Source organism: Esox lucius, chromosome 15 (genome assembly GCF_011004845.1).
Source record: "Esox lucius isolate fEsoLuc1 chromosome 15, fEsoLuc1.pri, whole genome shotgun sequence".
Classification (NCBI taxonomy): domain Eukaryota; kingdom Metazoa; phylum Chordata; class Actinopteri; order Esociformes; family Esocidae; genus Esox; species Esox lucius.
Genome location: NC_047583.1, coordinates 2204111 through 2346550, shown reverse-complemented (window position 1 = coordinate 2346550; position 142440 = coordinate 2204111). Strand labels below are relative to the sequence as shown.

The 142440-nt window shown below is 42.6% G+C and overlaps 9 protein-coding genes, 1 long non-coding RNA gene and 3 other non-coding genes across 19 annotated transcripts; 3 read left to right on the top strand and 10 right to left on the bottom strand.

Annotated features, from left to right (window-relative positions):
- Positions 1–32199: 32199 nt before the first annotated feature.
- LOC109616669 lies at positions 32200–49330 on the bottom strand. Its single transcript, XR_002197907.2, has 3 exons — positions 48976–49330; positions 34179–34269; positions 32200–34067 (listed from the first exon to the last, which is right to left on the bottom strand). It is a non-coding gene; the product is annotated as an uncharacterized LOC109616669 (long non-coding RNA).
- Positions 49331–55755: 6425 nt separating this feature from the next.
- LOC105016061 (heterogeneous nuclear ribonucleoprotein R) lies at positions 55756–69131 on the bottom strand. Of its 3 annotated transcripts, XM_013137658.4 has the most exons (13): positions 68967–69131; positions 67860–68017; positions 67562–67680; positions 66934–67041; positions 66709–66822; positions 65417–65596; positions 65091–65226; positions 64024–64229; positions 63731–63880; positions 63510–63631; positions 62841–63385; positions 61433–61509; positions 55756–59011 (listed from the first exon to the last, which is right to left on the bottom strand). In XM_013137658.4, the coding sequence occupies exons 2-12, from the start codon at positions 68011–68013 to the stop codon at positions 61478–61480; spliced, it is 1866 nt and encodes a 621-aa protein (XP_012993112.2). In that variant the 5' UTR covers positions 68014–68017; positions 68967–69131; the 3' UTR covers positions 55756–59011; positions 61433–61477. The 3 variants fall into 3 exon arrangements, with proteins under 3 accessions (XP_012993112.2, XP_028981317.1, XP_012993111.2); XM_029125484.2 differs by having other exon boundaries at positions 55756–61509; XM_013137657.4 differs by lacking the exons at positions 55756–59011; positions 61433–61509 and having other exon boundaries at positions 61934–63385.
- A 285-nt stretch (positions 69132–69416) lies between these two features.
- Positions 69417–73020, bottom strand: rpl13a (ribosomal protein L13a). Its single transcript, XM_010879622.5, has 8 exons — positions 72943–73020; positions 72410–72502; positions 71662–71734; positions 71349–71414; positions 70977–71078; positions 70237–70322; positions 69998–70057; positions 69417–69673 (listed from the first exon to the last, which is right to left on the bottom strand). The coding sequence occupies exons 1-8, from the start codon at positions 73018–73020 to the stop codon at positions 69464–69466; spliced, it is 768 nt and encodes a 255-aa protein (XP_010877924.2). The 3' UTR covers positions 69417–69463.
- LOC114840995 lies at positions 70649–70718 on the bottom strand. Its single transcript, XR_003782984.1, has one exon. It is a non-coding gene; the product is annotated as a small nucleolar RNA SNORD50 (small nucleolar RNA).
- Positions 71173–71254, bottom strand: LOC114840993. The gene has a single exon (XR_003782982.1). It is a non-coding gene; the product is annotated as a small nucleolar RNA Z195/SNORD33/SNORD32 family (small nucleolar RNA).
- LOC114840994 lies at positions 71481–71556 on the bottom strand. The gene has a single exon (XR_003782983.1). It is a non-coding gene; the product is annotated as a small nucleolar RNA SNORD34 (small nucleolar RNA).
- Positions 73021–75011: 1991 nt separating the features above from the next.
- On the bottom strand, positions 75012–76441 carry atp5if1b (ATP synthase inhibitory factor subunit 1b). The gene is given in 3 exon segments (NM_001304236.1): positions 75012–75300; positions 75498–75610; positions 76348–76441. Coding segments are annotated over 3 exon segments (324 nt in total). The 5' UTR covers positions 76417–76441; the 3' UTR covers positions 75012–75158.
- Positions 76442–79168: 2727 nt separating this feature from the next.
- Positions 79169–84630, bottom strand: zmpste24 (zinc metallopeptidase, STE24 homolog). Its single transcript, XM_010879620.4, has 10 exons — positions 84244–84630; positions 83378–83524; positions 83173–83259; positions 82964–83080; positions 82682–82834; positions 82450–82591; positions 82159–82334; positions 81809–81913; positions 81314–81457; positions 79169–80808 (listed from the first exon to the last, which is right to left on the bottom strand). Exons 1-10 carry the CDS (start codon positions 84346–84348, stop codon positions 80584–80586), a joined length of 1401 nt encoding a protein of 466 aa, XP_010877922.1. The 5' UTR covers positions 84349–84630; the 3' UTR covers positions 79169–80583.
- Positions 84631–87358: 2728 nt separating this feature from the next.
- rlf (RLF zinc finger) lies at positions 87359–100936 on the bottom strand. 2 transcript variants are annotated; one of them, XM_010879618.3, is made up of 8 exons: positions 100327–100936; positions 96602–96756; positions 96110–96191; positions 94885–95029; positions 94564–94766; positions 94200–94336; positions 93897–94038; positions 87359–92955 (listed from the first exon to the last, which is right to left on the bottom strand). In XM_010879618.3, exons 1-8 carry the CDS (start codon positions 100504–100506, stop codon positions 87838–87840), a joined length of 6162 nt encoding a protein of 2053 aa, XP_010877920.2. In that variant the 5' UTR covers positions 100507–100936; the 3' UTR covers positions 87359–87837. The 2 variants fall into 2 exon arrangements, with proteins under 2 accessions (XP_010877920.2, XP_010877921.2); XM_010879619.3 differs by having other exon boundaries at positions 94885–95020.
- Positions 100937–102851: 1915 nt separating this feature from the next.
- Positions 102852–104211, top strand: znf593 (zinc finger protein 593). Its single transcript, XM_010879617.5, has 4 exons — positions 102852–102982; positions 103243–103458; positions 103549–103611; positions 103882–104211. The coding sequence occupies exons 2-4, from the start codon at positions 103259–103261 to the stop codon at positions 104006–104008; spliced, it is 390 nt and encodes a 129-aa protein (XP_010877919.1). The 5' UTR covers positions 102852–102982; positions 103243–103258; the 3' UTR covers positions 104009–104211.
- Positions 104212–105632: 1421 nt separating this feature from the next.
- On the top strand, positions 105633–112711 carry selenon (selenoprotein N). Its single transcript, XM_010879616.5, has 12 exons — positions 105633–106064; positions 106745–106862; positions 106979–107109; positions 107342–107554; positions 107718–107842; positions 108302–108439; positions 108558–108639; positions 108770–108958; positions 109137–109242; positions 109463–109575; positions 110956–111057; positions 111275–112711. Exons 1-12 carry the CDS (start codon positions 105843–105845, stop codon positions 111440–111442), a joined length of 1707 nt encoding a protein of 568 aa, XP_010877918.3. The 5' UTR covers positions 105633–105842; the 3' UTR covers positions 111443–112711.
- si:ch211-15d5.11 (nuclear receptor coactivator 7) lies at positions 111838–126763 on the bottom strand. 3 transcript variants are annotated; one of them, XM_010879615.5, is made up of 16 exons: positions 126238–126761; positions 125377–125586; positions 124494–124678; positions 122985–123064; positions 121381–121488; positions 120147–120326; positions 118950–119081; positions 118426–118610; positions 117745–118139; positions 117265–117427; positions 116432–116612; positions 115396–115512; positions 114822–114974; positions 114390–114485; positions 113970–114043; positions 111838–113607 (listed from the first exon to the last, which is right to left on the bottom strand). In XM_010879615.5, the coding sequence occupies exons 2-16, from the start codon at positions 125439–125441 to the stop codon at positions 113472–113474; spliced, it is 2250 nt and encodes a 749-aa protein (XP_010877917.2). In that variant the 5' UTR covers positions 125442–125586; positions 126238–126761; the 3' UTR covers positions 111838–113471. The 3 variants fall into 3 exon arrangements, 2 of the variants coding, with proteins under 2 accessions (XP_010877917.2, XP_019909770.2); XR_002197919.3 differs by lacking the exons at positions 111838–113607; positions 113970–114043 and having other exon boundaries at positions 114396–114485; positions 114566–114974; positions 126238–126763; XM_020054211.3 differs by lacking the exons at positions 122985–123064; positions 124494–124678; positions 125377–125586; positions 126238–126761 and adding an exon at positions 122455–122926.
- A 151-nt stretch (positions 126764–126914) lies between these two features.
- On the top strand, positions 126915–133673 carry mtfr1l (mitochondrial fission regulator 1-like). 2 transcript variants are annotated; one of them, XM_010879614.4, is made up of 8 exons: positions 126915–127029; positions 127781–127929; positions 128789–128896; positions 129005–129117; positions 129424–129635; positions 131285–131672; positions 132371–132531; positions 132756–133673. In XM_010879614.4, exons 2-7 carry the CDS (start codon positions 127915–127917, stop codon positions 132492–132494), a joined length of 960 nt encoding a protein of 319 aa, XP_010877916.2. In that variant the 5' UTR covers positions 126915–127029; positions 127781–127914; the 3' UTR covers positions 132495–132531; positions 132756–133673. The 2 variants fall into 2 exon arrangements, with proteins under 2 accessions (XP_010877916.2, XP_019909372.2); XM_020053813.2 differs by having other exon boundaries at positions 132371–132535.
- The last annotated feature ends 8767 nt before the right edge of the window (positions 133674–142440 follow it).

Genomic DNA, 142440 nt, shown 5'->3' with positions numbered 1-142440 from the left:
GTCTTTGTGTGGTATGTTTGCTATTCATCGTAAATCTTCACCTGCTTTAGTCAAGTGGGTGTTTCTAAAAACTTTAAATGGATGGGGGTTTAGGATGGGCATTACCAAGTATGATTTTTCAGTTTGTTGTTGTTGTTTACAAACTTGTTTTTGCCGTGATTATATTTATTTTCCTGATTGATTACATCAGTGTGCAATGCATGCTGGTAGCAGATAGCCACACTGGAAGATTTGCTTTGTCATTCAGATGAGGATGCTGAGTGTTTGTTGTTGCTTACAGAATTATTGACGGTAGATTTTTGTATACCCAAAAGCAGCAATTCATATTTGATGAAAGAAAGTTCATCCAATTTCATCACTGATATATTCCTCGGAATGAGACTGAGCCAAATTGAACACTTGCCATCTAAATCACTGTTGTGTTTTCCTCAAGCAAAAAGCTGGCAGCCACACTGATGACAGTGTGAGAGACAAAGGTAAATTATAAATACATGGCCCTGGGTATAACAAATCTGTGGGGAATAATGTCAGTTTTTAAGACCTTTATGTTTTTTAAATGATTTCTTTCAGTATTTCCGGGAAAATAGGATGAATAAATTAAGATTTAGAGATAGTCGGAGAGAATGACTGTTGTTGGTCATATTACTTAAGATACTCTGCACCTTGTTTGGATCGTAAATGATTATGTTTTTATAACACATTTCAACTTATTTTTACCCATCGCTGGCAAGGTTTAATCGCAACTATCGGACACTCATTTCATTGTGTGAAAGAACAGAGAGAAGATTGTTGCTCATCCACAGACACACTGAGCCCTAACTTCAGGCACATGGAACCAGCCACCAGGAAATTGCTTTCAAGACCACCATCTGGAATCCCCCAAGGCCCCAGCAAAGCACACCGCTCAATACAACCCTACAGTGAATATAAGGTTACACAATACAACCCTACAGTGAATATAGGGACACACAATACAACCCTACAGTGAATATAAGGACACACAATACAACCCTACAGTGAATATAAGGACACACAATACAACCCTACAGTGAATATAAGGACACACAATACAACCCTACAGTGAATATAAGGTTACACAATACAACCCTACAGTGAATATAAGGTTACACAATACAACCCTACAGTGAATATAAGGACACACAATACAATACTACAGTGAATATAGGGACACACAATACAACCCTACAGTGAATATAAGGTTACACAATACAACCCTACAGTGAATATAGGGACACACAATACAACCCTACAGTGAATATAGGGACACACAATACAACCCTACAGTGAATATAGGGACACACAATACAATACTACATAGAATATAAGGACACACAATACAATACTACATAGAATATAGGGACACACAATACAATACTACATAGAATATAGGGACACACAATACAATACTACATAGAATATAAGGACACACAATACAATACTACAGTGAATATAAGGACACACAATACAACCCTACAGTGAATATAAGGTTACACAATACAACCCTACAGTGAATATAGGGACACACAATACAACCCTACAGTGAATATAAGGTTACACAATACAACCCTACAGTGAATATAAGGACACACAATACAATACTACAGTGAATATAGGGACACACAATACAACCCTACAGTGAATATAAGGTTACACAATACAACCCTACAGTGAATATAGGGACACACAATACAACCCTACAGTGAATATAGGGACACACAATACAACCCTACAGTGAATATAGGGACACACAATACAATACTACATAGAATATAAGGACACACAATACAATACTACATAGAATATAGGGACACACAATACAATACTACATAGAATATAGGGACACACAATACAATACTACATAGAATATAAGGACACACAATACAATACTACAGTGAATATAAGGACACACAATACAACCCTACAGTGAATATAAGGTTACACAATACAACCCTACAGTGAATATAAGGTTACACAATACAACCCTACAGTGAATATAAGGTTACACAATACAACCCTACAGTGAATATAAGGTTACACAATACAACCCTACAGTGAATATAGGGACACACAATACAATACTACAGTGAATATAGGGACACACAATACAATACTACATAGAATATAGGGACACACAATACAATACTACATAGAATATAGGGACACACAATACAATACTACATAGAATATAGGGACACACAATACAATACTACATAGAATATAAGGACACACAATACAATACTACATAGAATGTAGGGACACACAATACAATACTACATAGAATATAAGGACACACAATACAATACTACATAGAATATAGGGACACACAATACAATACTACATAGAATATAAGGACACACAATACAATACTACATAGAATATAAGGACACACAATACAATACTACATAGAATATAAGGACACACAATACAATACTACATAGAATATAGGGACACACAATACAACCCTACAGTGAATATAAGGTTACACAATACAACCCTACAGTGAATATAAGGACACACAATACAATACTACAGTGAATATAGGGACACACAATACAACCCTACAGTGAATATAAGGTTACACAATACAACCCTACAGTGAATATAGGGACACACAATACAACCCTACAGTGAATATAGGGACACACAATACAACCCTACAGTGAATATAGGGACACACAATACAATACTACATAGAATATAAGGACACACAATACAATACTACATAGAATATAGGGACACACAATACAATACTACATAGAATATAGGGACACACAATACAATACTACATAGAATATAAGGACACACAATACAATACTACAGTGAATATAAGGACACACAATACAACCCTACAGTGAATATAAGGTTACACAATACAACCCTACAGTGAATATAAGGTTACACAATACAACCCTACAGTGAATATAAGGTTACACAATACAACCCTACAGTGAATATAAGGTTACACAATACAACCCTACAGTGAATATAGGGACACACAATACAATACTACAGTGAATATAGGGACACACAATACAATACTACATAGAATATAGGGACACACAATACAATACTACATAGAATATAGGGACACACAATACAATACTACATAGAATATAGGGACACACAATACAATACTACATAGAATATAAGGACACACAATACAATACTACATAGAATATAGGGACACACAATACAATACTACATAGAATATAAGGACACACAATACAATACTACATAGAATATAGGGACACACAATACAATACTACATAGAATATAAGGACACACAATACAATACTACATAGAATATAAGGACACACAATACAATACTACATAGAATATAAGGACACACAATACAATACTACATAGAATATAAGGACACACAATACAATACTACATAGAATATAAGGACACACAATACAATACTACATAGAATATAAGGACACACAATACAATACTACATAGAATATAAGGACACACAATACAATACTACATAGAATATAGGGACACACAATACAATACTACATAGAATATAAGGACACACAATACAATACTACAGAGAATAAAGTGATTCCACCATGAGGAATAACCTAAGTCCCACTACAGTACACAGGTGACCCCTTTGCAGTTGTGAACCCACATGAACAGTAGAGAGTGTTATGTAGCACAATGGCCAATGTAAATACTGTTCATTGATGCAGCTTCTTCCAGGAGTTACTGAGCTGCGGTCATGAGATGTGCCTCCCACACACAGTCTTTGCCAGCTACATTTCATAGAATATTTTTGTTTTCATGCTTAAAGTTTTACTCTGTCGTTGCTTGCTCTTTGGGGTTTCAGGCAGGATGCTGGAAAAGCACAGTTTGGCAACTGCTGATGTGAAACTGGCTTCATAAAATATGTTTGATTGATTGATTTAATTCTTCCTCTGTGTTCCATTGACCATGGACATGAAATCCTGAGATTTTTTTGAGATTAGCAGTAAGTGTGTATGTCTCATTCTTACAGTGCAATGTTTTAAGATCTTTCTTACTGAGTCAACTGTTTCGATGAGATGTTTGGGACACAAACAACGACAACTTGTTCCACTTGGATGGAGTTGTTGAGACAGTTTTGAAGAATAAAGATCCACTGGAGCCTTGTCATTATGACTGAAATGTAATTCATCACAGCTTAATGTGCTGGCGAGATTGGTGCTGTCATGTGAAGATTTGAAGATTCACACTTTAAGACTATTTTCGCTCTGAATTCACAAAGAAATATCAAGCAGATTAACAAGTGAGGAATGTAGGTTTCACTAATTTGGGTCTTAAAGTGCCCTGTCTGATTGCTTTGTGGATGCAGAATGGGTTGAGACCCCATTATGTTTAAAGGATGAGCCTATTCATGCACAAAGCCTTGTAATCCTCTTTACTTTCTATTGTTTGACATGAAATACACAGTTTTACCTCTTACATCTGTATATAATTATGTACATTTGAATGTAGGTTTGGTCTTGAGACCTGTTTCTGTGCCACGGCCCATTTGATGATGTGATGATGCATCTCCATGTGATGAGGTATCTCCATGTGATGAGGTATGTCCACGTGATGAGGTATGTCCATGTGATGAGGTATGTCCACGTGATGAGGTATCTCCATGTGATGAGGTATCTCCATGTGATGAGGTATGTCCACGTGATGAGGTATGTCCATGTGATGAGGTATGTCCATGTGATGAGGTATCTCCACGTGATGAGGTATGGCCATGTGATAAAGTATCTCCATGTGATGAGGTATGTCCATGTGATGAGGTATGTCCATGTGATGAGGTATGTCCACAGGTTGAGGTATCTCCATGTGATGAGGTATGTCCATGTGATGAGATATGTCCATGTGATGAACTGTGTTGACTGCATGTACTGTGTGTGAGTGAGGTAGATGATGGTGGTTCCCATGAAACATTGCACCAGTCTGGTACACTCATGCATTGATTTTGTGTAGAATGTTCTTGTTGATTGCCAGTGACAGCGTTGCATGTGAATGAAATATGGGAAATGGCAGGCTATAAACAAATTCACTTTCACGTCGATTCACATCAACTATGCTGTACTTCACTGGAAATAAACATCCATATCCTCCTCCCAATGGGAGGCAGAGGATACAAAAATGTCTACATATCATCTACTACTGCTTAGCATCCTACAACTGCCTAGCAGACAACTGGGACTGCTGGGAGGTTTGGAAAGGGCCAGTAATTAATGGTGGACATGATAAACCCAGGAAAGCCTGGCGACCTCAGTGCAGACAGGGGGGTTATGGATCTGTGTTGAAGAATGAAGAACACCCTCCAGAAGGCTCTTTTGCTCAATTCCAATGTGTCTGTGGAAACCGTGAAACGTTCCGTCAAACCATGGCCTGGTTATGATCTGTTCGTACTGTCGAGAGATGGACAAATGTGTGGAAAGAGCGTCTGCATTCCGTCTCTCCCTTTCCTTTGGTTTGAAATGCTGCGTGGGAGGCTAAACGCGTCCCCGTGCGCTGATCAGGAGCAGATCACTCCGCCAGCTGACTCCTGAAGACCTCATTACTGCGAGGCGTCGATGCCGGACTCAGATAACGGGCCTGTCACACACTCTGAACTACTCTGCAACAGCAACTCTGGAGAGCGTTTCGCAGATCCCTCGTCAATGGAGCTCCATCCGCACGGACAACTGGCGGTTTCCCAGTCGTTGAAGCACACCTGTGGAGGGTCACAAACAGATGAACTGTCGGTCAATGGAGGCTCGACCTGTTAATTACACCCAACGTGGCTGCTGTCTTTTTGCCTGATCAACAGCACAGTATATTTTGTTGTTATTGGGTTTTTCTGCAGTGCTTTTGTTTTGTTTCTTTTCTTTTACATTTTCTTGGATTCTGACTGGAATCCATTCCCACCCCTGTTAGGATAATTTTGACTGAAGCCCAAATTCATTTCAGAGAGAAAACACCATGTAATTTGTTTTGGTGCTTTCTGTTGGAGATGATGAGATGTGAATAGATCAGGTTTTGGCTCTAGGTTCTGCCCTTTCAGGTTTGCTCATGCCAAAGGATATATCCTGAGATAACTAATCCAGACACTAGGCACTGAAATCTTTATCAATACCACAAACCAGATGTAAGCCGTTTAAACTTCATTCTATTATTACATGATTAATACAATGTGTAGAATGATGAGGAATCAAAGATACGGCAGTTAACAATGTTGAGAAGAATCTTCCCAGATTAATTTATGTGCCGACTCAAAATGTTCCAAGAAGCCCTCTTCGGTTAGGTCATTGTAAGCATAACAATAAAAGTAATGAGCAGTCTTTCCCATATAAAGACAGCATCTGATAGTGAGGTCATTCTAATTTATTCCAATAACTCTATGGTTAGAGTGAAGCACATGCACTGTTTGAACTCATAGACCTCACTGAGGCTAAATTTGACTAGATTTAGTTGGTGTGTGGCAATTACATACAGTATCAAACATGGCACCGTGCATTGTTGACTGTTTTATTTTCCTTTATTTGGACTTTCAAATAGTTAGGAACATATTTTCAATGATGGTCTGTACACAACAGACACGATCAACCAATGAAAGCAGCGTTCTAATTCCCTTCTATGATCTGAGGGCATGAAGCATTCTATTCTGAGATCATTTTGCAGATTAGTCCACCTCTCCAGGGCAAGAAAAGAGAATGCTTTTTTTTTTTTTTACCATTAACCATTCCTGTTTTCTTGTGATGTAATTAATTATTTTAACATAGATAAGTAAACTGTGTTATGCCGGAGGTTTCAGAAAGAGCACTTTTGTATTAATACTCATAACGAAAGTGTCTAAATAAAGAATCCAAAGCACTTGAGAATGCTATGGGATTTATTTTAAACTTATCTAACTGTTTCACAATAACCTGATATCTTCAGCCCAAGAGAGCTGAAGCAGTTAGTGCCCCTTCTGTCAGCCTTCTTCCAAAATGGTCCCTAGGAATTTGAATGGCAGAGAGGGAGGCCTCTTCTGAAGTCAATTAAAAACTCCACGGTATTGAATATTGATTAGTAAAATGGTTAGAAATGTGAGTGAATGATTCATACTATATGTTTAACATAAATTTGTTCAAAATCATGTTCTTTTGGATCCAATAAATATAGTTTCACCATATTCAACATTTGTACATTTCCCAGTTAATGGAGTTAATAAACTTTGTGTAAAACATGGACTGCAGGACATAAATGATTTATATATGTCTAGAATGACTAGCTAGACTGTGTGAATGGGGACAAGATAAGCCTTAAGGCCATTGGGAAACTGAATTTGAATAAGCATTTGTGGAATAGTTGAGGATAGAATTGAATTGGGAATTTATTCCTGGACGTTAACTTAAAATAACCTAAAACCTGGAGGTGAGATTAATTTAAGTATTTTAAGCCCTGAATTAAAATGATAGAACTGGAAATAAATTAAAGGAAAAAAGGAATTAGTGAAAATAATTCCAATCTTGGTTGAAAGAAGTTACAACAAATTCATAGAATCTATTTTAAAATGCACCATTAAATTGAGCCCAAGAGGGCTTAATAAATTGGATAAGGTTGTTCTTTTACAGTGTAGGGTAACTACAACATATATTAACCAATAATGACAAATTGTAAGTTCACCAAAGATTTATTGACACACTTGAATGTTCCTTGTGTTATGGGCATTTTAACATTGTGCCACTACTCTTGGTGGACTTTTATAAGCGAAACACAAAATTTAAGGCTGTAGGCTCTGTACAGGGGTTATGTAACTGCTGGGTACCCAGAATGCATCACTACACATAGAGACAGGCCTGATTGAAACTTTTACAGGCACAAAATTAGATTTGGTTGTAGGGTTTGCACCTCAAGCCCCAAAAACGTGTCGTTCACTCCTAATAATGGAGAGGAAAATGTAAGCTTTATAGTTCATAGCTATTTCACACATTTAGCAGCTATACCCATTTTGGAAATGTTGCAGTTTTAAAGCAAGTTACTTGCATTTCAACACATTTGCCATGTGGCAGAGAGAACACTGAGCAGATCTTTATCAAATGTCCCCTGGATCTCTGCGAGAGAACAACTGGCAACATCAATGCACCCATCCAGATGTATTCTATTATTCATATCGTCAACAGTAAGTTGAGACCCTGACTGAGGTAAGAAAGAGTACAAAGCAACCTGTTATGTCCTTTATGCCTGGAGCCGGCCCTGAAGTCAATGCAGCCAGTAGATATGGAGCATGGCAAACCGTTCATTTCCATTGTAAATCTAATCCCTTCTCAGAGATTTGTTATGTGAAATATACCAAGAAAGACAGCAAACACAGAGGCATCCAGTATCCGCTCTCACTTACTTCCTGCTTCACACCATCAATCAATCAAATTAATTTATAAAGCCCTTTTTACATCAGCAGTTGTCACAAAGTGCTTTTACAAAACACCCAGCCTTAAACCCAATGGAGAAAGCAACAACAGTGTTGAAGCACAGTAGCTAGGAAAAACTCCCTAAAAGGGTCCGAAACCTAGGAAGAAACCTAGAGAGGAACCAGGCTTGGAGGGGTAACAACAGGGCCCAACAGGCAGGAAGTCAATCCACCCACATTGCCAAGCATCAACCAATGGGTTACCAAACAATCGCAACCACCCCGAAAGAGGGCAGAGTATCGCCCACAGAGTTCAATCCCATTGCTCGAGGGCCGCAACGGAGAAACAACAGTAAGTCAGTGACTCCGCCCCTGAATGGCATTGGAGAGAGGACATCCCAGTGGAGATAAGAGCCTGTCTGGCAAGCCAGCAAAGGCGGACAGTAGCAAGCCTTTCTGGTCACCTTCACACCCCTCTGGGCCAGGCTACACTTAATCATAGACCATGCTGAAGAGATGAGTCTTGAGTAGACAAGGTTTGCACTGAGTCTGCATCTCTAACCTTAATAGGCAGATCATTCCACAGTAGTTGAGCTCTATGAGAGATGACCCTGCCTTCGGCTGTTTGTTCAGAAATTCTAGGTACAATTAGAAGGCCTGCATCTTGCAATTTTAGTTTATCTGTATGACTGGACCAATTCAACGAGGTAAGTAGGAGCAAGTCCATTTTGCTTTATAGCATAACAATAAAACCTTAGAATCAGCCCTCGCCTTAAAGGGCAGCCAGTGTAGAGAAGCTAGTACTGGAGTAATTGTCCAAATTGTTTCATTCTAGTTAGGATTCTAGCAGCTGTGTTCAGCACTAATTTATCAGGGTAACCGGCAAGAAGAGCATTCCAGTAATCTATTCATGAAGTAACAAAAGCATGGATTCCTTTTTCTGAGTCAGTTTTTGATAAAAGGTTTCTGATTTTTGCAATGCTCTGAAGATGGAAAAATGCAGATCTTGAGGTATATTTTATATGTTTATGCAAACCGTCTGTAAGGTTCCGTTTTTGGTTTGGTTTGTTGTGGGTTTTGTTTTTCCATTCTAGAATGTTATATTTCTATGCTTAGTTTGATTTTCATAAGCCTTGATGGTTTTCACCTGTTCGCCCTTTAGCACTCTCTATATAGTTTAGTTCAGTTTGTGGTTTCCTTTGTGAGGTATCGTTTTCGCTACATTTCTAAGCCTTTCGAGTTTGACATATTATTCCTAGTGTTAGCGCGTGCACTGACCTGTTTAGCCTTTACCTTTGAGTTCAACTATAGCCTAACTGCCTTTGTACTGTAGCTTGGATTCTGTTATTGGACTACTGCCTGTTTTGTGGATTCCCCTTCTGCCTGACACATTTGAACTACCGCCAGTGTACAATTAGCATTTCTGTGCTTGGACTTTCTGGTTTTGGAATTTGTGTGCCTACCTCCCTGCTCCATAAAGTCGCTAAATAAAATACAGTCGCGCTTTACGCATGAAACCAGTATTCTGCTCTCCTTGTATTCCTTAAACCGTAGAGGTTTATTGTGAGATCTGCCAACAAAACTTTGTTCCATGGGTCCTAAAACAAGCATTTTTTTTTTCTGAGTTTAAGAGCTTTATCCGTCAACCATTTCCTAATATCTGAAATACAGGCTTCCATAGTGACTCAAATAAAGTCCTCATATGCATCAATGCAATGCAGTAGAACTTTAAAAGCTGCACAATGAAACACCCCCAGAGGGAGAAAACTGATGTGGAAAGATATAATTACAAAGCTGTTCCTCTACTCGTGTTTGACTGTCAGTCGCAGCCCGAATAGCCAGACAGGAGTCTGGATACAGTCGAATACGAATCCTCCGGTCCCATCAGCCTGAATACAATTATAATTAATTTAGTGTGGAAGGCAGCAGGTGAATTATCTGCCAATGCCTTGTTATTGTGGCCATCATGGACTCAATGTGTGACAGAGTGGCCAAACGCTTATGTAGCTACTGGGTGAAAGGACCATGTCCCTCCATCTCCCGACTGAGTAAACGGAGACAAACTGGCGTACAATGTAATCAGTATCATTCCAGTGGTCGTGACCAGATACCTGCGCTCGCCACGACACTGGCATCAGCTCAAATTACAGTGCATTTTCGGGGCAGTTTCAGGGGCAGTTGTGCCAGTTCGCTCTAGAAAAAGGATATGCGAGATGGTTTGTTCATCTTTCTTGGATGACTTTTGACATTAAATTTTTTCTGTGATTTTATTCAATATGTCTCAGTGGACTTCGTTATTAGCTCGGCTCTCTAATGAGTGGCAAAATTGCCAGGGATTTGACAGTTAATCTTTAAATCTCTATTTCTTCTCTTTCACCCTGGAGCTGCAGTACATCAAGGAAGACAATGTGAAAAGTTTCTGAATGAATGCCTTGATAGAATAGAAACTGAATAGAAATGCACATTCAAGAATCGATTGATAGAGCAGCAGAGCTCTCAATAAGGTAGAAGGAAAGAAGGAATAGAAAGGCTTTCAGAAACAAAACCAGACTTGAACTAATGGAAAATTAGTAAGTTAACAAATCCCCATCTGAAGACAGAAATTCTCCCTCTGTCTGCCAAGTCGAAACCCCTTCAGGAAAAGGTGATGGAAGTATCGCTGTGACAGATGGGTCATATTTGGAAGATGTTTCTTTCAGGTTTTGGTAGGGAAAAGGCATCTCTCAGCATGTGGCCAGCATCCCCTGAATAATACATGGCCATAAAACCTATACCGATTATACCCAAGCTGGTAGGGTTAGAGGCGTTCATTTACAACCATCTTAACAGAAGCTGTGGTAGAGTAAGCATGTTGGTCCGTGTTGGTTCAATTCTTCACATTTCCTTTCAGTGTTGGCGCTGGCACCACAGTAGCAACCAGCATCCCTGTCACGTCTCCTCGTCAGCACCGTGACACACCATTGGGTAGACCAGACTCCTGACACTGAAACGACACTCCCTGATTGGATGTGTTTCAGTCAGAATTCGGTCTGATTTCAAGATGCCGTTCATCAAGTGGATCGGTGGAGCCTCAATGATAAATTAACAGAAAATGTAAGCTGAGGAAAACCGTTTCGATTTGTTTTGCCATTCTCATAGTTGTTAGTTTATGATCAGTCAGGTGGGTGACATGATATTTTAATGGTCCAAATCTCAGGTTTCCTGACAGGATTGTTTCAATAATGTTATTTTTCTATCTTTTCTGAAATTCACTAGCTGAATTCTGATAACCTTATTCAAGGCATTTGAGTACAAGGCCTCTAAAACAGTAAAATTGACGTTGGCAAACATCAGATTTTTTATAACATGAATGAATGTGCTTCTGAAAACAACCTGTCAGAAAACATAGAAGCTGTTTCATCAACAGTGCACCACTGACAAGGGAAGAGAAGACGTATTTCAAGTAGACCAGGGTCACAGGGTCATAATGACCAAGGGACCATGTTAGCACCAGCCTGACGCCTGGAATAGAAGTTACACTTGACAAGCACTCCAAACAAAAGGCAAGGTGCAAGATGGAGGGGAGGACGATTTCTCTAGATCCCACATGCTGTTGCACATTGGAAACAAGCAAACAAGCAAGTTCATTTATACAGCACAATTCCTACTTTGAAGCAATTCAATGTGCTTTAGAAAGGAATAGAAAAAAATAGAAAAATACAATAACATAAAAACAAATACTCAAATGAAAACATCAAAACAACATCATCATATAAAAAAAAATAGAATAAGAAAATATAAAAAGAATAAAAATGGGATAAAAACATAGGAAGCTATAAGGCTCAACAATGTCGTTAAGTTTAAGTGCTCAGTCATATGCACGTGAAAAAAGGGGTTTTAACCTGGATTTAAAAATGTATACGTTTGGGGCACGTCTAATATCTTCTGGTAGTTTATTCCAGTTGTGTACAGCATAAGTGCTAAATGCAGCTTCTCCATGTTTAGTTTGGACTCAGGGCTCTACTAGCTGACCTGTGTTCATGGATCTAAGAGCTTTGCTCGGTTTATATTCTGCAAACATATCAGAAATGTATTCGGGTCCTAAACCATTCTGTGATTTAAAAACTTAAAGCACCACTTTAAAATCTATTCTGTATCTGACTGGAAGCCAAAGCAAAGATTTAAGAACCGGAGTGATGTGCTCTGTTCTCTTGGTCCTGGTTAACATTCTAGCAGCAGCATTCTGAAAGAGCGGCAGCTGTTTTAAAACAAGCTAGTCTTCTTCTCTCACGCTGGCCTTCAACATTGCTTCTGTCCTTTTGAATCCTGACCTGAGCTCCCTGATGTTGTCAGAGTTTCAGTCTTCTTATTTTTCATAAAGGCATCATTCCATGAAGATAAATCCCTGACTTGAGATAGCTTGTAGTGGTCAACGTCGTTTGCAAGTGTGTATCTAATGAGTTGGGAACATGAAGTAACTACCTGAAATTTTAAAGACATTGTCAAATGTCTAAGTGATGAGATGTGAACATGACACTGAGACTAGTACAACACAAAGCTCCTGTGGTTCTGCTTGAAGCTTACAAGAGACAGGCTTCCCCTGTGGGTGAGTGGAACACACCTTAACCCAAACAGCCTGAGTCAAATCCCTCTCTAGTCATATCAGTCTTCTCCCACACATGGTGTAATGACATGGAGGGACCCTAAATGATTATGGAACTGGCAACACGAGGGTTTGATTCCCTTGGGTGACTGAAAGTTCCATACATGCAAAGAGGACGGAGGGCCCGTGTGGGTCCTGCTGAATCTATACATGCAAAGAGGACGGAGGGCCCGTGTGGGTCCTGCTGAATCTATACATGCAAAGAGGACGGAGGGCCCGTGTGGGTCCTGCTGAATCTATACATGCAAAAAACTTGATTGGTTTTATTAGTGGCAAGTCGTCATTAGTTTCCAATTACCCTTTCAAAAAAATTATGTTATTCAGAATCATTTTCACCATGTGGTGTGCCTTAAGAGCATTACTTTTCTTTTGACTTCATACTCCTAAAACTGACTATGTGTGTGGGTGCTTGGGGAAAAACTAAAACGTGCACCGCTTTGGGTCCCCAGGACCAGGATTAAGAAACACTGGTTTAGAGCCTTAGCTTTTACTTTAGGGTCATTTTAATGTATTTCTTCTCTCTGTTTTCATTATATCTCATTTGTAAAGGCTCTGCCTCATCACAGCAACTCCCAGTGTACTCCCAGTGTACTCCCAGTGTACTCCCAGTGTACTCTCAGTGTACTCCCAGTGTACTCTCAGTGTACTCTCAGTGTACTCCCAGTGTACTCTCAGTGTACTCCCAGTGTACTCCCAGTGTACTCTCAGTGTACTCTCAGTGTACTCTGAACAATTGATGTTGAGATACGTGTCCTCCTCGGTGCCTTGTCTGGTGCATGATGAAGAGCGTTGCAAGATAGGGGATAGGAGGCTTTTTTTTGCAGCAGACAAGATGTTTCTGTCACTTCAGAATGTATTCTGCTGCTGCCTTGACATCTGTCCCATTTGCTCCTCATCACCTCCCTATTTAGCTTCCCCAGTTCCCAGTACCTTGGTCAGTCATGGTTCTGTCTTGTATCTGTTGTGCCTTGTAGTAAGTACCGCAGGTTTGTGAATTAAATACATGTCTATTGATGTACCTCTGTGCCTGCGTCCTACTCAACCTCCTGAGATGTGACACCTCCACACTTTTCTCCTGACGTCACTCTGGCACATGTTAATATTTGTGTCATCTGTCCATGATATCTTATTCCAGAACTCTGCAGGTTGTTATAGGTCATTTTTTCCCCATCCAGTGCTTTTGCACACTGCTCGAGATTTGCCTTCCAGTTCTGCCGGTAAACATTTCTGCAGACCGTGCCAGCTGACACCTCCACGCCCACCTCCTGCAGAGTGTTCCATCGTGGAGGTCTCCCCAGGTCTACCGGGCCTTGTGGGATTGCCGGGTTCCAGTGCATTCTTTCTTTTTAATGATGTTCCAAACCGTTTATGGTAAGCCTCAGGTTTTGGCTGGGTTTCAGATTTTTTTAGCATCATAATGGCTTCCTTCTGACTGCTGAGCACCTGGCAACCTACAAAGACTGCATGAATGGATACAAATGTCGCCCATGCACTGAACCACCAAAACGTGAACAATCACAGTGTAAATCATGTATGTAATAATACCGGTTGACAATATTCATGTATGTAATAATACTGGTTGACAATATTCATGTATGTAATAATACCGGTTGACAATATTCATGTATGTAATAATACTGGTTGACAATATTCATGTATGTAATAATACCGGTTGACAATATTCATGTATGTAATAATACCGGTTGACAATAACATGTCTGCTTTTGGTGCTGTATTCCTCTTATCATTGGTGCTATTTTTATTTTATTATCAATCTAGCATTGTCAAGAAGGAACTTGCTAGTTAAGAGTGTGTACTCTTTGCACTGACTAATAAAACTTGAAACTTGACTTCCCATGACAAAAACTTTGAAGCCTAGTACCAAGACTAAATGTTAATTGCACTGTTACCACCTCATAAAAGGAGTGATGGAACCCAACCAACCAGAAACACGGGTCAAGCCAATTGTCACAATACTTTTCAGGTCCTACAATAGCTTGATGTCGCATAAAGTTTTACCACTTCTAATGTGCAGCTACACTGTCTCTTCATCTTCACAGTAACAGTTGGATTTCAAATCCCAAAGTGTGGAATATGGAGCCAAAAGAGAAGGAGATGGTCACGGTCACAACTAGCTTCACCCTTACTTCTTGATGGTAGGAAAAAAAAGTTCACTTTCAACTCTGTCTTTGATTATGGAGGTATAATCTAAATACAAGCAGCAGCTACTACACTAAAACCATTAGATGCTGTCTCTTAATGTGACTTTTGATTTCACTGGGGACAATTCTGGGATGCTTTTTTGATCAAATTGCAAGATTGGCCTTTCTGAAAGACAGGGAAACACACATCTCACATCACCTGTTAGTTAAGATAATTGTAGCATAAGAACATGTGATTGGTTAGTGCTTGAAACGCCAAGGGTTTATAAACTAGTTGAAACTGCCTTCACCTTACTTGCTGTTGATTAAACTGTACTGTTCAATGACAATGAAGTGAATGCATCTAATCTAACTCATGTGAGGGACAGACTCAGTCTCAACATTGAGGTCTTCATTGAGGATTTATCTCTTCAGAAAGGCCTTGATTGATTGAGTGTCTGGCCCAGGGACAGGAAGGTGAATATCAAGGCACGAACCACTTCTTTTCACTCCCTGGTGGGCTCCTGTATACCCACTGGGACATCCTCTCTCTGAAGCTATTTTAGGGGCAAAGTTACTTTCTCCCCTGGGTCCCAGTGTGTTATCACTAAGCAGGTGCCTGTCAGGCCGTTCCCTGTACTCAACGAAAGTGGATTGAGTCACTAGCAAGAGTTTGTGCCCTCTAGGTCTTTTGCAATGGGAGATGAATCTGCCTTGTCTCAGGGTGGTTGGTTGTCATTTGCTGTCCTGTTGGTGGTCATGGGCTCTGGGGTCCCTGTATAGTGTCAGTCAGTATCCTGTCTTATCTGTTGGATCCCCAGACAGCCAGGCAGGGAATTGCCCCACCCACTTTGCCAATCAAGACCCAAAAGCACCAACCAGCCTGAGATAAGACTGAGTACAGCCACAAAGGACAAGTTCACATCCTGTCTGAAAGATGATGCCCTACACACGGTAGTGTCCCCGTCGCTGCCCCAGGGCGTTGGGATGTCATCATGCTATGCTTCAGAGGCAAGCCAGCAGTGTGGTGTGATGTAGCGACACAGCCTCCCAGGGGTGGCATGGGAGCTAGCCAGCAACTCAGCCTCCGTAACACGGTCGGATTATCCCAGTGGAGAGAGGGGAGCCCGACAGGCAAGACACATCAAGGCTCGTTCATCTGTGCTGCACCTTGTCAGTCATGTTCACGCATGAGTCTTCAGCCAAAGAAAATCACGTTAGAGACCGAATCTGAGTCGCTCACCTCCCTCAGCTGATCATTACCCAGAAATGTTGATCTTTTACTTGTTTATTGAATTTTTCATTCAGGAGAATCCCTAGCTCTATAAGAGAAAGCCCTACCTACAGCTTTTCTTTAGAAACTCTAGGAAATATAAGGCAGGTGTCTTGTCACTAGGGTGTGAATCAGAGATGAGTACTGAAACTGTGTACATTAGTAAAAGCAAAAGGTCTTGAATTAGAATTTACTGCCTGATGACTATCGGCCACATCCTCACAGATTTTATTCATAGTGTTTAAATCGCTTTTTAAAAGGTGCCAGACTCCAGAAAGCTTTTCAAAGAAAAAAACACATAAGAGAATTATAAGTCCTTATAGTTAATCTTCTGTCCATTTCTAATCAGACCTGTAATGTTAAAAATGACATTTTAATCAGCTGCAGTACACTACTCAACATATTAATTACAGATTTGAGTTACTGCAATTAAAATAATTTCCCCAATGTACTCTTCTATTAAATTACATTTTGTTCTGCCACTTCAAAGTAAGGAAATATTATTCATAACTTATTCATAATAGTTCATAATAGTCTACCACTGTCAGAAGAGTAGTGCAGTATAATAGCATGTATTCCCAACAACACCACATTAGGTACAGGAGAGTAGAAGACTGATACATGCTCACATACACATCTTGCCAAGCCTTCTTATCACACAGGACTTTTTGGTGTATTCCCAGGCCAGCAAAGTAATCACTAGTAGAGTGGGTTCCCTGGCCAGCAAAGTAATCATTAGTAGAGTGGGTTCCCTGGCCAGCAAAGTAATCACTAATAGAGTGGGTTCCCTGGCCAGTAAACAAATCACTAGTAGAGTGGGTTCCCAGGCCAGCAAAGTAATCACTAGTAGAGTGGGTTCCCTGGCCAGCAAAGTAATCACTAGTAGAGTGGGTTCCCTGGCCAGCAAAGTAATCACTAGTAGAGTGGGTTCCCTGGCCAGCAAAGTAATCACTAGTAGAGTGGGTTCCCTGGCCAGCAAAGTAATCACTAGTAGAGTGGGTTCCCTGGCCAGCAAAGTAATCACTAGTAGAGTGGGTTCCCTGGCCAGCAAAGTAATCACTAGTAGAGTGGGTTCCCTGGCCAGCAAAGTAATCACTAGTAGAGTGGGTTCCCTGGCCAGCAAAGTAATCACTAGTAGAGTGGGTTCCCTGGCCAGCAAAGTAATCACTAGTAGAGTGGGTTCCCTGGCCAGCAAAGTAATCACTAGTAGAGTGGGTTCCCTGGCCAGCAAAGTAATCACTAATAGAGTGGGTTCCCTGGCCAGCAAAGTAATCACTAGTAGAGTGGGTTCCCTGGCCAGCAAAGTAATCACTAGTAGAGTGGGTTCCCTGGCCAGCAAACACAATCAAGATGGCAGGCGTCCAACTTACCACAGGGATTCACCAGAAAGCCATGAAACAAGTCAGTCCTGTCTGACCAGCAAGTAACTGTCCATCCTGGCACAGAGAATCTGCTGGACTTCTGCATGTCAGTATCTCATGACCAGAATCAGGTAGCCTGGTGTTGAACGTTCTCATGGAGAACTAAGTGGAGCAAGACCCAAGCTTACATACAGGCCATCAAGCATCTGTATACATACTTGTTTCAGGCATATATATTCAGTACCACTGCTATTCTCCTCACTCCTGACAAAATAAAATTTGACAGTTTGTTTTCTGCATCTACTAGGCTTTCATTGGAATTAATGTCTTCAGATTTGAAGATGGTTTGATCTATTTACAAAAAAAACTGTTTTTCAATAACTGCATCAATTATATCCTGCTGTCTCGGGATAATCACCTGAAAATTGGAATTCATTATAGTCGATCATGAACATTGTGACTGACTCCACCATCACTTACGTGCGTCAATGACTACCGAAGATGAATTATCTAATCTCTGCAATGATGAGTGACTAAATCAGGACTGTATGATGACATGGTAATTGCATTTAAATTAAAAACCTGTCTCCCCTTCACTTTGGTATTTCTGTAGGGAGGAAAGTACTGAAAAAAGCTGTTGATGTATCCTAGAGAACATGCAAGAGAGCCCGTCTCTCACACCTGTCGCAAGGTCAAATGTGTGGGGCAAAACATGGCAAAACATCCAAACTCCGACGCACAATTGTTCCCCGACCACCTGGATATCTGTTTGGTATTCCGTAGAATGGGAATCACGTTGCAGCCCAGTTTGGTAATTCTTCTTTTTCCTTCTAGTCACAGCAGTACCTAACGTCTAGTGTTGAGTTTTCTAGATTTGCATGGCTGTGGAAACAAATCATCTTTCAAGTAATTTCCTCATCCATTCTACTGCACAAAATGTTTCTTTAAAGGCTTTTCTTAACCATCAAAGGAGGAGAGTTTCTGTTTTCTGTGCAAAGTTTTAAATGTTGTATTCTGAGGATTTAACCAAAATGCCTAGGGTGTCTGACCTTTTGTTTCCGGCATAAATAGGAACATTTTACCTGTTTGTTATCCCCATTCCCTTCTCTGGGGAATGTCACTGTTTCAGTTCACCTTTTTTTCCAAACAAGATATAAAAACAAAAGAGACCAAGACACAAACTATTCTGCAGCATTGTCTATTTTTCATCCGCCTCTACCGTTGTATTGATTTGTTTCTCCATACTTTCACAGTGTTCATCAGCAGTTATACAAATCTGATACAAAACACAGGAAAGACTGTAATAAGACTGTCACCTTTACATTCACCTCACCAGAATAGCGTGAATCCTGAAACCCCGCTCAGCCCCGACCGTGTTCGGCGTGAGCCAAACTGCCAGCGGGGACAGCAATATCAAGTCGAGACCATGCCTAAAACAACATAACCCCTGACCAATTCTTGGCCGATTTCCTGGGCTGCATTTCAGCTGTTGACCTAAAGCGAATATTGGCAAAATATTTGAATAACACATGATGTGTGATGGTGCGTCAAACCAATATTGCATTCAATTTAGATTCAGCCAATCACAGCCATCGAAAAAGTTTATCCCTGGGTATTGTAGTTTAATGGTGAGGTATGATACAGATTACACATTGTGAGCTTTCAGAATGGGTAAGGTAAGTTCCACAGAAACATGTTGTGTCACACTGGACTTGGCAGGGATTATTAAAATCATCAGCCATCCTTAATATTAACTGTAACACAAAAAAAAGTAAAAGGATGCAGGGGTAGTGTACAAGCAGTGGCCTTTATCCACAATCATGTTCTGTTCACCTGTAGAATATGAACCTTGAACAACAGAGGCTATCGGTAGAATGTTGTAACTTACAAGCAACCTTTCTCTCCACAGATTCAGCCTGGCCCAGGGGCTCCAGATTCAGCCCGGCCCAGGGGCTCCAGATTCAGCCCGGCCCAGGGGCTCCAGATTCAGCCCGGCCCAGGGGCTCCAGATTCAGCCCGGCCCAGGGCCTCCAGATTCAGCCCTGCCCAGGGGCTCCAGATTCAGCCCGGCCCAGGGGCTCCAGATTCAGCCCGGCCCAGGGGCTCCAGATTCAGCCCGGCCCAGGGCCTCCAGATTCAGCCCGGCCCAGGGGCTCCAGATTCAGCCCGGCCCAGGGCCTCCAAATTCAGCCCGGCCCAGGGCCTCCAGATTCAGCCCGGCCCAGGGGCTCCAGATTCAGCCCGGCCCAGGGCCTCCAGAATCAGCCCGGCCCAGGGCCTCCAGATTCAGCCCGGCCCAGGGCCTCCAGATTCAGCCCGGCCCAGGGGCCTCCAGATTCAGCCCGGCCCAGGGGCTCCAGATTCAGCCCGGCCCAGGGCCTCCAGAATCAGCCCGGCCCAGGGGCTCCAGATTCAGCTCGGCCCAGGGGCTCCAGATTCAGCCCGGCCCAGGGGCTCCAGATTCAGCCCGGCCCAGGGCCTCCAGATTCAGGGGCTCCTGTGTGTAGTATCTCTGGAAATCATCTCATGGAGAAGACTGTCAGCGTGGGCCCAGTTTACATTCCACAGACCAGGAAATGACACACCTGCTGATCACTGGAAGTCTGGAGGAATGTTTACTGTGTCAGGGGACATAGTGGGTTTATTTTGTGTGTTGCCATATGATAATGATTGGAGATAAGGTGTCGGATATAAAATAAAGTATGGAATGCTTTCTGATGGGGTGATGTCCCTAAAAACAAGATTAAAAAGGTCTGCATGGGACCATGACACAATACCATTGGATGTTCAAAAGATCAACTGAAACCCCTTAAACACGCCTAAACCCCTAAAAACTATTTTTCTGCATTTTATCACTGTAAGTCAGTCTGGATAAGAATGTCTGGTAAATTACAAAAATGGCTAATATCTTTGTGTGTCTGATCTGAATCTCGAAGCACGTATTGGGTTCATTAGGGGTACATTTTAGGTACACCTGGGGTTAGGTTTGGGGTTAGTTATTAAAGTGTTTGGGTTAGGTTTATGATCAGGCAGAGGCGTCGCTAGGATCACAATACATTCGGGACTCAGCCCACCCCCCCCCCCCCCGGGACAGACAGCACAGGGTTTTGAATGTACACGCAGAACATGTCGATGTGCACGCTAGCGGACTACATGTCTACATTGTCATAATGCACGTTCGGAATTATAGATGAATAGATCAGGGGCTATTTCTTTATTGTAATTTCTTTTGGTCAATTTGAGATCCGGGGCAATACATAAAAGATCCGGTGCTACAGCCCCGGACGCCCAGGCCTAACAACGCCACTGGGATCAGGGTTTGGTTTGTGAGTTTAAGGTATACAAAATATGTGTATTTATGTATGTGAGTGGGGGCATGATCCATTTAAAGGACTTTTACTGAAACTCCACAGAAGGAAAGAAAAACGTGAAAAATGGACAACTGGATTTTCCACCTTAAATTTAGGGGGACACTTCTAATTTGTAGGCATTAGGAAAGTTTAGACATAATGGCTTAGGTTTAGAATCAGGGTTAAACATTAGGGCGAGATTTAGTTTAGGTATAAATGTTAGCTTATTGTGATTAAGGTGTGATGGTAATTCCATCGATAGGAACTTTTAAAGGAGGAAGTACAGAGGCAAAATTCTCTTGGCATAATTAGCAGTTTATTTGCAAATAGAGAGACGTGTGTCAAAAGCTTAAAGAATAATCCCCTGAGGAATCTCTGAGGTAAATACATGAACAGTCAGTATTTATTACAGTTAAAAGGGGTGTGGTAAGATGGTGCCCAGCTGTCTTATGTCACACATGTTTTACCCAAAGGGCGGGCTGTCCCCCACCTTATCCTTCCTGCCCTAGATTTTTACCCAAGTAGAAGCAAGGGGAACATTGTAAAAGACAGTCGGCCACATTCCTGAAGAACAAAGGTTGGTTTAAACAGGTTAACAAATGGTCAGAGTAACTAATGATGCGCTGATATTATGTAGACGTGTGTCACAAACAAAGACCAGAGCTACATACCAGGCAATAGGAAAGCAGACATTTCTCAAATGTATATTAGTTTATTTCTATAACAAAGGTTATGGTTAGTGATAAGGTTAGGGTTAGTGATTAGTGTTAGTGATAAGGTTAGGGTTAGTGATTAGTGTTAGGGGTTAGGGTCAAGGTTAGGGTTTTCAGGTCAGGGAATTTGATTTTCATTTTGCGTCCCCACATGATTAGTAATACTGGATTGTGTGTGTGTGGGGGGGGAGGTTGTCAAACCCATTAGTTAGTGAATTGCAATGAGGTGTTTCCATCGTTTAAATACATTTACTATGTCTATTTGCTGCATTGGAAATGTCTGTGCCTCAAAGCATATGACTGTCTCTGTATTCCTGATGCACACTGAGACTGTAGCTCCCTCCAGTTAACAGACAGGGACACAAGGCGTTCTCGTTTACGGGCATTTATTGGTCGAATCATGTCATCCTCGATGCCATCAAACATGGCGTGAGAACTCATTGGCCGCGTTAACTCCAGGGGAGTGAAACAGGTAAACAAAGGCAACGACTCTTTGTGTGTCTCTCGGTGCACTTACAAATGTAATGACATTACCAAAACCCTTAACGAGCTGCAGTTAGCTTGGCATGCGCTACATGCTTCGATGCTGGTGTAATATCAAATAAAACGTCTGAACCAACCGAACCTCAGAACAATAGTTCCGCTACATAAGCCTACATGAACAAGTCAGCTTGTACACAAATTTCAAAGTAAATTGCAGATAAATATAAATATATAATAATATATTTAAATGTGGTTTCTTATCAAATTAAAACTATTCTTTTACGGAACTTAAATTATGCAACTGTCTCTGCTGGCAGCTACAGAGACTGAACAGATGCTATTAAAAATAAGGCAGTGTCTCTCATGCAGAAGAGATCTGCTGGTCCAGGCTTGATTCACTGCAGCAGTCAATATGAGTGAGAATACCACAGGCTCATTCAGGTAAAACCGCTCACTCATGAAATGTTACGCAGAGTTTACCTTAAGCTAAACAACAATTAAATTAAAGAGATTTTAACGTTTAATCGTTCAATGTGACAGCTTAAAAAAAACACAAAAAAAGAAATAGAAATCCATAGATCAATAGCTCCAAACATAACTGCCCGACACACAATAAAAATATAAGATTGGGATTTAAAGCTGTCCTTGGAAAACACTGCTAAGTCCTCCATTGAAAACAATGGTTTTCCTCTGCACTATGCCATCCTTGCACTTTTATTAGCATTCTAGCCGGTAGTACATTAGAGTGGCCAATTGAAGATTTTAAAAGAGAATGTCCAAGCTCTGAAATATTCTTAGGGGACAAGCAGGACCCCAAACTCAGTGACTGGTAGGATTGATTTAATAATTGCCAGGTGTTTCAAATGATTGTCAGTCTGATAGGAGTAAAACCGCGATCCCAGAGAATCCAAGTAAGTTGGTTGATGAGAATCTTAGGATTTACTAGTTTATGGACAACGTGGCAGTTCTGAAGAAAGCAAAGAGACTAAGAGGAACCTTCATTGTCCTTAATGTGGACTATACTGTACAGGAACTGTGAAAAAGTGTCTCTGTGGTCTGCAAATGATCACCTGGAGGCAGCTCTTGGAAGACAATGGTTGAAGGTTGTTTGTCTGGCTGATCTGAGGATCCACTGAATATATGTTCTTGGAGAGCATCTTGTTCCCGCATTTTCCACCACTGTTTTTATAGTGGGGCTGTCGAGCCAAAACAGGTCCCTGAAAAACTTTGTACAATCTCATCAAAACCACCCTCTTTAAAACTTGTAATTTCATAGATAACTGATCTTTGACAGTGATTCTGCTCATAGATTATGAACACGAAGAACATATTACACATCTAGACCAAAATGGGACTTAAAAAAGTTAGTTAACTGCAAACCTCCCGGAATGCATCTTTAAGTTTATCGGTAGTGGAAGTATTTTGGTTTTGGGGAAGGCAGGGTTGTACGCCGGGCTGGTGGACTGTGCGATAGACAGGTTAGGTGACGAGTCCTGATTCAACTCTTGGCTGGATCCTAGAGTTGGTGAGACTCTGGTAGATCATGGGGATGATTGGATCCGATGTCTGTGTTCCTATATCGCCTGCTGCGGGCAGACTTGGCTAACACTGACTGGGGTGAACAGCAACTCTCTCAGTCTAACACTGACTGGGGTGAACAGCAACTCTCTCAGTCTAACACTGACTGGGGTGAACAGCAACTCTCTCAGTCTAACACTGACTGGGGTGAACAGCTCCTCTCTCAGTCTAACACTGACTGGGGTGAACTGGGCATTGGAAAAGACTGGGGCAGTTCTCACACCAATCCAAGAATGCACACGTCCATTCTATGAGCAGCAGCACTTGAGAAGAGCCATCTCCTTCAATAACACATTTTGTTGAGTCATCTCAACATATGTGAATGTTTTAGTTATTACATCGCTGTGTTTTGTACATCTACAGGAATCGGGAGATACTTCTCCTTTGTGGAAACAGTTTAATTTGGAGAGATTGAGAGATTGATGAACTTGGTACTGGCAAAGCTTATCAACTGAATTAACTGAATTGTCAGGCTAGACAAAGCAAGAATAGGATAAAGGACTATAGAGCTTAACAAGGACAACAAAAGGACTGAAGACAAGAAAATTGTAGAGGGGTTTCTGGAGGATTGACAGATTAGGCCAAGACTAACGCCAGTCTCTTTAGCTTACATTCCACTCCTTGCATCCCCATGTCATGGGTCAAATGGTCCGGCCATTCTTCAGTCTTTAAATATGAATATTATAGAGAAAAAGATGATTTGATCCTGATTGGATAACCCTTACATCCATTCTCCAATCACATTGATTATGCAAATATATACTATATACTTTTTTCTCCCCTCCACAGAAGTTGGTATGTAGTTGCTTAGCAACACTTTTTTCCCTGACAAAGGCATTCTGTCAAAAGTTGCTAGCTAAAACATGCCGGCCTGCTGCATTTCTAACCACAACATGTCTTTGCTCACATTTCAAGTCGAAAATACAACAATGTTAGACAATGCCACAATAAAATGCAGAAGGATTTTGTTTTTGAGTTTGTAAAATATTCTAATTCTATTTTCACTGTGTCATAGAAAATGTTAATGTATTTTCCAAACAACCATTGACTGAGTGTGATATACCACTGGCTGAATACTGAACATTGAGACGAATAGGCAGTTTGCCATAGAGACTGGTAGTTCAGATTAACTCAGGCCTTGAGTTAAAGAAACAAACATTAAAAAAGAAATAAACAAAGAGAATCACTTAAAAGGGAACTAGAAACATTCTGGACATTCAGAGTGTGGGCACTGCATTGGATAGGCTATTTCTTTATTTTATAATATAAAAGTCAGAGAGAGGAGCTGTTCACCCCAGTTACTGTCAGACTGAGAGAGGAGCTATTCACCCCAGTCACTGTTAGACTGAGAGAGGAGCTGTTCACTCCAATCAGTGTTAGACTGAGAGAGGAGCTGTTCACCCCAGTCAGTGTTAGACTGAGAGAGGAGCTATTCACCCCAGTCAGTGTTAGACTGAGAGAGAAGCAATTCACCCCAGTCAGTGTTAGACTGAGAGAGGAGCAATTCACCCCAGTCAGTGTTAGACTGAGAGAGGAGCTGTTCACCCCAGTCAGTGTTAGACTGAGAGAGGAGCTATTCACCCCAGTCAGTGTTAGACTGAGAGAGGAGCTGTTCACCCCAGTCAGTGTTAGACTGAGAGAGGAGCTGTTCACCCCAGTTAGTGTTAGACTGAGAGAGGGGCTATTCACCCCAGTCAGTGTTAGACTGAGAGAGGAGCTATTCACCCCAGTCAGTGTTAGACTGAGAGAGGAGCTATTCACCCCAGTCAGTGTTAGACTGAGAGAGGAGCTGTTCACCTCAGTCAGTGTTAGACTAAGAGAGGAGTTGTTCACCCCAGGCAGTGTTAGACTGAGAGAGGAGTTGGTCACCCCAGTCAGTGTTAGACTGAGAGAGGAGTTGGTCACCCCAGTCATTTCACCCACCCTAGTCTTTTCCACCACCCAGTCTTTTCAACCTGCACTGTGGTGATTGGGTAAGCAGTTATCACCCAGTCATAATGTTGTTGATTTTGCGGCAGTCATTTTTGGAGATGGTGATAAGTGATGAGTTTTCAAAGGAACAACAGAATCGAGTAGTGAACTGATTTCAAGAAAAAGCATCATCACTTGTGTTTTTCCCTTTTTTCCCATGGATTTAACGTTACCATTCACCGTCACAGTGCAAAACCTATGTCTGCCAAGAACCTGGGTAATTGAATAATACGGAATACCTACAATGTGACTTGGTGTAATTGTGCGGCTAATTTCAGACAACATATGGGAACAGAATGCACAATACCTCCACACAAGGCTTGGTGTGCGTTTCTATACAATACTAACTGAGAAGAAAGACAGTTAGTTAGTTCTCAGTGCCAGCAAGCTGCATGGCTTCCTTTGCGAAATAATCACAACACTTGAAAAACTTTGAGGTAGAAGCAGAATCTTTTTATTCAGAGCCACATCTTGTTGAGTCTGAATATAGTAAGTAATTCTCCACACATTTGAGAATAGCTGGCTAGTACTTACTCTCTGACATGCAGCTACTGCACGGTACTGATATGCTACACCTCAACTTTCTTCAAAAAGCATGAATGGGCATAAAAATGACATCCATCAAATGAAATGTCCATTCTGACACATTATTTTTTCCCAAGGCAACTCTACTTTTCAATACTGGGACTTTTTGTACCAAGCATTTCCTTAATGTTTGCAGAATTGCTCAATAAAAATAAGGGTTTTTAGTGACCTGCTAGAATCAAATAACTCCAATATTGTCCACCACAGTCATTGATCTGGCCCTGTAACACATACATATCATGATTTATATCTACATAGGGACACACACACACACACACACACAAATACAGTGTAATGAATAAAGAAAACAGTGAATAGAGAAGAAAATTAACAGAATTAAATATTATTGAGGAGGATCACTACTCAGGCCTGTAACGGCTGTGGGAACCAAGGTACGGGTATATTTATGAAGACTTATGTTCCTCCTTGAGTCTGGCATGCCAGCGATTCACAGCCTCATATATGTTCCCTGGGTTGTGGGTCTCAGTCCCTACTGCGGATTACAGTGCTGTGTGGTCAATGTGGTCCATGGAAGTTTTCGGTTGGATTTTGTGTGTGTGTGTGTGTGTGTCTGTGTGAGCTGGGTTTGTGTGTGTGTGTCTGTGTGAGCTGGGTTTGTGTGTGTGTGCCTGTGTGAGGTGGGTTTGTGTTTGGGGGTGGGGGTATGCATGCATAAAAAAAGCTGAGTTTAAATTATGTTAATATAGATGGTTTACAGATAGATAATGCCTGCTAATATTGATGGTTTACAGACAGATAATGTCTGCTATTTTAGATGGTTTACAGATAGATATTGCCTGCTAATATCGATGGTTTACAGATAGATAATGTCTGCTCACTCATGGCTGAGCTACTCCTCCACAAAAAAAATGTAACATGAGGGTTTTCACATTACTGTTGCTATGGATTTTTATCTCTGAATGCATCCTCTTCTCACAACTGACAAAGAGGCAGGAGATCCCATTATGGAGGATTTAGCTGAAAGGACAAAAACTAAGGTTTTGGGAAAATGTTTGAGTGTTGTAAGAGAATGTAGATGTACCTGTGCACTAAACATGAATCAATACTCTTTTTAAAGCTGAACAAACCATGGATGTGTTTTTTTAAGGTGAGCATCTAGCAGTTCTGATTGAGCGTTATTGACTCTAATATGGGCTCATCATGACTTTTAGACTGATAGCTGTGACACACAGAAAAAACATGAAGGGGAAGAGTGATTACCTGAATATTTTGTCATTGCCATGTTTGCTTATGCATAAGGCTACAGTAATCCTATTCATCAGTCTCCTCTACTGTGTGCAATGATTAAAATCTTTCCTTGAGTCCTTTGCCCTGCTGCTGCAAAGTGCCTACTCCGCAGTTCAATCTCAGAGGTACTGTGCTTTTACTTCCTATGTTTGGTATATTCCACCTCAGCAATTGATGTCTCAAGGGCCTTTTGTCACCAAACAGAGTGAGAAAAAGAGAGAACATCAAAAGTTTCTGAGGATTAAGGAAGCTCTCTCATTCCAATTCTGAGGATATGGCATATGAAATACAAAATGTCTTTGTTCTCCAAATGTAGTGCTCCTATTGATGCGGTAACACAATGCACTCTGGGGCAATTCTTTGGGTGGGAAAGAGATGTTTATGTTTATTTATGACGTCATAATTTCTCATTTCTGAAATGGTGAATCAACTGACCTTTCACTCCTTCGTCTCTATCTTCCCTTTCTCTCTATCTGCTGCTAAAGTCACTTTTTATCACTCTAAATGTTAAGCATTTTCCTCTAGCCCAGGAAACTCTTTTTCACCTTCTCACTTTTCAGACCTCCACCTCCATCTTCCCTCCTTGCGTGTTACTGACCACATGCCCCTTGACCCCATCCCTTCCTCCCTTCTCCAGACCATCTCTGGAGATCTCCTCCAATCTTGTTACTTCAACTAATCCGTGACACTTCAAGATGACTAGAGTTGTTCCCCTCCTCAAGAAACCCAAAATTACAAAACACTTGAGCATGCTGTCTCTGACCAACTCTCCTCTTAATCTTTCACAGAACAATCCCCTCGACTCCAACCAGTCAGGCTTCAAAATGGCTTGCTAACCCGAGACCGCTCACCTTTGTGTCATTGAGGCTCTTTACACTTCCCCAGCTGACTTTTTTTATCCTCTGTTCTCATCCTCCTAGATCTGCTACCTTCTGAACCATCAGAACCTGCACCTCGTCTTCTGGGGGCGGGGCGTCTCTTGGATCATATTCTACTGTGCAGGCCGCTCTTACCATTGTGACATGGAGAGTATGTACCGTGGTCTCTTACTCCTGGTGTTCCCCAGGGCTTGGTTCAAGGCCCTCTAGTCTTCTCTCTGTAGAACAAGTCACTTGGCTCTGCAATATCCATGTGTATGACACTCAACTTTTTTACTCCTTCCCCCCACTGGCACCCAGGTGATTGGATGTCAGCCCACCACCTCAAACTTGACAAAAGAGTGCAGCTGTTCCACCACAGTGTACCTCTCCCAGAGTGCAGAGAACTTTAGTATCCAATCTTCACATCCATCAGGGTGGTGACTCAGCCCTGCAGGGTTATGCTCTATAACATTTGGTACAAGTCCTCCTGGTTGTGTTGCAGATCAAGACGATACCTGAAGATTTCAGCTGCCACTGTGCTGAAACCTCCCCCCTCCCCCATGTTGTCCCTGTTGTTGTCCTTCCACCAACCTGGACTAGGCTTAAATAGACTCTGGACTCAGCCCAAATGCATTAATTAATTATTACAACTTGTACTCTTAATATGTTCACCCGGTACAGTCAGAAGAGGACTGGTCACCCCTCTGAGCCTGGTTCCTCTCTAGGATTCTTCCTATGTTGGGGAGTTTTTCCTAGCCACTGAAATTCAACACTATTGTTGTTTGCTCTTTGGGGTTTAAGGCTGGGTGTTTTCTTCTCCAGAATTCTGCGGCCCAAACTGGTGTTAAAGCTTTCTAGTCGAAGCTTGCATCCACTACAAGGTCATGATGCTTCCCTACGGAGCAGAAAGGATAGCTCCTCGCCCTACTTAAAGCAATGCCAAACCCTAAATCCCAACCCCACATCTTTGTTTGGCCACCTCTGAGTTCATACACCCCAATTGTGGAACCAGCCATATATTAAAAAAACAAACAACTTTAAAGTGTACTCAAAATAACTCCAAAGTCCCCCCTCCCTCCCCCCGTTGCTTTTGTGAACAAATGCTTATAATGGGTACAATTTTTTTCCTTCTGACTTTGCTGATAGCTACTTGTATTTACCACTAATGATGTGTGGGTGTGTTCCACCTAGCTGTCTAAAAATGTATGCACTGGGAGTCGCTCTGGATGAGACCGTCTGCTAAATTATTAAAATGTCCATGTAAAATCTAGATAAGTGCACCCTAACACAATGCCCTTCTTTCAAAGAGCGTCCCTTTGCACTGGCAAATGACTTTAACAGGCATACTGTCCCCGGTTTAACATATTCACTTCTGTGGATCCAAATGCCCCGGAATCTTATTAGCGGTGTTGAGTATTCACCTCTACAACCGTGAGAATACTGAGAATTCACAGAAACATTCGAAAGGCTGTTATTATTTTCCATTAACTTTCTGATTCTGTTTGGTTGGCCAGCAGTTTGCGACCGAGGTGGAACGAGTACAGAACACAGACATTTTATGTAAATTCCAAGACGTTGCCACAGTACATTGCAGTTATGCAACCATATAGAACATTCAGTTGCCAGGTTTAGGCATCGCCCACTTCTTTGAGCTCTTTCAATTTTTCATCCCTGAAAATTTATACAAAAAAACTATGCCCAAGTTTCAGCACCAGTGCTGATATATATAATTCAGTAATCTGTTGCCTCATGGGTGGTACCACAGCTAGTCTTTAAAAGGCTGCGCCATCCCGACTTTTCCTTTGTTTCTGACCCCAGGCTTACTGGGCCCACAGGGAGCTCTGCACCACCACACGGTAGCTTTTAGCAGCCTCTTTAATTGTCCTCAGTGGAGAGATGGTGGGGATTCCCTGGAGGGCCATCAGAAACAGGTAAGGCAGGAGAAACAAAGTCATGTGAGATCATTCATATAATATAAATTAGGATGCAGGAAGGCTCGTTGGTTTATTAAGTTCTACTCAACGCTGGTATTTAGCTGACTGTTGGTACAGTTGTTTGCACCAAACGGCTAAAACCACCTGTCACTGTGACATAAGTGGGAGGAAAGAGATAGGAATTCAGTGTCCCTATCCGAGTTTGTTGGGTTTGCGTCTGTTTGTTTTGTTCAGTCTCTTGGTTCTGCTCGGCTTCCTCTCTCCCGGGGTCCGTCTTTGAGTCACCCCACTCTTCCAGATGCTCCCTCCAGACTGAAGCTGCATTTAAGCTCAGGATAAATAGGATAAATGAACTGGCTGCCGGTCTGCAGCAGTGTGTCAGCCAACGGCTCCGCGTCTGGGGAGAACTCTTGTCGCCACCGGACAGTCATTCGATCAACTCATCCACACCTCATTTCAACCTCTTCCACCTCTCCCAAAACACGTCCAGGCAGTGGGATCGACACACACAAATCGATTCCCTCCCGAGTCGCATAGTTATGCGTCCAAACACGTCTGAATCATGAATCCGATTACCAATTACCTCTTCTGAGAACTCCTGAACATAGCCGGGCCAAATAGGCACGGCTTGGTCACACTTGGATGCTGTTTCACTGAGAGTCAAAGTGATACTTTCTAGGGACTAAAAACAGTCCGAGCCTGTTCCACTAATTGGTTCCTCGTGCCGTCACAGACATCCAAAATGTGAGCGGTGGGGTGTGATAATGTTGGGTTACCCATGTTGATGGGTTTAAAGTGGTCCCTCCAGGTCCATGTTCCCAGACTCCCACACTACCTTGGAGTCCTAACAATTCCCTAATGGAAATACTTATCACCATACTGAAAGAATTGAATCGGACCGCCAAGTCATTCACAGGCGTGGCAGTGACAAACTACCTGGAGAGATGTTGTTGTGCAAATGCGCTCTACTCTGATCTCCGCTAATTAGTTTGTTAATGGACTTCACTGAAAGCGCCATCAAAGGAGTGAGGGGTCTGGAATAAAGTGTCTTTCTCGGGTCAAGGATTCATGAACACAATTCTGAGCAAAGAACACAGTTACGTGGTTCCGTGAGCACTTCAGCGTGAATTATCGCTTTTCAGGGTTTATGGTGTTTCGCAATTAACCACTCAAACTAAACCATATGGATGTCTTACAATGATCTGATTGTCTACTCCCCCTGTATCCAGTTCGACAGCATCTTTCACCTCTGCAAATTAGAGGGGCTGCGCAAAAGTCTAAAGAAAACATCCCTTTATGTGCAGACACGCCCGTCAGAGCTGCTAGCCAATCTGGTGCCAGAGAAGGGTCCTCGTTAAATGCTAGACGGGTGTGTCCCCAGTGTTCTGCACAGTGGGTGAAATACAACCTTAATATTAATGCTTTATAAGTTGGCTACGGGCTAAAAGTTGACCTTGTCTGTCGAGAAAGAGCTTTCCCAATATTGATTGCCACAATGAAAAGCCAAAACATTAATCTTCCCAGTTCGAATAATCTCACTCCAGAATAACTGTTTGAGTTATCATTTTAATCTTAAAGAAAGTATGTCTTAATATATTTTTTAATATTTTTTGCCGGTTCATTGCAATGTTGGACAATACAGATTTGATGACATCCCTGCTCAACCATAACAATCTCATTTATTGGACAGAACAACATTTTAAAAAAATCTGACATTTGCAATGGACTGACAGAATCATAAATGTCAAATACATTCACATTTCTAATACATTTATTTGCTTTCCCAGTAAATATTTCGACTATATTATATATTTTTCTTCTTAAACTCTTGTTATCTACCAAATAGAGGAAGATAGCCAGTTAACTGGAACCAGAACATTATAAATGTGTTAAGGGTTTTTGTAGCAGCTCAACACTTTTCAGAGACTTACATGAAACCCTTCAGCTCCATGGTCCTCATTATGAGCCAGAAAAAGACAGCTCTCAGCATTGAGCCCCTCTCAGGATGAGCCTGGACGGATCCAGGTTCAAGGATACTCCTCTGTGAAAGTGTATAATACAAAGTCTGGTCTGATGGGGTGCTAGAAGAAATATTCTGCTTCCTGTGAACCGTAGAGTTGCCTCAGGTGCAAGAAGGGACAACAGAGAAAAACAAAACAAGTGAACTATGGGAAAAGTTTGCTGAGGCACGATTCACTTGTTTTGGTACATGCAGCTGGGTTATTGTCCAGGAGTCCTGTAAGAACAGATTAACCTTTATTAGGCGTGCCCACTGTTCTGCCTCCCCTGTCATGAGTAATAATGGGAGGTAGTAAAATAAAATCATTGTTTGTTTGGAGTCAGACTGGTATTGGCTCTAACTAGAACAAAGAGAGGTAATTGGATATTGTTGACATCTGAACTGAACTAAACTCACGCTGCTCATTCTCGGGAGTCTGGCAGCATCAGATGTGTGACTAAGCATCCAGTTCATTGGGTTTTTCAAGTCTTGCATTTATCGGAGCTGCATGGAAATTATAGAGAAACTCACTTGAGTGCTTACTAAACACAGTACTTCTCAGGAACAGGTCATTGCTGGAATAAATACTTGACTGAATAAACTATATATAGTGTTTTAAACTGAAATGAAAGCAGGCCACACTAAACAGTTATGGAATGCACATTCATGAATCCTAGCCTCTTCCTTCCTACTGAACAATGTTGATTCTTGGTAGACCAGATGGATAAATTATATTTGAGCAGAAATTACATCTTAGCGGTTAGAATTTCTGACCAGTAACCAAAAGGTCACCAGATCAAATCCCCAAGCCAATAAAGTGAAACATCTGTAGTTTTGTCCTTGAGCAAGAATGGTAACGTCTAAAAGTTGCTCCAACAGAGACCATGATGTAGGTCGACTCCAACAGAGGCCATGATGTAGGTCGACTCCAACAGAGGCCATGATGTAGGTCTATTCCAAACAGAGGCCAAGATGTAGGTCTACTCCAACAGAGGCCAAGATGTAGGTCTACTCCAACAGACACCATGATGTAGGTCGACTCCAACAGACACCATGATGTAGGTTGACTCCAACAGAGGCCAAGATGTAGGTCTACTCCAACAGACACCATGATGTAGGTCGACTCCAACAGACACCATGATGTAGGTTGACTCCAACAGAGGCCATGATGTTGGTCGACTCCAACAGAGGCCATGATGTAGGTCGACTCCAAAGGGTAATGAGGTTATGCCAGAGCACATCTTGTATTTCAATGCTCCCTACGCAGACGTTTCTTGCTACAGCCAAAATAACCCGTCTTCCTGTTCCGGGGGGCAGTCCTGGCACTGAGGAGGACCATGGTGGCAACAGGGGTGGCCTGGCACCACCTTCAGTTGACGGTGACGGAGATGCCAGAGCTGGACACCCTGAGCTTTAACGTCACACAGATTTCACTGGTTCAAGGCTAGTACTCTCCCAACAGTCCTGAGACACCATGAATCCAATCCAGGGGAGAGAGAGAGGAGAGGGCAAATGCTGATCCACCCAATTATACCTAAGAACTCAAAGAAACATTATTAGCTCACTATGTTTTCCAGTCCTCAAATAATGAACGGCTGCTACACACTTCAACGAAACTGTGGGAATGCTGCAACATTCTACATACTTTTGTGTGGCTCATATTTTGGAACAGACCATTTACAATGTTCCATTGCCCCCTTCAATACTCCGTCAACCCTCCGTTTTGGGTCATTGGCCTATTGAAAAACAAATGAGGGCAAACCTGATTAGATGTGCTGTGGTAGCCATGCTGGTAAGGTATGCCTTGAATTCTAAATAAATCACTGACGGTGTCTCCAGCAAGGCACCCCACACCCTCACACCTCCTGAGGGTTAACCCAGAGTCAACCCTCATTCAGTCCTCATTCCATCCTCAGTCAAACCTCAGAACATTTGCTACCAACTACATCTCCTGTGTGGCCTTGATTTTGTTAATGATGATTGGCCCTGAAGGATGATTGGGCCTGACATGGTGCCAAATGCCAATTTCTGGTCGTTTTAGAAACTTCAAAATGGCTACCCTGCAGTTTTATCCATAGCTATGATTAACTCTGCCACTTTGTGCTCAGCGAGCAGGGCTTGCCTCTGCTTGGTAGGAGAGTCTCATTAGTTCACCCTGTGGTAAAACCCTGCAGAAGGCCCCTCTCCACCACCCTTTTAACTAAGATAAAAACAAAAACTGAGAGCTTAAATATTTTGTCCCTCTTCAAAATGCTGTTTTAATTAGACCAGCTCTACCTTAGCCACTTAAAATCTAAAAGGAAAACATTGATAGTATAGTTTAACAAAATTTATGCTAAATTAATTCATTGGTGTAGCAACTATTTTCACCATTAAAATGTGTATTCAAATGTGTTAAAATATTATGTTACCACTCCACTCCAATTTACAATTTACATTTTTTGTCCTCTTTGGGTCTCAGCTGTGTATCAGCAATTATCCTAATTACACTCTGCATCTGTAAACAGTTAGCTGTTGCTAATCGATAATTCACAATGAAGCCAAGTACCAAAACCAAAACACGTGCAAGGACTTTTTAAAGACACGGCCTAAATGTGATTGATTTCACCCTTCACACATCCTACTTCCAAAATAGAGCTGGGAATTGCAAGACATCTCGCTGCACTGTGTTATCACAACACTTGTGTGAAGATAAGACGTGTTTCGCGATTCTCATGATTCCAGGTATTGTGGATTCAGCCACACTGTTCACCACTGTGTCTGATGCCGATTTAATGGAGACCTAAGAATAAATGTCCTAAAAACATGATGGCTCCTCCCTCATCAGCACATCTATACAACCACAGCACATTATGACGTAATAAACAGGCATGCTTCCATTGGAAACATTGTATGGACAAAGAAAGCCAGTGGATTCGACCGTGATTTCAGATGCGTGCAAACATGGGTAACCCTTGAGGTTGGAACAGACTGTGTGAACCTGAGAAGTTCATCATCCTGCATAGTCAGTTGGTCACACCTTGTGAATTCAGAGGTGTGTGTACAGTATCTCACATAAGTGAGTACACCCCTCACAGTTGTGTAACTATTTGAGTATATCTTTTCATGTGACCATACTGAAGATATGACACTTTGCTATAATGTAAAGTAGTGAGAGTACAGCTTGTATAACAGTGTAAATTTGCTGTCCCCTCAAAATAACACAACACACAGCCAATAATGTCTAAAGCGCTGGCATGAAAAGTGAGTACACACCTTAGTGAAAATGTCCAAATTGGGCCCAATTAGCCATTTTCCCTCCCTGGTGTCATGTGACTCTTTAGTGTTACAAGGTCTCAGGTGTGAATGGGGAGCAGGTGTGTTAAATTTGGTGTTATTGCTCTAACACTCCCTCATACTGGTCACTGGAACTTCAACATGGCACCTCATGGCAAAGAACTCTCTGAGAACCTGAAAAAAAAGACTTGTTGCTCTACATAAATATGGCCTAGGCTAAAAGAAGATTGCCAAGACCCTGAAACTGAGCTGCAGCACGGTGGCCAAAACCATACAGCGCTTTAACAGGACAGGTTCCACTCAGAACAGGCCTCGCCATGGTCGACCAAAGAAGTTGAGTGCACATGCTCAGCGTCATATCCAGAGGTTGTCTTTGGGAAATAGACGTATGAGTGCTGCCAGCATTGCTGCAGAGGTTGAATGGGTGGGGGGTGAGCCTGTCAGTGCTCAGACCATACGCTGCATACTTCATCAAATTGGTCGGCATGGCTGTCATGTCCCCCCCCCCTCCATGAACTGCCACCTTAACGTGGTGGAGGGGTTTGAGTACCCGGGTGACCCTAGGAGCTATGTTGTCTGGGGCTATATGCCCCTGGTAGGGTCTCCCAAGGCAAACAGGTCCTGGGCGACGGGTCAGACTAAGAGCTGTTCAAACACCCTTTATGATGGAAAACATTTTGAGGACCGTGACGTCGCCCGGTATGGCGCAGCCGGGGCCCCACCCTGGAGCCAGGCCCGGCATTGGGGCTCGTATGCGAGCGCCTGGTGGCCGGGCCTTTCCCCACGGGGTCTGGCCGGGCTCAGCCCGAAGGAGCGACGTGGGGCCGCATTCCCGTGGGCTCACAACCTGCAGGAGGGACCATAAGGGGTCGGTGGGTAGAGGATCGGGCGGCAGTCGAAGGCATAAGGGTGTCCATCAGTGCACGTGGCACCAGGACACCCATTTGTTGTCGTTTCATCTGACCTGCGGCCGTATGTCTTGGACACTCGGGTAAAGAGAGGGGCGAGCTGTCAACTGATCACCACCTGGTGGTGAGTTGGATCCGATGGCGGGGGAGGAAGCTGGACAGATTGCGTACACCTGGATTTTAAAGGTACGCACAGCTTCATAAATCAGGCGGTGACCATACACCAACATATACGCCCGTTTCTACGCAAGAATGATAAATGAGGGCCATTGAGTCCGAGTGGACCATGTTCTCCACATCCATTGTCGAAGTGGCCACTCGGAGCTGTGGCCGTAAGGTCTCCGGTGCCTGTCAAGGCGGCAATCCCCGAACCCGGTGGTGGACACCGGAAGTAAGGGATGCCATCAAGCTGAAGAAGGAGTCCTATCAGGCCTGGTTGGCTTGTGGGACTCCTGAGGCAGCTGACGGGTACCGGCAGGCCAAGCGGACTGCAGCACGGGTGGTTGTGGAGGCAAAAACTCGGGCCTGGGAGGAGTTTGGTGAGGCCATGGAGAAGGACTATCGGCTGGCCTCGAAGAGATCCTGGCAAACCGTCCGGCGCCTCAGGAGTGGGAAACAGTGCCCTACCAACGCTGTTTACAGTGGAGGTGGGCAGCTGTTGACCTCAACTGGGGATGTCGTCGGGCGGTGGAAGGAGTATTTCAAGGATGTCCTCAATCCCGCCGTCAAGTCTTCCATTGAGGAAGCAGAGGCTGAGGGCTCAGAGGTGGACTCGTCCATCACCCAGGATGAAGTCACTGAGGTAGTCAAGAAACTCCTCTGTGGCAAGGCACCGGGGGTGGATGAGATCCGCCCTGAGTACCTCAAGTCTCTGGATGTTGTGGGGCTGTCTTGGTTGACACGCCTCTGCAGCATCGCGTGGTGGTCGGGGACAGTGCCTCTGGGATGGCAGACCGGGGTGGTGGTCCCTCTTTTTAAGAAGAGGGACCAGAGGGTGTGTTCCAACTACAGGGGGATCACACTTCTCAGCCTCCCCGGGAAAGTCTATGCCAGGGTACTGGAGAGGAGAATACGGCCGATAGTAGAACCTCGGATTCAGGAGGAACAGTGTGGTTTTCGTCCGGGCCGTGGAACACTGGACCAGCTCTATACCCTCTACAGGGTGATGGAGGGTTCATGGGAGTTTGCCCAACCAATCCACATGTGTTTTGTGGATTTGGAGAAGGCATTCGACTGTGTCCCTTGCGGCATCCTGTGGAGGGTGCTTCAGGAGTATGGGGTCCTGGGTCCTTTGCTAAGGGCTGTCAGGTCCCTGTACGACCGAAGCAGGAGCTTGGTTCGCATTGCCGGCAGTAAGTCAGACTTGTTCCCGGTGCATGTTGGACTTCGGCATGGCTGCCCTTTGTCACCGGTTCTGTTTGTAATTTTTATGGACAGAATTTCTAGGCGCAGCCAGGGGCCGGAGGGTGTCAGGTTTGGGGACCACACGATTCCGTCTCTGCTCTTTGCGGATGATGTTGTCGTGTTGGCCCCTTCAAACCAGGACCTTCAGCATGCACTGGGACGGTTTGCAGCCGAGTGTGCGCGGTTGGGATGAAAATCAGTACCTCCAAATCCGAGGCCATGGTCCTCAGTCGGAAAAGGGTGGCTTGCCCACTTCAGGTTGGTGGAGAGTTCTTGCCTCAAGTGTAGGAGTTTAAGTATCTAGGGGTGTTGTTCACGAGTGAGGGAAGGATGGAACGGGAGATTAACAGACGGATCGGTGCAGCTTCTGCAGTAATGCGGTCGATGTATCGGTCTGTCGTGGTGAAGAAAGAGCTGAGCCGCAAGGCGAAGCTTGCGATTTACCGGTCAATTTATGTTCCTACTCTCACCTATGGTCATGAGCTTTGGGTCATGGCCGAAAGGACAAGATCCCGGATACAGGCGGGAGAACTAGGACATGCTGGAGGGACTATGTCTCCCGGCTGGCCTGGGAACGCCTCTGTGTCCCCCCAGAAGAGCTGGAGGAAGTGTCTAGGGAGAGGGAAGTCTTAGACTGCTGCCCCCGTGACCCGGCCCCGGATAAGCGGAAGAAGATGGATGGATGGGCTGTCATCCCAGAAGGAAGCCTCTTCTAAAGATGATGCACAAGTAAGCCTGCAAACAGTTTGCTGAAGACAAGCAGACTAAGGACATTGATTACTGGAACCATGTCATGTGGTCTGATGAGACCAAGATAAACTTATTTGGTTCAGATGGTGACAAGCGTGTGTGGCGGCAACCAGGTGAGGAACCAAGTGTGTCTTGCCTACAGTCAAGCATGGTGGTGGGAGTGTCATGGTCTGGGGCTGCATGAGTGCTGCCAGCACTGGGGAGCTACAGTCCATTCAGGGAACCATGAATGCCAACATGTACTGTGACATACTGAAGCAGAGCACGATCCCCTCCCTTTGGAGACTGGGCCACAGGGCAGTATTCCAACATGATAACGACCACAAACACACCTCCAAGATGACCACTGCCTTGCTAAAGAAGCTGAGGGTAAAGGTGATGGACTGGCCAAGCATGTCTCCAGACCTAAACCCTGTTGAGCATCTGTGGGGCATCTTCAAACGGAAGGTGGAGGAGCACAAGGTCTCTAACATCCACCAGCTCCGTGATGTCGTCATGGAGTGGAAGAGGCCTCCAATGTTAACTGGTGAAGCTCTGGTGAACTCCATGCCCAAGAGGGTTAAGGCAGTGCTGGAAAAGTATGGTAGCCACAGAAAATATTGACACTTTGGGCCCAATTTGGACATTTTCACTTAGGGGTGTACTCACTTTTGTGAGATACTATATGTTTATGACGGAGCAGCAATACTGTCCCAAACTCCTTCTATTAGATCTGCTCAACCAAACATGCAAGGGACTCTTTGGGTTTCAGGTAACAATTTATTTCATCCACCACGTGTGTGTCTGTTAATCTCTGGCCTTCTTAGATCCAAGCAGAATCTCCATTATTGTGAAGTTAATTCGTCCATATGATTCCTGGAGAAGCGTAAGGCTTCTTTTTGTATTTACTTTGTCACAATCTTCACAGATTCTAATTCCTAAATTCAGTCACAATGTTTTTTTTTGTTTTTGTTCACAAGGTAATGAAGCATATTTTTTTTTACATGAATCCCTGTATGCCTTGTCGAATCCTACTCTTCCTGTGGTTCAACACTCAACAAAAAAATACATTAAAGACAAACAAATTTCCCAATTTACATACATTAAAGGAAAACACCATGTAGAGATTACAGATATGTTGTCACACACCAGCTTGTAAGAAAAATTATGCGGAAAGAAGCATTTTGTAAGTATAAGTCATTTTGAGAGTGAATATCTATGTTTATACTTACACATTTCTATATTATTGGAAAATCGAATAACATTCCATTATGGACAATTCCTTGAAACCCAGTGTTAGAAGACTCCATTAATCACGTATCCCTGAGATCACAGCTTTAAAAAAGGCTCCGTGTTAGAAGGCTCCATTAAGGATGGGACTTGTCACGTCTCCCTGAGATCACAGCTTTAGAAGGCTCACAGTGTTAGAAGACTCCATTAAGGGTGGGACTTGTTACATCTCCATGAGATCACAGCTTTTATCATTAGGCAAGAAGAAGCCTGTGGAGCAATGCGTTTTATGATCACACTAAATTCACTTTCTTTGTTGAACTTCTTATTGTTATATAAAAAGTTCAAACGGCTAAGCTTTGAATGTTTCCATTTGTGTCAGACCCACTACTTAACAGTCGACTGTGGCTGAGAAGACTGAGTCAGCATATTCAACCGCATCTGAGGTGCCAGAAGTCGATGATGAAGGCTTCGCTGCCAGAAACTTTAAATAGATAATTTGCGTTGAACCCAAGTGTGTGGATACCTCTTTTCATTTAGACATAGAGGTGTGTTTCAATTCAAGTCCCTGCTTTGCCCTTTGCCATTGTTTAATGTGCTTAGTACTCAGCATCTGTTTTCTGAGTGAGGATAGTGGAATGAGAGCTCTGCTGGCATTTCTTCTAAATATCGGTGTTTGAAAATTTTTGGTCTTTCTTCCCAATTTCATAATTTTACGTCAAAACAACTCCACAGCAGATGAGATTCGAAGATCACGGGCGTGACGAGGCAAACCTGTCCAAGGCAGTAAGTCAGACCACTGAGTCACGCAGGAAACCTTGTTTACACCATTTACTTAAAACCTGTGGCCCCCTGAAGAGTCAATGGTCATCAACTGGTGTCTATTAATTCTACAGAAATAAGAGAAAGCTGAGGCACCACAGATGTGTAAGACTAGGTAGTAAAGAAAGGCATATTTCTCGGTGGAAATATTTTTTTTTAATTCCAATCAGGTGCAGGATTGCATTCATCTGGAGCCTTGAACAATCCCATATGTTAATTTTCTTTCTAGCATCTAAAGTTAGCATCATCAGTTTAATCAAAAATATGTTAAGTCTAGGTCAGTCTTTAAGACCTACTTTTATTCATGTTAATTGGAATGGAGTAAAGGATTGAGACCCTTACCCTAATTGTCTCTCTGTCTGTCACTGTCTTGTCTGAGTGGATTTGTTAGTCTGTCTGTCTGTCTGTCTTTCTATGTGTCTGTCTGTCCTCACTGAACCTCACAAACGTTCTTGCCTTGAATGCAATGTACTGACTTATGCATCAATGCCCTTAATGGGTATCTATGAAATCAAATACTTCCTGTGGAGAAGGATAGAGGGTAGATGGATGAAGAGAGAGGAGGGGCAGGAGAGATTAAATGAGAGGGAGTAAACAGGAGAAGGGAGAGAGAAGTGCCAAACAGGGTGATGGAAGAGACAGGGTGATAGAAAGAGAGATAATGAATACTACATAGAGGTAGGATGAAGAGAGATAATGTATACTATACAGAGGAAGGAGGAAGAGAGATAATGTATACTATATAGAGGAATGAGGAAGAGAGATAATGTATAATATATAGAGGAAGGATGGAGAGAGATAATGTATACTATATAAAGGAAGAGAGAGATAATGTGTACTATATAGAGGAAGGAGGAAGAGAGATAATGTATACTACATAGAGGAAGGAAGAAGAGAGGTACTGTATATTATAAAGAGGAGAAAGATAAGAAGTGGAGGGGAAACCCAACAGTGTGTCAAGAATCAATCTGTGATGTTGAGAGACAGGAGGGAAAGAAGGGAGAGGACGAGAGGACTGGGAGAGAGGAGGACGGTGAAGGAGGGAAAATGTGAAAATCAATCATGAGGAGAAAGAGAGATAGAGGAGCAGGGAGGGGCACGAAGGAAAGAGGGAGAGAAGGAGGGAGTCTTGGAGAGAATTTCACTTTAATTTTTCCAGGGAAGCCATATATAATAGGGACACACACAAAGAGGTTGCATAAATAAATTACACCAAGTGTAACTCAAAGAGAGATAATAAAAAGAGAATGTGCAGTGATAGCACATTGACCAGAGTGTAAAGACCCAGCCGACGAGTGCTGGCAACACACAGAGGAGGTAATGAGAGGTGCTTATGACCAAGAACACGTTCTCCTTCACTATAACCCCGGGGGCAATTAGGGTCAGCCGCATCGCTCAGGGCCTTTGCCGGTTCTGGGGTTCCAAGTAGCGAACAATAACTTGCAGTTGTCTGCGATACGCTGCAGCTGCTGGGCGTTCTTGGCGCCTTAAGCTCAGGCTGCCGTCTGGCATCATATTGGTGGTCTATGCCTGTGTCTGTCATTATTGATTCCAGTGGTTTTCCCACATTAGCTGAAATTGAAGATGTCAGTTCTTCTCTTTAATTATTGGATGTTTCATACGAAAATAAGATGTTTCAATTGTATCAATGCACTTCTTGGTTGTTCCATTTTACTGTCCAATGGAAGTAGCCATTATAATAATTGGCAAGAGCAAATCATTTTTTGCAAAACTGAGTTGTCTGAGGTGACCTTTTAACTTCACTAAAGAATTGAGATGAATTGGGTTTTCTGTCCAAAATACAACAGAAGATATTCCAAAGCATTATTCCATTTTGTTTGATGTCATTTATCTTGGTAATGTATTCTTTTAAGTTTAGACAGAGAATTTATCAATCAATCTTATTATTTTATACCGTTTTGCACAATTTCTTTGAACCAGATTTTTTTATTTTTTTTATAATTAACCCAGGAGGCTCAAAAACTTCTCACAGTTTCATTTGTCAACAGCTGACATGAATAATTTAATAGAATGCAAATTAATTATAAAAAATCCTACAATGTTATTTTCTGGATTTTTGTTTTAGATTCCGTCTCTCACAGTTGAAGTGTACCTATGATAAAAATTACAGACTTCTACATGCTTTGTAAGTAGGAAAACCTGCAAAATCGGCAGTGTATCAAATACTTGTTCTCCCCACTGTATGTCAAAACAGTTTGATCTTACAGTAAACCAGACCTTCTCTTGAAAGTTCTGGTTGCTCGGGTCTTAATGTGGATCTGGTCGCATACAATGGTAACAGAAATAAAAAATGTCCAGTTTATAGTTGGTTGTAAACTAGTCTGTAAACCAATACAAATACAGAATTATTGGCCCCAATATAACAAAACAGGCTGCTATTCAACTCAGTTTGGGCAGCATTTTGGAATGACAGTAAAATTAACCAATCACAATTTGACTTGCAATGGCTGGGACTATTTTAATAACATGTTATGATTTATACAAGTCCCAGAAACAAGTCAGTATCTGAGAGCAAATAGCTAATATTTGCCTTGTTGGCGCACGTTTTTTGAGTTGACTGACCTTCGAAGCTACTTGAGCAGGTATTTTGCAGAACAAAACCTACTCACCACTATAAACTACCATGGTGGATCTGTGATGTTGCGGGGTAGTTTTACTTCCAATGGCCATGGGAACCTTGTTAGGACACATGACAACATGGACTCCATCAGGTACCAGGAGACATTAGTAGCTTTTAGTGTTCAGTGGGATTTTAAACCAAAACCTTGATCCCATTGAACACCTGTTGTTTAGAGCTGAGGACCAAGGACTGGAGAGATGATGCATGGAGGAATGCCCCGAGGTCCCTTCCTGTGTGATCAAATGCTACAGGAGGCAGCTCAGACCTGTTATCTAGTTTTTACCTGTTTTCACCAGAAAATGTTATCCAACATTTCCGAAATTACATCAAGATATTTCACATTAGCACTAAGAGACCTGTAACAGTATCACATCTTCCCTAAAGGGGCTTTTTTCTCTTCTTAAATTAATGATGTTGTTTTGCTAGAATATGACCGCACAAAAAAATGCAACTTCACCAGCATGTCTAACTCAATTTTAAATGATATTAATGTATCAAATTTAGATTCTCAAATGTGAGTCCAAAGAGCTGCTGATATTGCTAATGCTGTTTTGCACAAGACAGCATATTTCATTAATCTAATTCCAAAAACTGCATATATTAAAATTAGCAATCAACAGACCTTTCTTTGACACTGATTCAGTATTTAAATGGTGAAGCATGACTGAAAAATTTGTCCAGTGGGTGTGTGTGTTTGTGTGTGCGCGCGTTCCTTTTTTGGTTAGTCTGGACCAGCTTAGGGGTTAGGTTTAGGGTAATCATTTCAATTAAGGTTAGGGTTAGTGTTACGAGTGTGGGTTAAATAATTTCTATCTTCTAGACCTGCTTCATCCAAGGGTTTGAACCCAGGTGTGGATCTTCTCTCCGGGGGGACTTGTCAGAGTGGAAGCCTCGCCCCTTGGATCTCAGAGAAGTTCAGGAGGCCCAACGTAGATCCAGTCATATCTCAAGAAAACAAGTTGTGTCAACAAGAGTTGACTATCTTGCCCCAAGTGTTCACCATCTCTGGCTCCTTACCCATGATTGTCAGGACAAGAGATATTTTTAACTTGAAGAAAACTTTTCAGGCTTTCAATACAGTTTCAGTAGCTGGCATGCCTGCTGGCTAAGTGGGTAGACATTTGAAACTCAGGCAATTTCCAGAACTTAGATGATGTGATTAATACTAAATTGTTTCACTATTTTACTCAGATTTCTCCATGCGGAGAGAAGCAACACGATTCAAAAGGTTACAGTCAGCTCTAAGGGGAATGTATGCAGTGTGGTTAGATACGCAGAAAATTAAAGTTTCAAACCAATTCACTGACATCATAAGGTACCATCAGGTGCGTCTTCATCAGAACGAAAGCCAGTGTAGAATTATACCGAAACAATATAGATTTTCTTCCTGTATTTATTCAATATGTATCATAATGAAAACCTCACATATCCATCATTATGAAGTTCTGTGTATTGAAGATCAGGTGATTTAAATGAGGTGCTTAGAAAACAGATTTTACATTCATTCTGTCATTAAACGTGGCATTTGCACTGCTCTCACTCTAAACGAGTCCTAAAATAGAAATAGTAAAATGACTTGTTGGGCCGAGTCGGTCTAACTTTGCATTCTTTGTTTGGCGTAACGTTTTATGGTGAACATCAGAGTCTCTGCATCATTCTGTCATCCAGTGGAATTGGGCTGACAGGGCGATAGCATGGTTTGGACTGGAACAATAAGCCCTAAGCATTTTCTGCAGACAACACCTTTATTTGTCAAGGATGACGGAACACAGACACACACACTCCTAGGATTAAAGTTCCCTGGTGAACTTGGTGAGATACTTCAGAAGGAGACCGAGAAGGTTAAGATCACAGGATCAAACTGCTACGAGGCTTTGGTGTAGGAAAACAAAAAAAGGATCAACTCTTCCGGCGTAAAACCATGCATGGCAAACCGTGTCAAGGCCTGTAACTGTCGTTTCCCCCTGGTTCTGACCTAATTATCCCCACACCACAGATGGGCATCCCGCTACTCTTATCCCTGGTGTATATGGTGTCTTGACCAGAGCATGGGAGAAAAACACCAGGCTAATCACAAGTGTAATCTGTTGAAAAAACTTATTATATTCACATAGAAACTGGTGAGGTTTCTTATTGATCATGATCACTGATAATCCTTTCGCCTCTCCTGACCATGTGTACATCTGAGTTGAATAATCAATCAAGTTGGAAGTGAAAACAAAACAAAGTGGATACGGCATTATAAGTCTGGGCCATTATAAACCGGCTCTGTTTCGTTCTCACTGCAGCCCCATTTTTCTCATTAGAATTTTGCGAGACACCCGATAAGACGAGTAGAAAACCAATTATAAAGGCTGTGTGTGTTTTTCAGTCAAAGACACCAGTCTCCACTTCTTGACCCACATAACCAGCTTTCAGCTTCATTATTCCCAGACAAGCATTTAATTCGAATCCACTCCAGTTTCATTCATAAACACCAGATTGACTAGTCAGACCTGAAACCCCTCTGAGCAGCGCTGGTTCTGTCCGGATGCAGGGTAGTGCTCGTGGCTGGGTCACCTGTGTTGGGCTGCATGTACACCGGCAGCCCAATACATATGTAGTTTGTTTTTTCTACTAATTGGTATTTGGACCAATCACATCAAATCGTTTCAGTTTAGACTCTTTCTAAAAGGTGGCTGCTGCATGAAGGGAGAGCAAAGTACATGGTCCAGCTGAGAAAATGTATTCACTGTTCACAAACTGTTCAGCCATATGAGCAGCCAAACACTCCACTCACTGGGAGGAATGAGTGCCTAATGAACCCAATTAAATGCAACTTAAATGCCCTGGCATTATGTTCACAAATATAATGGTCAGGTTGAGGAAAACAGGGAAAATAATAAATAACTGAATTGCCTTTGAATACTACCAGGCAGATACACTGTGTGTAATATGGGGAAATAACGCACAGTATATAAACCAATCAGAAACAAATATTCAAAAATACCATGGTATAATGACATTTGTCATGAAGATCTTGTTATGTGAAAAAGCTGTCATCCAATCGGAAACAAGTTTGGTAAACAAGTAAGCCTCCCAGGTGGCGCAGTAGTGTGAGGCGCCTTTTCGTAGCACTAAGGTCACCACCACAGTCACTGGCGGCTGGGAACCCCCCCGCATCCACTGCAAGGCGAGGGGCCACCACACCCCAAGGGCCCCGCCCCGCATAGCAAAAAATAAGCTAGGCCTGTATAAAAAATGTAAAAGCAAAAAAAGCTTTGAGGACGAGAAAACTCTGCCCATTGAGAGCCCTTAAATTTAGACTGCCAGGTAAAGGAAGCCCGTGAAGTAGAAAACATAACAGATCTTCCTCCCCTTTCCGGTTGTAAAAAAATAGGGCAAAATAGTCTCAAAATCCCAGAATCTGGCAACAATGGCATCATTGGCCTCACATCTGAAAGCGTATCATCCTAATATATAAGCACAGGCAAAGATTGTGGTGTGGTGCCTGGAGACGTGGGTATACCCTAATTTGTTAACTATCAAACCGTTTTAAATTCTGTTCTCCTCTCGTTCTTACATCTAAAACTGATATTTCCATCGATGTCAATTAAACTGCTCGAACAATAACGGGTGTGTAATATGCATTTTCCCCGGGCTAATTAGGGGGGGGGGGGCACCGTCAGCAGGGATGTCCCAGTCGCGTTGCACTTTAACGACAACGCAAGGCGGGTAGGGTGCCTGCAAAACTAACTGAGGTAAGGTGAGTTAGCTTGTCCTCACACATGCTAACACATATTACTTCTGGGCTGGAGGAGCAGTGTAGAAAAGCAGAATGGCTTTTAAGGGAAGAAGAAAAAAGATGTGTATGGGGATGGGAAAAAACATTTGCCCTCGTGGTCACAAGACTGTATAAGCCCACTGACAGAGATAATGCATAGCCCAAGGCATTTGCTCAGAGAGCTTACACAACTCTTCATGTTTCTGGCAGGGTTAAAGGTTACACATCCTTATTTTTGGTTGCTTTGAATGAGTGTGCCAAAACGCCTTACCCACTGGAATGTTAAGTTTATTTCTTAAATCTTAAACACCTCTCTAAAATACCACATGCGTCTCCACATGCTTGTTCATTACAAAAGCATCCCCTGACAGAATGAACGTCTGCCATCTATTGAAATCATCCATATTGATTTCTCTAGACCAGTAAAGGGTGCACAGACGATAAGGATCAATCCCCCAGGCCTAGCATAGTGGTTTCAGAGACCACCAAATCACTATGAATCAATCTTGAGGACCTCCATTTGTGGAGCCAATTTTATTTTTAACAGTGAAAGAATCTTGGCAGTTAAACTTCAGCAATCAAAAACATTATTATCCTAATAAATTATTGTCACTGGAATGTAGAAAATGTACGTATATATTATATTAAGCAAATGTGCAGGCCCCCTGCAGGTCCTTCCACGGTTACATGTATTCATAGGCGCCGATTTATGTTTTCCTCCGTGGGTGCTCATAGGCGCACGCCATATATATATATACATACACACACACCTATATACCTATATATACACACATATATATATACCTATATATACACCTATATATACATATATAAACACACTACGCACACCTATTCATTTACTTATTAATAAAGCCGTAAAGTAGATCTTTCAAAATGTACCACTTATCACAAATACAGGATTGGAGATGAAAAGTTTAACTGACACGTAGGCCTAACCGCGATCAGTTCTTGGGAAATTCATGTTTTGCGCTATTATCTAAATATCGATTAAAAAAAACTGCACATATAGTTTCTGGGACTTTCTCCCTAATTTCTGCTACGAGTTTTTGATCTGAGAAACGCTGTGATTGGTGGATAGGGAGCACCCGGAGCAGGCGACTGGTTATGTCGCTGTCACTAACATCGACATAACCAATCACAGTGTGACAGACGCTTCACATATCACCAACGGCAAGTTTAATTTTAAATGAATGTAGCCTACTGGCGGACTGGCGGTCTGGCACACGTGGGTGCTCGTGCTCGGTATTTTCGTGGGTGCTCGCTATTTTCCGTGGGTGCTCGAGCCCACGGTATCGGCGCCTATGCATGTATTTAGCATTTGATCGATAGCAGTAAACACTAGGTTGTAATGCCCAATACCTCTGTTTAGCACTCTTACAGGAGCTAAGAGCATCTGCCATGGGACCAAAAAATATTGTTTTAGACTACGAGTTACAACCCTGCACAATTTCACCAAAACACACGATGTGAAAACATCAGCTCGCGCTGCGCTTGTTTCTTAACACTGTTCCAGCTGTGCTTATGTTGTCTCGCAAAATAGCCACATAATTGTATCTTTTTTCTAAATTGGACCCAGGGCAATTCAAAAAGCTGCTGCTATACAACTGTGACTCGTGATGGAAGCAAATTGGTAGCATGAATATCTTACCGCTAAACGTGCCGATCAGAATCAGTCAGAAGGGCTGAGGTTACACCCATCCCGCAGATATAATAGTTAGAGCATCTGACCAGTAACCAAAATCTTGTTGGATGGAATCTGTTTTTCTTTCCCGGAGCAGTGCAGTTAGGCTTAATTTGCTCCCAGATTGTTGCTGTAGCGACTGTATTGTCAGTGATCTTACATGATAAAACTCTGCATGTACCTTCGAAACTGTCTGATTACATTTCTGTCACACCTGAGAAAAAGTTGGAAACTATCTCCGAAACAACTGTCATTACCATAGTACCATAGCAATTACCATAGTAATACAATACATTAGAGGTTACTATGGGAACACCTCTTAGCTTCTACATACAAAATTCAAGCTCTGTTGTCAAAAAGGTGATTCAAATCAGAACAGCTCGACATATTGGCAAGAACGTATCAGATCACGGGGCGGGACCTTGACTTGGTTTGGATTAATACTAAAACAAATTTCATGTTGGTGATTTTTTAACGGCATTGTTCATTGCATGGCATTCCTTCTGTAATGAAGGGGAATAGTTGTCATTAAGCGTCTGTGTTGCCAGGAGTTAAATTAGAACTTGGTTCTATTTTAGAAGCGTGAGACCTTGCAAGTCCCACCTGCCACATGTCCCGTTCTACCTTTACGCCACGTGGTCAGGTTTCTTTAAAATGCTAGAACTTTGCCCTGCTATTTAAGCTAAATGATATGGATTCAAAGACATGATAATATAAATCTTTAACACATGGCTTTGGAAGACAACTGAAATATGTAAGGAATGCTGGTACTGCTTTTACATAACTGACACTTGTAATGAGTGATACGTTTATTGGAGTGGAGGTAGATTTTATATCAATCCCGCGCAGTAGAATTTTATCAACCCTGAAGTATAATCCCAGATGAGGGTTAATTTGAAGATTATCTACAATTTTTATACTTGAGTATTAACTCAACAAGAATGGCTTTAAATCTCAAAAATGATACACAGATTTGCTTCTTATATTTGATTTCTCTGAAGTTGTGATTGTGTATTATTCGGCAGTACAAACATTTCTGACCGTTTTGCTTTGACTAACCCATGCAGGGCTCAAACCAGCAAACCTCTGAGCACAACTCACACCCACAAAGCATTGTTACCATCGTCTCACCAAAGCCACAGCCCTGGCTATGCAAGGGAAACAATTATTTCAAGGTCTCAGAGTGTGAAGTAACCAACTGAAATGCTTTGTGCGCCAAACACGATGCTAACAAATTAGCCATTTCATATCCGCTACACTGGTCACACTTTGACGTTCTCTGCAACCCCAACAGTTAGGAAGAACCCAAAAGTGGAAAATGGATCACAGCACCGTTTTGCTCCGACCACCTAAAGAGAGGCTCAAACCAGTGAACCTCAGAACACAATGACAACTTAAACTACAAACTGTTGTTTCCAATGTCCAATAAAAGCCTCAGTTCTTGCTGTGTGAGAGAAAGAACTACTTCAGGGTCTAAGAGCGAGTGATGCATATGATGAAATGCTATTTGTGCCGAACGTAGCCCTAAATGACTAGCAATTTCACACCCGTTACATACTCAAACATTGTTAATTTTCTGTGCCGTCCACAAAGTCTGAGATCTAGCAGGAATAGTAAAGCAGCAAGAAGTGAAATGTTTTTATGTTACTCACTTTTACAGAATCCCTCCAGCATTGTTATGTGGGATGTACTGACCCAACTCTAACTCCAGGAGGAGGAAGGCTGTTATTTTGTAGACAATAATAATTTATTCTAGAGAATCTCATGCACTCCATATTTTTTATATTTTTAAAGTAGGACCCTTTGGTTAGATAGAGTGCTCTACAAAAGACACATCTAAAAACAAATCTTGATTAGTGCAATTTCCAAATCTGTTTTCTCATTGACACGGTTCCCTCTTGAGGCAGATTTCATCTGCTGAGATTTGTCAATTTCTCTCTGCTTTGAATGCTGAGGCACACGCTATCCTAGACAGGCTTTAATTATAAAGATAAGTGGGCAGATTAAATTCTCCCTTACTATGTTACTGAACCCCGATATAGTAACAGTCATACCTGACCTGGTCAATTCTTTGGTACCTTCTCTGGAAATAGATCATTTTGAACATGAAGGTGCTAATGCTGATATGGATGCAAAACCCCTGTTGGTCAGAACATCGCCCATTTAAGACAAATTTGCTGTGGATTGAAGTTTCAAAACAATATGATCTTCCCACCTCCTGATATCCCCACTGGGAAGAGTTAATATCATTACAAACATGACATTTTGGAGACCCCTCCTGATATCCCCACTGGGAAGAGTTAATATCAGTACAAACATGACATTTTGAAAACACCTCCTGATATCCCCACTGGGAAGAGTTAATATCATTACAAACATGACATTTTGGAGACCCCTCCTGATATCCCCACTGGGAAGAGTTAATATCATTACAAACATGACATTTTGGAGACCCCTCCTGATATCCCCACTGGGAAGAGTTAATATCATTACAAACATGACATTTTGGAGACCCCTCCTGATATCCACACTGGGAAGAGTTAATATCAGTACAAACATGACATTTTGGAGACCCCTCCTGATATCCCCACTGGGAAGAGTTAATATCATTACAAACATGACATTTTGGAGACCCCTCCTGATATTCCCACTGGGAAGAGTTAATATCATTACAAAGGCTTTCTTCCCGCAATTGCTTTACTTTTTGTACCCGAATATCCCTACATTCATACATAAATATGAATGATGCAGTTTTAATCTGACAAACAACCCTCAACAGATAACTAAAAGCACTGATATTTCTAGCAGATTGCAGTGATAACTTGGGATACATTTATATCTGTAATCAATGCGGATGGTCTTTCAGTGACGTTTTTATATGTAAAAAATTGGTGGGGCTCAAAGCATTTAAAAATATAGGATATATACCAGTAAAGCTACAAAACTCCTTCTTGCTACTGAGACATGTTGCTCACACACATGTAAAATTACCACTGTCACATTTACAAACCTAAATTAGGAATGCAACCAAGCTCAGAACCAATGTGCCTACAGGGCCATACGCGAACAGCAATGAGCTCAACACCCCTGAAGGCCACAACGAAGCAGAAAGACAACTTTTTAGGGATACAGATCCATTATATGACAACAACCTTAATAGATAATCATGGACACACTGACACTCGTCACCATCTATATCAATCGATCCAGCACAAAAATATGAAATTATATCTGAATATATGTTTGAAACATGCTGTCATCTCTAAAAGGTTTATCTGACGTGGATGGAAATACTCTGTCACAATCTGTTTCGCCTGTTTGTGTTTTCAGTAACTGAAAAAGGAAATCGGCTTGAGAAATCGGCTTGAGCTTCAATTAAAATATTTGAAAACAGGAATTCATAATTCAGTTGGAGCAACTTGAAATTAAAACAGCGCTGACACAATCCTGTCCATAATCAGATTAACACTTTTATGCTATGTTCCTCTTTAATTCACTAAAGCAGTGACTCAGATCCTCCTGTGATTTCTGTTAGTGTGAAGACCTCTCGGCTCTTGTCAATGTCACAGATCTAACACAAGTTAGGTGGTTACATTTTAACTGGTTCTTTGTGCAAAATATTTTATGTTCAAATGAGATTTGGAAAAATTACACATTGGAAGTTAATTCTGATTTTCGACATATACTTGGCCAACTCCAATTTAACAATCAAGTCGTCACTCCAACTGTGTTTAGGTGTAGAGCAAAGGGATAATGCTGTAGAAATATTCCCAGATTAATTGTGAGAGCTATGGATAAAAAGACAGATTGATCATCCATACCAGTGGTAGATACAAGGCATCATTGATTAGATTCAACTTTATTGTCATTGAATAGTACAGTACAAATACAGTACCACTAAATGCAGTTAGCATCTAACCAGAAGCTTAAATAGAAGAGGGCAGAAAATTTACAAGTATTTTAAAGTAATGAGTATATGTATATTACAAGTGGGATGTATCGATGTGCAATGAAGGCAAATGCAGTACAAATGGCAACACTAAATGTGCAATAAAGGCAAACAGAGGAGGGCAGAAGGTGTTTAGGGGCCAGGAGAAGTCACCCAGGACACACGCTCCACCTCAGTACCATCGATGAGGACTGGGGCATGACTGTAGCATTTAGACTTCTTGTAATCCACAATGAGCTCCTTGGCTTTCTTTGCGTTGAGGGCCAAGACTGACAGACTGGGTTGGTTAGGAAGTCCAAAGTCCAGGTGCAGAGAGAGGGGCTGATCCACACGTCATGGAGTTTGTTGACCAGCCTAGAGGGGATGACCGTGTTGAATGCTGAGCTGAAGTCTAGTAAAAGAATAGCATCCTCACATGTGTGTTGGTTTTGTCCAGATGGGTCAGGGCAGAGTGTAAATCTGTGGAGATGGCATCCTCTGTAGACCTGTTCGACCGGTACTCAAACTGCTAGGGATCCAGTGTTGGGGGGAGACAGGACTTAAGGTGGGCCAGAACTAATCTTTCGAAGCACTTCATGATTGTGGGGGTGAGTGTGACAGGCTGGAAGTCATTCAGGCTAGATGCAGTCGACTGCTTCGGCACTGGCACAAAGGTTGTGGTCTGGAAGAACGTGGGAACCACCGCCTGGGCCAGGGACAGGCTGAAAATGTCAGCAAAGACCTCGGCCAGCTGCCCAGCACATGTTCTGAGCACACGCCCGGTCCATCTGGACCAGCAGCCTTGCGCGCATTCACCCTGCCCAGTGTAGACCACACTTCTACGGTGGATAGTCTGGGGGGGGGGCATCTGGGGGGAGTTCAGCCTTAATGCCTGGCTCTTTGTGGTCCCTGTTGAAGCGGACATAGAACCTGTGTAACTCGTCGGTGAAGGAGACGTCGCTCGCTGTGGGGGCGGGGTTCTTCGGCCGGGTGTCTGTGATGGCTTGGATGCTCTGCCCCACGCGTCGTGGTTCGAAGTCGTTGCTGAAGTGCTCCTCCATCAACATATCAGGCCACATTCAAACCGTCAAACCTAACAGCTGCTCTGTTTTGCACCAAAACCTCTGCTCATCTCCTTAAACCTTATACTGAGACTGAAAATCTGTACATCCGCAGTAAATTAATGTGAAGGATGTACTCACCGCTGATATCCCATTATCTGATCCAGTGTGTACACCACCCACCCACTGCATGTAGATTTAGTCTGTGCTGTTCCTCAGGGATGTCTGCCTCTAACAGCATCATTACAATAAGTACAAATCTGGGTATTTGTAAATGTTGTTGGGGGGGGGTTCTGGTCAGGTATATCTACATGATTGTCTTTATCCATTAAATAACCCCATCATTCATTTGAAGGTAAAAAAAAAAAAATCTAATGTGTCATCACAAGAAATTCAGAAGAAAATGTCACCCATGTCTCAGTCATTTCGGTGTACTTGCCCATAGATATGCATACTGTACCATGTCAGGTGGAGAGGTAACGGACTACGGAGCACAGGTGAGTCAGACAGATTCTCTTCATTCTCATATTGATGTGGGTCGTGGAGTAGAAGGCAGTGGTGTTTTTCACAAGGCCAGCGAGGAGCTTGGGGGCGGGGCAGACGGGCACAAGATGGAGTGACAGATTATGGTCTCATTATTATCGTTGCTGGAAAAGGGAGTGGTTCTGCGCATAGCGCGGTGGCTAAGCACGGAGACTGTGTTAACAAGTTCATTACTAGTGCGCTGAGATGGTAACAAAAATTATTAATATCCTCATAAAACAAAGCATTTGGCAGAGAGTTTAATGCTTACTCTTACAAAGAAACCACTTGAGAGAGTAATAAAATGGCCCACTCATCCTGGCTCTACATCTCCCTTTCTACAGGGAGCCACTCCTACATTTAAGAAGCGTTTGTTTTTCTAAACAGCGGTATTTCTTCCTAACTGTGAGGTATGTCAATCCTATAAAATTGTTTAGAAGGAAGAAATGCTTGACTCTCCGTCTCTAGAGCTCCTCTGCCCTCAAGTGGTAGTAAATAGAAACGTATTCAGATTTAGAAAAAAATTCAGCTTCAGACAGTAACATTTAGCAAAATTAGGCAACTTGATTGTGACATGATTCAACTTTGATATTTTTAGTTTTCAAAAGGTGTCAACTCAAGCGACTGGGTTTTAAAACTCTAGTCTAGCAGTTTTCTATGAACGGTTGGAAGCCTCAAATCGTTCTCGTGGTTTAGACCACGACTGCTACCAGTTTGGCCAGCATCGTCCGGGTTGGGTGGGGTACATCAAATCCAATGACCTTGCCGTTACCTTGCCTCGCCGTTTTAGCGATTCATTGTGGCGGCTTGGCCAAATCCGAGCTTAATCAAGGTAAAGTGCCTTTATTCTGTTCATTACCATTCCGGTCTAGACTGGGGAACCTCGCTTCTAGCAGCGCAATAAGAACCAGAACGGTATGGCCTTTCTTCGCTAAAGTCCCAAAATGATCACCATATCAGTATTATTATTATCTTGTGTAGATAGTATAACAATATAAAGCACAAAATGTGTATGTTAACTGAACTGCTTCTTTAATAGGCTTTACATTACATGCAGATATTTGGCAAAATTTACTCACATTATAATTTGAAATTGTCATTGTAAGAGCCCCAAATACCAGGACATTGTAAAACAATCGCAAACAATTTAAACTCTAAAACAGTGGGAGTCCAGCTAGTATGAAATCCCCATGAGATACACAAAACAAGAACAGACCAAAATTACACACTCCAGAATAAAATCAAATAATTTTTATTTGTAAAATGACTTACACTGCTAAAACAGTACTCTCAAATGGTACTTTCAACATATTTCTCAAAGGATTCAAATTTGGCAAGTATCAGGGGAAGAAAGTTGAACAGTCTTTGTGTAGTTCAATCTGGTTTGCGGAATAAAAAACTGTGCACCTCTGACAAAGAATATGTGATGAAGTAAAATGTTGCATGGGGAAAAGGAACATAATGAAGTAGCGATTCATTAAACATAGCATTATACAGGAAACAATGTGAACCAGTCTCTGTGGTGTTAGGCTTCTGTTCCGACACTGTTTTGGATCTGCTTCAAGCAGGGCTTACTTCCTAATCCATGTCAACAAACATTTTATGAATGCAACTCGATTCGAGCAAACCATGCAAGTATAAACTGAAGTAATTTGTAAAACTGATCACTGTGGCACCAACCAAAGGTGGCTTGTGATTGCCTGAATTCATAGACACAAAAGCCTTGATATAACGGCTGTCATCTTGTCATCTGTTATAAGATACAGAATACCGAAAGATACAGAAGGAACCAACGTAAAGTGTCACAGTAAGGTGTTGGGCCACGAACCGCCAGAACAGCTTCAATGCGCCTTGGCATAAATTCTATTTGTCTCGGGAACTCTGCTAGAGGGATGAAAAAAAATATAATCTTATTGAACAAAATGTTATTGATGTAAATTCCAATGAATATTTTACTTTTTAAAGTTTGTATGAGTCTTTGGGAACTCTGAAGTGGTCATCCACAACGTTTGTTTCACTACATCAACATGTGAAAGGCCAGAGAACATACAATGAAATGACACAAAAGGTTGTTGACATTCACAAATCAGGCTATAAAAACATAGCTACATGCCTGAAAATGCCCCTCTCCAGTAAAAGGTAAACAGTAAAAACAACTGTAAAACAACTGTAGTTGAGATGATCCGGCCTGGACCAGGATGGATGTGTAATCGCCCCCCACACACAGTGAGAGTGGTCTAGTGACCCAACATATACGTTTGCACCTTTATAATAAGAAGTTATTTGGAAGAGTTGCCAGAAGAAAGCCTCTGCTGTCACCAAACCACAAACGTAAGTGTCTGGATGGTAAATGTCACCGGTACTTTGAAACCAGATTATACGGTCTGCTGGGACCAACATTCAGCTTTTTGGCATCAAACACCAATCCTTACTGTGAAGTATGGTAGTGGATCTTTGAAAGCACAGGGCTGTTTTGCTTCCAAAGGACTTGGGAACCTTGTTTGGACACATGGCAACATGGACTTTGATCTTCCAAAAGGACCACAAATTGAAAGCACAGAGCAAAGGATGAAGCAGTGGCCATCAGTCCCCTGATTTAAATCCCATGGAAAACCTGTTGGCTGAGCTCAAGTTGAGTCTACAGTGTCCATGAGGGATCTGGATTTTCTGTATGATGGAATGGTCTCAAATCCATTCCCACCTCAGAAAACATTATAGGACACATCTTGGATCTGTTATGTTGGCAAATTACAGATCGCAGGCACATATATTTTTGAATAAAATAATTATTTATTTATGATAATTTTTTCACTCAATTATAGGATTCATGCATTTTTGTTGTGTTCAAGATCAAGCTGATAAAAATAATTACAATATCTCACAGCCTTTTCTGTTCATTATTACCTAAGGGGTCAATAATTCCAGGGGGCGCTGTACATATTGTAAAATAAATCAAATTTTAGTCATTCCCTCAGAGTGTTGACTGTATTATTCATACTGTATGGGCATGCTCCAAACAATCGATCCACGAGGCTGGGAGAGAACGTAGACCTATGCCAAGGGCCTCTGTATATATTAGTAATGAATAGGCTGATATTATTTCAGGGTGCAGAATGTCTAATCGCCATACGTTCTTCTATTCCTCTTTTATTGCTTTTTCTGCGTTGGGCAGAGAGAGGGGATGTTAGTGAAATATCTATTGGGAAACAAGTTGCTGATCTTCCAAAATAAGTTTTGTTTGGTTTTGGATGTCGTGGTTGGTGTCCAGTCTTAACAGGGTGCTGGGCAGCTTGGAGGAGCTGGCACATGCAGAGCTTAAACAAATGAAGGCCGGTTGCACAGTGAACCAGGTGGCTTGCGAGTGAAATGTCTCTTATAAGTTAAAACGTTTTTAAATGGCATCCTGGGCGAAAGCCGTTTGGATGACTGCAGCTGGTATAGACCTATTTGTCAAGCGCTAACACTTAGTGATGGACATGAATGGAAAAGCACCCACAGGAAAGCACAGCCTGGCTATTCAAGCTCATATGAATGATATTTATTTTCCCCCTGGCCCTGCCAATGGGTGAGAATAATAGAACTTGATGAGAGAACAGCAAACAAGAACAAAGCACATGCCTTTAATTAGAGGGCTGCATAATCCAAACTATATATAGATTTTTTTTACGATGTTGAAATTTGTCTTACAGCGAACGTTCACTAAAATCTAATATTCAGGCGCACAGGTCCCGTTTTCCACGAACACGTCTCATTATGGCTTAACACAGAATAACAGCTCTGCGGGCAAACGCCCATTTTCAGTTCTTGCGAAATACATTAATCTTAATATCTTATTTCATGAGACTTGCCTAAAATAAATATTCATTTTAGGCAGGATTTAATAGACTAAATAAAATATTGATGTTCTAAATGTGCAGATTTTTGGCTTGTACGTGTGGAAGTCTGGATATGCCAAATGTGTTTCTGTTAATTAATGGTAAGTCACTGTGTGACCGGTAGTCCCAATTACCACCAGGCAAAGTCGGAGGACCAGCAAAGTCCTAGACAGGTTATTTTCACTTCTAACGAACTGGTTCCCTAAAGAGCAGCATTTGAGCTGATCTTTACAACACACTGCTTGTGCAAAAGGCAGAACATTTTCTGTGTATTTTCTGTATTTAATGTCAACAACGAACATAACATAATTAGCCATTTTTCCACTCTGGATCTTATTTTTTCTCCAAACTTATCTTTTACTGTGTAGAAGGAACGCAGCACTTTTCTCTTACCTTAACTCACCCGGAAACAAGAGGTTCGCTTTCGGCACCCAAATCCCAATAGGGATTAGCTAGAACCTAAAGCAGGACAAGAGAAAGACAGTGAAAAAGAACAATGGTTTGGGAAGGAAACGTCCTAAACTTACCCTTAGTCCTCACGCAGCCTCAGAATGCAAAGCCCCACCTAGCAAGTCCACATCGTAACAAGACTGGGTCAGAGCCGCCTCGAACAGACCCTGATAGATAAGCCAGGTGACAAAAGCAAGGAGTTAAAATACAATAAGAGAGTACTTACATTACTCCTCCTGGAAGTCATCTGATATTCCTTGATTCCTTCTTTGTTTTTTAAATCACAGGGAACAGGCAAAACGATTTCGGGTACCAAATTTCGTAAATTTGGGCGTAGTGCTTCAACATAGTTTGGTGGTTGAGCTGTTTGTAGCCTGGAAATTATATATTTTTATTTGGCTTCTGGTCCGCTGATCATTTGGTTCAAATTCCAAAATGCTAATTCAATTTAAATACATGTTCTGTATGTGATGTTACCCAGTGTTTTCTATTTTCAAGCACAATAGCGACATTGTCATTCAAAGACCAGGGTTATTTTTTGAGTCAAACTATGATGGATTTCCAAGGGCCTTCACCTTCATAGTCACATCTCACATCATCAACAAGACAACATGACGATTGTAACATCACATTTGCACGGCATTTGAAGTGTTTGTAACATGTAGATCGATACACATTTAAATTGGACATAAAGACGCCTGGGAAAATGTGTGCAGGGGCCATTACTTGGGTCATAAAATGTGTTACAGAGATACGCATGGGGGCAAAGGGAAAACAAAACCATATGGAAGGAAGGAGGCGCTCATGACCAGGATTACATGAATTACAGAATTACAATTCAGAGCTCCTTCCGAGATGTGACTCAGGAACTACAAGCAGATGCCATAAATAAATCGACATTCAATTTACTGTCTCACACTGGAAACATACAGCTACACAAACGAGATTTATTTCAGGGTATTTTGGGTGAGATACTGAGCTAATTTACATGAGTATTCATTATGAATAAACATGACTGTTACAACAGCCACCAAGAGGTGGTCAGTTGCCAGGGGGACTTCAATCTAGACTGGGTAATAAGTGATTGTGTGTAATACATTTTCTTTTTGTATATTCAAGGCTAAATTATTAATGTACAACAGTTATTTTGCCATTTTTGTCTTTGATAAAAGTCAAACATCGACTGTAGAAACTCATTGTATCAAAAATACCAACACGTAAAATATTGTTTTTTACTAAACTTCCCCTTAAAAAAAAAACTATAAAACACTAGACACCAGTCCAGTTCTAAATAATATATATTTTGCCTATAACACAAGAGTATCAAACTAGACTTTATTCTGTCCATATAGATTAGCATGAGACTCTAAGCCTAATCATCTAACATAGGGAAAACGGGATATTGGTCAGCTTGCACACATGGTCCAGAAGACAACATCTAATGAAGAAAGCAACATGTCTGAAGACTGACGAGGTTGTGGGGTCAACTCCAAACAGACACCTGTTCCCTTTAAACAGAACAGACTTGGCAAAGGGATCCTAGATAGGACACCAGAATACAGGCAATGATTGGTGATCATGAACTCCTTCTGCACTTCCAAAGAACCTTTTAATGGGGCAACCGCATCCCGTCAGCCTGTACAAACAGATTAGCCAACCACGTGGTCCTTCCGCAATGTTCGGCAGACGTAAGATTCCAATTGCATTACTCTTCAATATTCGCAGTGGTGAGCAGAAAAACACTCATCACTGTCTTCAAAGCCCCATTGGTTTCCAAATTTAGACATGAGCGTTTTGGACACAACACATCCCCTGAGTGCATGTCGCAGTTAAACGTTTGTCTTTGATTCACTGCTTCCAGGTTGATTCAAACAGGCTGAAGCAGCCATTACATCTGCCCTCTTTAATGTCTCTTACTCAGGATGGCGGTAAACTTCAACTTTCAACAACAGTTGAAACCTAATCTGCATGAACGGTACTGTCAGTTATGTTCTGGTCTGTGGGAACACAGTGCTAGTTCAGGGAAGCTTTCAGAATGTCCTCAGACAAGGAGAGCTTTTCTCCCGTGTTTTGCTCAGAAAACACTGTTGCATTATCCGCGTTCACGCGTTCTCCTCTAAGTATCATGCAGACGTTCTTATTTAGGGGCGCCATCATTTAACAGAGAACAAATATAGAAACTTTTAACACAAGTTCCCATCAGATTGGCGATGTCATTGAACTAATGCATAGTTTTACTGAGCAAAACAACTGAATTGGTCTGGGGCCCCTCAGCAGAGGAGAGCAGCGCCAGTTTAAAACAACTGAATTGGTCTGGGGCCCCTCAGCAGAGGAGAGCAGCGCCAGTTTAAAACAACTGAAGTGGTCTGGGGCCCCTCAGCAGAGGAGAGCAGCGCCAGTTTAAAACAACTGAAGTGGTTTGGGGCCCCTCAGCAGAGGAGAGCAGTGCCAGTTTAAAACAACTGAAGTGGTCTGGGGCCCCTCAGCAGAGGAGAGCAGCACCAGTTTAAAACAACTGAATTGGTCTGGGGCCCCTCAGCAGAGGAAAGCAGCACCAGTTTAGCGGTGAAGAGGTAAACCAGGCTCACCCTTCTTTGGGGAAGAACACAGCAGAGAACAGATGTGTTCCTCACTCACTCAACTGCAGCGGTTCTCGCGTCTTCACCTGGGGTAGTTCGGAATAAAAGGAGAAACTTAAACAAACAAAACACTAAATAAAACTGACAGGTTTCAGGTAAACGGGAGAATAACTACGTGAGAAATCAAAATGAATACATTTTTAAAAGAAATTATAAAAAGAAAATGCTGTGAAAAATTTGTATTGCTGGGTAATGAAAGGAGGGGCACGGAAGGACTGGATTTGCGTGAACTGCCAGGTGTTTGGTGTAAATGCTTTGATGCCACTCAACTTACGCTGCTTGGTGTAAAGATGCCTGAAACTATAGCAAAACATCAGTGAAAGAACTACTTGATCTCAGTAGTTGGTTTGTGTCTTTCATTTCGTTAGTTTTTTGATTGGTAACTCACATTCAAGGCCAAACATGGAGGTCAAAATTGGTCTGATCAAAATATGCCATGACACAACTGAATTTGAAATTGTTGAGAATTGAATGAAGTATGGTTGAGTTTTATTGAAATGTAACAATAACATTTTATAGATACAAACACATCAAAGAACAAATTGTCTTGGCTTTTAAGATTTTGCCAGACTCATTATCTAAAAGGGTAAATTTGAGAAGAGTTTTGAATTTGTAGTAATACGTTTAGAAAAACACAGTTTGTCTACTTCTACAAATGCTAAACATACAACTTTAACTTAACTGTTACGATACATAAAAATTTTAACTATCCTCTATGCCCCCCCCCACATCTACAACAAAACTGAAAATAAAGCTCTCACTTTAAAGCCTTTATGTACAAGCAGTAAGAATCTACCAGAACTCTGCAAGGGGAAAAGTCCAAAGAGTAGAAGGGCCAAGGGACTGGTGGCCAGTTACTGAATGGTTCTCATGATTGCAAATGCTTTATCAATTCATTTTTCTTTTGTTTTTAATGACCATCCACTTTTCCTGTAAATGCCAGCTTTAAAAACACAAACCCCGGGCCAAAATATAGAAATTAAACTTTTAAAAAGAATGAAATAATTGTCTTGCTTTTCAAGCCAAAACTGTCCCAAAGTAGCCACAAGCAAAGCAACAAAAAAAAAAAAAAAAAAAAAAGATTTATAACAAATTATTTTGCTTATATGTACACTCATCTTTCACTCCGTATTGGTACTGTAGTGTAACAAATATGGGGGGAAAAGGGTAATGTGAAGCCAATTTATGCACGTTTTGCTTTTTCCTTTAACGGTATCTTTTAGGTGAAAGGTGACATGCCGTACACACAGCCAATCAGAGGTTGATGTCAGAGCCCAATCGCATTGTGCCTACTTCCACTGTTGCCCATAAGAATCTTGGTAAAACTCCTGGTTGTCATTATTGTAACCATAGTTACCAGAGTAGTCGCCGCCCTGCTGCAGCGGTTGCTGGGCGATGGGTTGGGAGCCCCAGTTCTGGCTGTTGGTCTGCCGGCGCTTGGAGTCCGGCTGGTTGTAACCGTCCGCCTTCCTCTTCCCGCCCATGTTCCCCCCGCGGTTCCCCCGTTGCCCCCTGACCCCTCGGCCTCTCTGCTGCTGAGGGGGGCCCCCCCGGCCCCCGCGGCCCCCCCTTGGCACGCCCATGGGGGCCCCCCGCTGGACGTAGCCGCCTCTGCCGCGGGGGGGCGGCGCTCCTCGCCCTCTGGGAGGGGGCGGGGCCCCGCGACCCGCCCTGCCCGCCCGTCCTCGCGGGGCGTAGGGGTCGTCGTAGCCACTGTAGTAGGGGTCATCGTAGCCCCCTCGGTAGTCGTGGTAGTCGTAGCCGCCGCTGTAGTAGTCGTCGTAGTAGTCCTCGTAGCCGCAGTAGTCCGCCGGGTAGGAGTAGCCCCCTCTGCCGCCACGGCCGCGCCCGCGCATGGGTGGCGGCATCCGTGGGGCGGGATAGTAGTAGTAATCGTCGTATCTGTGGCAACGGCAAACCGAGAGCAAGCGACATGTTTTCAGGGCAAAGACGGACCACAGGACGGAGATGAACGGCAGGTTGAACGGGTGAACAGTCCGTAAGACCAGCCATTCGCTCTACTCACCCAGCCGGCCGGCTTGGCTGCCTCTGGGCTTGCCGCTCTTTCCTCTTCTTGTCCGGAGGCTTCGCCAGGACAATCTCTATCTCCTCGCCTTCCAGCTCTTTGCCGTTCATTTCTTGCATTGCCTAAACGGTGGTGGGTTTCCCCGAGTGAATTTCCCAGAGACGCTCTATAAGGTAAACAGACTCAGGACATGGACATCCACTGGAGGCGGCCGAACTCACCTTCACGGCAGCGTCTCTCTCCTCAAAATGCACAAAGGCGTAGTCTTTCAGCTTCTTGACCCGCTCCAACTTGCCAAACTGGGAGAAGGTTTTCTCCAGGAGTTCCTCCGTGACAGGTGTGGCCAGGTTCCTCACAAACAGCACCTTCACCTGGTGGAAGACAAACAAAGAACGGTCGGAAGCGGTTCCCCTGGACAACCTGGCTCAGGTTAAATATTTCTACATTAAGGAAAATGTTCTGTGATTTGACGTCCTTTTTTCTGTGGTCACGTTCAGACACCTCAGGGTCTCACCTTTGCCATAATCTCTGGGTCCGGTTCATCCACTGGGTCAGCCCACTCCACAGTTACAGGGTTCCCCCACACCTTGACCTTGCCACTCATCAGCCGGCGGCGGGCCTGGGCCGCGGTTTTGTGGTCTTCGTACTCCAAGAAGCAGAATCCGCGGTTCTTCTTCTTGTCATCCGGCTGATGATAAAGTATAACCTCCATGAGGCCCTCTGGTGGATAGAAACAAAAGGGCACGTTAAAAATAATCCACAGAAAAGCCTTCACTGCACTGATTACATAAAATGAGTACAATAAAATTGACTTGGATACATCACCAAATGGTTGTAAATTTTGTTTCCAGTAGAAAATTTAAATTAATTTGGGAAAACGGGACACAGACAGACAGCTAGACAGACAGACAGCTAGACAGACAGACAGATGGCTAGACAGACAGACAGACAGCTAGACAGACAGACAGCTAGACAGACAGACAGCTAGACACAGACAGACAGCTAGGCACAGACCAGCGGCTAGACACAGACAGACAGCTAGACACAGGCAGACAGACAGGCGGCTAGAAACAGACAGGCGGCTAGACAGACAGAGAGACAGATGACTTGACACAGACAGACAGACGACTTGACACAGACAGACAGACGACTTGACACAGACAGACATCTAGGCTCAGACCAGCAGCTAGACACTGACAGACGGCTAGACACAGGCAGACAGACAGGCGGCTAGAAACAGACAGGCGGCTAGACAGACAGAGAGACAGATGACTTGACACAGACAGACAGCTAGGTACAGACAGATAGGCGGCTAGACACAGACAGGCAGCTAGGCACAGACAGGCATCTAGACAGACAGTTAGCTAGACAGACAGGTGTGGTCCCCATGTATTTGGGAATGTATGTAGGAACAAACGAATCAGTTTCTCAGCTTAATAGCTGGTTGAAATGCTCAATCTAGCATCAATATGCAAGTACATCCAATTATATTTGACTTGTCAGACAATGTTGGAAACATAAAACTTTACTGAAGTATTGAGGGCATAAAAGTATTCAAAAGTATTCTGAGCTTCATCTAACCTGTGACTTTGCTGAAATCTTCCAATATGCTTTCTCTTGTCTTGTTCTTTGGAATTGACCCAACAAACAGACGATTGTTGGCCACAGAGATGCAGACACCAAGGTATTTACCCGACCGGATTTCATAATTATCACACTAGAAAAAAAGACAAACAAAACGGCTCTGAAAACAGGAGGCCCAGACTGGGAAGTCACACATAGATAAACCTTCAAACAACTCTGAGATGATGGGACAGCGACCAAACTGTGTTAAAGTTTCAGTGTTTTCAAGGCAAACACTGTTATTGGCCAGGTCACGCCTGTGGCGGTTGAAAGGTGAATCTTACAAGCTTGACAGCCTCCAGGGCAGCCTCTTTATTGCAGAAGGTGATGAAAGCGTATCCTCTGTTCTGACCCGAGAGGAGGGGGTCCATCATCAGGCGCAGATCCCAAATAGGCCCGGCTTTCTCAAAGAGAGGGACAAGCTCGTCCTCATATAGGTCTCTGGGGATCTTGCCAACAAATACCTGCATAAGATAGATAAGAAGATAAATGAATCACACATTATTTTACCAGGTAGGTCAAATTAAAACACAGGTTGTGTTCGATGCATTTTGAACATCTGGCAGGAGAGTGTCACTGCTCTCCCAGTTAAGGTAAGACCGTGAACTCTCAACTCAGATGTATTACTTAAAAGGGATACACCATAAATCTCAAATCTTAAAAAGTTTAGTTTGTATTTTCACTGCGACAGAATATTTCTTAACTCCCTTATGAAACGCCTATCTTTGTGTTAGGTTTTAACCCTGCCCACTTGCTCACAGCTGACAGAACTGAAGTAATCCTCATGTGGCCCGCTTGTAATGCCAACGATATATGTGGCTTGACTTTGGACATCCCAATGGGTCTGGTTTGGGACGATCCATAAATTACCCAATGTAACATCAAATGTTATTGGCTATTCCCGAAAACATTTGAGGAGAGAGTAGTTAATGGTGCAACATTAACATTTTTCCATTGACACTCACCGCCCACTTTATTAGATACACAGAGCGTCAGGGAAGGACCCCTTTGCCTCCAGCCATTTATCGCACCATTCTCTGTAAAGTCTAGACACTATATTGCAGTGTCTAAACTGTACAGAGGAGGTCAGAAGGAGGTCAGCAGGGGGTTAGCTGTTTCTGAGGTGTTGGAACAACCACTCCACAGTCAGTGTATTCCCCTTCTAACGTTAAGTCAAACAACAACTAAACCGCATGCTTTGTATTTTCTGTTTGTGATACAGGAAGGGGTGCCTAATAAAGTGGCCACTGAGTGTAAACTGGGTAATTTAAGGATGGTTCAGGCTAAAGACTATCCAAAAAGTCAGACCAACTTTGCAGAGATCAGAGTTCAGCCTGCGCAAGCTAACTGCCCCGAAACCAAGTTTAATTTTTATACGGTCACGGGCAACATTTCCCGGTGATTAGCCAAACCTACAACTTCCCAAAACCAAAGTTCAGCCACCATATAAACAGTTTCACAACAGCTGCCATTCAATCACACATTTCCATTAGATTGCAGGAGGGTGGCTCCTTGAAAAGCAGCATGAAATGGCAGTGTCTTTCACAGCCAATATAAAAGAGATTGTGCTTCTTGCCTCTGTTCCGATGCCGGGCTGGGCCCCTGAGAAGACATGCTCAGGTGGGGGTCCCCCATACTTTCTCTGTCCTGTGGTGACATCCAAAGTGTAACCTGTTCTTTCCAGGAGAGCCTAGAAAGAATAAACGACATTCTTAAATGAATTCAGAGACCTGCACACCATATGGCCAACAGTGTTAAAGCGTATGGGGAAATGATCTGTTCACCATGTCTTCAGTCTCACCTTTATCTTAGTTTCATCAGGACCCTTTGTGGACTCTTGAACTTTACTTCCTTGCTTCTCTCGCTGTCTGTAGGTCTTCATCACTCCACAGAGAAATGCACTTTTATTCTGAAAGACAGAAGACAGATAGTTTTGTTTTAACCACTATTATCATTTTTTTTTAATCCTGCACCACTCGAGCGACAATCTGGATGGGACCAGTGGTGTTTAAATCACGTAATATTTTCTTAATCTGGGTTTGTACCTTTTGAATATTATATACTATCATATATACTATTTTTCAATTAAAAAAAACCCATTGCAAATACATTAACTTTGCTTTTAATAGTCAAAAAGAAAGTTAAGCATAAACATTTTAAATAACCCCTCCTAACCAGTAAAATGGCATTAAAGTACTATATATTTATATGTTATATATTTTCTTGAGTTAGGAGTCAATGAAAGCCCAGGGATGAAATCAAAGTCAGGGAACAGGTCACAGTTCAACTCTACAGCGGCTTTGTCATTCAATCTCTTTCACTGTATTTTTAGTGGTGATTACACTACATGCGTTTAGAAATGATCTGATTAGATATTATAAACTCCCTCGTTCTCTGGAAGCCCTTTACCCATGGACAGGACCACTCACCTGTACATGTGACAAGTCGCTCTCCTTGAACTGCAGTAAGACTGACAGGGCGCCCTCCTCATTGAACTCCCGCAGAGCGTCGATCGCCCTCTCGTCCAGGTCAGCATAGGCCACTAGTCCTGGAATTGATTGAGGGGTTATTTTATTTACAGGACACATCTGATAAGTCCTTCATTCCTCATGAGATTCAAGGTCAGATTTTTTTTGTGGTGGTGGTGGGGTGTGGGGGTTCTGACACAATCTCACAGATGAGTCCTTCAGATAAAGCTGCCTTACATGAAATGACCTAACGACATACCAGTCTGAAATATATTATCCAGGTTCTCTGCCACTTTTTGTGGAAGGCCTGCATCTATGAGTGTCTGGTAGTTCTCGGTGTGTGTAACAGTTATGTCCATGGGCTCTTCTTCCTCCTTAGTCAGAGCTGAACTGCCATTCACCTCAGCTGCCATTCTCCTGAGGGCCAAATGATGGAAGTCAAGAAATATCAGTGCATCGCGGATAGAACTAGAAACCGCATGGCGAAAGCCCATTTATGTCACAAAATAATCTTACACTATTACCTCTACAATCAGTCAAATACTATTCGCTGCCCAGTTATGTAAACGTATTAACCGATATCAAGTAGGCCTAAAACTGTTATACCACCTGACGTAGGTATAATATCATCGCACAAAAGTCAATAAAACAGCGGCAGGGAAATAATGAGTTGAGCTTGGTTCATTTTGAAATAGTTCCAAATGAGCTTGGCCAATTTGCTAAAGTTAATGAAAGGCGGCTACCGCTAACCGCAAGTATTATAGACAAAGCCAACGAAACTGGAGTAAAGCTGGAGACACGGTCGACGTGAAATCCACCTGGATACCATTTCGCGCGCAATATTACAGCTATGAAGTAACTAAATACATAATTCACGTCATACTTGTTAGCAGTACACGAGTATTTGCGTCTAATCGTGCATGGGCAATAAATACAACGGCTAAAAAGACCGACGTTACCGACAACCGAAAAATGGGACAAGAAGCTATATGGGCATAGCTAGCCGTGAATTGTTTAATGTGACATCTGGCTAGCAACGGTATGGTGCAGTAGCTTGAATAGCATGATAAATATAGAGCAACATCTACGTTATGGTACGTTGGATCGTCTGTATACAAAAGACAGGCCGACCCGCCCCCTCGACCTAATTCACAATTCGATAAAAAAAAATACCGGTTTACACGCATTTAAGAGAATACAACCTCAATTAAAAAGGCTGAACTTAATTTCTATGCCATTTTGATTGTCCCCGTTACCAGGTCCAAAATCAGGGCCTATTGCTCCGAGTCCTACGAGGCTTCAGTAACGTTATCGCAATGCCCAACAGTGCTTTCGTAGATAATCCTTCCCGACAGAAAACACTTACCGCTCCACAAAGCCCAGTATTTGGAAACTTTAAAATTGTCACAATGTGCCAAATGTGAACTAACGTGTTCGGAAATAGGGTTCTCTTGTTTATTTGGGTTTGCACAGCGGAGAATGACAGCTCGGGTGCTCGTTCACGCCCCTTCCTCAGTCAACTCGACTCCGCCAGGCAGGCGCATGTATTTGCACGGGGTTTCCGACAGCATTTTACAAGGCCGTCGTGTCGAACAGGAGTGACGCTACTGGAATTGCCATGAAAATCTTACACTCGCGTGTCCGTTTAAAAATGCTTCCACTGTTCTTACATCGATGCAGCATTTCGCAATTCATATGCAACTGAACGCATTGTGTTTAAACAATACGGTTTACCTCTAGCTGCTTATCAAGAAACAATTCCTTACATTCATGCCATTTGAGCATACCAACAAAAATACATGAGAAACACAACCCAAACCTTCTATAAACATTTATTCACTTTATTGGCCACAGAAAACCAGCTCAGACAAGTACACCGTATTGTTTCAGGACAGCAGTGTACTTTGAGATCTTGCTCTCCACGTTCTTCTCTGCCAGTTTAGACAGCTTGATCTCCGTCTTTTGCTTGCCATACCGGATGTTAGCCTTCCCTTTCCTCTTCTCCTCTAAAGTGGCTGTGATAGCCTGGTACTTCCAGCCAACCTCATGGGCAAGCCGTCCAAGAAGGGCAAACTGGGGAGAGCAGGTTCAGACAGCACAAAGAGGGGTAAATGAAACAACTGTCGTAAATGGACAACGCCACCAGTCAATAACAGGTCATAAGATAATTTGAACCCCAATTATAGTGGCAAAGTATCTCAGATGTAAGAACATGTAGTTCTCATGGTCATTGAATGCTACTGCTTACATTGGAGAACATGCTGACAACACCAAGTCTCTAGCAAAACCCATTTAAACTAATATCCAGCTAGAAATAATGGCAGAGCTACAGCAAAGACTGAAACAGCCAGACTGGAGTTGATAAACTCAGTAGTTTCACGCAGATTTGGGGTTTACCTTGCGAGTGGGCTTCAGGCGCACAATCTTCAGGGCAGCAGGTACAACCATGCGCTTCCTCTGTGAAACAAAGACACATTAGTCCCTTAAGCCACTGTCAGTACATTAGAATGGGAAGGCACTTGCATCTCAGATTCATTGGTATTCTCAAAGTAATCACTCAAACAATGTAGGTATGAAAAAGAAGCATCATCGACAGCACATTGCCATAGTAAGCGCTGGATGATTGGAAAACTCACCTTGTCATAAGGAGGGGGGATCCCATCGAACACCTTCAGTCTTTCCAGTGCAGCCTGGCCTCTCTTGGTTTTGTGAGGGAGCATACCTGTTGAATTCCATGAGAACAGACAAGTTATCTTAGGATATCCCTAGGCAAGTCAATCACCATGTATGGGACAGGCCCATGGTCTCCTAAACCTGGTCCAGGTGCAACCAAGTGGAAACCATTTGTTTTTGTCACAGTACTACAACTGATTTAAAACCTAAGAGCTGATTATGGATCATTTAGTTTAGGCACAAGACTGAGTTCAGGAGATCCTGGAATATAAAATACTAAAATTCAATGCCAATCTTAGATTTCTGATCAAGGAATTGGCATGAAGCCGTAACTTCCAAAACCTATACCAAGGACCAGTAATGTGGCCGCGACTCAACTCAGGAATCAGATCCGTTAGTGTCTCATCAAAATGATCAGCTTCAGGATAAGTTCTCATCATAGTCAAGTTGGAACCATGTTGCACAATTTAGACTTCAGAAAGTTTAAAATAATTAAACATGGAACATTGAACAGCAAACTAAGCTTAGCACCAAGCCCCAGACCAGTAAGATAGGGAACACATCCACCAACACTAATTACAGTTAGTGATTTGATTTTAGAATGATTTTTAATATTTAGAATGTTGGGTGGCCATATTGGCTTGGCAAGTAGGTGCAGGGAGTTAGTCTTTGGCAGTTGGTGTGTTTAAGTGAGACTTCTTACCCCTTACAGTCCTCCAGAAAATTCTGCTGGGAGCCCTGAAGTGGTATGGTCCACGAGAGGGGTTGGTGTTCATCCTCTTACGAAGGAAAGCAAGGTACTTCACTGTTGACAGTAAGAACAGAGGTGAAACAAAGGCATAGTTTGGCAATGTCCACACAGTCACACAATTCACAACTAGTGACATAGTATATTTTGCTTAGTCTCAGATGGTAGTGCATGTAAAATATTCTCATAGTCGTAAAACTCAAATATTTACTGTGTTAAACATCACCGACAAGCTAAGTGAGAATTACCAAATTAAAAAAAGATCAGACAAGTTCAAAATAGCAACACAGAAGATTAACCCAAGAATATATAGAGGAAATAACTTACATTTGTTACGGTAGAAGTTTCCAGAGATGTTAATACCCTCACATCTCACGACAACCACCTTGTGACCTGAAAAGAGGACAGTTCATGACGTACAGTGACAAATGAAGTACACCAGCCAGCTGTATAATATCCACTGTCTCAGATTAATGTTGAGTTATCATAGTAGTTACTCAAGCAATGTAGGTAAAAAAAAAGCATCATTGACAGTTGCAGTAAGTGGGACATACCTATGCCCAAATGTCATTAAATAGTGGTATTGATTAGTCATACCATGAGTTTTAAATCCATCAACATTCATGACCCAAAGACTCACCTAGCAGAACTTGCTTTGCCACAATGGCAGCAAGACGACCAAGCAGATGTCCTCTGCCATCAAGCAGCAGAACCTAAGAAGAAAACAAGTCATAAGGGAAGAGTGGCCAACACATGAGGTTCAATGGAGTTGCTTTTTAATCACGTCTCAGGTGGTAGCGCGTGTACGGCTCTCTCATGGTCATTACACTCGAATACGTAACTGTGGAAAACATCACGGACTAGTAACGAGACCATTCTCACGCATTTACCTAGAGTTTAGAGCCACATGGGCCACGTCTCGATTGCAGGAACGTTCAAAGCCTTATCTGTGGCTAAAAAAGTATGTACGTTGTTTCGCGAAAATGCGGCCTTAAATTAACCTTAGCAATGTAGTTAACTCACTTACGAGTGGACACTAAGCCAGTTAGGGTGATTGAGAAAATCAACATGACAACCACAGGCATTTTTCTTCGAAACTGCCTAAGAATTTGTGATACATTTTGAAGAAGTTGTTGAAACTACGTGTATAGGACGGCTAGCTTAACTGGTACTAACTCAGCTCGAGTAAAGCAAGGAAAGCATGACTAGCTTAGCAACAGCAGCCAACACAGTACTGTCAAATAATGCGACAAATACATAGAATGATCTAGCCATGTCTCCATTTCAAACACGATAACACTTAACTCCAGTTAAGATTTTTTTTTTTTTATATATAAATAGATATATGAATCAAATCTAGTGATGTTGGTTATTGAGCCGCTACACACCTTATTGAACCGGTCCGCCATGATGTGCGAAAAGAAAGACAGACGGGGTGGCCCGCTGTAAAAGACAGGGGTTTCAAGGCGGAGCTTCACGATTTAAGGAAATGACGAGTGCTTTCCTTCTTCGTGGGATTGATGCAGCGTTTCATACACCGCGTGTAAAACTCGCCACACTTAGGCACCGTGAGGATTACAGACACTGTAAAGTGTCCCTTTACAGCAGATGCTGAGGAGTACAGAAATCGTAAAAATTGGTTCTCAATAAATGTACAAAGTGTGTGCACTCCTACTATGCAGTTTTCCAACATTGTTCCACAGTTTGACTCAGGGATTTGTATGCTCAGTTTGAAGGGGGACAACATAAGGGAGTTATACTTGGTGACAGTGGCTATGCACAGACCAACTTCTTGTTCACCACCTACCTTCATGCAATCCAAGCTGAGCAGCGGTACAACCAGTGTCTCAGAAACACATTGCGCTTTAAACCAAGAAGATGCTGTGTTGTCATAATTGCAACAGCAGTGCTTCACAATTACCTCAAACCGCATGGCTGCCCAGATCCTCAAAGGGAAGATGAGGATGACCCAGATCTTCCCATTGTTGAGGTAGACCATCACAGATATGGACTAGCCTGCAGAGCTGCATTTGCTTTGCAGCACTTCTCGTAACAAAGATACCTCAAATGATTGAGGACAACAATTGCCATTGATTGATAACAACATTTTTTTTTTTCCTTTTCAGAAATTGAGATATCGGAACTGGTGCTGGTTTCAGTAAAACATTGGTACTGCTGCTGCTTCATGTTTCTCTCCTCCTTCATAGCTAACTTAACATGAAGTATTTTTATCTTCATTTCATGTTCCTCATCCTTTAATTTGTGCTCATGAAATTCCATGGCCAGTTTCTCATGCATGGTCAGACTCTTTTTCCTTGTACTCTGGCCCAGATTAGTGACACCATCTTCCCTCCTGGCTGCTGCAGATGTAGTGGGATGACCTTCATCATGTCTCAGGTCCTCCAAGCTCTGGTGATCATCTGAAATATTGTATTGCTGCATTAGAGCACAGTATTTCAAGAGTTGAGTTCATTACATTTTTGACTATGGGAGTGCAAGAGTTGGCGGCCAACATTACATATTCCCTGTAGTCTGAGGATGGCACAAATGTCCTACCAAATGAGGATTGGAACGGGGCCCCATCAGAACTGTCCAAATGATCATCATCAGGGATCCCTTTCCCGAGGGTTTCTGACTATCAATGATCGCAGTCAACAAGTTTCCCAGGTCATCGGTCTCTGGTCTTTCTGGGGGTTATAATATATTTAAAGTATAGAATGGCCTAGTCAATAGCCAGACAAAAACAATTAGTATGTTGAGGCAGAACCTGTAATGAAAAGTTGATTCACAGAAACCTACACATTCTGCAGTTGAAGGGGTCCTTGATTCTTTTCTAGGGCTGCATCAACTATCTGTAGAGGTCTAATGCATATTTTAAACATTCATTTAGGGGGTTATCCCTAAAGTTTGGAAAACTGCCCCTGCTCCCACTGCAAAATGGTCAGGGCTCTAGTGTCTTTGACACTGTCATTCATCACGTATCTCTAAATTGTCATCCCTTGCAAAAATCCTGGTGGCATCGCTAAATAAACAGTTATGGTCATTTTTATTAGAAAATTCCATTTTGAACAGAATTCACAGTTGCTGTTGTCCTGGGATCTGTACAGTTACAGCACCTATACTGGTTGTAAATAATATTAAAGCCTTTGAGAAATTGAGCTGTGTTGCTTTTTGTTGTCAAATCTGTTATATACAGCAGATCACACTAATTTAATAAAGATGTCTTCATTAGGCCTGGCCAAGAATATTTGAATCTGGTGACAAAATGACCTTTGCAACAGAATCAAGGCGATTATAACTTGGAATTAAATCAACATTTCTTGGAGTCCCCAAAGTTCCACAGGGTCAACGTTGGGTCCTATATTGTTCAATCTGAAACTCTAAGAAATTGTAAATTTAGTTTTTATGCTCATGACAGAACTATACGCTCCAGCTCCCCATCTTGAGTAAGCTGTTTCCAACAGTTACAAAACTCACTAACAGATCTTAGGTTGGTACAAAATGCAAATAAAAGTGTGAGATTTTCTAGGTCACAGAACCATTTCTGATGACTCAAATGACTGTAAATGGTTGTCTTATAGAATGTGTTGCTTCTTAGAAATAGCTTGGAATGTGGTTAGATGAAAATCTGTATTTAAAACACTTCAGTGAGTTTGTAAATAGGCTAAATAATTAAAATTAGCTTCTTTCATATGAACCAATCATGTCTGTCATGTACGCTATTGTTCAAGCAACTTCTATGGCCCTGTTGATTATGGTGATGTACTATATATGCATGCTTCAGTTCTGTACCAAGATCTCAAAGCGGTGTACCATTCAGCTGTGCGTTTTGTAATGACGTTCAATTACGTTCCCTTTTTTCAATATTAGTTTTTGGTGAAATTAAGAAACAGGAAATATTCAAGTGACTCTCCAATACTCCTTTAAGCATCCCACATCTCAAACCATAATTGCTAACATGAACTGGATTCAATAATCACAACAGATTAACCATTTTATATATTCTTTTTTAATAACCTCAAGCATATACAGACCAATAAATCACATCTACAGATCTCCCCAGAGAGAAAGTGCAGGTTACCACTACGGCTTGGCGATAAAAAAAGAAAACCAAGCTTTATTTGAATAGAGAAAACATCAGTCATCATGCTTAAGCTTCCTAATTTTTCCCTTGTGGCGGTCAATCTCACTCTGCAGCCTCGAAATCTCCTTCTTGTGGTGGTCAATCTCCTCTTCATGGTGCTGCTTCAGCGCAGCCAACTGTTCCTGCTCTTTACGTCTGTGGACAGAGATGGTATGAAGTATGAGGTTCCATGAAGACACTCGAATATGAAAACAGGCCTGACACACATCCACAAACCCTCTATATATAAAAGTATTGTCCACATACCACACCAGCTCGTGCCTTATTGGTTAAACATGCCATAGTTGGCAACCAAATAGGTCTACCACCTATGCAGTTCCTTCCCAACTCACCTGAAGTACATTTCCTCCTCGGCAGCCTGTTTTTTTCCGAGGGCTCCTCCTGCTTCTCTGATCGTGCCTCCTCCACCGCCTCCTTTCCCGGCACCTTTACCCAACTCGCCCAGCTGGGGGAAATAACATGGTGAGGACAGTAAGTTCCGAATGAGGAACATATATGAGATCGGTATGTTGTTGTGTAGCGCCTAACTTTCAGATGTATGACTTCCACAACACGCAGTACAAAATCCCGTTAAATTGTTTGTCAAAAAAGTTTGACACGTGACAGCACAGATTGAAGTTTCACACGTTCTGGACATATAACAAACACAGATCTATTATATCGCGATTAATTGACGACAGGTTTCAAATCGGTCACACACGCTATAATTTCCCAAATTAAAACGGCCCGACTTTTCATGTGGACTGAACAGGCCCGCAGAATTGACCAGAGAACGGTAACAAAGCATTTAAACACAAAGAAAAACAACTGTTTGCAACAATCGACAGCATCAGATACTACAAAGTCGACTGATAACGGGACATTTTCCAGTCAATTAAATGCAACAATTAAACTAAGGTATTTATCTTCACTTTGAATAAACTGGACTTCTCTTCAAAAAAACAATATAGATCCATATAATTAAGTGTTGATACATGCATCTGAACCTAGATGCACATTAAAAATACAGGTGAAAAAAATCGCAACTTATTTATAACAATTACTTAATGGATAACAAAAACATCATTTGAATTAGTATCATTCAAAGGCCACAGTGACATCACCAGACCATCAAATAACACACACAACCTCAGCCAGTATTAGCAACAGACCGCGAAAAGTAGCATAATATTACATTTTTACCTGGTCTGATGCCATCCTCATCGGCGTGGTGAAGATACTCCTGACGCCAGGTCTTAAAAATCCAGCCATGTTGTCCCAAAATCCAAAATTCACTGGACGATTTGCCCTTGTCAACCAAAATAAACCAAACCTGGACCTAACCATTATCTACAATGGGAGGGGTATTTAACAAATTAGTTTCGGCAGACCGAGTAGTTGGTCTATTTATTAAGGACGATTTGCATACAGGTAAATATATAAACATTTGGGAAATCACACGCTAGCTTCAACAGTTATGCTGTTTTAATAAACGATCGACCGAAAATGTGGCCACCCCTATTCGTTATGGTTAAGTCAGATAGTTGACGACGTGATGCACGCTGCTTCAAGTGTACGCCATTCGCTCAACGTAGTCGCGTTGTCCTCTACAGTCATCCTGACTGTAGAGTCATTCTGATTGATACACCTAATGTGTAAATAGTGGCAGTAAAGTCATATATATATATATTTTTCATTCTCTTTCTCTCTCTCTCTCTTTAATTTTGCAGCCCCCCTCCCAACATTCACACACAGGTCCCAGTACTCTGTCTAAAATAGCAGGATGAAATGAAAAGTGACAGTTTTTATTTAAACTGCACATTTACTATGTTGAAACTCCCTAGAAAATTCTGCAAACTTAATGTAGCAATTTTCAAAACACAGTTACAAAGTGCTTTACAGAACCCAGAGGGAAAGAGATCAGGGTTAAGACAATCACAAACACATAATGTAAAGATACATTTCACTATATTCAACCTCACAAACACAGTGTAAGGCAAAGGAGACCAAAATGTGGATTCCTGGAGACACACCATGAGGCTAGAGTTTATGAAACACAAACAAACAGAGGTATTTACAGACCCACCAACACTTACAGCAGTATTCACATATAATGTGACAGACCACTGTTTTCAGGCAGTTTTAAGCCATTGCTTTCAGTTTCAGTGTTAATCTTGTCAGAATGATGACAGATATGACATAAAGATACTGTGTGATGAGTAAGGTTAAAGTACAGATATAAAGCTTAGAATTAGTTTTGGGATGCCGGAATTTGGGATTAAAGTCTTGAATTGTCATGGAACCACACACACACACGCTCTAAAACCCCTGAAAGAGGACAGTTTTGCAGAGCTTCTTCCTCGTGCTCCCTTTCTGCAGTTCAAGAGAGGTGAGTTTGGCAATGTGGTGCGGGACTTATTTTGAGAAACACAGACACAACCAATGACAACAAGTCAGACTGATGGTTGTCGATGCCAAACTGTCTCCTCAATGTGTTCCCCAAGCAAAAAACATCCTCCGTTCCAATCTCCTCCCGGACGATGTGTGTGACTGTCGACACCTCAGGAGCTTGCCTTGGTGAATCACCCTCTCTGCAGCTCTCAGCACCTTATTAAAATAATAATAATAAAAAAATACATTATATTTATATAGCGCTTTACACAGTGCTCAAAGACACTTTACAAAACAGAGAAAATAAGAACAAAGCAACCTTAATATACAAAGATTAAAAGAAAATCCATGTTTTTAGGAATGGGTTCAGTTTCTTGTTTAACTTATACAGTATACTTGTACACAAAGGAACATTAACTTGGAACAATGTAATTGCAGAACTGGGATAACTTGAAGACAACACATGCAATACCTACCATTTTGACACCTACATGTACTTGATGTTGTGTAATACATACCATTTAGAAACATCTAGGACCTGAAAAACACACTGAATACAAGATAATGCCAAACGAAACAAAACTGCATATTGAAAAACATTTAAACAAGATAACATCATATCAACATACATACCAATCTTTCTGACACCTGCATAAAGTTGATGTTGTGTAATACATACCATTTAGAAGAATCTAGGACCTGAAAAACACATTGAATACAAAACAATTCAGACAAACAAAACTGAAGCAGTTAGGAGCATCTTAGGAACACAATGCACAACAAAAACACAGCAGTAGGCTAGTTCACTACATAGGAAGCTACTTTAAGTTGTGCTAATTTCACATGACAAGAAAAGTGTAGCTTGTGTGGCCAAGCTACTTTGTAAATAAAGGAGTTACTACTACTGAAAAGTTAATTGACTCTAAATAAAGAAGCTACCACCAAAATACTAAGTTACTAGGTAAGCTAGTATTGCCCAACACTGATGATACTGTCTTTTATTTATATATACGACTACATATGATACAGTCTGTGCCACTAAAATTAGCTGGCCAATGTTATACCAGTAATATTTGTTTTATTTCTACAATAGCATTCTTGTGTCAGTTGTAATCTAAGCCAGTGTTATGGAATATGACTAATCAAGTCTCAGTTCATAGCTGGGTGAACACCGGCTGGTGTAGAACAGTAATATCAAAGATCCTTGCTCCTTCTCAACTCTCTGGTTATATTCTAGTCACAAAATACAACCAATAGTACGGTAATGTTAAATCTTACTTGTGAAAAGTAATCCACCGAGCCCTGCTTTTGATGGTCCGCTGATTTGAGCAGGAATATGCTGCACAGTGCTCTGGCATCGTTGCTTCTGCTGCTACGCAACTTTGAGTACGACCGGTCCAAGATGGCTGTGGGATTTCTCTCGCCCAGCAGCCAATGCGGGGTCTACTCTTTATTATGTCTATGGTCCTGACTGCAAGGGCTGCTGCTTAATCATGGCTTTCATTACAATATATGCATGTGGTCAAATTATAGTATGTGGCTATTATACAACTATTTGAATAAAATTGTACTTTTAAAAGCTGACTACAGCCCAACTTTGCTACCGTGGGAAATAAATTGGAAAGTAGACAGGTGCTGTGTGCGACTTTATTCACAATTCCTGCAAGAAAAAGGAAGTCCTCCAATATCAAACCAAACACTTGAGTTACGTGATGAGCCTTGTACCCCCACCCAGCGCCCCCAGGCTTTGTCAACTGGCTTTACCGTCACACCTCTCACACATAGGCACAAAAAGAGAAGAAACATTTACAGAACATTCCAAACAAAAAATATGGAAAAATGAATTTCTTTTTTTCTATTTCTAAATTATTTACAAGTACATTAATGGTCAGGATCTTGTTTACAAACAAGTGCATTAAGAAAACAGAAATGTTATAAAAATGTGATGAAATCTAACCTGAAAATCTTCTCATCATTACTTAAAAAAATTACAGTTTCACCACAATTCGCAAATCCCGGGGAAGTCAGACAATCTAACCACGATACAACTTCAGACATGATCCATCTCAAATAAAGCTCAACAGAAAATCTGAAAAGGTGGGAACTGTTTGGATTACTAGGCTTCAAATGCACATCCCCATAAAACAGCTGCAGAATGAGTCAGTTGACCAGCCTTAGTCAACCGTAATGGAAAATTTTTGTTACATTTTTGCAAATGTAATACTGGGAAAATGGACCAGTAAGGGACATTGAGGAATGAGAAAACACTTGGAATGAAACAATTCTCAGGGGAGTAACAATTCAAATAAGACAAGTAAACAAACTATGTGGCTAAATAAAAGCAATCTTTGACAAATTGTACCTAGCAACAAGTGTATGCTGTTAGCAGGTTCTCATCTATCAGTGACAATGTTGACATTCACAATTTCAATTTCTGAGACTATAGGAAGGTTTGTATAAGTGGGAAAATATTACAATTGACACGAAAATATTGCTAAACAAATGCTCAAAGCTCAGACCAAAGCATGGATTGCTGTCAAAGCTTATGTACAGACGGTTTACCAGGTAAGGAAATGAATGTCCGGGGTGAAACCTCCTTTTAAGGGGATGACTTCATACTGTCATGCTTTTGCAAGTACTGTTTCCAATGGATCTAGATCACGCAGAAGCTCAAAAATAGGATCACTGACTTGCTAGCACATCCGACTGCCCTCCTTTACAACATACCAAACTCTTGAGCTCTCAAAAAAAAAAATCAAATTCACAACATAACTGTAGCTTTGGTGTAAGCTTATGGTGTGTTTTTGACTCCATTACACCTACACTAACTAGCAGACCTCTTGTCACACACTAGATTTGTGAAACCAAGAAGTTAGGGTACTTTTTAAAAACTGAAACCAAATGTATCAAATAAAAGGAAGCTAATGGTGAGGATACGATAAAACACAGTTAGGAAAACAGAGAACGACAGGGCCGAGCCGACATCAGCGGGCCAATAATAGGCCCCTTCGGAAAAGAAAGGAGGCGTGGCTTTCCATTCAGCACCCATCAGTCCTGTTTGGTCCCTCCCAGGGCCCGTAGACGCTCCAGCAGGGGAGGGTGAGAGTAGTGCCACATGGAGAAGAGCCAATCAGCCACCGGGAAGCCCAGGTTGTCCTTGTTGAGCTTGATGAGCGCGGAGTAGAGCTCGGAGGCCCGACCCATGCCCCGCGCAAAGGCGTCCGCCTGGAACTCAAACCTGCGGCTCAGGACAGTCAAGCAGAAGGACAGGACCTGGAGGTAAGAAGAGAAGAGCATTTTGGGTTTCCTCTGGGAAATGTAGCAGCTGCATTTCTACATCTATACATAAAATAAAACAACATTATAAACCTTTTACTGAGGAGAGGATTCCTTCCAGACACTATCATAAAGGCATGATTGATGGAGGGCTGCAGAAAACTCCAAAGCCCTAGTACTGGTCATGCGGTTCTTGTTCACTGCATTCACCAAATTCTTGCCTGGTTGCTTAGTTTGACCAGACAGACAGCTGGGAGTCTTCCCCAGATCTATGCCTTATACAGCATCCCCAAATCTATCCTTTACACAAACAAACCTCAACGTCAGATGTTTTAGGAAGACAATGAAACAATGAGAGTTTTCCTCACCATTCTATGTGTTCTTGAGTATCCAATTCTCAAATGTAATAATTTAGTTGCAATCATTCCATCTCGCCTTACCCTCTTGCGCTCTTGCTGCTGACAACCTCACTTTGGCAACCACTGGTTGATGAGACACTCACCTCATTGTATGGCGAGAAGATGAACTGGAATATGATCATCAACCCAATCAACGTAGGCTGGCTTTCGTAGAAACCAAATGCCATGAACAATTCCTTCTGTCCAATCAGCACCGCAAAGAGGAAGAAGCACAGGAAAGAATTCATCTGCAAGAAAAAAGGAGGAGGAGAATTTTAATCTAAAACATTCATAGGATCTACAGTGACGTGACCTGTTGGTGAAATGATTACGTAATTTTAGCTAATTGCACACAAGATACAACTGACCTCCAGTCACCTGCAGAAAGATTGGCAGCTTTTTAATTTTGTAAATAAAGATTGTCCCAATGATTGAAATAAAATCAGTGAAATAATATAAAAACAATGAAATAAAATAAATAGACTGAGGTGATTGTAAGTTCTCTGTTTAACCCAACTCCTCCCAGCAGATGATGTGGGTTGGGCAGTCACATTGGCACTGTGATGTTCTGATGCATATTAAGGCTGTTCCTGACAAACCTGACTGATGACAATGTTCTTGACAGTGTGGCCCAACTTCCAGTGGCCCAGTTCATGGCCTAACACCGCCAAAACCTCGGAGTTGTTGCAGCCTTGCTTCTTGTTCTGGGGAGAGAGGTATGACGCCACATTCCTTTAGATTTCCTTTTCAAGAATGACGGATACAAGTTCGATTACAGATTCTACTACACCATCTTAGAAACTAAAGCCAAACAATTACATTTGTTCTATGGTTGCAAGACAATATTTATCACTAACGGCTGCTTAGTCAATATGATGTTTGCCATCAAGCTGTTGTCGGAAGTTTACTTCAATATTTGAACACGCCTGTATAAAGTAGCATGTCCAACCTTGGGCTTAGCTTTGGTCTCAGCTGAGGCGTCGGTCTCCTGTGACGGCACAGTCTCCGGCTGTCCTTCCTGGTTGAGGGGAGAGTAGTCTTCCAGCAGGGTGTCGAACAACACTATACGCTTGTTCTTGAAGAACCCGTAGAAATAAGCATTACTGTGGGAGGAGCGTTTAGAACCTGGAATGGTAGGTCAAAAGTCACCATTACGATACAAATCAGCGAGGCAACTTCACAGTCCCTGTGTGGTACAGCTAAGAACTAGGGTGATGGAGGCTGACGTGTTGTGCCTTACCTTCTACCACGTAAACCTTAGTCAGGGGGAAACTGATAGACTTCGACATGCTTTCTATCTCGTCCTTCAGCTCACCATCTGGCAACGGGGTGAACTTGTCAAATAGGGGAGCAATGTAGTCCGCATAGATGGTCACCAGTACCTAAGAAAAAGTATGAATATTTTATTTTTTTTATCCTGTGAGCCTAAGAAACTGTTGCTTTATTTCCATTAATGCAGTGCAGTGACTGACCAGGGAGACCACCAGTGTAAAGAGCCAGGCATAGATGAAAAAGTAGTCTCCACCAATCTTGATGATGTAGAGGAGCAGTGAGGTCACAGGCAACAAGATACACTGAGTCACAATAAACTTCTTCACAGCATCCTTCAGGAAGAACCCCAGTGTCTGAAAGGGGGACCATTGAATAGAACAAAAAACATAAATAATGTGAGTGTTTAAAACAATGCCAGTGAAAAAGGGGTTTTGGTTCAAACTCTCTCTATACTAAGGATGTCCATAGAACTCACAGCTTACCTGCTGATTGAAGCCGTGCTTCTCCTCAATTACAAAGGTGTTGTAGATACTCCATGGAAGGCCAGTAAAGGCACTGAACAGGGTCGCAAGCATCAGAAACGAAAGAGACTGGGAGATCTAAAAGAAATAAGAAAGACAACGACAATACATTTTTGAAGAAAACCTTTGAAATCCGGGTCTGACTATTTTAACATGTAGAATAAACGCACCTCATACTCTGAACCTAATCCAAATCGAGCAGTCACCGTCCCAGCCACTCGCCAGAGGAAAGGGATACCACCAAGAAGCAAGATCAGCTAAAGAATAACACAGCAGTGTCCAACGTTTTGTGAGGATAAGAGTGAAGAACTTAGATGTAATAGTAAACAAAAGTAGCCTAGGTCCTAAAAAAACAGATCTTTCAATTGTACCTACCGTTCCCTCGGTTTCCGAATACAGTCCAGACCAGAAACTGAAGTTGCTCTTGTCCAGATTATAAAGGCGTGACTTCTCAAATGTTTCTGTGTCCATGATCTTCCCCAACTCTTGTGGTACGTGCATGGTTGACCTGTATGTCCTCCGCTGCAGGGTTGAAGAGACACCAGTCAAAACTACACACACAGCCAGCTAATGTAACAGGCCATTACCATGTGACAGTGCATGGCGAGGTCCTGAAGATGGGTCACTTTAACAAAGAAAGCTCTCCGCTGTATCACAGAAGCTATTTCCACTGCCCAAGCTGACTCTCTCCTCTGCTCTCATCCTACTAAATCTATCTGCTGCCTTCAACACAGAACCACCAGATCCTCCTCTCCACTCTGGGTGGGACCTTAGGCTCTGTACATTCTTGGGTCACCAACTGCCTGACTGACCTCTCCAACCAAGTGGTGTGCAGAGAACTGATGTCTGCTCAACAGGCTCTCACTACAGGTGGGACTAACCCAGGCTCATCTCACTCTTCAACCCACTTTTGGTGTGGCTCTCTGCTGGTGCCACCAAACATCTGCAACGTCTTCTCCCATGCCAAACGTCGGGGTGTGTTCAACAAAAAAAACGTGAAGGGATCTAATTGAATCTGTCCACTATAAGAACAGTTTAACAAAACGTTCCTCAACAAAACAAATTGTGTCTGGCTGAATGAATATACCCCTGAAAAGCATTGTCACATTAAACTATATAACTTTAACAATATAACTGAAGTATGTCACTGGCAGCTGCATGCAGCCAGCTAGGTGTGAAATACAATACCAAACAAACCGAAGTGTTAAGGATGTTGCGAAAAAGCAAACGATTAACATTACCTGTCTGTAAGCAAGGTAGGCCTCCCATAGATACACCGTCCACGAGAATACCAGAACAGCATAAAATATCTTAGTTTCGACTGGTAGGTCAAGTATTGTTTCCATGTTTATTTCGGCCTTGATTTCTATGAGGTTAGCAACCGTAGCTGGCTAGCTAGCATGTGTTACTTGTTGGATTGACGCCCGTTTTTAACACGACTGCAATTCTTTATTCAGAAGATAAGATTAATAACTTGAAGATTTCAATAACCCAGCAATAGTAATATGCACTGTTTAACTTGACATAACTATGATCATTGAACCCCTCAAAATGATAGCTAACTCATTCTCATTTGCTTAGTTTCCATTCATGCAATGTAGAGCAGCAGTGAAAATGTTTCCCCGCAAACAAATGGTCGCAAAATGTAGTTCCATGTCTCAAATAAATGAACACATTCTCAAAGGCACGATCACTTATTTAGTGCGATTCAAAAAATAAACCACGAGTTATATATTGATTCGTGATATACAATTCGTAAAGTCATAGGATTAAGGTAGTACTTTACAAAGCCAACAAAATGAATCTATTTAGGATTAAACACAGTATAAAAATCTGAAATATTCTGGTGGAGGGGAAGGCGTTAAAAATATAATATTTATCAGATGTATGTACAGTTAAAGGATGTATAACTGTTTGCTCAATCGTTTAAATGCTTACAATTATTTGGCCATGAAAAAAATGTAAAACAAACACGAGAGCTATTCTTGAAAGGAAACTTTTTTCATGCCAATTGAATTCTATATCAATGCATAGCCTATAAAGTATACATTCTATATAGGTTGCCTGCAGTCTTAACAGCAAGGTGAATTAATTCATCTTTTAAATGTATTTGGAATGCAGTCCATTTCAACTTTGGCCTATGCAAATCACCCATTCTGAACTGCTGCTGTGCGCTTTCCTCTTCCAGCCCCTTGATTGTGATAAGCCAAGTGCTCTGCGGTCTTTCATTGCACTTTTGGCGGTCCAACTTCCCCAATTTCTTCGCTTAACAGGCCATATGGTTCACAAACTCCAGAGAGCCTTAATTAATAATTTTAGAATGGTAATACTGTAACATATACCATTATTTAAACACGTAACAAGAATAATGGTCAAAACAACGACACGAAATGTATGTCTGGCCTTATTGTGGCAATAGCTAAACCATATATTAAAGTATGTAGAGCTGCCACTCTAATAGTGGAAATAGTTATGGTGATTAAAACATACCTGTGAAGCAATCTCTACACTGTCCACTTAGGTGAAACACATGTAGAGAGCTGCCACTATTATCTCTGTAAAACAGTTCCACCCTCAAATGGTGGAAAGTTGCATGTCTGACACCGTTCCTGCCAATAAAGCCTGTCATTAATTCCCAGAGAGCAGCACGCTGGGTTTCAGCTTCTGGAATCCAGTACATTTCAATGTTTCCACATTTGAAATTAGTGTAGTAAATTCACTGTTCTGCGCAACAGTATATTCTAATCCTTTATCAAATAACTTCACAGGCGCTGAAGCTGATCTAAACATTTAACATGTTAAAAAGTTCCCCTTTTCAGAGTAAGGTATATTGCATTAGCGATGTAATCGAACAGATCCAGAGGCCGTAACTTGCAAAACGAAGATCGAATGATTTGCTAGCACGTCTTTAGTATTCACCTAAAACTTTAGCCGACACCTGCATTACGGACGACATTCAAGTTTCTGATGAGGTGAATGAAATAACGCTACAATCACAATTTGTTACCTTTTCAGACCGCAATAGTTATCGAAGTCACTACAATCGTAAAAGACGTAAGCACTAAGACAATTTGTGATAATATACTGAGCATAAATATGAATGCAACAATTTCACTTAAGTGAAATCAAGATGAGTCAATTCATCAGACCCAAATCTATGGATTTGTCAAAACATTTCTGAGGTATTTTAAGCTCATGAATCATTGGCCAACTCTTTATATGCGTTACAATTATATTTTTGTTCATTGTATCATAACCCGCACTTTTCTCAACAGAAAGTTGAGCAATTTAGCCACTTTGGTCAACTATGTACAGTGGAAACATCAATTGGAAGCAGTGCTTATAAACAAAGTCGAACCAATCAATGGACATCCATTGTGTTGGAAACAAGTCTGAAGCAACTGACCAAACTTGGAAAAGCGTTTAAATGCGTTAAGTTAGGATACCACTATTACTGCGTTCAATACATTGGACAGTCACGGCAACAACAGGACTGAACAAAATCCAGTGTTTACACACCATCACACGGAGCTCATCATTAGTGATGTGTATCATACCGCCGAAAAATGGAGCACAGTTTTTGCGAATAGTGTCGACAGTGATATCGGCAAATGGCTTTTAAAATCTATTTTCAAAGGTAATAGAATGTGGGATATTTTACTACCAGTCTTTTCTCTGCCAGGAAGCTGTAACATGAAATTGGAGAACAGCAGCATGTACTGCCTGGACAGGGTCTTTGGGCTTGCCATCTGACTGGACCCCCCCCACCCCCAAGTCAGACATTTTCACCCAATCCCAAACAGACTCGATCGGCCCAGGACCATATGTACATCTGGAGAACTGTGTGCATTTTTTAGCAAGACGGTAATTACTCCATTTTAACTTCTGACAGACTAGGTGACCGTTTCACCATCTTGCGTGTACCAATCATCTCAGATCCTCACATTCACAGGGTCTCAGAAGTCCATTTTAGATTTCCAATCCCCGTGAAACCTGTATGCTTTTTCATAGAATCAACTAATAAATGTATTATTCGAGTTTTGGATTTGAACAATATAACTTATCAGCATTTAATTGCATCGTTTATACTCAATTTGTATAGAATTTAGAAAATTGTAGACTTTAGTTATTTTCTTGCCCAGCTATGACTGCACAAACCTTACTGCATTGGCAAAAAGCTTAATAAACTGATAACTGCCAATTAACACGTGGCAGGAAGCCATTAATGGCAAACAAATGTGCAAGCTCATAGACAGTGGGTCACTTTCATTAAAAAAAAATTCTAGACACCTAAATATTTTACAGGCCAATAAATATAAAATCATTAAAAAGAAAATAAAGATACTGGATGCATAGTAATATTTTTTGAAAGGACCTATTCAAACATTTATTCTTATAAAGCATTATACACGTCTGCCCACTGCAATAACAAAATGATGTTTTGATACTCGGGAGACAGAAATGGCCACCTGGCAGGAGTGGGCCAAGGAGATGTCTGTCCCATGAAAGCCATTTTCAGACAAATGAATATCATTGAAATGGGACGATGAGCTACATTTTTCTAAATAATATTTGAAAATGTTTATAAAAGTGTAGTGACAAGATACTATATACATTGTAATGTTCATTATCTTACTGAAATGTAAATACTCTGAAGACGTTTTTCTTTCTTTTCTCAAATCAGGAGCATGATCATTTTTCACAGGTATCAGTTGAAATGTCAATCAAGGTAACTGAGTCAATGAATTTGGCAAATTAAAAGATACTGATAGTGAAGCCATAACATCAGAAAATAAACATTCGGAGTCTTTACATTGGACACAAGGTGCTCAGTTCTATGAACTCCCGAGAAGTAGCTTATCGTTCGTTCTTGTAGGGAAGAGGTCAATCAGGGAGGTGGGAAAACTGGGCCTCTCAAGAACCACCACGGGCCTGAGGTACTGCAGCTGCTTAATGGCCAGGTCTCCACAGCCTGCCAGGGCCTTGTCTAAGATGACATGCAAGTTCTGGACCGATGTGTATTCCCCTGTCCTGGGACGAGGTTTCAGCGGGGAGGACCGAGGCCGCCCTCTGTGGTTGGTGGCGAGGCCAAGCTGGCTGTTCTCCTTCACAGAACAACTGCGTCTATAAGAATCCCGCCGACGAGTAGACGCCACAGGGGGATCGGGCTTGAGGGTATTGCAGTAAGAAGCGCGGGGGTTCTCGATTTTCTTGTCGCTGGAGGTGTCCTGTATGAACTTCAGGAAAGATGACTCAAATCCCATAGGTTTGTAAGCTGCCAGGTCAAATGAGCGAGGGGAGGTGGTGTGGGGCTGAGGGTCTTTTGGGATGGGAGGGTGGTCAGAGAGCTCATTCTTGCGTTTAAGTGGCTGGCGGGCTTGAGGAGACGGCAGCGGTGCAGAAATGTTTGTTGGCTTGCCACAGTCTTTACCGGAATTGTCCATGAAACCCTCATCGACACTGAATCGAAGGGAGGCTGGTGGAGAGGGATCAAGAGTGGGGCCGTTCGAGGGTTTGCTCCGCCTTTCTTCTTGACTGTGGCTATCCTGAGACGGTGGCTCCTCCGTGTGCCCACTAGCTTCTCCATAAAGCAAGTCATCGGCCCCAACCAGAACATTCCTCTCAGCCGGTGGCTTTTCCTGGAACCCTGGTGGTTCATGGGCGTCAAGTGGTTCCCCTTTGATCGAGTGCAGACTCATTGGCACAGATGGACCTCCGGGGTTCTCTGGCTCTGCTTGATACTCCATCTTCAGAACGCCATTAGGGGCCCTCGTCATGTCAGGGCAAGCGGACAAGACCGTCTTCTTCTGGATCAGCTCTTCTAGTTGCTCTGCACTGAACACCAGCGGCACTTTATTACATCTGATTGTCCGCTGGGGAAATTTGTGGCAATTCAAATAGTGACGGTTAATACTATTCAGGGATGTGACTACAGAGTCACAACCCTGCACCATGCATGGATAAGCTTCACGCTGACAGCGGTCTTGGCACATCTGCAAGGCCTCCTCGTGGGAACGGAAGTTCATAGCTTCAAAACGCTTTTTAAATGCAGATTTCTTGCTGGTGGACACTTCGATACGCTGGTCAACGTCCACATTTTCGTCATCATGCTCCTCACTCGTCTCTTCCGCTTTGACATCTTCAGGAGACTTTGGGCAGCGTCTCAAAGACTGCCTGACAGGTAACTTGTTAGCATCTTTCTGTGGCATAGAGGATGTGACAATCAGCTTCTTTTGGCATCCAGTGACTGAGGTGTCCTTGTGAGTATTCTGGAGACGCAATACAAGGGAATCATAGTAGTTAAGGTGACTAGAGACCACATGTTTTTTCAGACTGCTGCTCTGTGTGAAAACCCTTGTACAGCCCTCATACTTACAGCACAGGGTTGCCTGGTAGGGATGCTCGCTCTTTCTCTGGCGCTTCAGGCTACTTGTCGCCTGGTAAGGATGCTCGCTCTCCGTGTGACGCACCAAGCTACTGTTCAGGAGGTAGGAGGCGTTGCAGTTGGCGTAACTACACCTAAACTTCTGTAATGAGGGGTCTTCGGAAAGCACAGGATTTCCCATCACATGCAAATGGCGCTTCTTGTTGTGGCGATGAAGACTGGAGTGGTGGTAGAAAAGCATACCGCAGTCCTTGTGCTTGCACATAAAAACAGTGTTCTTGCTTTTTTCAGCATTTCTGTCCTGGCTCACCTCCTCTTCAAAGGGATCATGCGCAGAGGGTGAAGGGTGACTCCACTTCTTACTTTTGCCCCCGGAAATTTGTACACCGTTCTGTTGCCTCCACATGATTTTCTTTTTTTGGTACTTCTGCTGCCAGGAGGAGCTTTGCCAGGTCAGAAGCTGAGATCTTTGTTTATTGGCGACTGTCTGCTTGGTGCGCTCATTAGGTTGTGTACGTGAAAGAGATGACTTGGTGGATTTTGAGGGTTGTGTTATGGAGTCGGCTGGCTTTTGGAGTTCTGAGGGTTGTGTAATGGAGACTATTGGCTTGGCAGGTTTTGGGGGTTGGGTGTGAGAGGCCATTGGCTTGGTGGGTTCTGGGGGTTGCACAAGGGAGACCGTCGACTTGGTGGGTTCTGGGGGTTGCACAAGGGAGACAGTTGGCTTGGTGGGTTCTGGGGGTTGTGAAGAGACAGTCAACTTGGCGCTTTCTGAGGATTGTGAAAGAGAGACAGTTGGCTTGGTGGGTTCTGGGTGTTGTGAATGAGACAGAGTCGGCTTGGTGGGTTCTGGGGGTTGCGTAATGGAGACTGTAGGTATGGTGGGTTCTGGGGGTTGTGTAATGGAGACCGTTTGCTTGGTGGGTTTTGTAGGGGTGGCTGTTTGCTTGGTGGGTTTTACTGATTTACCCTTTTTGGGCCAACAGCTCATTTGCTCAACAACCGACTCGCTAAGTCTATGAGCCTGAAGATAATGGACCCTCAAAAATGTCTTTTCTCTATGGCATTTGAAGCAGAGATGGCACTTAAATGGCTTAAATGCCAGTGATTTTAGGATATTCATTTCCTTTGCCTTCTCCTCTGTGAACTCATGCTTGTTCATGTAGTGGCGTATTAAGGTAGTGCTTGTCACACTTCTGAAGTTGCACCCGTTAAGCTCACAGAAGTATGGTTTAGTAGAGGCTTGCAAAACAAACGGGCTGATCTGGTCTGCCTCTATGTGTTGATCTGAGGGTAATTCATCAGTTACCGATGGTTCAGTGTTTGAGGTCTGTTTCACCATTTTACCAACAGCGGGTCGTGCTCTCTTTTGCAATGATTCGGCTGGGGACCTGGGGTCAACACCCTGATGGCAAGGTATCTTTGATGTGGATCCTGAGATGGGATAGTACAGCTCACAAAATCCATTTGTAGAGTTGGAGGGAGTAAGACTAAGCTGGCTAAGTCCAATCAAAATCTCTCTTAAAGGGTCATTATCAAGGCATGCGGGGGTTGTTAGTTTGGCCTGAATAGGAGAATTACAAACATTTCCCTGGCTTGACATCTTCATTGGGAGACAAGCTTCAAGATCATGTTTGGTTTTGCCCTCACTGTTCAGCTCGGTTTTAACCTTTGCACCTTTATATTTTACACACTTTTCTTTGTCAACATTTTTGCGTTCTTTATTCTCTGACTTGAAATGCTCTGGATGAGTACACCTCAGGTGCTTATGAACGTCTCTGGCTTTAGCAAATGTCAATCCACACCTCTCAAAACCACAGGTGAACTGTTTCCCGTCAAAGCAGACAGCGACTGATGTCATTGTGCCCTTGGATTCCTTGCAGTTCGACATGGACGAAGAGGCACTGCACGCTGAGGAAGTAGCATTATGTTCCCCATTGACTAACTCCTCCAGGGCAGACTTTTTGGGGCTGGCCATCTCCTCAGCTAAGGAGGCAAGATGTTTTCTTTTGGCCTTCCTCTGTGCCTCAAAGTCATCCTCAGAGAATGAAATGCCATGTGTGGCCAAATGTCTGAGGAACTCTTTTTTAGAAAAGTAGAACTTCTTGCATTCAAGGCTGCTGCAGCTATACGCGGCGTCCCGAAAGTGCTGTGCCTCATGGTGGTAGACCTGCCCCAAGTCGCAGAAAGAAAGGCTACAACCTTTAAGCTCACACTGGTAGCTGAGCTGATAGCCATGACTCTGCTTGTGTGCGACCAGCTCGTTGGAGGTACCGAAACGCGCACCGCAGCCTTTCGCCATACACATATAGGGCAGGTCACCGTAGTGGACGCGCCGGTGCCGGCGGTGGTGATAGGCGGACATGAAGTGCCGCCGGCAGTAAGTGCACTTTTCCCTGCGGTCCCTCATTTCAAAGTAATGTTTCACGTTCTCGTCGCCAACATGATCTCCGGACTTTAAGTGCACCCCCAGGTACTTGGAATGCTTAAAAGTCTTGGTACAGTGAGTGGCAGGGCACGTGTATATGTCACGATTCTGCAGTTCAAAATGAACATTAATGTAATCAAACGTGATGTTGTCCTCGTGCACAGGCTTCCGGGGCGCGGACGAGGCTTGTTCCAGAATGTGCTCCAGGACGTCGGGGTCGTGAGTGGACTGGTAGTACAGCATCAGGGACGGGTCGAGGGCGATCTCACCAGGCTCCAAGTCGTCCAAGTCGTCCAAGTCGTCCATTTCTTTGTCCAAATCAATTCTTTTCTTGTCCTTTTTCTTTGGCCAACTGCGCCTGGACGGCATTTGAAGATGTAGTTTGGTGTGTGGAATGAATTCCTTCCTGCTCTCAAACTTCTTCAGGCAAACAGGGCAGGTAATGACACCGTTTTCTTCATGCCTCTTAGAGTGAAAAACTATTCGTGTTTCGGTAACAGATTTCTTACAGATCTTGCAGAAGAACTTATATTTCTTTGGGAGCGAGCCCTGCTCCAAGCTGCCCTCAGCATCAGGCATCGAAGGCGGTTTACTGTCCCTTTCACTTTCATCATCGTTCTCAAGGCCATCCATGCTACCACTTGTCCCATTTAAGTAGTCTCTTTCCGAATCAACAAATTCCCTTTCCACCTCCTCCTTTACATCCTCCTCCACGCTAACTTCCGGGGCCACCACCTCTTCCTCCTCTTCCTCCTCCTGCTCCGGCTCAGGTTCAAGCCCAAGCAGCCTGATGCAGTGATGCTTGAGTGTTTTCCAGTCCCAGAATTCAGGATCAAAATGCCAGTGGGCTTTCAGGGCCAAAAGCAGTTCACACCGCAGGGAGTTGGGGATGATGGCATTTTCTTGGTCATACTTTTGGTCAGGCCGCAGATAAAGCTCCTCGAGGGAGCGGAAAGCCAATCGAGAGAGTCCCAGGAGAAACTCCGTCAGCAGGCAGCCCCGAAGCACCTCAAGATCATCTGGTAGAAGACAGGCCACAGTCTTGCACACGGATATCCTAATTTCAGTGTCCTCTTGCTTTGGAAGCTGTAGTGCTTTCACGCATAACTCCACCGATGAAGCTAGACCCAGCTCCTCCGCCTGCAGAGAAAGAAGAGGATTTCTTTTAATAGTGTGAAAGGGACATAGAACTTCCATTTCTGAAAAGTGTAATGGAGATTTCAACTGTGAATCATTGTTGAGTTAGCTTGTTATATTCGGTACTCGCCAGATCAAAGTGCAATAGAATTCACATAAAATGTTTTGTGGAGACTGTTGATGAACAAATCAAATCACCCCAAAACAATACGCCATCCACTGTACATTATTATACATTAACTGTTTTAGTTAGCATAACACTCACGACTGCTCGAAACAGTCTTGACTCCCCCAGTTTGAAAACTACAATCTAGCTAGAGTGCAACTCTAACAATGAATAAGTCTACTGATATGGACAGGTATTCGATATGGACAGGTAAGTGCTTAATGACCAAAAAACAGAACCTGCTGACATGAAGATGCAGTCTGGGACTTTGGTAAATGACCAACCCTTTTTAATAAACCTCTCTTTCTGGACTGGATGAATAATATGCTTTTTTAATTTGCATAATCTAGATGCAGAATCACTATCATACCTCAGTCAGCAATGAAAATGTATGCTTAAAAGTGAGGGAGTTTGATGACAAGGCAAAAAATTGCATATGGCTGACAAAGTACACAATTTCTCGGGACCCGTTTTTGGCTGCTCGACATCACTTTTACAACTAGTGTCCAACAATCCCAGAATACATCTCTAATGCAGTCAGTCCAACTGTGCGTACGAGTTATGAATGAACATTGGTACGTGAGCCAGCACACATCTCCAAACATAAGCAAGGCAACAGGCTAACTATCAAAACAGAAGGTCTGGGGTAAAATTCAGTGTCCAGCCTGAAATCGTATTTAGCGCACTTTGAGCTTAAAAGTGCGTGGATGCTATAAGATTTTTTCTTAAACAATTCATTGCGAGGCTAATCCCAAAAAGCAGAGGGAGAAAATGTTACCTCCGTCCGGATGACGCGCACAAGGAAGAGCAGATGGTAGACCGTCTTGGCAATGGCACCCAGCTGCAGGCAGCGTTCCAGCAGCGATTCCAAAGATGGGTCAATCCTTCTCTGAAGCTTACTCCACAGGAGAGTGAGCTCCCTAGACACAGAACAGGTAAAGGCAGCATGGATATAAAAAAATACATTTAAAAATTTAAAAAAAAGGTTAAATGACAGCGACACTTTTGGTATGAGAGTATTCATGTTTTAGTTCTTTCCTTTTATCCACATCCTCCTCTTAGCTCTCAAGCCTGGACTCACCAAGAGCAGTAGAGGTTCTGCTGCTGAAGCTGCTGAGTGAGGAAGGTGGTGCACAGGATGAAGGCTGTATTCTCCTCCCCCTCCGTCTCCAGATTACACGTTATATCCAGCACATCCTTACAGTCCAGCCTGGATATCTGGTTAAAAAAACAACACCACAAACAGCCAAATCAGACTTACAACTACAGTATCACTTACAATGTAAAAGCATTCATATTTAAAAACGAACTATAAGCACTCGCGTTAATGTCAATTTCCTTCCATATGAACCTTCGGTTTTAAACGACAACATAAAGAAAAACAACACCACAGCGCTGACCGTAAAAACACAGACGAAACTATTGGCAAACATTCACAGACAAACCTCCATTATGGCCTCCTCGCCAGGCAGCAGAAGACAGAGGAGGGAGACGTAGGTCTGCCGGAAGGTGGTTTGGTTGGAGATGAGCTGGCATTCGGCGCAGGCCTTGGCCAGCACCACAGCCTTGGCCACCTCCCCAACCTTCTCCAGGTGCTTCACACGCATCTCCATGAACCCCTCCCCCTCCAAGGCAATGTAGGCATCAACTGCAGGGGGGGGTACAAGAGCAACAGGTGCCTGTTGATTGGCTGACTGCGACCTACGTGACATGTTGAGATTCACCACGGCAACGCCGACGGCCTCTTGGCCGGCGTTGATACTGACCGTCCTCCGTGTTCGTGGGTTGACCGGTGAGAAGGGCGCTGAGGACAGGGTTGCTCCAGGCTCCGCCCTCACCAGTGATCTGAAGTAGGGCTTGCAGGTCCGTGCTCCCATACTGCAGCAAGGCATCGTGGGCCACCTGCCAAACCCGGAGACACAGACAGACACACGAGGTGGTGGATCATGTCACGTCAAGACGTACCAGTCCTTCCTGCATCACAACAACCCCATAGCAGGTGTCAGACTCAAATATCAAGATGTTTCCGTTCAAAAGCACATTTTCGTTCTGCTCCATCTAACACTGCTCTCCCACCAGAAACCCCAACTAGCAAGCAACCACACTTGATCACAGTGGCTTTGGAAAACTCCCCTTCGGGTCGAAACCCAGGATGAATCCTAGAGAGGAGTGGTGGCCAATCCTGTTCCAGTGGGGTCGGATGAGATAAGAACACATTACCTTTTTAGACCCCATTAGTGATGGGCAGTTCGCAGAGGATTAACTCATTTTGAATATATTGTTTTAGTGACTCAGACCTCACGTACATTTTTATTTTCATGATATCCACATCAAATGTCTATGCTGAGCATTTGCGTGAGTAAAAACAAGAGAGGTGAACGACTGACTCGTTGACTTGAATGTCTTCCGTTAGTTTGAACAGCTGGCAGTGGAGTTCAAACCAACAACGAAATACGCTGTCAGTTTTATGTTTGCAAAGAAAAATAGATAAAAACAGGAGTATTATAAAGAAATGTCATAATGGGGGCGGCTATGGGCATTACTGATTCAAATGAACGAAAAGATTCAAACTCTTTACTGAACAACTTGAAAACATCAGTAAAGAGAGTCAAACTTCCCATCACTAGGCCACATGATGACCAGCAGGTCAACAAACACAGGCCGGCTGTGCCCAGAGTCAAGAATCCAAAAGTCAGAGTCCAGGACAAGGACAGAGACTATTGGGTGGCCTGGCGACAGGGCTTTCCTAGGCCAACAACCACCGCTGAATTCGCAGGTGCCCGAACCTACCACAAGGTGGCGATGGGGAGCGACCAGGCAGTCTTGTGTAACAACTGCCAATTTAAACAGGAACAAGAGCCCCAGCAGCACATTAGACCGTACCCGCAGAGCCAGGGGAATTCTCCAGTGGGGTGCTCGGGTCACTGACCCAAACAGCATTCATCAACGACTGGTGCAGCAGGCCAGTAGCACGGATGGTTAGTCACTCACCTGAACAGAGCGGTGGAATTGAACCCAGGCCTCATAGGGGATTTCATTTTCAGGCACAGATAACAACAGCTCAAAACAGCTCCTGAGAACAAATCACAAGACAAAATGAGGAACTCAAGAAGAGGTGGTTTCAATCATGAAAGTCATCCATTTCCAACATGCTGCAACAAGAAAGAAAAAAAACAACAACAAAGTAACAAACAAAAAAATAAGCTAAGTATTGGAACGCTGGTAGAAAAGATGCTGATCACTACGCAGCACAATATTCCCAAAAGTGACTTGGCACAAACTTAAGTTACAGGCATGTTTTTATCAGCTTTTCCTTCAGGTTTTTTCATAGGTCTTTCAGGTTTTACGTTGGAGCGTATGTTCTGCCTGAAAGTGGAGAGCAGTGGGCCGAGACAAAGTCCACAGTGCAGCAGCGAGCCAGGGGGCCGGGCTTAGATTAGAAGGCTCGACCAACCAAGAAGGCAGTGACTTGAGTGGACTCACAATGCCAGCCTCTTCAACACGAGGGCAACGTTGTCCAAGTCGGCGGTAAGGTGCGGCCTCGCAGCGGCAAAGCAGTTGATGGACAGACAGTAAACCTCCAGGAGGGGGAGGCCATGCTCCACTGAATTCCTGCTGCCGGCATACTGCATCAGAGCCTACAAACACAGCAACGACAGGGGTTAGGAACACACACAAAAAACACTTCCTAATTAGAAGATTTAAAAAAAAAAAAATTTAAACTAACGGTCAGCAAGGTTGTAGCCATAACAACAGCTCTTCCATTAGCAATTGCCAAAACTCCATTAACTTAAGGTTTCCAGGAGGAGACCAAAACAGATGCAGTTTCTTTTGTTGCTAGGGTGCACCAACACTTGTTCTGCTTTGTGAAGTTATTTTTTTGACAAGGCTCTTTTTTGGACGGTGTGCCTGGACTACCCAGGTCTCCAACCTCCTCGGGCTAAAAAATGAGAAGTCGCAAGCTACTCTTATTTTTGCTTTCAATCAGGCACCTTCTCCTCTCCCCTGCAACTTCTCCCCAGGTCCTTATTGTCAGGACACAGTACTGCACTACATCTTCCATCAATATATCTATATAGTAAAATATATTTTAAATGTGCCCAATAAAATTGGTTAAAACATTCAGTTTCAGAGTAATTCCGGCTTGAGGAATCTGACAGTACTAGATCATAATGTCCAGTGTTGCTGCCATCTCATACAAAACACAAACACCGGATCCAAACGATGCACTTCAGAGACACTTTCCCTTCCGGAGAAAGTTTGGCTAAATTCATTTGGACTGGATTGACAGCGGTATCGGTAGCAGTTAGTTAGGGTTAGCCCGGGCATACCTTGAAGTGCTCAAGTAGAACAGTTTTGTCTGTTTTTCCAGTAAAAACTCCACACAATGTGCCTTTAAATAGCAGGACCCTACATTTTATTTTACACCAAAAACACTCACTCCGCTTCCAACTATGGCAACCACAAATCCCCAGACAACTCATTCAGAATCTGTGCACCTCATGGCGATGAATCTCATTGGCCTGCAAAGCACAGGCGGTATGGCAGATCTGTTATTAAAGACCACCGACTCACCCATAGAGCACAGACAGAGTTAAAAGATGCCCACAGAAGAGGCCCACCACCACCCTACTGCTGCTCCATGTGCGGTTTTTGGGTTCGCGGTGTGTAGCAGATAATATTTTTGGGATTACCCAAACACAAGCCTGTTTAGTACCAACAGCTCCCGACCAAACCCAGCGTGCCGACACAGGCAATGATACGCAAGACAATGTGTGTTGCTGGAATAGATTCCGGCGATGGCAGCCAGCAATGACTGAGCCAGGTTTGGACTGTGTCCACATTGCAATGATTAGTGAGAAGCCGGGATCCAGCTGTGTCTGAAAACTTCTGGTGGAACACATGAAAACACAATTTATTTCAGAACTGCTTCGCAAGTTGCTCTATAAAAAGGCCTGTGAGCTGCCATTAGGTTCACGACAGACTTGCACTGGACCCTTGGACCAGAGAAATACCTTCTCATTAGCACAAACATGGCCGCTGTTCAAAATCAAAACAGATTTAAAAGCCACTACTGGGCTTCTAGTTACAGAGGCGTCATAGCCTCCTATTAGTACAAACATTATTTCTTAACTCATAACACGTTAGGTTCATGGCACCACCTTACGAAAGGCGTCAGTTGTCGCAGATGGCTTTCATGCATCCCCAAATTCAGAGCCAAGTGTCACGCGCCCTTTGCAGTGAATAGGCACACATTAAGGGAGCTGTCAAGCCGACAGGGCCAGCCCTGGATATTTGTTGTAGGACATTGCATTTACTGATGGGATTAATAATTCAGCCTGTATGGCTATCCACAAAACATGACCATTTAGAGATTGCAATCCAGCTTAGTGTTGAGTTCCCAGTTCCCCTGGTGAATAATGTGAATAAAACACAAATCTGATAAATCTTGTACTCTGTAAAACAGGGTAAACATGAATACAAATGATCAATTAATAACAACACGCGGGATATGTAAGACCAAGCATTCCCTGCAAACGTTTGATGAAATAGCATGTTTGTTTTTAATCAACACATTTACAAAATGTCCAGGTGGATTTAGTCCAAATTGCCAATCTATGCCAGTGAAGAAAGAAAAAAAAAGGTTTACATTCCTTAGTACATCTGTTCTTATCAATGGTTCTGAATGGTCATAAAATATATTCAGTCATTCTAATACTGGTTCCGTTGGCACTCAGGTGCACTGTGGGATACAGGTACAGTCCCTATAAGCTAGGAAATGATAAAACAATACAAAACAAGTCGGATAATTCTGTTGGTTGCATACAGGGCAGCACCATATGTCACCGTTAATTGGTTACCTGTGAGGTGTGGCAATACTCAGTGAGGGAAGGTGCTTCAGAGAAATTATCTGACTTATTTGTCTGTGGCTCAAATCCTCAAAGGGTTTCCAAAAGATTGACAAACGGGAAGAATAACGGAGACAGGTTTTTTTTTGTAAAGGCACCTGTCTGATTGATCCCAGCTCACTCCCTTCCTTTACCTTGATTAGGCCCGAGGGACGACTGGTTGTACTTGACAGCACAACGACACGGTGTACCTTGAGAGTGGTGGTCCCTCACAGTCTGGCACTTCATCAATATTTCCCCAAAGCCCCTCTTGCCAAGAGACACCGTTGTGCTTTGTGCTCGTCTCTACTGTCATTACAGTGGGTGGGAGGGGTGGCTAAATTTAACCTACTTGATCTAAATATGAGACTTGCTCATCCAGAAAATGAGCTCAAGCCTGTAAACCAGCGTGGGTATATTTAACACCCAATTATTTTTCCAATTCCGCAGCCGTGGTGAAAGGGTTTTAGTTCAAATAATTTCAATCAATCCTGCAAGAAATAATAGGGAAAACGTAGCAAAGTGTAACCACTGAACACTTAAAAAAATTAAATAGTATTATTTTTAATTATCTATTGCATGACCCACAACTTACTCTTAACTGCTAGTTACGTTAGTGACGTTTTTTTTTTAAAGAACGTGGTTGAACCACGTTGTTGACATTAACTAGTTCTATTGCATGTTTTGTATAGTGTTTAGTTGTCAAATTAGACTGTATAGTGAAACCCTATTGAAACAAGACCTATTGTCAACAAAAAACGTTTGCTAATAAAAGCACAAGAAAGGTAGAATAATTTATTAAAAGTGATCAGAAACACTTTCACTGCAGCCAGGCCTATTCACATGCATGCCAGCAAGTCCCAAACAAAACGTACCGCCACACCCCACAACTTACGTTACTTTCAACAAATAATACAAATATCAGCTAAATAAAATACCGGGATGCACTGCAATAAGATACAGTGCCAAGATATTTTACACGCCTAGATAGTTGTCGTTCTGCAGCACAGTCTGACAAGCTTGCACAACAACCATGACAACATTGCTAACGTTAGCTAGTTAGCGATACTGACTGTTGATAGCACGTACACTCTTTTGTACAGCATTTAGGGTTGTTATGCACCTGTGCTACTTGGCTCCAATGCCTCACCATGCATAAGACTACAGGCAGATTATCTGGTTGTCCTGTTAAGGGTTCGAGGTGAAGCCATTGCCGCTGGTACAACGACGTACAGCCGACATCGTTATAAAGCTACCTAGCCAGCTAACTATGCGAAAAACATTCAATTTCGTTTCAGTTTTTCAATGCACGGTGCCTACCTGGCAGAAGTTGTCGCAATATTCAGTCGATGATATTTCCGAAATGTCCTGAAGCCTGAGCGTTGCTTCGAGCGCCCTCAGGGTGGTCAGCAAGCATTCCATGGCGATAAGACTGTCCTCGACAATGTTGGTGGGTCGACTACTCCAGTCGAGCTCTGGTTCAACATCGCTGTCCGCCATCTTCACTCCCCGCCACCGCGCGTATGCATCCCGTCATGTGATTCGCGTGCACTCACCACTGCTCCATGTAGTGAGATTTTGATGCACCACAAATTTATCTTTTTTTGTCACAGGATTCATGTATCGTAAACTAGTATAATTCTAGAAAGATTCAATGACATACTGTTGACAAAATACCCCAAACGTGTCAACAGTACTCCCAGACCATGCAATGATGCAGAGTAGTCTCACTATTCGGAAAACGTACCAATTGTGAAAGACCGTTCGTTAGGTAGTTTACAGAACGATAATACTATTACATTTCCTAGCTGATATACATATGTTGTTTACAATGCATAACAGGATATCATTTGTTCAATGAAGCGGGATAAAATAACAATGTGTAGCGTACGTGCCCTGGTTGGAACAACCAAGTAGGAGGGTGGTATTATCCAATCAACGTTTCTCAACGAGTCCAAAGCACTTGAATGCATCCCATTGGTATTTACGACTTCACAAGATCATTTCCTGTCAACCATAAACATACAGCCATCATGTTTGTAAACAAATGAGTGTTCAAAACACCTACTAAGAGATGTTTATAATGTTGAATTGTGCATTTGACTGACGAAAAGACTGTTATCCAGATCATAAATGAATATTTACCTTTAGGTGACGTCAGAGGTCAACATGTGCTTGGAAAACGAAACCAGCATTTCATCCAAAACATTTCGACGCGTTTTCGGATCATTGAAATTTGGATATTACTTTATTAACTAAATGTATTATAAAACGGTTCGGTCGAATCTTTAATCCACTTTTTACTGCTCTAATTTGGTTAGTAACCTACTCATAATAGCAATAAGGCATCTGTGGTTTGTGGTACACTGACAGAATACCACGGTGTATCAAGAAACACTATATCAAAAACCTCCTATGATGGCCATATACCACAGCCCCTAGTGCATTATTGCTTAATTATGGGCAAAGTAAAAGCAAAAAAACGCATTTACAGTCACTTGCTATATAAAAACAGTGAAAGAGACCTTGTGGTTTTATGATGCCTAACTCCTATCAGAGATATGGTAGCTCCCGAATTGTGCAAAAATAAAACTTTATTTACTTAAAGATGGGATTGGTCTAGAAAGAACAAACATTGTGAATAGGATGCAGACGTTAATAACCGTTAGCATGCGTAAGTATTAATGTATGGTTAATGGCAAGCAATAGCAAAAACAACTCAAAGAGGAACGGCCTGTAGATGGCATCATTGTGGTAGACCATAGCAAATGCCAGGTTAGCACAGTTAACCTGGAAAAAGTAGTGAATGGTGGATGGTATGACAACAAGGCATATTCACCCACCCATATTTGGCAGAGCCTCCTTTTGCTTGAATTACAGCTTTTAGTCTTTCGGTAAGTAGGTACCAGATTTTCCCACAGTGTCTCCATCGCCACCTTGTGATGATTTTGGCCCATTCTTTGGGGAAATTTGCTCCAGGCTGTTGAGGTTTGTTAAATGACACTTGTGGACTGCAATATTTAAACTGTGCCACATATTCTTAATGGGATTGAGATCGTAACTTTGACTGGGACACTACCGGACTCACCTTTTTGTCTTTGAGCCTCCCCAGTTTTGCTTTGGCCCTTTTGTTTGGGATCATTGTCCCGATGAAAGGTGAATTTCCTCCCAAAATGTCAATAAAAATTGTATATACAAATATTTCTCAGTATTTGGCTCCATCCATTCTTCCTTCAATTTTATCAAGGTTCCTAGTCCCAGTGGAGGAGAACCATCCCCACAGCCTGATGCTGCCGCTACCATACGGTAGGAATGGTGTGTAAGGCATGGGCAGTGTTAGGTTTGCACCACAAATAGTGTTTTGAATTGTCTCCTCCTCGTTTTCCTTTACCTAACGGAAAGATGGGACAGACAGGTGAGAAATGTTAAATGTGTGTGTGCCTATGGCTTCTTCCTGGTTTCATGAGCAGTGTGATAAGATGCAGAAAAGCTTGTAGAGATGTGCCTCAGAGTACATGTCACAATTGTTGATAGTCATAAACCTGCTGGGGAGTTGTTTATAGAGTATTGTGCTTGAAATGCCAGGATTATGGGGTCCAATCTCATACGAGAGACAAACATGAAGTATTGTGCTTGAAATGCCATGGGTTGGAGCGAAGACACCATCACAAACAAATTCTATAAATCAATAAAGGATATTTAGACTGTTTTCCACAATTGTTTTATTTTTATTTTTTTATCGCAGACAGATTTTTGCCATTTCAGCAGGCAAGACATGAGAGTTGAGCAAGTCAGTTTTTCCCATAGACTGTATAAATAAGGTTTTTCCTAGTACAAGGTCGTAATTCCACATTTTCACCAACGCATGAACCCGGCACAGACGTTGACCCGGAATTGTTTCTGTCGACAAAACACGTGTTTAACAAGCGAGCTAGGCAAACCAAAAACGGACGTTTGAAGAAAACGAAGTTAAAGGGTATCGTCATTACCATGTTTAAACTTCACACATGTTTTGCAATAATTTGTAACTGAAAGGCGTAAATAAAACATGTTGAACATTTAGTTTCTCGTTAAATTGAACAGAAAACTAGTTATGTAGCAGTAGCTAACTAACATGTATCTAACTAAGTAAAATGCTATTACCAGAAAAAGACATTCAAGTCAGCCTTTCTCGGTTGTGTGGTAAAGTACTTGCAGTCTGTTTACATAGTCATTAACTTTGACATTATTTCTTAGACTACACAGCACCACCATGGGTAAATCTAAACAGATCGGAAACCACAACAGTACTAGGAAGAAGAGTATTGGAAAGACATGGAAGACGAAACGTTACACGAAGCATTTGGACGAAATCCACGCCGACATGAAGCCGTCAGCTGCAGCCAAGCTACTAAAACAGGAGGTGGACTACGACGTCGCTGGTTGTGCGCAACACTACTGTTTACATTGCGCGTAAGATTCTTTTAGGCCGCCAATCCCGAAAGGTTAACTGAAAATAAATGGCAACTAGAAAACTTTAACGCGCATTTGTTTGGTTTACAGACGGTATTTTGTTGACGCAAAAGCCCTGAAGGAGCACTTTAAGACCAAAGGTCACAAAAAACGGTAAGATCCCCACTCATTTGCTGTTGTGGTAGTCAACTTGGGCCGCGTTCCCCAACGTTTCGGACATTTCAGATAGAAATGTGGAATAAATATGCATCTCCAACCTATTGAATCAGACCAGGAACAAACACTGCTCGATTCATGGAAAACGGGTCCCGTGATGCATAACTCTACTCCAGCATCCTAGTTTCACATCTTTGTAGGTGGGCTTGTTGTTTTACTTTTGGTAACTGAGCTGCTACATTTTTTTCTGTCTCCCACACTGATCAGGATTAAGCTGTTGAAGGATGAACCGTACTCTCAGGCAGAAGCGGACAGAGCTGCAGGTATGGGGTCCTACATACCCCACAAAACCGTTGAAGTGAAAACACAACCAATCGAAGAGGATATGGACTGAATGTGGAATGCCTTTATTTTGGTGATCACATTTACCCAGGGTTCAAGAACTCCCTACTTTTTGATGACTCACAACTATGGACATTGGTTTGCATGATTGCATTATAATATGATGTACATATGTATATTCCCCCGTAAATATTTCATGTGTGTGTTGTGAAATGTGAACTTGTGGTACACAATCATAAACTGAATGGAAATAGAGTGATGGGCTGGTTTCCAGTTTCTTCTGTTTCAGTCAGGTTTACAATTTTCTCATGCTTTTAGGAGGCTGGTAACAATGCATGTGTAATAAAACTTTTCAAAATGACTGCGAAATTTGACAACACTGAATATATTGAAGCTCTGAGTTTACAGTCAACATTAATATACAGTGCCCTCCATAAGAATAGGCACACTTCATTTCTTCCTTTTTGCTTTGTACTCCAAGAGGATTGGAAATCAAATAATAACTATGATTAATTGTCATTTCATTATATTTCACACCTTATATTTGATGTTGCAGAATTAATAATGAAATGTACAGAAACGTGACTCCAGGTGTACTGCTATAGCAACTAGGGAGTTTTTTCTGAATCAAATGTGGAATGGTTTTGACTGGTCAAGTAAATCTGATTTAAATCCAGTTCAATATGGCTTTTTGTTATGCCATTTGCTAAAATGTTTAAGGCAAAAATAACTGCCACTTGGAGACAGCTGCTGTACATGCTGTACCACAGCATCAACAGAAAAGATACTTAACTTCAGATGGGGTCAGTATGTTGCAGCGGTTGAAATCAGGCAGTTATTGTCTGAAAAGGATATGCAATGAAATATAAGTGCTTAATTTGGTGCCCTGAAGTATGGGGTACTATGTATTTCGACCTTCTTAGGGAGTTTTTCCTAGCCACTGAAATTCAACACTACTGTTGTTTGCTCCTTGGGGTTTAAGGCCGGGTGTCTCTGTAAAGCACTTTGTGACAACTGCTGTTGTAAAAAGGGCTTTATGAATACATTTGATTGATTGATTGATGTACACGAAGGGCTGTCATTTCGATTTGCCCCGACCGGGATTCGCTCACCTAGCCATAATGACCCAGCAGCTGTACTCAGGCAGCGACTTTCCACCGCGTTGCTGCTGCCACCATTTACTGTCAGATGCAGTCAGAACCGCGTTGGCATTTATGCTGCCATTGTCGTCTCATATTTCTATGAATTAGACACTATGTCTATGGTGGTATCATGTGGCTTTGAATTTTTCGTCGCAGATGTATTATGTTTAAAGGTACTCGTGTCCCACGAGTCATGAGCTGAAACAAAGGTCCCAGAAATGTTCCATATGCACGAAAACCCTATTTCGCTGAAGTGAAATCCATTGATTAGGACCTAATACGTTTCTTTTATTGAATGATTTCCCTACACGATCTGCAACTCAGGAAAATCTTCGAAAATGTTTCATGTTGGCTTTATGTATTAGTGTCTGTGTTGTTGTAGTAAAGTCTCAATTTGAATAAAACATCAGATGCTAGGTCAAAACTAAGAAATGATGGGTATGATATTCCCCCAGTTCCGATGTTCTAGCGGGATTCTGATGGAAGAATAACAAAATCGCACGCTGTCCCTTTAAGGGCTGTCTCACTCTGGGCTTGTCTATCTGGGAATGGATTGGATGTGGGAAATCAAAGAAATTGGCTCTGCGTTTACAGCTGTAGTAACAAAAGCGACTGGAAAGGCGTGGAGGTCTCTTCTAACTGTCGAGTACATTTCAACCGTTGTTGGTGGATGTTTTTCAGAAGAATAAAGATAATTCGTTATGGAGACCAAGTCCGCTTTTAGCTGAAGGGGTAAAAACAAGGATGGCCGCGGACGTGGATAAAAGATTCCCGGTGGACAATAATCCTTCTCCGGGGGAGGATGGGAGTCTGGACGTATCTCCAGGCGGGGAACGACTGGTGTCCGGTTCTTCCAAGCGGCCTTGGATAACTAGAGCTCTGTCAACATTTCTTATGCTAACTATAGTTCCTCTTATTGCCATTAGTTATAAATATTATCAGGATTCGAAACTTCTAAAACGTCATGTAAGTAATGAACATTTTATTTTAGTAATTTAAAAATCATTAAAGTTGTAGGCATAATCAGTAAATGTGTCGGTTTTATCTTAACCATAGTGAAATTAAGTGCTTGACTAGAATAGACGCCATCAATTATTGCAGAGATAATTAGCAGTACCAAGTCTTGAGCTTATAATGGAAATCTGTTATTATTTTTAATCTTTGAAATATTCACAGTTCAAATCAGTGGAAATGTACATGTTTCTGTGAAGGTTTTAAAAAAATGTATCAATTGTAACAAAAAACAGTTGCAACACTTTTCCACCCAAGTCGTTTTATTAGGGGGTTGCCACAGCTGGTAACTGTGTCTGCCACAGCTGGTAACAAAAACCCCCACTTACAGCGGTATTTGTTAAAGGCTCACAAGTTGTTCACGTTCGTCTCTCCCTCCCTCCCTCCATTGAGCTAACATCAGAGTGCACGCAGTCTGTCTTTTTTTTTTTTTTTTTTACACAACGGAGCTAGTTAATGGCCTAAAAGTATTCATATAAGCAGCCCCCGACTTCCCTTCCGTGCTTGCTGTCAGAGGATACCTTTTTGTCGAGGACATTATTGATACATTTGGATAATAATGGATACATTGTCACTGTCTCTGTGTGATATGAATTAATCAATTACAGAATAAGTTTATTTTGTCCCCCCAACAGGAAGTGGCTATAAAAGCACTTGGAACTGAGGGCCTCTTTGTATTCTCCTCCTTGGACACCGACCATGACCTGTACCTCAGCCCTGAAGAGTTCAAACCCATCGTGGAGAAACTCACAGGTTCCCCATCAGCATTCTGTTTTGCTCTTATCAATTATACCATACATTCGTCCACACACCAAACACCCAGTCACAAACCGTCACTGATTGGTGACCCTTCACCCCTCTTCTTGCAGGGATCACTCCTCCAGCTGATTTTGAGGAGGAAATTACCCATGACCCTAATGGAGAGACCCTAACCCTGGAGGCCAAGATGAAGCCTTTGAATCTTGACACAATGACAAAGAGCAAGGATGGCTTCCTGGGGGTAATAAGACCTGCTTTCTTACCTGTAATTTACTCAAGTGCTTTGAGCCATCTGGGAACAGATTACACCCTAGCCTGTAACTTCTTTACTGCTTTTGATGATTTAAAAAAAAAAAAAAAACTTCAGTGTGAGGACATATGGGAATGGGAAAAGGATATTGCAATTTCAAGTAGAAAGTATAATGCCTAGAAGAGGATGCCTCCTGTATCACAATACCTCTCCATCACACCAGGTTACCCATAGTTCTCTAAGTGGACTTCGCGCCTGGAAGAGTCCTTCAATACCCTCCATGTCCTTCTCAGCCAGCCAGTTCAGGGCCTTCCTGCCCCCCAAAAACAAAGGGACGGTGGGGGATACCTGGTGGGTCATTCCAAGCGAGCTCAACATCTTCTCCGGGTACCTGCCGAACAACCGTTACCACCCACCTGTCCCGAGAGGCAAAGAGGTTCTGTCCCGCTCACTTTCAGTTTGAAGTTCTTTAACTGTCTACCACACGCGTTCTTCACTCAAAGACTTGGGGCCGTGAAACCAGTCCTTGATGCGTGCATGTTCGTTTAATCAAAAAACAAAATGTCAACAGGAGCCTTTTTTTTGTTGTTTCCTGACAGGTTCTCATTGACTCACTGCTGAGTATGTTCCACCCGCGGCCATTCATCAAGCCTCGCTTCGCCCCTCAGGGAACCGTGGCCTGTGTCCGGGCCCTCAGTGACTTCTATGTGGACATTGTCTTCCGGTGAGGGGACTCTTCATTAAGCCTAGTTTATGCAGAGTTTCTGCTTCATTCAAATGTAATCGGCCCCCTGTACTTCCACAACGTAATTGGGCCCCTGTACCTCCACAATGTAATTGGGCCCCTGTACCTCCACAATGTAATTGGGCCCCTGTACCTCCACAATGTAATTGGGCCCCTGTACCTCCACAATGTAATTGGGCCCCTGCACCTCCACAATGTAATTGGGCCCCTGTACCTCCACAATGTAATTGGGCCCCTGTACCTCCACAATGTAATTGGGCCCCTGTACCTCCACAATGTAATTGGGCCCCTGTACCTCCACAATGTAATTGGGCCCCTGTACCTCCACAATGTAATTGGGCCCCTGTACCTCCACAATGTAATTGGGCCCCTGTACCTCCACAATGTAATTGGGCCCCTGTACCTCCACAACGTAATTGGGCCCCTGTACCTCCACAGGATTCATGCAGAGTTCCAGCTCAACGAGGTCCCAGATTTTCCCTTCTGGTTCACCCCGGGCCAGTTCACTGGCAACATCATTATGTCCCGGGACTCTTCTCACATTCGACATTTCCTCCTCTATGTCCCCAACGACAGGTCAGGGCGTAACCTCTTTGATTGGTTTTGGCTCTGCAGGCCATGTTGATTATTCAGTTGGGGTGGACCTTTAGGGTGCTATTGATGTCTGTCAGATGACTTGCCCCTGGTCTCACAGGACCCTGAACGTAGACATGGAGTGGCTCTACGGAGCCAGCGAGAGCAGTAACATGGAGGTGGATATTGGATACCTGCCACAGGTAGGCTGCTGACCTGGCACGTGCTAGACCAAGTTATACCACGCCGTGAGGCGCCATGACATGGCTACATTGGATTGGGTGTATTTGTGTCCTTGAGGTGTGTGGTTGTAAGCTACATGTGAATCCCCAGATGGAGCTGCAGGCCACAGGCCCATCCACGCCCTCCTTCATCCAGGACGAGGAGGGGAATATACTTGACAGTCGAGGGGGAGGCGGTGACCCGGTCCAGTTTGTCTTCGAGGACATCCACTGGACGTCTGAGATCAGTCGAGAGGATGCTGCTCGTCGCCTCGAGGTCACCTTCTACCCATTTAAGAAGGTACCTATCTATACGCCAGTTTTGTCCTATTTGTCTTGAGACTTATTCTAGTTCTTTGAACTTTGATCCGAACTGGGTATCCAGGCTCACTCAAAGATAAGTTGATAAACTCTTGGCCTTGGTAATAGGTGTAAATCAGCAATCGTCACGGCACCATGTCTTCTTCCATTGTCCACAGGTGCCATACCTGCCCTTCTCTGAGGCGTTTGAGCGAGCGCAGGCGGAGAACAAGCTGGTGCACTCCATCCTACTTTGGGGAGCACTGGACGACCAGTCCTGCTGAGGTGGCTGCTCCTTTGGGATACTTGTTGGGGTCACCTAGGGAATGGGTGATTAACTTAAGGGGAACCTGGGAAATATACTGCATTTAAAGTAAATCCTGGCCCTAAAATCAAGGAGTGCCATCTTGTGGGGGACTCAAAAAGACAACCCGTGAAAGCAGCAAGTTCTAAAATTTAGATGTGTATCTAATCTTTCTTTTTGTCCACTTCCAAATCGTCACAGGTTCGGGGCGGACTCTCCGGGAAACAGTCCTGGAAAGTTCGCCCGTCCTGGCCCTGCTCAACCAGAGTTTCATCAGCAGCTGGTCCCTGGTCAAAGAACTGGAGGACATGCAGGTGAGTTGCCTCTATGTTTCAGACCAGCAGAGACTGCTGGTCCAGGCACATCAGAAAACAGGCTCATTGTACTGAAACAGATGGAAAGGTGTCAAACACATTGGAAACCGTGTGTTTTATTTAATGTGCATGACTAACTCAATCATATTTCAACTTAGCTTCTGAGTGCTGATTGGCTGAACGCTGTGATCTATTTGAATGGAGTAATACAATGTAAACCATTCATTAATGTACTGCACATTTTAGATACATTAAATACACTGCTAAAAAAATGTAGGGAAAATGTAATCATCACAGTATAACACCAAGTAAATTAAACTTCAGGGATATCAGTCTGTCCAGTTAACAAACATGAGTGATTGTGAATAAATGTCACCTTTTTTTAGTGCAAATGAAAGTGAGAACAGGTACAGTGGAGAGGCAACAGCAAGACAACCCCCTAAAAGGGAATGGATTTGCAGGTGGTGGCCACAGACCATTGCTCTCTCTTTATCCTTCCTTACCGATTTTTCTCCTGACTGAGTCACATTATGAATTGCTGTGATGACATTCACCCAAGTTGGAACAGCCTGTGATTTAAATTGTTTAATTAGATTTTCGCTGTGAGTTTGAATCCAGCACTCAATTGGTTGATGATTTTGGTTTCCATTGACCGTTGTTCCATCATTTTGTTCTCAGCGAATTACACCATGTACAGTAAATATTTTATATCATTAAGATATTTCGTTTATCGAGACCCAATGTGTGATTTGTGTTCCCTTAATTTTTTTAGGCAGTGTATTTTCACCTTTCTGTATTTATAAGTTTGTTTCATCAAAAGCAAATCTGTTAAAGAAATCTATTAAGAATTAAGTCAACTAGAGATGTCACGATATCAGAAATGTATTCGATACCAATACCAGAAAAATTCCACGATTCTTGATACCCAATTCGATAACACTGTAAAAAAAATAATATATAAATCCCACATACTTAAGAAAACAGCAGAGGCTAAACACGATCTACTCAGAGTGCAACAGTAGTTTAAACTGACTGACATGGTGACAGACCATTAGTCCGGAATTATTTATTTAAAACACTTAAGTTATATGTTGGTGACAGATAAGACTGAACGGTGAGGACGGTAGCCTTACCATGTGTTTCAGGATAAGGATATAACTAAGATAATACTTTGGATACATTGTTAACGTGACGTGAATTTAAACTCATTTATTGAATTGAAAACTTATAATAAATTTGCATGTCTGTGTTCGAGTTGCTTCACTACAAGTGTTTCCTCCTTTAGTTTTGAGAGTTTGAGGGCACCGTTTGCAAAGTGTTTTTTTTGCCTTTTATGAGTTACATTGTGTTAATTATCGATTCAACGTCGTCTCCTTTCAGGCTAATGAACAGGATCCGGTTGAGAGTCAGAGGGCCCGTTTACACCTGGAGAAGTACAGCTTTCCTGTGGAGATGATGGTGGCACTGCCAAACGGCACTATTGTAAGTTCTTACAGTTCCATCTTTAAGTTGATACTTGTCTTTGTTGTTTCTGGCCAGGGGTGAAAGTTAGGGTAGCACTTAAATTATTTAACTCAGTTACATTATGTCATTGTTTACTTCGCCAGACTCAAGGATGCCTGAAAGAAACAAATCTCATAAGATTTTATGAATACATTTAATCTCTTGAGTCATGTTAATTCTTCTCTAATCATTGTAGGTCCATCACATAAATGCCAACTACTTCCTGGATGAAACATCCATGAAGCCTGATGAGGAACCCACTACATTTAGCTTCTCCGGGGGATTTGAGGACCCATCCACTGCTACGTATATCAGCTTCCTCAAAGAGGGGTTAGAGAAAGCCAAGGACTACGTGGGACAGTAAAGACGTGTGTGTCTGTGAGTGTGTGTCTGAATATAGGGTACTTCTTTTGAAGGATAGTGGTCAGAGAAACTTCTAACTTTAATTTAGGGATCTTATTTCTACAGTACTGGCAGCTGATGTTGTTTAATTAACATCCAACATTATCAGTATTAAAACATCCTCCAGAAAAATGCGTTGTGAAGACATATCGATGCCTTTACAATGTTTTTTTGTTGTTGAGTAATTTAACTCAATACTCAGTTGGTAGATGTTCTTAAGTGACAGAGTACTTTCATCTCGTTCCATATGATAATTAGCTTTTACCAATTATTCTAAACAACCAACAGTGTTCAGGGTTAGAACAGTGCCCAGCAATGCTTGGATCTCTGCAGCTTGTCCAGTTAATTTACTTTGAAGTCATTACATGAGAATTAGATTTATTTTACTCAGTTATACTGTAAATACATTTTCATAGCAAAACAAGTGTACGGCAGCATATTGCATTCTAGTTTTTTGTTTTAATATTGCTGTATTTTGCAATATGTCAAGAACCACATTTTGTTCAGTCATCTACTGTTGGAGAAGTTGGACAGAACGGTTGTAGGTGTTCTCCGTAAAGTTTCAGCAGTTTGTGATGGCCTTGCCTGAAAGTCTGAATTTGCCTGGGCGAGACCTGATGTCATTGCTAAAGCTTCTGCCAACAACACCTCACCCGTTTCTGTTTCCAACAGTGGTCATGGAAACCAAAACAAAGCTGTATGGTGACAGTGTGAAATGTTTTCTACCAAGACCAAATATTTTACATGTATATCTCGTCGATGCAATCTTAACTCAGCCCATTGGATATATAAACAAGGTGGTTTGAAGACAATGTTGATTGGCTTATAGCTGTGGTATGAGTGACCATGCGTATGACATCACTTTCTACTGCTCTAATTGTGTTGGTAAGAGGTTTTCTAGGGGTAATAAGGCGTTTTAGGTGCTTATGGTATATTGCCAATATACCATGGCTGAGCACGGTGTCCAGGCACTCTGTAATTCGTCTGGACTAAGAACAACTCTTAGTTGTGGTATATTGGTCATATACCACACCCACTCGTGCCTTTTTGCTTCTATCATGTGTGGATGGTTGATTTTTAAAAGTTTGTCTCATAACCAGTGTCTAGTTAAGCTCTGATGTAGACCGAACTGAAGATGCCAAATAAAAAACGAACCACTGCAAAGTCTTGATTGTCCTTTGGTGTCCTGAAGTATCAGAAATAAATCTTATACAAACACAATGTAACCTTATTTTCACATTGTGTGGATTTTGTCTATTCAAGAACAGGTCTATTTCTGGTTAGTGAAGCTACGTTCAGGTGTTCGTGATAACTTGATGCGGTATAGATTGCTTCCACAGGACCTCTTCACATTCACTCAATTTACACCAAGTCATAGTATTTGGTCCATAGCTAATGAGGGGCAAAATGAGCCCATATCTAATTCCACTCCTCCATTTTACAAGATGGTGGATGCTACTTTAACATCTACATTTCATAGGAGGCAAAAACAAGATGGTGAAGAACAACACTGCAAAGCTGTGCTGTGTGGAAATGCAGGCTTGCACATGCTAGCAGGCCTTCAGATGGCGATCCACTAGTAGGAGATGTGAACTACAGTTTCCACAGAACTACAGTACCCACAACGCAGTGTCTTCTGAAAGGGAGGTCTATTCCAACCTGCAGGATGATTGGAGCTGCAACGCGGCCAATACTATGTGGGGCAGTAAAGCGGACCGCATCCGTCGAAAATGTTGACCTCAGTCCCAAACTCAGCCCATGTAATTGTTTGGTCCACCTTCAGAGGTGAGGTTCATAATATTAACAGTTCAAGGTTGCAGCCCAAAATCACAGGATCAAGTTGAAACCATCAGGTACAGAATGTTAAGTCGTTGTTTCAGAGAAGACCGGTTCTAGATTTACGCAACGGTATTCTAGAATCCTTTTCAATGCCGTCACTGCACAGTCAGAGTGGGTGTTGCTAGGCAAGGTGGGTTGAAGAGGGCGGGTCTTCACCAGAACGTCCACACCTCCAGCTCTATAACGTGGAAGTCATCCCTTTCCGACAGGCAACAGTTGTTGAAGGTGTAACAGGGACTACTCCTGCCCTGGTACAGCGTCTCATCCAGCCACAGCCCAAAGTGACCACTGCAGCAGAGAAAGAGAGAGATGGGAGAGAGACTCAGTTCCTTGGTCAATGTTTTAGCAGTGCTCTTCATTGTCAGGCCCGCGGGCGGCTGGCGGACTTAATTGATTAAATGTCCCCCCACCCCCCATTAGAATAAGACCTGCATTGTTTTGTTGTGGGGTCTTATTGACCAAAGTGGCCTGTCAGGAAATGTGTCAAGAAAAGGGTTTTAAAACTAAGTATCCTCCTAAACATATCGACACATACCTGTGCCACCAAGAGACAAACATTTCAAGCATCAAGGAACAATTAACGTTATATATATATATATATATATATATACACACACACACACATACAGGTTTGACCGGAGTGGCCCTACCTTCCTCCTCCAATAGCAAAAGAGTCGAGGTCTCCCTTTATGAAAAATGAGTTTTCTCCGGTCCACCTGAAGCACTGTGGGTGTTAACAAGGACCGAGGATTAACTCCAGGTCTAAACCTAAATGATACATTAGTTATAGGACAGATCGTTCTGCGGTGCGGACCAGTTGGACCATCAGAAGTGCTTACTATTGAGAGCAATGAGTTCTTACACATTGTCAGTGCTTAAAAGTGGAAAGTGACCTTCCATAACCCAGAGCATTCATCAGCGTTTGGTTGGTACAGACCTGGATATGAATAGCAAACTCATGCGGTATTAAGTCCGAAAATCGAGCCCTTAAAGATGATCCACTTTTCAATTTCACTAGCAACACAACAATCCTGTGTGTGTGTGTGTGTGTGTGTGTGTGTGTGTCTGACCTTGAAGCGAGGATGCAGCATGAACAGGAACGTCTCTCCGGTTCCGTAGAAAGTCTCGCTCGGCCTCAGTGGGTGAGAGAGGAAGCTCCCAAATACCTAGGGCCCAGAGGAACAAACGTACTTCTAGACAAAACACAACCAAACACACCGGGACAACCAAACGAGACCAGCCTTACACAGTGGGGGTCCAGGCAAATCAGTATGCTGTTCAAACGGACTCCACCACTGTCTGGACCAGTGAGCGTCAATGGCGCAGATTAAATGAAAAAAAGCACCGGTTCTGCGCTACATGCTTCTGGCGTTCAACCTCTAACTTCTGAACCAGAGGTTCACAATGCTCAGGGTGGGTTTGGAACACTTGCGTCGTTGCTGACCTGAACATAATAAAAAATAAATTAAAAAAACTGTAGTATTAGAACTGTAAGCATTCACTTGGTTGAGCGAGTCCTTGATGACCATGAGGACGGGGGAGTCGCTGCCACTCAGCTTCCGATAGAGAGACTTGAGACTGAAGCCGTGGCGAGACGTGCTGTAGGAGAGCCGCCACGCGTGGCCAACAGTCCTGGCCGGTAGAGCTGCCGAGACCTGAAAACCAACGCAAGGGAAGCGGAAGATTGAGACAGTAGGAAAATATGTGCACACAGAAGACACGCCAAGATCAGGATGTGCTGAATAGAGAATATTGTTAAAAAAGACAGAAAAGAGGGATAAATGCACAGCTGACAGGCAGCTAATGTATTCAAGTTTCTTGGTTTAACAGAGGCACTTTAACGTTACCTATAATTAATTGAATAGAATGAATCTGGAAGCAGTAGGAAGTTATTTTAATTAATGATCCATGTTTGTGATCCAAGACTGGATGAGCCCTGTATATTGTGTGTGATCTTCCATTGTAAATTTGGGTGTGCCGAGATCGTTTTGTAACGTCCCACTGACCGTCCGACACTCTGGTCCGTTTCTGCATAATGACTTGATGTTCCAACGTTAATGTTTGGCTCACACTCACCTCTCTGACAAGTGACTCGTCCAAGATGTGACTCTGAGACACAATTTCACACAGTCCTTCTGGCTCCTTGTCGAAGACCAACGGTAGTTTGCCACTTCCATCCTCCACAGACACCAGCTGCAAGAAGGGACACACGAACTGGCTGCAAACCCATAAACATCACACTCACTCAAAATCACACGTCACACTCAGACAACCGCCCACCGGCCCACCGGCCCACCCCACCTTCCAGCACCAACCGCCCCCCAACCCAGCCCACCTTCCTGGGTTCCTACCTGGACCAGACTAGACCAGACGCGGCTTGAACGCACAAACAGGTGCTTACACATCCACAGGCCCACAGCTGCACAGATTGTCTTCACCACTAACGCTCCAATCGTAGTTAGTGGAACAATAAACGGTCAATACTTATTCCATCCACTGTAAACCTTTGCCATTTGCAAATGAATATATTTTAGACCTCCTAAAAGGCAACTTTGAAAAGTTAACTTTCCACTCAGATAGAGGCCTGAACTGCAACTCCTGGCCACTGAGTGCTTAACCCGAAAATAGAAGGAAATGGGTGGATGCTTCCCCCAAAGGTGGCCTGGATTCTTTTCAGAAATACCTGACAGCAAAAGAATAGCAAATTTGCTTCACATTGAAAGTCAAAACTCCATCTATAGGGTCATGCAGATTCTCCAGAGTAATTTCCCCCATTATTTTAGATATGACATCACTGTTAGATAACTCTTTGTCATCAGCATTATTCTACATACTTTCAAAATATGAAGACCAAAGTAGGGGGACTATCTTTTTTGTTAAGACACCTGTCCTCCGAAGCATACCCAGTACTGTTCTGGTTCTGATCACGCTGCTCGCTCAACCGGGAAGAATATACCGGAATCCTTAAGACTTCTACCTCGATAGCAGCTCAGAGGTGTCCAAGCCACCATATGGAGTAGCGGCGAGGCGAGGCAGCCATACTATTAAAACACCAAATCCAGTGACGACAGTCTTCATCGTGGAACTTCTTTATGGCTCGTCGATGACTCACCTCCCAGTCCTCCCCAGACCGCCCTCGGTGCTTAGACACCTCTTCTTCCTCCTCCTGATTTTCCACTCCGTCATCGACTAGCACAAAGTCCTCTTCGTCGCCCTCTCCCTCCTCCAGCCCTCCATCCAGGATGCAGAGGTCAGGTCTCCAGTGGCTCAGGTAGGCATAGAGCTCGTCTGAACTACAGGCACCAAGACGGGGAACCAGAAAGATGTACCGTGAAGACGTTTGTCTGACGTCCCCAAAGCGAGGTCATACAAACTGGACCGGTTAAGGGTTAGGAGTTAATGTTCACAGACGGGTCAGTGGAACGTTAACATTTAAATGAAACAACTTCGCAGAACCCCCACGTTCATACAGACTCTTAGCTGTCTTAAAGTTTATTGCCCTAAAAAAGAAAATAATCTTACTTTGACAAATCTTAACCCCAAACCTTAACCTAACCCTGACCTAACTCTAACCTTAACCTCAATAACTGTACCTGTATGCCTAAACTTAACCTAGCCTTAATGGCTTACCCATAATGCCTAACCCCAACCCCAATTCTGACCTACATTGTAACTTTTAACCAAAACCTGACACCTAAGGAAAAATACTTTTCAAAATGGGGACAGGAAAATTTCTCCAATAAGTCAACTTCTTCAGAAACACTTTGCTGATAGGACCTTCATTCAGTAAACTGTTACTACTACTGGGTTGTGAGGTTCTCCAAGCTAGCCATCGTAAGATGAATTCACCAGTAAGATCCTCGGGATAAGATCTTCTGCAAAACGACTGAAATTGAAATGTAAATAAACAGTCTCCTTTTGTGGTTTCTGACTACAGACTGTTACCTCTCCTGAGAAAAGGTGAACCAGCTGTCCCTATAGGGGAATGATTTGGATGTCCCAAGTTGTAGGCCTGCAGCCAACCCCTTCTTCCTCCCAGTGGACTGCCGGAGACGCAGCCTGACAAACATCAGACCTCCAGAATTCCCAGGAGGAGGTCTAGAGGGGCCTGGAGAGGAGGTGGGGGAAGAAACAGGAAGAAATAGAGATAAAAAAGAACTCTAGATTGGAATAGAGAAATGTAAATAATTGTAATTGCATTTCCCCTTTCTTTCTCTCCTTTGTCTCCTTGTCAAAACCCACTGGAGGAGGTTAGAGTGGTAGGTTATGGAGATTCTCCCAAAGGGTGAAAGACAAAAAATGAAAGTTGGAGCACCAAGCATATTATAGCATCCATCTTTCAACAAACATATAAAGATGGCCTAAACTGCACTGCCAGGGATAAAACAACAACAACATAAACCTATCAACTTCCTTTTTTTTTACCTGGTGTCTGATTCCTCACAGATTGCTCCTTCTCTGTTTGCACACCGTCCATATGCTCCTTCATTCTGTTCTCTGTCCAGGGTGCCTCTTGTCCTCCACAACAGAAGGTGGCAGCACTGCTCAGCACAGCCACTCCCAGAGCCCCAGGTGACTTCACATCCTTCCCCTCTAGCTGCCTCTCTGCCTCAGCCATGTCGCAGCTCTTCTCCTCAGAGACCCCCTGGTCCAGGCTCAGACCCAGGGTAGACCTTAGATCTGACGTCGCGGCAGACACCAGTGCTGGGACCGTCTCCCCCTTGTGGTTTGGAGGGCTACTGCTGCTTTGCCTCGCGTTCTGCCGGAGTGTCTTGCCAGTTTTGAAGAACGTTTTCTGTGTCTTCTTAGATCCTTTCCAGCTGGAGAGTTGAAATAAATAACATGTTTTTTCTACTTATTTTGGGGTGGCTTTGTTTTCTTTACATACAGAATGTTTTGTGAACCAATTTAATTGGGTATGATGAACGGGCAAAGGAAAAGAAAACCCTACACACAATCTTGCCGAATGTTTAAGCTTATGCCACAGGAAGGATGTTCAGCAAGGCCAGTTTCAGGCTGCTTAACGTTGAATATGCAACAGATGCAGACAGAACACACAGGGGACCGCAGAGTGATCATGTGTCCACACGGTCACGGAACGCTGACCTGTGCATGGAGGAGTTGAAGTGCACATGAGAAATGTCCGAGTAGAAGGAGACGGAGGTCAGGCAGTCCACTGAGCAGGACACCAGGTACTCTTCACAGCCATGCTCCATCACCAATGGGTGAGTCTTACACGGGTCGAAGAAGATCTTATTGGACGTCACCACCAATATACCAGAAACCACACCCTAAAGATTAACAAGATTAAAAAGGTGATAATTGACAGGTGATAACTGACAGGTGATAATTGACAGGTGAGAGAGGTGATAATTGACAGATGATAACTGATAGGTGAGAGAGGTGATAACAGACAGGTGATAACTGACAGGTAAGAGAGGTGATAACTGACAGGTGAAAGGTGATAACTGACAGGTGAAAGGTGATAACTGACAGGTGAGAGGTGATAACTGACAGGTAAGAGGTGATAACTGACCAGTGATAACTGACAGGTGAGAAGTGATAACTGACAGGTGAGAAGTGATAACTGACAGGTGAGAGAGGGGTGAGAATGTATTGTGTACTCCCACCTTGCGGTCGGTGATGTAGCGGCAGAAAAGCTTGAGGTACGGCATGGCTGCTGGTCCCTCCCCTTGGGAACACTTGGGGGGCAGAGTCAACAGGCACAGCTGTCCGTCAGGCATTGGAACCGCCTCAACATCCTGAGAGAATAAAAAAACACAGAACAGCCGGAAAGACCACATTTGCATAATATGAGAAAATGTGCTTTATATCCCCCTGATTTGAGTCTACAGCAGCCTCGCACACCTCGCACACTCTACAGCAGCCTCGCACACTCTACAGTAGCCTCGCACACTCTACAGCAGCCTCGCACACTCTACAGCAGCCTCGCACACTCTACAGCAGCCTCGCACACTCTACAGCAGCCTCGCACACTCTACAGCAGCCTCGCACACTCTACAGCAGCCTCGCACACTCTACAGCAGCCTCGCACACTCTACAGCAGCCTCGCACACTCTACAGCAGCCTCGCACCTCACACACTCTACAGCAACCTCACACCTCACACACTCTACAGCAACCTCACACACCTCACACACTCTACAGCAGCCTCGCACACCTCACACACTCTACAGCAACCTCACATACCTCACACACTCTACAGCAAACTCACACACCTCACACAGCAGCCTCACACACTCTACAGCAGCCTCACGCACCTCACACAGTCTACAGCAACCTCACACAGTCTACAGCAACCTCACACAGTCTACAGCAACCTCACACAGTCTACAGCAACCTCACACAGTCTACAGCAGGCTCAACCTCACGTTAAAGAGTGCTTAAATACAGAGCTGACTAAGCAATTAGATGGAAGAAAGGCATTTAAAGAAACAATCAATCATTGCCATTAGCTAAGAGTTTTTCAGTCCTGCATTGATGATTGAACCATTTAATTTCAGCTCTGCTAATCGTTTTTGTCCTCTCCTAACAAGGACAGTGTGATTGCAGGAATTTTGTGAGGTTGTCAAAAATAGTGAGGCAAGTGTTTAGATTTTCCCCAATCATGATTAAAGACCTGGCAGGGGGCCAGAAAAGCATCATTCAATCTTTTAAAAATACTATCAAAATGTATTTCCTCTGCGTGGTTTGCAGAATACACATGGTTTCCTCTTTAATGTTAAGGGCTTGGGAAAATCAGTCGGTGGAAAGCCACTACACACAGCACCAAATCCAATGAATTACCACCATTATTATTCTCCTTACCAGCAGTTTGTCGTACTCCGCGTCTGGTGAAAGGGAGCTCGGGCTGGCTGTTGGGGCTGCAGAGAGCCCTGGGTCTGGGTCTGGGTCTGTATCCAGTTCTGGTTCCAGCCTGAGGTTGGGGTCAGCTTGCATCGCCACGGGAGATGATCCTTGGCCTTTAATCTTCGGTACGCAGAGTTGCTTCAAAATGAGAAATATTTTCACAGAACAGAGAAACACTTCTTACCCTGCTGTTGATAACTTTGCCTAGACAAACACCTCCCACTTCCCCTTTTTTTAAAACACAGTGAATTATACAACCGCCTCACAGTGATCGAATCAGTAAGCTACTAGCATTCATGAGTGGACGCTTGATTTGATAACGATGCAAATCAGTTCCCAGAAGGCCATGGGGGAAAGGCTTGTCTGTCAGTCACTTGGCATGTCAATTTCATATCGCAAAGTTAAAGGAAAACAAGAACACATGGGATTACTATGATGGAAACAGTTCATGTAACAATTTATGATGATATACATTAGGTCTAGCAGGATTCAAACCCTGTTCACGCAATGTTCACAGGTGTACACAACAAAATAGTTAATTGGCCACTAAATCAACAATTATGCAAAAGCAGTCTCAATGTCCAGACATGAAACTGTTTGAACAGGGGAGTCCCATAAGCACAGGCAAAGGATATTCAATGATTTGGTATACTATATGGAGGTTATAAAGAATAAAGATCACCCCCAATGTGTTTACTAACTCAAAACTTTTTTTTAAAACCACAAAGCTGTTATTTATAGTGATTAATGAAATGTTAAGGTATATATGTTTTGTTTTTTTCAGAATTTTTTTTATGGTTTACTGGATAAAGTAGAGACACTGCAAAAGAAAAAAGAAATCACATGCTGAAATAGTGGGATTCGATCCTATGCTGGAGCTGAATGCGTTTTCAGAGGCAGCAGCTGAACGCTAGGTCTGATGCCACAAGGCTAACATAACTTTGACCTTTACTTTGAGAAAAAGCTCTTGATTATTCAATCTCTGTCCCATACAAATTGTGTTTATGAATAATAAAACTGTGTTACTGAAAGAAAATAATGTAAGATTTTTTAGACAGTTGAATTTGAAATATTGATATAATACGGTCGTTTTTGTTTGTCAGTATTGACAATGTGAAAATGTTTTCACCCTGTGGTCCGTGTACGGTACACAGCCCCGATCAGGGTGGGAACCACAGTGTCTCCTTTTTACCTGTCGGGAGATGAGGGAGGAGGTGGAGGAGGAGGTGGCGATAGGAGGATGATCTGCAAGGTTATTGCACTGGGAGGAGACAGTGAACACGGTGTCTTCATGTTGGCCCTGCCAGAACACACACGACGCCAACAACACACACGACGCCACATCAGGTTATGACTGTATATTACAGCCAAAGTTCAATCAGACCGAGTGTCAGTGTGTTTTATTCATTTGGAACTGAGACACAGAACGTCTCTGAAGGATATTCAAGGACCAGCAGCTATCGTCATACCGCTGTAGATGTCTGAACAAGCCTTGGTGAGTAGGTGTTGTCCTACAGAAGCACCGCAGTCCTGTGACAAGCCAAACGATGCCATGTGAACCCGCTGTGTGGCTGCCTCCCACACAGAAAAACAGAAGCAACACTCAGCTATTGACAGGTGACCTAATTTATACCCTGACGCTTGATGGACTCCACATTTACAGGCAAAATTCACATTGTGTGTGTGTGTGCGCACGCGAGTGAACTGTAGTCTAATTGCTTTAAAGCTTGCGTATTGAGTTTTAAAACATCATAACACATGAACGAGCCGTAGTCATACCAGTTTGGCAATATTTCAATACTGGTTCACTGAATTCCTCAGTGACTGAATTCATTGGTAAAGTATTTCAATATCTGTCACACGAAAGTCTAACGGTCTGAGTAATGAACTGCAGAGAACGAATGTTCTGAATGTTCCATCCCAGTTCGATAATCCACACAGTCCAATACACCCTCTAACCCTCCGCCACTCGAAGCCAGATTCAGAGCAACACTGATATGGTGCTATGCCGTACGTTCCATGTAATCAATGCATTACAAAACCTTCCAAACTAAACAATACACAAATATTGAATATGTGTTAGTGCCATGATATTATTATGTAGGTTTAGACCACATTTAGTTTTGAAAACGGTGGTTTCACATACCCATTAATCCCCTTCATAAAAGACATGCTCTAAGAGAAACAGGAACATTAAAGGCTATGTTAACAAAAAGCTTCCCAAATCTGAGTAATAAAACAAATGAAATGCATTCAAAACACATACCTTAAACACATTCCTCCCTTTATAACTGTTGTAGAGATTTTTAATGTACCCCTGGATACCCATTAGAATAAGGAAACACTGTGTCTGAACTGTGGACAAACTAAACTACTCTGTTCTGACCTTTGGACGTTCAGTATCAACCTCTATCCAATTTACACAGCTACATTGTGCAATTTACTGGCTATGAAAAAACTTTGTGGGTACCAGGTCTTAAAGGGAGATATCAAGGTTTTGTAAAAAGTGAAATTTAATTGTAGTCTGAAGCCTATCCTATCAAACAGCGAAGAAGCCAGCTGTTGGCATCAAACAGCTACGATGCAGCTGTTCCTATACACTTGTTTAATTGTTTAAATCCAACTGACATTATCTCTGAAGACTACCTCAAATTGTCCATATTGGATGCACAAACATAAAGGTTCCTCAAGCTCTGGAGAAGCAGATAAAGGGCCTCACTGCCCAAATCCAGAGCTATCACTTTAAACATGTTATTAGCATTGATGCATGAGGTGGTCCAAAAGACTGTGACTCACCGTGCTGTCAGCTTTGTTGTCAAGTAATTCAGCCTCCTCCTGGGACTTAGCTGTGGCGTGTTCTGGTTCCAGTCCAGCCTCTGCATGGGCGAGATGTAATAACATTGTGTTGGTGAGCAAAGATTACTCGTCCAACTCTACCTGCTCCTGAAACACAACTGGTGCTGCTTCTAATCCACTCGTTTTGTCGTATCATACATCACTGTGTTCATGCAAAACTACGTCCTCCTATTCTTATCTCTGCCTCAGGTGGTGAGAATTTGAATAAAAATAATAAAATAAAAAAGTCTCCTTTTCAAATGTGGCACTGCTCTCATGAGACACACGAGAAACACAGATGTTTCGGGGGTTTATTACAGTACTGAGGTTCCTTCTTTAACATGCCTTATTTAGCAGACCTGTATCCAGGGACTGACAGAGAGCCATCCTTGCATACATACATACATTTATGGACATAAGTGTCCTGTAATAAGGCACAGTAACGTAGACAGTTTTAATGTGTCAGCAAACTAGTCCTCTTACATTGCCCCAATCAAGTTCTAGGTGAATGTGTGTGACAAATACTTCACTGAACCAGTGGTACTACCAAAACTGTAAGGAATTCCTTACCGAATATTAGTATAAAAATAAGTTATTCAGCTGAAACGTAGTCAGGGCATTAGGCAAATTGCAAATGGAGGCACTATAGTGATTAGACCACTGTTTCCGTCACATAGTTGAGACATAGTTGAGACATAGTTGAGATATAGTTGAGACATAGTTGAGACATAGTTGAGACATAGTTGAGACATAGTTGAGCCTTACAACACAGTCACATCTGGTGGAAATGATTGTCCCTTAATGCAACGATTATGACCGGTGAAAGTATTTTACACATATCATTTGAATAACAATTTCATATTCAGTAAACCCCTGGGATCTGTAAAATGGGATATAAAAACAAAAACCCATTTCCCCACAGGCACGTACATTCAAAAATCACCATTGTCCTACTGTGGGTGTTGGGAAGGCCAACCAGCCCTCAGCTATAAAGAGCAAGAGGAAATGAAAACAGGATCATGTGCCTGTGAGTGAATGTTTCTGAGTGTCTGAGTCCTCAGGTACTTTCTGCCTTGTCATCCTGATTGAACTCCTTTGACTTTTCTAGCTTCAGTGCTTGCAATTCCTAATAACTTTTGTAAATGCTCCATCAACAATACAGATTTCCCACAGTCTTTGCCTGCATGTTTTTTTTGTCATTCTCCATTGTCGTCTGCTAAAGAAGATATACTGCATATAAACACAATAATAATAATAATAATAATAATAATAATAAGATATACTGCATATAAACACAATAATAATAATAATAATAATAATAATAATAAGATATACTGCATATAAACACACTACTACTACTACTACTACTACTAATAATAATAATAATAATTAGACGTTGAACTACTGCAGGCTCCAAGTCTCTACTTAGCACCGCACTAAATATCGACTCAACCTTGAGCGATGCCTCACCTTGGAGGTAGTACTGGCGCAGACGGGGATTCCGGATGTGGGGGACGTGGTCAAGGGGACGTCCGATGGCACGGTTGGTCTGACTGCCGTCCCTGTGATTTGGGCCCGGCTGAGGCCCTGTCCCTGCGGGACCGGCGACTGAGCCGTGGGACTGAGTAACCCCAGCTGGGAGCTTAGACCCCAGTCTGAGGGAGAGACAGAACACATGAGGTTGTGGAAGGGAAGGCTACTGGCATGTTTACCATTTAATCTCATTAGGAAAGATTTCGGACTCCTATCTACATTATATATTTATAAATGTTCTCTTATTATGCTGTTTCTTGGTTCTTTTTATTTTCAATATGTAAAGAACCTTGTGTAATCACTGTATATGAAATGTGCTATGCAAATAAATGTGCCTTTGCCTTATATAAGCAAGGGCAGCATATGACTCTCACCTGAGTCAAATACCCCTTTAAGGCAATCAGCCATGACTCTTTGTATTTAAATGAATCAGTGCTTATATTGGGGGGGTCGCATTGGCGTTTCATGCAGGGGAGTTCGGGATACAAGCTGCTGCGGTCTCTGGCGAGCATCTGCACTCCCCTCGCCCACATAACACCCTTGACTGTGCTCCTTTGCTCGACTGAGAAATATATTCACACGAGTGATGACATTAAAAAGGTGATGAGTGCTTGAACAAGAACAGCCATCACTTTGTGCAGATGTGCTCCCTTCCCCCTCAACACGTTTCGGAGAGTTCCTGACACAGACGCGGAAGGGAGACACGGCACCAACTGAGACATCCTGGGATTCCAGGAATAACTGAACAGAGACAAAGCTATGCTTTTCTGGGAGGGGTGGTGTGGGGGGAGGGCAATAATCAATTTAATCTCAGGCAGACCTGGTCTTGACATTCCCAAAGTAGCTGGGCCTGTTTTTCTTCCTCTGTTGTGGTTTGGGTTCCATGGCTCTGGGGTTTTAACAGGCGGCCTTCTCAAGCACCTATCTGGAAGTACTGTGATGCTGATAACGTTTCTGTAGGATGAGGGGCTCGGATAGCACCCCTCCACATCCCTTCGGTCCCCATACACTTATTCTCTAGTAATCGTACCTGCAGAAGAGTGTAAGTTAGCACGCCTAGAATAATGAGTGAGACTAAGTGAATATTCCAAGTACAATTCAATTACAAAATCAATGATGCACTCACACCATTTTTACAAGGGTACAATCTTGTGCTAGAAAAATGGGCAGGTCCTGTAAAAATCATGATCATGTTGTATTGACACAATACCTTTAGGACAATAACAAACAAATAGCGATGGATGCATGTATATTGAATGTTTGTTGTATATTTTTAAACATTTCTGGTGTCGTACATTATGTATAGCACATTCAGTATTTCTTGACAAGTAGACATACATCATGGAATTTGCAAGATGTATGTCTGCTCAAATTCCTCTGGGCCCGACTTATGACGCAATGAATAGAACTCTGATAAATCTATGTTCTAATTTCTTTCAATCACCTTCAGTAGATGGAACCGTTTTTTCACGAAGCTTAAGTTCAATATGAAAATCGGTTGGAAGCGCAACACAGTATAAGGAAGTATACCGAGAAACCATTCTGTCATAGAGAAGGTCGCAATATCATCTGACAGATGCCCGTTCCCACTATCATAACGAAATTCTGATGGATGCGGCATTTAAACATAGCGATGGGCAGGCACTCTGGAATCAGAAACATTAAAAACACTGGAACTGACCTGTCATGAAGATTGCCCAGAATGTGGATTGAAATCGTCTGTTTTCTGCCATAGGTTTCCGCAGACTTCATATTGCGGTGTAACGTTTTGTGATATCGCCGCATATAACAGAAACAAGTTTAACACATACGCTCCGCCCATTTTACCCATCTCAGTTATTTTTAAAGGGCCAGTGGTTAAAGAGCTGATATTTCGAAGTCCTTAGTGTTTCATAAAAACAGCTTGCAGGAGCTTAATTCTGCATACATGAACGCCCACGAGTTAACTATACTCAGCCAATCAATAGATTGTTATTTTAAATCCTAAATGCAGAATCCCCCAGACATGGCTATAATCAATCTAACCGTAGCAATGTTTTAATGCACCCTAATGTTTTTTGCACAGCGTTTGCAACATTTCCACATACCTTAGTCTATATAACGAAGTTCGTAGCAAAACATAGCTTTCATCTACTTAGATTTCTACAAATAAATAAATACTACACATGATCATTTGTGGTAGTATGTAGCTAGGCTCATTCACAATCGTCCAAGGCTTCGCATAGCTTTGCCAGTCGAGGCGCTATCTTAAAACAGCCACACATACGAGCTTTGCGTGCTGACGCTCAAATTGTATTGGCTGGAGAAAAGGCATGTGTAATTATCTGACCAATCAAATAATAGAACAAAGTGGGTTTTTTTCCCGGCCTAGTAAAAAGACAACATTGCTGAAGTCTGAAAACGACGATACTGAGAGCGTTTTTGTTGAAAATAAAATAGTATTTGAAATCGCCCGGACATTGAATTGACAGACGTAAGCAGCAATCTTATTTTATGTTAGCATAACCAAAATAAATGGCTGTGATATATCTGATGTCTAAAGAACGTACGTATAGTTAGCTAAGCTTGAGGGTCATTCTAAGGACCGACTGATGCCCGTGTTTGTTAGCTACAGCCTTACAGCCAGCTAACATTAGCTATCTAGTAGTAGCTACCTAACGCCGGTACCTGGCCATCTTATTCTCTTTGTACTACTAACTAGTCAATTTACTGGAAACCGTTTGCTTTGCATAGCATTTTTAGAATACACTTTTTTGGAAGAGTTTTTAATGAAGTTTTTAAGTTTTTAATGATTTATATTTGGTGTTTATTCAGAACATAACGTCAGCTAGCTAGCTAGCTACAGTCCGTACTGTACTAGTACTACCGACGTTGGCGTTAGTTTGATGCCCAACATTTTCTATAACAAAGGTGGTTAGGTAACTATTTTACACAATAACAGCACATACTTGTACAGTACATAGTTTACATTACTGTACGGCAGTCTTTCTATCTAGCAAGAGGTGGAGCTAATAGTTTACTGAGAGCAGTACCGTTATTATTGATTAACATTAGCCAGTCATACTAGCTACAACTAGTTAGCAATCCTTCTAACCCAACTGTAAATGTGTGGCTAGCTAAACTACATTAAACCTATTTTAGCACATTTTCTGCTGATTTTGTGGCCTGCAGTTGTCGATTATCTACATGATCACAGTCCACTTGTTTCTTTGCTTCCCTCACAGATGTTGGGAGACATCAGTATCATCGTCTGAAGACTTACGTGATGTACTTGGTTCACTGAACACACGGTAGTCAACTGAGTTCAGCACTGATTTGGTGTCCTCTGCGCTGTGTATGAACTAGAAGATAGCACACCATGGAAACCGAAGGGGTAAGTTAACTTTAAAATAAAAAAAGCTTGTAATTGCCCCAATGACGCTAACCATTCAAGCAGCGTCAATCTTGCCGCGTTTGAAGGTTTTTCTGTAGATGCCTCGGGTTGAATGGGGGCAGTTTGCATAGCAGAGAAATGCCGAAGAAAATATGTAATCCAATTATTTATTAAACTACGGCGTAGGTTTGTATTGTATATTGGGAGGGTCAAGGTCAATGGATCCCAGGATTTCCACTCTTTTTCAGGGGGGCCGCATTGACCCCCCCCAATTCTATGCCCCTGCTACTAACACCTGCTCTAAATCAAAACATGGATCACAGACAGGTGTAGGTGTTCACGATAAGTAATACATGGAGGAATATCTAGTTTGCAAAGCTGTCATCAAGGCAAAGGGTGGGTACTTTGAAGAATCTACACTATGAAATATATTTTGATCTATTTTTTGGGTTTACAACATGACTCCCTTTTACATCAAATAACTGCAAAGTATAGGGTTAGGGTTAATCAGAAGTCTCTGCCTTTTGTTTTGGTCCCAGTCATTGTTTAGATTACAGTCTGGAAATGGAAAGTTCAAAATCATATACTGATCAGCATTACTGTCAGTAGCCTAACACTAGTTTGTGGATAATTTGTCTGAGTTGAAGTTGATTCACTGTTCTGACTTGGATTACATGGGATTACATGTTAGATTGTAGGCTTACCAGAACATGTTTGTCTTTATTCTGAAAGGTTCTATTTGGACCTGATTTGTTATAGATTGTTATACATTTATTATGGTTTGGTTTTATCATTTGACAGATTAAGCCAGGTCTGTGGTGTGCTGGAAACTGACCACATGTTCCTTTCCACAATTCAGGAGGTTATACCTATTTGGCAGAACAAGCCGCATGGATCTACCCGCAGCGTGGTGAGGAGGATCGGCTCAATTGTTCCTATGAAACCCCCGGCCAGGGCGTGTTTCCAGGTAATGGTGGTCCCTTCCCAAATTCGACAGACAATCTGGTTTCTGCCAGAAGGATGACACATTTGCATTCAAGGTGCTAACATACGGCGTTTGGCGCCTGTTCCCCAGGAGCTCCCAGGCCTCCCTCCCCTGCGGCCCACGGACGGGCCGGCAGTGCCAACACTAGCAGACATCGCCTGGATCGCAGCCGACGACGAGTCAGAGACTTACGCCAGAGTGCGGTAAGTCCTTTAGCCCGGCGGTTCCCAACTAGGTGCTGTGGGGGTACTTGGCCTGTCCACGAGATGCATTACAAGACCCATGAGACCGTAGGCTTGGAGCACAATAGGGGGTACTTCAGGGGTACTCCTGGCTGGGGGTACAGTAATCCAGAAAGGTTGGGAACCCCTGGGGGGCTCCAATAATTGGCGAGGGACACTGGTCATTTTGTTAGATTTTCAGTGTGTTTATTTTGTGTTTTTTGTCAGTCTCAACTTTGTCCTCCTGGTGTGTTAATGCAAGGGCTCTGGCCCATTGTGTTTGTTCAGGAGTGACTCGCGTCCTCTGAGGCATGAGTGGCGGCCCACGCCGCTCCTGGTTATGCACAGGAACTCCTCAGTGCCGAACTTCCGCCGTGACATCAGGAAGGTGGAAGGCCTGAGGAAGCCTGCGGTGACTGCGATGAACCGCACCACCTCTCTGCAGGATGAGCTCAGCAGACTCCGCTCCCAGATCGCCAAGATCGTAGCCACGGAATCTGGTGGGGAGTCGTTTCCTTCATTTCCCTGTTTCTTGTTGTTTCGTGTTTGTGATTGAAAGGGACTCTGTGTAGCTACATTAAGGCCAGGTATCTGGGGTTTGTCATGCATGTATTCTGTATTCTTGTCATTGTCGTCCATATGGCCTTATTACATGGCATTGTCGTCCATATGGCCTTATTACATGGCATTGTCGTCCATATGGCCTTATTACATGGCATTGTCGTCCATATGGCCTTATTACATGGCATTGTCGTCCATATGGCCTTATTACATGGCATTGTCGTCCATATGGCCTTATTACATGGCATTGTCGTCCATATGGCCTTATTACATGGCATTGTCGTCCATATGGCCTTATTACATGGCATTGTCGTCCATATGGCCTTATTACATGGCATTGTCGTCCATATGGCCTTATTACATGGCATTGTCGTCCATATGGCCTTATTACATGGCATTGTCGTCCATATGGCCTTATTACATGGCATTGTCGTCCATATGGCCTTATTACATGGCATTGTCGTCCATATGGCCTTATTACATGGCATTGTCGTCCATATGGCCTTATTACATGGCATTGTCGTCCATATGGCCTTATTACATGGCATTGTCGTCCATATGGCCTTATTACATGGCATTGTCGTCCATATGGCCTTATTACATGGCATTGTCGTCCATATGGCCTTATTACATGGCATTGTCGTCCATATGGCCTTATTTCATGGCATTGTCGTCCATATGGCCTTATTTCATGGCATTGTCGTCCATATGGCCTTATTACATGGCATGTGTATTAAGAGCCTCTCACAATAATCAACTGCTTACATTGAGTATATATTATTTTTAGTAGCCTTATGTGTCTATTGGTCATTGGGATTGTACACTCATGAGCCAAATTATGACCACCTACCTCTAATATGCTGTTGGTCCTCCACGTGCCACTAAAACAGCACCAACCAGCAAAGGCATGGACTCTACAAGACCCCTGAAGGTGTCCTGTGGTATCTGGCACCAAGACATTAGCAGCCGATCCTTCAAGTCCTTTAAGATGTGAGATGGAGCTGCCGGACTTGTTGGTCCAGCACATCCAACAGATGCTCAATCGGATTGAGATCTGGGAACTTAGGAGGCCTGGGCAACACCTTGAACTTTTCATCATGTTCTTCAAACCATTCCCAAACAATGTGTGCAGTGTGGCAGGGCGCATTATCCTGCTGAAAGAGGCTAATCCCAAACTGACGTGTCAAACTGAGGTCCACATGAATGCCCGGACCCAGGGCCCAGCAGAACATTGCTGAGAGCATCACACTCCCTCCCACCAGCTTGTCATCTTCCCACCATGCATCCTAGAATACGGGACTCATTGTACCAGGCAACCTTCATCCCCTGCTCCTAAGGTCCAGTTCTAACGCTTGCATGCCCATTGTAGGCGCTTTTGACAGCCCCGATGTTTTGACACATCAACCTTAAAAGCTCATCATGGAAACTATTCAAAATACCCAGACCATGTGACTGAGTTGATTGCCAGTTGGCATCCCTTTTAAGGCTCTGTCCCAAATTTTGAGGTTTAGGAAGAAATGGATGGAATCTGGACAAACTCTGAAAAGTTTGTTAAACTGCACGTCTCTGCTCTGCTTGTCCCTTTCAGGCTCCAACCCCTTGACCCCTGACCTCCTGTCCCCTGACGACACCAGCATGAGCTTTTCTATGGCGCCCTTCGAGGCGGCACCCTACCAGCCAGCCACCACGGCCTCCTTCGTCATCAGTGATGTGACGGAAGAGGAAGACGAGGAAGATGAAGACGAGGAGGAGGAGGAGGATGTAGTGTCGGTTGTTTCAGAGTTGATGCCGGACCCTACGCCGCCCGCCAACATGTCGGTCTCCATGACGGCCTCTGCGACCTTTGACCTGGACCGGCCCAGCATGGACTTCCGGGAGGCGGAGGAGGACACCGTTTCACTGTCCAAGTCCACCAGCTTCGCTGACGTCATGGACATCCTGAAGGACATGAACCGCATGAAGATGAGCAAGGACAGGTGGGTTTAATGAGTCAGCCGAGACACAGCCGAAAATGGCCTGATGTCCATTAGTGAAGAGACACTGGTGTGTCGGTCAGCTGGGGGTGAGAGGCTTTGCTCTTTGTACGGGACGTTTCGTGTCGGCAGCTGGTGGTTTCTTCCTGTGTTGGGGAATATTTGCATGAATGTACCAATGAAGCAGTCTATGCAAAAATGTGCATGTCTTGTGCCAACTGTTGTCTGATATAAATATCTGATGAAGAAAATGTGGGTGGAGGTCTAAAGATTGAATGATTAGCACGGATTGCTAATATAGCAACAACTTGTGACTTATGCCTGTGTTCAATACAAAAAAAATGTGTTAGCACATGAAGGTTGATTAAAGCTCTAATCCCTAGATATTTATTTTTAGTCTTTCCCCCTTTATTAGACTGTTGCTTCAGAAGCCCTCTCTAGGGACCTCATTGCTAAGGGTGGAGGCTACTGTAAACAGACATACCTGGTAAACAAATGGATGATGTACTTGCTTATTAGGGGAGAACGGATTTGGTTCATTCTGTCAGGTCAGTTGTCCTTCCGTCCCACCAGCTGTGGGTTTCACTGATGGGTGTTTCTGCAGGTTAACCGTTACATCCATTTCTAAACTATAATCACATGCATTTATTAACTAAACATTGTGCGGTCTTAACGCTGCGTGTGTGTGTCTGTGCGTGCAGGTATAACCGGGGCTGCACCTCCCTGATAGGGGAGCCTGACTCTGCTCTGCTGATTTCTGAGGCCCTGAGGAAGAAGTTTACGCTGAAGGATGAAGACATTGGAGGCATGAAGAAACCCAAGTAGAGCCTCCGTTGTTTTCCACCCAAATCCAACTCCCCACGTAGGTTAGGTCAAGCAGAACCTACTCCCTCAACAAGAAGTGTGATATTAATGTTCTCAACCAACGTTATTTTCAGTATCCAGTTGGGTATTTTTTTCCCCCCCATCTTTAGAACATTTTTAATTGCCAGTTGGCAGTTTTTATGTGTCTTGCAAATCAGTATTTTAGACTGTTTGTTCACAGTGGATTGTGTCTCATTGTTTTCCTGTCTCTTTGGTTGCCAGGCCTGTGCCCCCCAGAGGCCCGGGTGCCCCCGTCCCCATCACCCATGGCAACGGCTAAACCAGACGTCTGAAAAACAACCACCTCCTCCCTGCAAGTTGAATCGGTCTGAAATTAACCGAATCCAGACCATTCCCCAGCGTCTCGCCGTGTCGGAACGGGACAATACCAGTCTTCTGTTATTCCAGCGACGGTCCTTCCTCCTGAGCCCTAGGCGCCTCCTCCGATGGAGGATTTCCGATCCGATCCTTTCAGCAGCCATGTCATTGCAGTGCTAAGGTGATGGATAACTGTTAAACTGTCTCCAGTGCTGCCCAGTCACCTTTTGTATAAAGGCTGGGGTTTCTCTTGGACAATGCACCTGCCTCAGAACCATGAGAGAAACTATCCTAACTCTATACAAACGTACAGACTTTCAACAGATTTGTGGGAGGGCATATTTGTTGCCGTGTTTTTTTTTTTTCTTATGACATTTCTGAATATCCCTGATAATACATAAAGTTGTATGTAACAGTACCGAAATCCCAACACTTCATTCTAGGTTATTTTACAGCAGCAGAAACCTCAAGCTTGTGGTCATACTGTATATTTACATTACAAGTACAATATTGACTTTGCAGTCATAGGAAATGTGTACAGCATAGGTTTGTTTATTTGCAGTCACCTGCAGGACATACTCTAACCCACTGCACCAGTATGACAAAATGCTCATGACGTCCTTATGGTAACAGATTCAGAATTTATCATCTTTTATGCCTGCTGGCTAACATGATAGAGAAATAAATTCACATTTTAAACAGTGGACAGCCATAGCTAAATGTGATTGATATGTGATTGTTGTGTGGTCTTTGGATTTGAACGATAAATGGAAAGCTTGAAAGACTTGTGTATATATCTACTATAAAATGTGTACGAAATGATTCCTTGTGTACTGTTGTTGTCCTATAAAGACACCAGTGACGAAAATGAATTCTAATGGAGATTGGCGACGGGTGTAATTCTCTGGTGAAGAAGGCTCAGCTCTTGGGAGTATGCTACAATGTGGAGTCATTTTTCGAGTATGTATGGTGCGACTTGATGCTGGCTGTTGAAGCTTCACCAGAGAGTTGTTTCGTATGGGAGGTTGAAAATAGTCACGATTAAAATCGATGTTGTTTTTGATGTGTGGTACATTTTATCCAACTGAAGTGCCGTGTTGCGGGGGGTTGATATGATTGTACTGGAATAAGTGTTATCTCTGCTTCAAGGAAAAACAATCGGAGTTCGGGATATTTATAAGTCTAGCGTAGCATCTCCATTACCCACAGTGCAACAGTGAGCGTGTGCAGCTAGAATGTAGAGGTGAAGTATAGAAACGGTTCCAGTGAAAGACCCGGTGACGGATTTGTTAACCAGACAAATTGACTAATCAGTAAACCTCAATTGTCTTCGTACAGAACAGTTCCTACGCCCAGTGCGCATAAGATTACTATTACTAAAAACATTAATCACAATACGTAAAAACATCAGCTACCAAGTTAAACATTACATCTTCATTTGTTGTAACCTTAGTTGATGACAAGACTGGTTGAGTCGGACGATCTAGCGGCACTGAATTGCCATAGCACAAGACATCACAAATAACCACTTAATATAGTGTTTAATTTAAACACTATCTATTAGAGAATAAACAACATGTTGTCGGGTGGAAAGCACACTATTAACGAGGGGCTATTTGTATACTGGATAGTTTAATCGGCAGAGGTGGATGACAGCGCTTCCAGTAGCAACTGCAATAATATGCACGGAAATTATTTTGCCCAGACAAGAACGGAAAGTGGCCACATTTAGATGGTTGAGAATATTCACTTAGTTATACTAGATCCCCACCCGAGGGCGATGTTGCTTTACTGTTGACGCAATGGTTGATACTGGATTAATGCTTTAAATGTAAATGCATATCGTGTCTAGGCATACATTCTGATACATCATTCTATATTTCAAAATAATAGCGCCGTTCCATTAAATCTTCCTCAGGGCTTATTCTATCATTTATATCTTATTTTACCTTTTGTCATACAGATGAATCAACTGAGATTAACGTATTTTTAACTTCCCTTTACAACAATAAAAATACATATGAAATTGGATAAGACATTCGTTAAGAAAAACAATTACAACTGACAACATTCGGGTTATGTTTACAGCACAGGAAGCACACAATTTCAACATAAACCGGAGGTCACATACTCAGCTCTTGTTTATATGTTGTTACTAACTGTCCTTCATTCCTTAGAGAGGCTAATAATTTGGAAGATTATTTGTAACCGCATATTTTTTTCAATCATTAAAAAAACCCAAGACGATCCAGGCCAGTCTATTTTCTTCGTGAGTCCTTGGCCCATTTAGTCTGCCCTCACCTCAAACAAGACCTTCCCGCCTATTTTTGATGCAGAGAGATGTCTGTGGAGAGTTTAATAGAGCTATGTTTCACGACGTGGCATCGTTCAAACTATTAATGTAGACCTTAGTGTGACATTGAGACGGGTTCGTAAGTGTTAAGCTCTTCAAAGCAGGTTACATGGCTTCGGAGATCAGGACCATGTCTTCAATGCATGACCCATATCGCATTTCACATTACCCAAGTTTAGGTTATACTACATCGTAACTTCACTCGTGTGTTCCTATTTCGCCATGTTACATATGGGATCCCAAGTGTTTAGCCTAAAATATATTTAAACATACTTTGGGCAAAAGCTGGCAACTTAAGTTTCAATTAATCTTTCTGACTAATTTGCGGAGGCTTGGTGCTTGTCAATGCAGCAAGCAGAGAGAGGTAATTCTGAGGCCTGGTTCGGCTTGGCTGAAGGTGAAGACCGACTAGCTCTGTCTGATCTCAGACCAGGAATGGAGAGATTCCCGCGACAGTCAGGAGTCTAATAAAACCACAATCTGCAGGGCGGGAGTCTCGACGAGCGTGTCAAATAGGGTGTAATTTAGGGACATTTATGGTCTCTCCGGGCTTTTGGGGAAAGTTTATAAAACGCAGCGAAATTTCGTCATCCATACCCATTCTATGGAAATAGGTATAAAATAACTGCATGGTGTTTCTATAATTCTACTGCTCTGTGTACATTCACGTCATATTGTCTTTTATTTAAACGTCACAAAACTCCAAAGAAAAAAATGAGAAATGTTACGTACACACTCTGACGTCTAAGAGCTCCCTCTCCCTTGCTTAATGAGTATAGTTTCCGAAGTCTTTCTCGACGTTATACCCATAGCAACAGACTATTGGAACATTACCTTTACGAACACCCCGTTTCAAATGAATTAAACCCCGCTGATAACATAGCCTATTGCTCCTTCCCTGTCCTGCAATTATTGTTTTAAACCATGTGAGCTAAATGGTTACAAGGAGGAAGAGCAATGTACAATCTCTTTACAATTGACTATGTAAAAAGTATATATATATAAAATAAAATAAAATGCAAATAATGACTTTTTTGACATGTGTTTTAGAAGAATATTCACTATCGATACTTATTTGAATCTACACCCCCCCTACGTTTACTTCAAAAGAAGTATCTACATTATTTTTCAAGGCTGTGATGAGTAAGGCTGCTGTTGTACAATAAAGGGTTCCCGGGATGTGAATAAAAGGTTGGCAGTCATTTTCGCGTCTCCGGAGTGGTTTCTTTTCTCCTGACATCACTCATTGGGAGGAGGTATCTTAGCAACAACCAGTTAGATTTTGTTAAACTAAATGGAGGACAAGAGTCTTGGTGAACACCCCTCACCCACCCACCCACTCACTACTTCACCCCAGCCTCAAAAAACCAAATGGAAACATCTTGAAGAGAGAGGTTGAACATCAGAGGGTCTCCTTTTTCAATGTAATAAATTAAATTGGATCTGTTTTCTCCTGTTTTTGAAAACGTTTTCAGCCTCTCCTCTCATTGCTTTGTAATGGAAAATAAAGTGGGACTCTAAAGGCACTGAAATAGTACTCAGGAAATGAAGGACTCACACTAGGGTTGTATCATCACACAGTATTGCTTTTTACTTCAGGTCTAATGTTTTTGACCTTCTAACTGCCTATTGCATCTTGGCAAAATCTCCTCTGATAACTCAATGGTTGTTTTCCTTCAGATATCCACTAATGTCATTACACTGAATGGATATCTGGGACATTAGGCTTTTTTTTCAATGCATAACACACTTGTCAAAAGTCTACTGTAATTCTTGGAATTCTTGATATGACATTATTCCAGATTATTCTGGTATCCCACCATGTCGGAATGGGAGACTCTGTAATAGCTGTGACATATTTGTATTAAACCTCCCCATGGTTTGCCCAGCATTCCACAATATGATTTGCAACATGTTCCTGATGCATGACGTACTGATTGGATGGAGTGCATGCTGGACAAGATGAGAGCACAGAGGATCCGTCCTGCTCGGAAAGAAGAAAAAAAACCTACCCAGATATTTAAGGATTTTCGAAACCATCAGTTGCACCGTTAATTGGAGCATGTCATCATTATGATTGTGGTCGAGGCAGCAGTCTTCCGGTGACAAATGGTTTGATTTGGGGCCCAGTTCTGTCATCCCGGTTGGCCTGCTCCCAAGCTGCCTTTGCCTCCAGATGCCTTCTAGTGCTGACAAATGGCAGAAAAGACAAGAGAGAGAGAAAGAGAGTAATTGTGCAGTCTTTTTCTCCCGTCTTCAGCTGATGGTCACTTCGATTAGTAATGGATGCAAGGTGGTTGTATTCCACAGATGGTATTTTAGCAACATGGCTTCAGTGCTATTTTATCTGGCCGTGAGGAAGCCAAATGAAGAAAGAAAATCTAATGTAGTCTGGGAAAAAATCTAATGTAGTCTGATCTAGAGTGCATTTGAAGTTTGATTGGTATTCACATCACTGAGTTTCTCATGTTATACGTCAGATAGGACTTATCTGATTCTTTCAAAAACAACACAAAGACAAATATGTTTAGATGATGTAATAGAAGGACAATTAATGTTGCTTGGAGACAACAAATGACAGAAAAGTGAGCTAATGAATATTCAGTTATATTCAGAATTATTTTTGCTCCTTTCTTCGGCAACACAACAAATGATCATCACTCAGTTCACGATGAAGAGTGCCTCCCTCCTCACAGTTGATTCAGTCATAGCCTCTCGGTCATACCAATAAATAAACCCATAAATAAAGCCATTTAGTCTAATAAGAATAATAACTAGTGGTGAACGATTCAAAATGTATTGAATCAGAGCATTAATGTCCTTTCCAGTCAGTGATGATTCATGCTTTAGTGGCTGCATAGCCCATTTAATTTCATTTTGTGTCTGCCTTTATGCAACCTACTGGCTTAATTTAACAGTGTTGGCTAACCTATTTCTCCAAAAATAATTATGACGTGCCACACTAAAATCAATCGTGACTGAGAGGACACAATTAACAAATACCGTACTGTACATGTGTTGTAACAAATTACTGTTGATAAGAACGTGTGATATAAGGTGGTATCACACGTTTCATTAATGTAATGAGAAATATATTTAGAGCTGCCAACACTACGCTTTAACGGATAATCAACACACCTAATTAGGGATGGAGAAAGGTAGAGGTTATAGGAGCGTTAGGAGAATGTTCCCCCCGGCACTCCATTTTAAGCACAAGGCCCCAGGGAGTCAGGCAACAGCCAGGGGCCACACATTGTGCTATTTAGAGAAATATTCCAATATGTCAGGTTCAGTAACACATGATTGAGCCACTCAATATAGACCTCCTGTACAGTACAGTAAGGTAGCAGGCTTTGTTGAAAGTAGAGCTACTGACAGCTTTCTCCAGTGGTTCCCAACCTTATTTCAACAGTGGCACACCTTAATCCAATTAAAAACAATTCTGCAAAGCACTTAAAAACAATAAATAGTTATATAGTAAATAACAATTATATAGTATATTGAGCTCATTATAATTAATTTGAGTGAATCTGTGCCAAAAATACTATTTTCTGCATTCTCAAAATGCAACGCTGGACACAGAGCAATGCTCACTAAGTTTCTTTGATCAGAGGCTTAATGACAGTGTGACAACCGAGAACAAGTCTTGTAAGAACCAGGCCTTCTTAAAAGAGGAACTTGTAGGTGGCATCAGTTTTTTTTAATGCCTATGTGGGTGTAGTACTGAAATGACCATGGACCAGTCAATGTAGAAAAAAGCCTCTCGACGGGCATTCCCAAGGTTACGGTGCCTGACTCAAAGATTATTGAAATGTTGGAGACAGCTGGGAGCTCTCCAAGTTGTAGTTGTGTACTACGGCACAGAGGACGGAGCCAGATAATGTGACATGACATGTGCTTTTGGGTGTGCACTGCTTTTACACAGATGAAAACAAAGTAGCATACCCGCATAGGGTTGAAGAAACTCCGTCGTCTTCGCGGCTACCCACTCAGATATTTTCAATAAAACTGTTGTTTTAAGAGATAGTTTATCCACATTCTGTGGACGAACGATTGGAAATGTAAATACTTTTTTTCTCTCCACACCGGCTGTCAGAGTTATCCCACCTAGCTATTTAACACCGTTCCACTTGGAGCCAGGTGTTATTTTTGCTATATATTCTGACAATTAGCCCTAACACTTCCGTAAAGGGGTGTGTTGAAGGCTAAAGGGAAAATAATACAAACCTGGGGTTCTCCGGGTTGTGTGCCCCCACCGTCAGACCTTCACGGTGTGATACCTCACTGCCGGTTGCAGTTGCACTCTTCCCCTGGGGCGAGGCAGCCTTTGGCACAGCGTAGCCACTCTACGAGAGCTATGCTCCGCGTGAGAGGCGGGGGGCATCTGCTGTTGTTGCTTGCTGTTTTTAGCCCGGGTTTGTAGACCCATTAACACTGGCTGTTGCACACAGAGATGGAGCGACCAGCTGGTGACCAGCATCGTGGACCGATGGGTTCGGTTGCGTACGTCATCGGATAAGAAACGCAGGTTCAAAACATTACGCTTGGCAGATTCACTCAAACGGGGACATTATGTTGTTGACGGTTCATTGTTGTGAGAAAATTAAAATAATAATGCGTACATCACTTGAGTTTTGTATTATTAAACAATGCTGATCTCGCATCTGACTTCATAATCAGCTTTTGACAGCTTAAAAGGATATGTCAAGGGGTGGTTATGTGATTTCGGCAACAAGGCCCTTCTCTTGCACACAATCTGATAACTAGTGAATACATATTTTATACCTCACATTCATTTTAAAGGGAGGTTGCCATGTAACGTTTGCGCTAGGCTATAGGTAACTAGCGGTATGTGGCTAACATGGTAGTAGTTTCGGTATATTCAGTCTTCAGTTAGCATTGTTTTGTCAAACTACTTTCTGGGCACAAATACGTGAAACTTATAGTGACAGATTCATCTGACTGAAGGAATAGACAGTACTTTACTGGCAGTAAGTACTTTATTGTCAGTAAGTACTTTGCTGACAAAATCCTGAATTATACATTTAAATAAAATCCTTGAAAGGTGATATCAAAATGCCCTGACAATGTTAACAACATTATTCCCTTAGTAAGGTGATTCTGTGCACAATAATAATTTTGCTGTAATCTTAAAAGCTAAATTCACTCAACTACCCAGCTCAATTAAACTGTAGTTTTGTCTTTTATCTCTCATCAGTTTCCTTCCCTGCTGAGACCATTCCTTGGGTTCCTCATTATGAGTTGGGTTAATTAGCCTGGTGCCAGTGACAAAGTTCTTAGGGAATCCATTTACCCATTAATACTCGAAATGCCTGCTGTGCCTCCTCTGACCTTCACATGCTGCAAGCTAGGTGTTTCAGGTCACATGATGTGAGTTCAAAGCCTATTTGGGACACATATTTTGGTTTCAGTAATGTTTTTTTCTGGGGTGGGGGAGGGGGGTCATGGGCCTCTGTCAGTGTGAGACACAAACCTTGTTAGCATCCTGCTCACCATCCATGTAACATTCCAGCACTGCTTTTGGTGTGAAATTACAATTTAGCACCCTACAAACAGTAGTAAAACAAAGCGGTCACCAACAAACGGCAAAACAAATAGCAATGAAAAGCAATCTCGCATGGGCTACATCTGTCGTTGTTTATTTCTTGTCAGGTCAAACATAATCTCGTCCATATATGCCTAACCAAGTGGAATCAACGGGATAGAGCATTGGTTGTCATAGGATGAGAACTAAGCAGCTGCCTCATATTCTTTCAATAAAGCTCATTTGTGTGTGAAATCATTCAGTATTCGGTGTGACATTGGAACAGTGTATATATCTGGTATAGCCGCGCAGAGCCAACGTGCAAACAGTCACGCCACTACGTCCTTCACACATGCTCAACTATACCAGCTTCAAAATTAAACCAAGGGATTTGTCAACATGGTGAACACGCTGAAAATGTCAAGGTTGATTGATGGTACAGAGCACACAACCCAGAGAAAGCTTTCTGGTGTTATTCACCTTCCTGGTTTTAATGCGCATAGCCAGCAAACACATGCATTTTCTAAATGTTCCTTGTCTCCTGCCCTGTTTTGAACTTAGGAGAACATGAGGTCTTGGTCCACACCTCCGGAGTACCAGGCTTGAAAGTCCCGTTGCTGTCCCAGTCCAAAGTCCTCCTGGTTGTGTTGCAGATCAAGACAATACCTGACGATTTCAGCTGCCACTCTACAGCCAGTCAAGATGTTCTCCAGAATGTAACCGTTTCACTTTTTGATGATGTGAGGGCCAATGCCCAAATCATTTCAGTGTCCAACACTTACCTGCCCTCTTCACAACTGTGTGTTTGCGTACTATCTACAGTTCTTAACGTTATGTACGCCGAATAACTGTCCGGCACAACATCAGCCCTGTTCATGTAGACGGGGGTGTGTTCGCCCGCTGTATTGCAGTCCACGTTCGTCTCATTTCTGTCCTATAGTTCAGGGAGAGATTGTTGTCCAGGTCATCATCCGTGATCAGTCCCGTCACTGTCAGGCCATCATTGTCATTGACACACTTGACGATGCTGCTGAAGCCTTGCCTGGCTACGTGCTGAGATCAGGGGGGGACTCAGTGGGCTCCCCTGAGGGGCGCCTGTGTTGAGAGTGGCATGATGGATGTGCTGCAACCTAGTTACAGTATCAGTACAATATATTGGTCATCTTTCTGGTGACCACTGATGTCGTCCTACCACCTTTTGGTGTGATTATGGTCCCAAAGAATTTGAATGATTTAGCAAAATCAACAGCTTGATCTTGAGGGGGAAAGGGGCATTTTTGAGTCGAACGCCATGTTTCTTCAAAGCTAAAATTATTTTCACCGCAGCAGAAAATCAGCCCGTTGACCTCTCCATGGTGGTGTCATCCGCAAACTGGAGGACGCTGTTGATGGCACATCATTGGTGTAAATTATTAATCCTAGCACCACTCCAGTGTTAACAGTCCTAAATGTAGTTTTCACATGTTGCATTTTCACATGTTGCATGTTGCATTTTCACATGCTGCAGGAGTCACTGATCCACTGACAGACACAGGTGGACACATTCAGCTGGGAGAGTTTGTCTTGTTGACGTTCTGGGATGATGATCCACAAACAGCACAGCTGGGAACGTCTCTGGTTTGTCTAGGTGTTGAAGAATGTAACGAAGACTCATGTTAATTGGTTCAAATTGACCTGTTGGCTCTGTAGGC

What these genes read in the sequence shown, in the direction of transcription:
- mtfr1l (XM_010879614.4), top strand. An exon ending in GAGACTTACGCCAGAGTGCG is followed by an intron (nt 129,118 to 129,423) that starts GTAAGTCCTTTA and finishes GTGTTTGTTCAG; the next exon opens with GAGTGACTCGCGTCCTCTGA. An exon ending in GATCGTAGCCACGGAATCTG is followed by an intron (nt 129,636 to 131,284) that starts GTGGGGAGTCGT and finishes TGTCCCTTTCAG; the next exon opens with GCTCCAACCCCTTGACCCCT.
- zmpste24 (XM_010879620.4), bottom strand. Translation starts at nt 84,348, where the DNA reads ATGGAAACAATACTTGACCTACCAGTCGAAACTAAGATATTTTATGCT. An exon ending in CCTACCTTGCTTACAGACAG is followed by an intron (nt 83,525 to 84,243) that starts GTAATGTTAATC and finishes TCAACCCTGCAG; the next exon opens with CGGAGGACATACAGGTCAAC. An exon ending in AGCACGGCTTCAATCAGCAG is followed by an intron (nt 82,835 to 82,963) that starts GTAAGCTGTGAG and finishes TCCCCCTTTCAG; the next exon opens with ACACTGGGGTTCTTCCTGAA.
- rpl13a (XM_010879622.5), bottom strand. Translation starts at nt 73,020, where the DNA reads ATGGTCTACCTCAACAATGGGAAGATCTGGGTCATCCTCATCTTCCCT. An exon ending in GGCAAAGCAAGTTCTGCTAG is followed by an intron (nt 71,415 to 71,661) that starts GTGAGTCTTTGG and finishes TCCTCTTTTCAG; the next exon opens with GTCACAAGGTGGTTGTCGTG. An exon ending in TTTCTGGAGGACTGTAAGGG is followed by an intron (nt 70,323 to 70,976) that starts GTAAGAAGTCTC and finishes GGAATTCAACAG; the next exon opens with GTATGCTCCCTCACAAAACC.
- si:ch211-15d5.11 (XM_010879615.5), bottom strand. Translation starts at nt 125,441, where the DNA reads ATGGAACCCAAACCACAACAGAGGAAGAAAAACAGGCCCAGCTACTTT. An exon ending in CGGAGTACGACAAACTGCTG is followed by an intron (nt 119,082 to 120,146) that starts GTAAGGAGAATA and finishes TTATTCTCTCAG; the next exon opens with GATGTTGAGGCGGTTCCAAT. An exon ending in TTCAACTCCTCCATGCACAG is followed by an intron (nt 118,140 to 118,425) that starts GTCAGCGTTCCG and finishes TCAACTCTCCAG; the next exon opens with CTGGAAAGGATCTAAGAAGA.
- LOC105016061 (XM_013137657.4), bottom strand. Translation starts at nt 68,013, where the DNA reads ATGGCAGCTGAGGTGAATGGCAGTTCAGCTCTGACTAAGGAGGAAGAA. An exon ending in GCGACTTGTCACATGTACAG is followed by an intron (nt 67,042 to 67,561) that starts GTGAGTGGTCCT and finishes TCTGTCTTTCAG; the next exon opens with AATAAAAGTGCATTTCTCTG. An exon ending in CTGATGAAACTAAGATAAAG is followed by an intron (nt 66,823 to 66,933) that starts GTGAGACTGAAG and finishes TATTCTTTCTAG; the next exon opens with GCTCTCCTGGAAAGAACAGG.
- rlf (XM_010879618.3), bottom strand. Translation starts at nt 100,506, where the DNA reads ATGGCGGACAGCGATGTTGAACCAGAGCTCGACTGGAGTAGTCGACCC. An exon ending in ACCCACGAACACGGAGGACG is followed by an intron (nt 94,767 to 94,884) that starts GTCAGTATCAAC and finishes CCCCCCCTGCAG; the next exon opens with TTGATGCCTACATTGCCTTG. An exon ending in CAGAACCTCTACTGCTCTTG is followed by an intron (nt 94,039 to 94,199) that starts GTGAGTCCAGGC and finishes TTCTGTGTCTAG; the next exon opens with GGAGCTCACTCTCCTGTGGA.
- znf593 (XM_010879617.5), top strand. Translation starts at nt 103,259, where the DNA reads ATGGGTAAATCTAAACAGATCGGAAACCACAACAGTACTAGGAAGAAG. An exon ending in CACTACTGTTTACATTGCGC is followed by an intron (nt 103,459 to 103,548) that starts GTAAGATTCTTT and finishes TTTGGTTTACAG; the next exon opens with ACGGTATTTTGTTGACGCAA. An exon ending in ACCAAAGGTCACAAAAAACG is followed by an intron (nt 103,612 to 103,881) that starts GTAAGATCCCCA and finishes CACACTGATCAG; the next exon opens with GATTAAGCTGTTGAAGGATG.